Consider the following 141,741-nt stretch of genomic DNA (forward strand, 5'->3'; position numbering starts at 1 on the left):
TTTCAGAGGAGGGCCACTTAGGCAGGGAGGGGCCTGTGGGTCAGACATGACTCAGTGGACACAGCACTGGGCAGGGCTCTCGTGATCCGCTGGCCCAGGGCTGAGCCAGGCTGATGGATGGCCCCTCCCTCTGGTGGCCACCAGACCCCTGTGACCCAGCCCTGGCTGTGACAAAGGCTTTGCCAGAGGCCCCACCCCCTGTCGTCTGTCCCCCGCGATGACCCAGGGGCGGTTCTCAGAGGTCTGTGGTGGGGCCTGGGCCCCAAGCCTCACAGACCCTTCCCACAGGACAGGGGGCCCCCACAGGGCCCAGGCGAGGAGGGGGTCCCTGTGGGTGGGGACAGTGGGCGGATCCGAGAGACTGCTGAGAGGAGGGGCACTGTGCCTGTGCCAGGGACCATCTCACGCAGGGCCACGCTGCTGGTGAGGCCGCCACGGACCCAGACTGGGAAACAGAGGCCTTGCCAGGTGAGGGCTGGGGGCGCGGGGGCTGGTTGGGTTTGGATGGGGGGCAGCTGGTTTTGTTCGGGCATCTGGGAGGGTGGAGAGTCTGTCCCAACTCGGAGCTCTGTGGGAAGGTGACAGACACACCCGGTTTGAGGGGGGATGTCACCAAGTAGCCCTGGGGCAGGCATCTGGGCTGCAGGGCTGGAGGTGGGGCCTGTGACAGAGGAGAGGCAGGGACTCCTCCTCCCCACCCAAGGGAGGTGAGAGGGAGCCAGGAGATGGGGTACCCAGGAAACAGGTGCGGCTAGGGGGTCAGGCCGGGGAGAGCTGAGGAGGGCCATCAAATTCAGTGTGTGGGAGGGTCACTGCAGTAGTGGGGTGGCCTAGGTGGTGGGGGAGGGAGGTGTCAAGCCAGGGGCAGGGCACTGAGCAGTGAGCAGCCCTTACAGGGACAAAGACAGCAGGAGGGCTTAGCTGATGGGCCTGTGGGTCCAGGAAGGGGGTTCGGGTCGGGGGAGAACTGTGAGTGATGTCCACAAGCAGTGGGTAGGAGCTGGCGGATAAGGAGGGGCCAGTGCTGCAGGAGAGGGGGATGGGGCAGGAAGTGGGCCCCCCTGAGGTGGGGAGTCATAGCCCAGGGCTCCGTGGTGGCCAAGATTGGAGGGACGGGTGCAGAGCCATGGGGGAGGACATAGGAAGGAGGTGGCCCAGACCCGTGGACTCACCCCGCATCAGGCTCAAGGCAGCGGCCAGCAGGAGCCCAAGGAGCAGCCACCTGTTCTCCTGGGGAGAGGCCAGGGCACCCAGGCTGCGGTCTTGTACCTGCTGCAGCTCCCCACCCGCCCCAGCCTGGCTCTGCAGTGGGAGTCACCCTGCGGCCCCCTCAGCCTGGGGAGCCGGGCTGGGGCCTGGGCAGTGCTGGGGTCCAGCCTGGCCCCCAAGGCTTGCTGGCTGTATGCCCTCAGCGGGGGCCTAGTTTAATCCCATGAGCCTCTTTCCTTGTGCATCCAGCAGGATAAGCCCGGGTCATAGGATCGAGGGTCATGTAAGATGGCCTGACACAGGGTGGGCCCTCAGCACACAGCCTCCCTTGGGTGTCCTGGAGGGGGGCGTCCAGCACAGGCCCACGAGTCTGTCCCCTCCCCTAAACATGCAAATAGGGCTTAGGGCGGGGTGGAAACCAGAAGCCTTCACCAGCACTGCCCCCAGGATGAGCTCTTGGGAGTGACTGGATCTGGTTACTGTCATGATTGTACCTAGGACCCAGGACCTGTGGGTGTTTTCCTGGGGGTGGGGGTGGGGGTGTAGCAGAAAGGCCCTTGGTATTAAAAGGGGCCCATGACGGTGAGAGCCCAGAAGGGCACAGCTGAGAGCAGGAGCCAATCCGCCAGCTGCACGCCCACCTTTCTGCCAAAAGCTCTTGGAGGATGGGGCACCGTGGGGCAGAGCAGGTGGCTGTCGACTGGGGGTTGGCTCTGCCAGTGCAGGGGCCCCTGTGTGTCTGCTCTGGCTACCCAAGTGGCTTTTGTCCACCCTCTACCTGGTGGGCTCCTCAGAGCTGGGGCTGGGCAGCCTCAGACCCTGCTCCCAGGTGGAGGAGGAACCAGGGAGCCAGAAGGCTGGGGTGGTGGGGTGGGTTCCCGAGGTCCTGCCTCCCTCACCCAGCCCCCACCAGCCTTCCCCAGGGACTCCACTCAGAGGGAGCACTGGGTGAATGGTGGGTCTGCCTCTCTCCATGGAACCGGGGGTCCCTCGGGAATCCTCTGCCTCTCCTGTTCTCTCCCGTCCCGTGGGTCGTCCTCTTGCCCTGTGCCAGGGCAGGCTCCAAGGTCAAGACTGGATGAGCCGGGGTGGACAGGAGACTAGGACCTACAGAGCCAGCAGGACCAGCCAAACCAGACAGGAAGGGTGGGGCGGAGCTCAGGCCAAGGTGGCTGGCGGGGACAGAGAGAAGGGCACACGTGTTTATTCATCAATTTATTCACTCGCCTGATGAGCTACTGTGCACAGTGTGAGCAGGGGAAGGGCTGTGGCCTGAAGGCGGATTCCCATGCTGGTCAGGGTCAGGGTCAGGGCTTGGGGTTAGCCCTGCAGCAGGGGCAGGGCCCTGGGAAGTACCCGGACCTTGGGAGTGGGACAGAAGGGCAGGGGCACCATCCATCCATCCATCTGTCCGTCCATCCGGGGCCTCCTGTGTGCCAGGCCCTGAGCTGGGCACTCACACCCATAGCCTCGTTAATTCCCACGAGGCCCCAGCTTGGTGGGAACGAGCATTCCCATTTTATCAATGAGACAGCCAAGACTCAGAGATGTGAATGACGAGCTCCAGGCCACCCTGAGGTGTAATATCCATCAAAACTCGCTGAAGGAGGCGTGAAAAAGAAAGAGGCCTCTCAATTGCTTTTTACCTTTTTCAGAGCTGTAGAATTATGACTAAAACACGTGTTCATTACAGCAATCAGATGTTACGAGGGAGATGAAGAGCAGGGGTCTCCCTTCCCCACATCCAGCAGCACGGGCCGCAGCTCTGCACTGACACCTTCCACATGTCTTCTTTATGCACCTGGGCCAGACCAGACACACCGCGCTGGAACGCGCTTTCCGCCGCAGACGCCAACCTGACCGTGTCTCCAGGTCAAGGCCGGCAGCTCCAGTTTCTCCTCAGTTGTGTTCCAAGGCGAATACACAATATGATAGTCCACGGTGGTGGTGGGGGGGCAGGGGGTGCCACAGCAGAGTCGAGCAGCCACTCCCGAGAGATAGCCTGGATAGGCTTCCAGATTTGAGACACCACAAAGAGCCACAGGAGGAGCCCGAGCATCTATCCATATTGAGGGGAACCTCATTGCTGTTGGAGAGATCCCCAAAGTGGGACCGCCCACTGCCTTGCCGGCAGTCCAGGACCCATGGTCCTGACACAGGTGGGGCACGCCAGGGGTGACTGGCACCCCTCTGCCCTCCTCTCTCTGCTGCTCCACCCATGGCCTGGCACCCAGACATGGTGCTGGACGCCCTAGCTCTGGCCCTCATGGCTTCTCAAACCTCTGGTTCCAATTTTCTCCTTCTAAGCTTTCCTGACCCTAAGCCCTTATAATTATTTAACACGCAAAGATTCTCTTAAGTTTATAAACCCACCTTCCCGGCTTCCCCCTCCCAGGCTCAGGTGTGCAGAGCCTCCCAGCTGGTGGGAGAAGAGACTGCATGGTAGGGAAGGAGTGTGGTGGGTGGGCAGGGAGGCCAGCCAGCCTGGGGGCAACCACTTCACCTCTGTGCCTCAGTTTCCTCACCTGTCCAAGGGGCATGATAATGGCTCCCCTCCTACCTTGCAGCGCTGTCGTGGAGGGCTCAGAACCACAACGACAGGGAGAGTGGACGGATGTTAGTTACCATCCCCATCGACACCGTCCGCACAAATTTACCGGCTGGACTTCCACCAGCACTGCCCTTCGAGTCCCCGTGTTCTGCAGCGCCACACACCTCCCACTCGCGGCCCCGGCCCAGCATTAGCTGAGCACCTTCCGTGTGCTCTGCGCTGCGTTCCAAGGACAGCAGCCCCCGTCTGTGGTAGCGGTGGGGGACAGCAGGGTCCCGGGGGACTGGGGCAGCGTGATGGGCATTGGGCTCGGACCAGGTCAGGGTGGAGGAGGCATGGACAGATCAAGGCAGGGGGCAGCTGTAAGGAGCGACCCCCAACAGCGGCACGCCCAGCTCCCACTGGATCCCTGCTCTCAGTGACCCCAGCCCACAGACAGCCAGGCAGGGCTCTACTCCATCGTCCCCTGGGAGGGACCCCATCCCGTGGCTCCTCCCAGCTCTGGCCCAGGACACCACTTGACCCAGGACAAACGGCTTGCCCAAGCAGGGTAATGACTTCGCCCCAGGCCTCTCCCGCTGAGTCAGGAGGTCAGAGCCCACGTCTGCCCTCCCTCCCAGCTAGCATCGGAGGCCTGTGCTGGCCCTGCAGCCAGCTTGGGGATGAGGGAGTTGGTCACTTCTCTGAGGCTGACCGCTCCTGGGGGTCCTGCGGGTGTGGGAGCTCAGGAATGGGGTCTGACTTCCTCTCAGCCTTCCTCAAAGACTCACACCTGATTGGGCCTCAAGGGGAGAGACACCCGGGTCCTGGCCTGCTGTCTGGGCTGAGCACTGGACCAGCCACTCCTTGGGGTTCAGCTTCTTCCTGTCTTCTGGCCTGGGGTGAGGCCAGTCCTTCCAGATCCTCTGGGAAGTCCAACCCAGGCCTGCCTGAGGACCCCTGCCCTGGCTCCCCCAGGATGCCCTGATCGCCTGAGCTCCCACAAGCTTGGAGCGAAGCTCTCAAGACCCAACTTCCAGCACAGGCTCCCCTGACGAGGGCCATGCTTTGAGGCCAAGGCCTTCTGGGTTCCAGGGACAATCTCACCACACAGGCATTTGCCACCATCCTGCCCACTTGGGCTGGGCCAGCTTGAGGGGGCTCCTCAGGCCCCTCCGCAGACACTGGAGCTGGGGGCACTGGCCAGGTGAGGAGGCCTGTGTGACACTAGGCACAGGGATGTTGCACACCCCGCCAGGCCTCACTGGAAGCAGGGCCGGCGCTCCCTGGACCCCTCTATCCAGGATGGCTGGTGCTGGGTACACCCGTGCTTCTCAGCCTGGCTGGGGATGGAGCTCATCTGGGGTGGGGGCCCTTTAAAGACCGCCGACTCTTGGTCCCTGGGGGTACCAACGCCCAGCTGGGTTGGGGCACCTGGAGGCCACTCCCCGAGTCCAGGCGGGAGCGCTTCAGCCGGGTGCAGAGTCAGGGGATAGAGGGCCCGCGGAGACCCTCGGCGCCAAGGCCGGCTCACCGCGCACTCGTTCCGCCGGGATCCTGCTGCCGGCCGGCCCGGACACTGGTCACCCGGAGGGAGGGTGCAGAGCGAACCCCGAGCGGCGCCCAGCGAGAGCGCGGCCCTCCTCCCCTCCTTCCGGGGGCCCCGCCTCCCCCTCCTGCCGGCCCCGCCCGCCCCTGCCCAGCGCCACACCGTCCAGGAGAGGGCGAGCCGCTCGGCCCCGAGATTACCGCCTCCCCCCCCCCCCCCCCCCCGCCGCCCCCGACTTGGGTGGGAGCATGCCCTCGGTCGCCGGGCCGCAGTTTGCCCCCCTCCATAAAGGGGCACGCCCCGCCGAGCCTGCTGGTGCTGAAGACCAGGCCTCGGGCGGCCCACGGCCCAGCTCCCTTCCCTCCCGGCCCAAAATAGCCCTGGGGTCAGCGCTCAGGCCCGACCAAATATAACCGGCCTGCCCACCCCGCCCCCACGTGCCTGCCAGCCGCAGGCCCGTCGCACAGGCCAGAGCCCAGGTAGAGAACGGGAAGGTAAAGAGTTTGGCTGAACAACAAGGGAAGGACCCCTCGCTGGACACAGAACCTACTTCTGGGGCTGGAGGGGCCGCAGGAGCCTCTCTAGGCTGAGCCACCCCCTCCCCTGCTAAGTGCTGTCTGTACGCCTGGGCCTGGCACTCCTGCCTAGGACAGCGGACAGGGACAAAGGCCTTCCTCACATGGCCCTCACCTGACCCCAGGGCTGCCAGGAAGGTGGGGCGCGTCTCCCTTCAAATCAGGATGCCTTGGCTGACTGAGGAACCCCCATAAACAGCACACTTTGCCAGATGCCCCCATCCTCGGATGGAGGAGGGGCTGAGCTTCCCCACCAATGCCAGACCCCTCTGGGAGGCCAGTCCCGATCGGCCTTGAAAAGGAAAGGTCTTGGCCTCCAGGCCCGTGGTGGCTGGGGCTGGTTGAGTCCTCTTGCAGACAGTCCTGGGTGTGGCTGAAGGGGTCTGTGGGGGGCAGAGAGTGGGAAGGGTGTGTGCAGGGTGAGAGGGGGGCTGTGCCTCTCAGAGCTTTGTCCTTGAGTGCGGCTGGCGGGGGGCTTAGAGCAGACTCCAGAGGGTGGCCAGGAGTACAGGGACCAGGGCCAGAGCCCCAGGGGCGGCATGGCCAGCGCCGTTGCAGAGGTCATACTGGCAGCAGGAGGTGGTGGCCGCGTGCTTGGAGTAGCCATCATACACGGTCTCGAAGCAGCTGGGCACGCACGACTTGCTCACCTTCATCCTGGTCGGGGTGTAGTCTGCGGAGGGGCGGGGCAGCGGGCCAGGACCCTGAGTCAGGCAGACCCCAGCGTGCAGGGCCATTGGGCAGGTTCTCCCCCCCGCCAGGGGCTCCCAGAAAGGATCCAGGGCAGGTGGGAGCCTCCCTCCTCAGTAGCGCCCCCTCAGTCTCCTGGGAAGGGCTGTGGGGGCACCCTGCCAACTCACAAGTGCGCGTGGTCATGCAGTAGGTGACCATGGCTGGGCAGCGCATGGGGCTGAAGCAGTTCTCCCCGTTGTAGGCGCACACATGGCAGTCCAGAGCCTGGGCTGGGGCAGGGGTGGGGCAGGAGGGGCACAGGGTCACAGAACAGGGGGATACCCCCTCCTCCAGCCCGTCAGACCCCCAGTCCCGTCACCTTCCCCAGGGAAGAGTAGCTAGCTGAGGGGAGACCTCCCTCCCCACTTACAGCCTGACTGCCCCCACACTGGGTGTGTCCATCCCTCCATCCTTCATCCATCCTACCCAGGGGTAGGCCCAACAGGGCAGCCAGGAACAGGGCGAGCAGGGGCGCCATGGCTGGAGGCAGGAGGGCAGAGTGGGAGTGGGGAGGTGGACAGCAGCTGGTCCTGGATTCAACTCAACCCAGGCTGGGGCAGGGCACAGAGGGGGTCGTACAAGCCCCCTGCCCTACGGGAGCTCCCGGTCTACTGGAGGCGCTGCTGCAGCCCTGCACAGAGGGGGACAAGGACAGGTGGTCACTGCGGGAACTGAGGGAGCCACGGGGGCCTGGGCAGGGGTGGCAGGGGCAGAGGAGCCACCCAACTCAGCCTGGGCATCAGGGAAGGTTTCCTGGAGGGGACACGGGATGAGATGAGAAGGGAGGAGTTGGGACATTCCGACCAGAGAGACCAGCGCCTGCAGAAACAGAGACCTGGGCAGATGGAAGGAGGCAGCACGAGAGGAGGGGGAGCAGGGTCCGGGGAAGGCTGGGGAGGCCTTGAATGCCAGACCATACCCTACACCTTACCCAGGGGATGGTTCATGCAGGGCCTGATGGGAGCTTGGCCCCCCCCCCCAGGGGGCCCCGGGTGCAGGGGGCCTGGCCAGGGCACAGCTGGGCCCAGGGGTGGGTCTCTCCTCACTGCTCCCCCTCCCCTTTGCTCCTGGGGTGTCCCTGCGTGGTCCCCCACTTCCTGCTACTTTCAGGCCCAGCTAGGGGCCCCTCGCCTGGGAAGATCTCCAGAGCCCTGCCCAGGTCTCTCAGGTCTGAGTCCTTGGTCACTGCGGGAGCTCCCGGCAGCGAGGAGCTAGGTCCAGCCTGTGGAGAAATGCGCGTTGAATGCATCCCAGGAAGGCACCTGGGCAAGACACCAGGAAGGACTTCCCAGTCTGGATCTGGCGTCTGGAATGGAGATGCCACTCTCCTGGAAGGGGGTTTGGGGGGAATCTGGACTACGACTCTCCTCCCCCCGCGGGATATTCCGGCCCGGGTCCCCGCCCCGCGGGAGTAACCTAGACTCCCCCCTTCCCGAGAACAACAAACCCATCTTCCACGGCCCATTTCTCAGGCGTCAACCTCAGGATGCGGAAGGTCTGAGTAAGGCCGGGCGGGCGGCCCCTGCGCTTCCCGCCCCCTCCCGGAGAGCCCCGCCCCAAAGACTGCGGTCCCAAGCTGGGGAGGGGTGTCGCGGTGACCTGCACCGTGACCTTCACCACCTGAGCCCCCGCTACGCCCGGGACTCACCCGCGGCCGCTCGCCGGGCCCTCCTCGGTCTGACAGAGCGTCTGTCCGCGCGCCCCGCAACCGCCGCGCCTCGCCGCCGCCTGCGCGGGCCCCGCTTCCCCGAGCCGCCCGCCGCGCGCCAGCTCCCCGCAGGCTCGGCCCCGGCCTGTCCTGGCCCCGCCCCTCCCGCCGGGGCCCGCCCCTCCCGCCGGGGCCCGCCCCCGCCCCGCCCGCGGGCTCTTCTCTCCCGGGACTCGGACCGGCCCTGGCGTCGGGACGCTCCGACACCGCGGACGGCCAGCCACGCCTACGCCTAGACACGTACGCGGCCCTGCAGTGACACCCACGCGACCGTCAGACGCCGCGTCACTTAGTCGCCCGCACACCCCCGCCAGCCGCCCCGGCCCTCCGTCTTCAGCCCAGTCCTGCGGGGGTGTTGCATGGAGCAGCGCCAGGGCGCAGTGACCCCTGGACCAGGCTCCCTGTTCAGCCTGCCTGGGTCCTCGTCCCCTGTCCGTCCGTCCCCCGCAGCGTCTCTGGGCCTCAGTCCCCACACCTAGTCCGCCTAACAAAGCGTAAAAGCCAGCCTTGAAAGGATACCGTTGCTTTACGGACCCCCTCTCACCATAATAATATCAGTATTAAATAATTGTTTTTTATGTAACAACTTCAACCTTTAGCTTCTGCTGTTTTACGCAAAATTGAAGATTTTCGTGGGCCCTAAAATTTTCATTTTTTTCCTAATGTGAGAAAGCAAATAGATTTTTTTTGACGCTGAGTTCTTTTTTTTTGTTTCTTTACTGCATGAGCCATTTTTGGGCCCTAGGCCCTGAGCCTCCAGAGCCGAGTGGGCAGTACTGTGCAGGCGGACAGGAGTGATCGGTCCCCCTATCTGCCGAATAGTCACCGAGGTGTCCCCTGTGCCAGGAGTTGGGTAACGGTGGGGAGTAAAACTGCCAAACGTTTCCAAATATCCCGCATGCATGGGGCTCACGCTCTAATGGGTGTAAAATAAACACAAAGGTCCAAACCGGAGCATGTCCTGCGCTCCAGCATCAGACCGCGATGAACTAACGGGAGCTGGATTTTCCGCCCTGCCTTAAACAGCTAAGACACAGGGCTAAATAAACGAAGCATCGTCTTTCAGACGTTGCCCGGCGGGCAGCACAGGGCAGTGATCCTGGAGGGGAGGAAACAGATGGTGGAGCCACAGGGCCAGTGCAGGGAGGGGCCCAAACGGAGCCGCCGTCTCCCTGATTGAGGAGACAGAGCGGGGAGCGCAGGGAGGCCCCGGCAGCTAGAGTTCACAGGGCGGAGCATGGAGAGCGGAGAGCTGCCGGGAGGGAGGGCTGGGGAGGTCACAGAGTCTTCAACGGAGTTCCATTAGTGCACGTATTGGAGGAACTTACCCAAAGATCTGCAAGGAACCGCTGGGAAGCAGCAAGCCAAAAAGTTCCCAGAGCTCACACAGGGCTGGGGGGAGTTCACCTGAACTGGAAAGAGAAACCCTGGAATAGAAGGGTGGGCCGTGGGGCAGAGTGCTGGGAGGGAAAGTGCCTCAATCACAGTGCCAGCTCAGCCCTAGATGAAAGACTGCACCTGCTCTCACCTAACAAAGCTTGAAAGAAAGCCTTGCAAGGGTCCAGTCGTCTCCAAGTAACTTAACTGCATCCCAGGACAAAGCTCAAAATTATTTTAAAAAAGAACATAATCCAGCACCCAACAGTGTAAAATTCATCCAGTTAAGTGTCTGATACCCATCTGAAAACACCACTGGCATGCAAAGAAGCAAGAAAATGTGACCCATAGTGGGGAGAAAAAATCATTAGAAACAGACCCACAAATTACACAGATGATACGATAAGCAGGCAGGGACATTAAAACAGATATTATGAGTATATTTCATATATTCAAGAAGGTAGAGGAGAGCATGAGCATGTCAGGGGAGCCATGGGAAAGAGAAAAAGACACAATTGAACTTCTAATGATGAAAAATGGGTCTGAGATGAAAAATACACTGGATGACATTAACATCGGATTGGACTCTGCAGATAAAAGATGAGTGAATTTGAGGATAAAGCGTTAGAAACTACTAAAAAAGAATCACAGAAAAAAAGACTGAAAAAATGAGCAGAGTGTCAGGCAGCTGTGGGACAACTTCACATGGCTTAATATGTGTAATTGGAGTTCCAGAAGGAGAGGAGAGGAGAAGGGGAAAAGAAGACATTTTGAAAGAAATAATAGCCAAAATGTTTCCAAATTTGATGAAAACTATAAACCCATGGAACCCAGAAACTCAGTGAACCCCAAGCGCAAGAAATATGAGGAAAACGACACCAAAGCACATCGCAATCAAATAGCTTAAAGCCAGTGATAAAGAGAAAACACTAAAGGCAGACACTTTGTAATGCACAGGAGGTCAAAGGTAAGGGTGATTTCTTGTCAGAAACAGCCCAAGGCAACATAGCGAAGCAATGATTGAAATACCAAAAACAAACACAAACTATGTAGAATTATATGCCCAGCAAAAATATCTTTGAAAAGTGAAGGTGAAATACAGACTTTTTCAGACAGGCAAAGGCAGGAGGAATTCCTCAGCAGCAGACTGGCACCACGAGAAATGTGGAAGGAAGGCCTGCAGGTGGGAGGGAGACTGCGCTAAACGGAAACACCCATCCACGCAAAGGGATGAAGATGCCCAAAATGGGAAAGAGAAGGGCATTGTTTCTTATTTTTAAATACTTTAGAAGACAATTTACTGCTTAAAGCAAAAATGATAAGATATTATGGGATTTCTAGGAAATGTGGAAGTAAATTGTGTGACGATAGTAGCACAGATGGGCCAGGAGAGGGAAGATGGACGTGCACTGTTGTAGGTTTATCATACTGTCTGTGACATGGTGTATTTCTGGAACATGGACTGTCATAAGTTAAAAATGTGTACTATGAACACTAGAGTAGCCAACAAGAAAACAAAGAAAAGAAATATCAGAGAGCACTCCCTAATAAGGCAACAAAGGAGAGAAAATACAAAATTAATCTGTGAATCGAAGAGAAGGCAGAAGAAGAGGGAAAATGAAAAAGAACAGGTGGGACAAAGAGAAGACAAATGGCAGGATGAGAGATTTAAACCCAACTACACCAGTAGTCACACCGAATGGTCCAAACACTCCAATTAAAATGCAGAGGCTGTCAGAGTGGATAAAAAGAGAAAGAGCCAAATATATGCTGTCTTCAAGAAACCCACTGTACGGATGAAAACACAATAGGTTACAAATCAGAGAGTGGAAAAGATATACCATGCTAACGCTAATTAAAAGAAAGCAGGAGTGACTACATTTAACATCAGATGAAGTGGGTTTTAGAGCAAAGAATATATTCAGGAAGAGGCCCATTACATAATGATAAAGAGATCAGTTCATTAAGGGGACATAGCAATCCTAAATGTTTATGCATCTAACAATTGAGCTTCAAAATACATGAAGCAAAAAACCCTGAGAGAACTGAAAGGAGAAAAAGAAAACCCACAATTAGAGTCAGAAATTTCAACACTCCTTTCTCATGACTGGTGGAGGAAGCAGACAGAAAATAAATGAGGATAAAGGAGACTTGAACAACATTACCCGCCAATGTGACCTGCTTGATATGTCGACGACTGTCCACCCAGCAGAAAGAGGACATGTTCTTCTCAAGTACACACAAAACATTTACCAAGTGTAGGGGAAGAGGGAGAATCTCCCTCTGCCCTTTCCCTTAAGGTTCTTCTGGCTGGCCAAATAATCAACAAGACAGGTTAGCAGGAGAAAATAATACCAAGTTTAATAACATGTATACATGGGAGAAACTCAGAAATGAGCAACTCGTCCCTCTGTCTAAGCTGCTTGCTTAAGTATTGCAGCTAAAGGCGAAGGAACGTGTTGGGGGTGGGTAGTGGCCTGGGACTTCAGAGGGCAGAAGGACAATTCTTTTCAGGGTCATCTATTGATAATTTGGTCAGGGAGAGATAGAGTTTTTTGATAAAAGGTGCTTGGTGCCCCTCCCATTGTAACATCTATTTTACATTATCTTTATAGCCATCATGATAGAAGATCTGTTCCAGGAATGAGCCACCATGTCAGATTTTTTTTTAGGCAGTTAGTGGGGGAGGTCAAATGTCCTTACTGTCTTCAGCTCGAAATAATCCGCATACCAGAGTGGTGCTTCCTGGGGCAGCTTGCCCTGAGCACCATCACAAGATAGACTGTGTTCTGGGCCATAAAACAAATCTCAATAAGTCTACGAGGATTGAAATCACACAAATTATTTTCTTGGAAGGGCCGGCCCGGTGGCTTAGCGGTTAAGTGCGCGAGCTCCGCTGCTGGCGGCCCGGGTTCAGATCCCGGACGCGCACAGACATACCGCTTCTCCAGCCATGCTGAGGCCGCGTCCCACATACAGCAACTAGAAGGATGTGCAACTATGACATACAACTATCTACTGGGGCTTTGGGGGAAAAAATAAATAAAAAATAAAATTAATAAAAAAAAAAAAAAAAAGGGCCGGCCCCGTGGCTTAGCGGTTAAGTGCGCGTGTGCTCTGCTGCTGGCGGCCCTGGTTCGGATCTGGGCGCGCACTGACGCGCCGCTTCTCCGGCCATGCTGAGGCCGTGTCCCACATACAGCAACTAGGAGGATGTGCAACCATGACATACAACTATCTACTGGGGCTTTGGGGGAAAAAATAAATAAATAAATAAAATTAAAAAAAAAATTATTTATTAAAAAAAATTATTTTCTTGGACTACAGTGCAATTAAATTAGAAATCAAGAATAGAAAAATAGCCATGAGATCCCCAAATATTTAGAAACTGAGCAACACATTTCTAAATAACTCATGGGTCAAAGGAGAAATTTAAAAGGAAATTAGAAAGTATTTCCAATTGAATGAAAATGAAAACATTATCTATCAAAGTTAGTGGATGCCATGAAGGCAGTGTTTAGACGGAAAGTTTTAGCACCAATGCTTGTATTAGAAAAAAAGGAAGGTCTCAACACGACGACCTATCCTTCTGCCTTCAGAAACTAGAACAAAAAGAGCAAATCAAACCCCAAGTAAGAAAACAAAAGAAATAATAAAAATAAGAGCAAAAAAAATCAATGAAATAGGAAAAGAAAAACAATAGAGAAGATCAGTCAAACCCAAAACTGAATCTTGGTGAATATCAATATGATTTTTAACCTCCTGGCCAGACTGATCAGAAAGAAAAGAGATGAGACAAACCACCGATATCAGGGATAAGAAAGAGGGCATTGTGACAGGTCCAGGTCGTGATGACATTAAAAGCATAATAAGGGAACACTATGAATAACATTATGCCAATAAATTCTACAACTTAGACGAAACGGGCAAGTTCCGTCAAAGACACAAGCTAGCAATGCTCACTCAAGAAGAAATATATAACCTGATTATCCCTCTGTCTTTTGAAGAAATTGAATTTGTAGTTAAAAATCTTCCCATAAAGAAAACTCTAGTGAATTCTGCAAAGTGTTTAAAGAAAGAATAATACCAATTCCATGCGACTCCTTCCAGGAAATGAGGACTATGTTCTACTCATCTAGGAGGCCGGCATCACCCTGATGGCAAAACCAGACACAGACATTACAAGGAAAAACACTCAGACCAGTATCCTTCATGGGCATAGATGCAAACATTAAAATAAAGTGTAGCAAATGAATTCAACAATATAAAAACAAAATGACAAAGTGCAAGGTTGGTTTAACATTAGAAAATCAATGAATGTGATTCACAATATCAAAAAGATGATCATCTGCACAGATTTGGAAAAAACATTTGACAAAATCTAACATCCATTTCTGATTTAAAAAACAAAACAAAACAAAACCATTCAGCAAACTGGGAATAGAAGGGAACTTCCTTAGCCTGATAAGGGGCATCTACGAAAACCCTACAGTTAATGTCATATTCAATGTTGAAAGACTGAACGCTCCCCCTAATATCAGGAACAGAGTAGGGACATCTCTGACCGTTCTTACTCAGCTTCGTACTGGAAGCCCAGCAGCGTAAGAAGACAGGAAAAAGAGATAAAAGACACAAAGATTGGAAGAGAAGAAATAAAATTGCCTTGATTTTTCAGATGACATGACTATTTACATAGAAAATTCCAGAGAATGTACAAAAACAAAAAACACCCTTCCTAGAACTAAATTGGTTTAGCAAGGCTGCAGGAGAAGAGGTTAATATGCAAAAAGTTAATTGTATTTCTATATACTAACAACCAACAACTAATAATTGAAATTTTAAGATACCGTTTATTAATAGCATCCCATGCAGTACTTAGGGATCAATTTGACAAAAGACCTGTATACTGAAAACTAGAAAATACTGCTGAAATAAATTTTAAAAAGACTTCAGTAGATGGAGAGATATGCTATATTCATTGATTAGAAGACTCAATGTTAAGATGTAAATTCTCCCCAAACTGATCTGTGGATTAGCTGCAATCCCAATCAATAACCCAAGGGTTTTTTTTCCTTGTAGAAATTGCAAGCTAATTCTAAAATTTGTATGGAAACGGAGAGGGCCTAGAATAGCCAAAACAATTTTGAAAAAGAAAGTAAAAGTTGGAGGTCTCATACTACCTGATTTTAGGTCTTAATATAATCACCACAGTGTGGTATTGGTGTCAAGAGAGACATACAGACCAATGGAACAGAATGGAGTCCAGAAATAGACCCCACGTGGATGGTCAGCTGATTTTTGACACAGGTACTAAGCCATTTCAGTGTAGAGAGGATAACTTTCAACCAGCGGAGTCAGACACGAGCAAAATTGAATCTCCCCCTGTCCCTCGCTCCACACGTGAAGATGAGCTCCAGTGGGTCACCGACTGAGCTGTGAGAGCTAAGCTTACACACATTCTGCAAGAAAACATACGAGGAAATCTTAGTGACCCCGAGTATGGTGAAAATTTCTTAAAATCTACAAACTATACAAGAAGAAATCAACAAACTGGACTTCATCAAAATTTAAAACTTTTGCTCTTTACAAAACACTGTTATGAAAATGAAAAGGCAAGCCGGAATGGGAGAAAATATTTACAAAGTATCTATCTAAGAAGTTGTATCTAAAATGTATGAACAACTTTTACAAATAAGAAGATGTTGAACAACCCAAAGGAAACAAAGGAGTAAGGGTGTTTGAACAAACACCTCATGAAAGAAGACGTACGGATAGCAGATCAACGCTGCTCGAGACAGGGTGCCGGATGTCATCTGTGATTAGGGACATGCAAACTGCTACTGCTGTGAGACACCCCCACACACGTTAGCTTGTCTAAAACTAAAGACTGCAGCACCAAGTGGTGGCCAGGATGTGGAACAACTAGAACTCCCTACACTGCTGGGGGAAGGGAAAGGTGCAACCCCTTCAGAGAACAGTCTGGCAGTCCTTCAGAACTGAAACACGCATCTACCATCCGCCTCGTCCATTCCGCTCCGAGGTTTTATCCAGGGAAATGAAGACACCTGTCCACACGAAGACTTGTACACAAATGTTCATAGCAACATTGTTCACGAGAGCACAAACCTGGAAACACCCCAAACATTCATCCACGGTGCGTGGATAAACAGACGCTACCAGCAATAAGAAAGAATGACCGACTGAAGCACCTTGCCACATGGCTGCATCTCTAAACCACGCTTCGTGACAGAAGCCGCAAAACAAGAACGCATGTTGTGGGCTTCCATTTACATCAAATGCTAGACAATGTAAACTAATCGACAGTGTTGGGGTGTTTCCAGTTTTGAGCTCTCACGAATGACACTGCTGTGAACAAGCAGATGAGGGGTTGCCTGGGGTGTGGGTGTGCAGGGAAGGACAGAGGGACATTATAAAGGGGTGCAGGAAGCTCTTGGGGGTAATGGGCATGCTCATTATCTTGATTGTGGTGATGATTTCACCGGCATATAATATATTAAAACTCATTACGTTGTACACTTCAAATGTGGACAGTTTACTGTACTTTAGGTATACTTCGATTAAACTGAGACAAGGCAGAGTGTGTCAGATGGTGACAAAACTATGGAGGAAACGGGAGCCGGGGGAGTGGGGAGTGTGGGTGGGGCTTCGGGGCCACATGTGGGGAAAGACCTGAGGACATGAGTGCATCAGATCGTGGCTGCCGTGTGAGGCTCGTAGACACAGGCCGAGTGCACCCTGCCGTCCAGCAGCACTGGGAAGCAGCTCTGCCCCTTTGCCGTGGACCTCAGGCCACATGGGGCCCTGCCCCTCCTGCTCCTGGCTGGGTCCCTCGTCTTTGCCATCCCTCAGCCAAGGACCTCGCTGAGCCCACTACCCAGCCAGGGCTCCTCCTTGCTGGCGCTTGAGCCTGCGAGATTGACTGTCCAGGGATGGGTGTGGCCTCCCCTGAGAGGTCCCTGTTTTCCTCCACACCGCGTCCCCTGGCAGAGGCCTGGCTCAGCGTTGGCGCTCTGGCATGCAGCGTTTCTGGGAGAGGACAGAAGGGGGCAGCCGCTGGCATCAAGCAGGGCCCGGGGCTCCGCTGCCCCCCTTTCCTGTCTGTGTTGCCCTGCTTCAGCAGGCGGGAGGCTGTGTGGGAGGGAGAGAAGTGTCGACGGGTGATCTCAGGTCCCTCCTGGCTGCAGCCACCTCAAGAGCAGTGTGTCTGGGGCACTGGTGACCTCCCTGGCAAAAGGGACCATGGCAACCCCTCCCCAGCCTTGCTTGTCCACGCAGGACCAGAGGGAGGCCAGGGTGGCTGGCCAGAGGAGTGGGTGGCATGGGTCCTCTGTGGGACCTGGGTGTCCTGGATGGGCCTAAGGGAGGCTTTTGGTCATATCCCCCATGGGCCCCTCTGAGCCAACCAGGTAACTCTCCTTCCTGTCCGGTGGGAAATGCAGGCCTGCCTGGGCTGCACCGTGGCCACCTGGTGATGGTCGAGGTTAAAATGTAATTTTGTTTCTGCCCAGAGTTCAGCCTTGAGGTGGTCGTGGTATCCTTCACGTCCACTCTGGCTTTGTTTTTATCTCTTTCATTTATCACTGGAGAACAAAGCAGTAGATTGTCCCACAGTGAGGACATTTAGAAAGCCCAGGGCACAGATACACTGTAGCTGGGAAGAGCCACCAATCAGAACCGGACTCACTCTTAACCTTGCATGCTCTGCACTGTGTGCCTTTAAAAACCAGCCACCCCTAGACCAAGGCAGTGGGGGCAGGGGTGGGGGATGGCTCACCTGTCAACTTCCAGTTGAGGTATACTTCCCTGGTTTGCAAACCTTTAATAAAGCCTCTCTTTTCTTTAAAACTTACCTTTGCCTCATAAAGCTGCTCATTTTGGTTAACATTTCTGGCACCGAGGATGGAATGTGAAGCGGCTGCCTGATTGCCTCCTGGGGACACTGCCTGCCGACACGACCCGGAGCCCCTTGGCTGCTCCTCCGCATCTCCAACGGTCTCAGGAGGACATCAAGGTAAGGCCCTCTCACCTTGACGTCCCAGCTCTGGTAGAGGCCTAGAAGCTCTTTAAGGAGGGGATTCCCTCGGTCTCTAAGGAGGGGAATCCCTCATTTCCAGGTTTCTTTAAGGTTCAGCCAGCTGAAAGCGAAGCTTCTCCATTCATGATGGGTGCCTTTTGTTTTAAAGAGGCAGCAAATGGCCAACCACCTGCCACCACCCCTGCGGCCTTTATGTACCAAAATTATGGACCAGGGCCAGCCCAGTGGTGCAGCGGTTAAGTGCGAGCACTCTGCTTCAGTGGCCGGGGGTTCGCAGGTTCGGATGCCGGGCGTGGACCTACACACCGCTTATCAACCTTGCTGTGGCAGCGTCCCATATAAAGTAGAGGAAGATGGGCATGGATGTTAGCCCAGGGCCAGTCTTCCTCAGCAGAAAGAGGAGGATTGGCATCAGATGTTAGCTCAGGGCTAATCTTCCTCACAGAAAAAAAAAAAAAGAAAGAAAGAAAAATTATAGACCAAACATTTGCAAGTTCCTTGTCACCTGGGTCCAGATTACTGGAGATGATCTAAGATTACATTGGCCACAATGGGATCCTTCGACATTCCCAAACTGGTTTATTTGTGTGCTCAATTGGAAAAGAGAGGATACTGCACCTCTCAAAGACAATGGGAAGCCTATTTTAAAGTTTTGAGGCCTCTAAACAAGATCAGGAATCCCTTACTGCCTCTTCAAAAGAAAATAATTAGTAAGAAAACATGCCAGATTGGAGGATGTCAGCTGCACCAGTGACCATGCTGGTGAAGCAAACCCAGATCTGCTGCTCCTCTCTCCTCTCTCCTCTCTCGCTGAGCTCCCCTACTTCAACTCCCCCGAAATTCCTGATCTAAAACTAAGCAAGTGAAAATGGGTAAACTTTTAGATGATGTGAAATTGTAATGGTCATTCTGGGGAATCTTGTTTCAGATAAGTCCACCTTAAGGGTCACTCTTAAAAGAAAGGATTCAAAACCTCTCACAACAGAATGCATTCTTTGATTAATACACAGAACCTTCTAAAAGACAAAATGACTTCAAAAATGGCTCTAAAAAGGAGCCTTACAGGATCCTATACATTGTCTTTGCTTTCCTGTGAAACTAGGAATCAGGCATTTGTGAACTGTGTATCACATATTTGCATCCTGTAGTAGATGAGCAAACCCATAAACACATTTCATAATTTCCAGAAGCATATTTATCTTTACAGCAAACTTTTCAGTGAAGCACAAAACATGTCTATTGATGGACCCAAATATTGTTTGTCTTTCTGTAAAAAACAATTAGAAAGCCAAAACTAGGCAAACGTATATTTAGCAATCAATGTCTCAGTATATCATCCTATCTAGAAATGATTCAGATAGTCAACGAATATCCATTATTTAGTTTAACTTAGCATAAGCTTTTGTCTTATTTACCTTTATTTAAACATTTGCTTTTAACAATTATGCTTGGATTAGACATTAAATAGTTAACCATCATCCCGAGTCATTTCCCCTGTTGACAAATTTCAGAACGGGAACAGCATGAGCCCACATGACCAGTAAACCCAGGTAGAAAAAGCTGTATGTTTGCATTATATGCAATATTGATAATTCTGAAGACATCCCTGCTTTTATTAAACCAGCAAATTAATTTTTATTTACCAAAGATCATTTTACATCATGTTAACTTGAAAGACATCTGTGCTAGTTTCTATTATATTTAGAAATAATTTACATAAGTGCTTACTTCAAGCCAATTAAATAGAACTCCTTTTGAAATCATATCATCTGGAGGCAGACAAATATATATAGAGAGAGAGACTTATATACATAAACATACACATACAGATAGACACAAACAGAGATCTTTAAAATTTTAGGCATGTCTCAGGCACAAAACTCCAAAGAATAGTTGGATCCAAATTGCTCCCTGACAGATGGACCTGCTCAGATGGTCAAAGATTTTTACTAAGATTTTTTTTTTGTCTTTGCTGTAAGGCTCCTTTTTAGAGCCATTTTTGAAGTCATTTTGTCTTTTAGAAGGTTCTGTGTATTAATCAAAGAATGCATTCTGTTGTGAGAGGTTTTGAATCCTTTCTTTTAAGAGTGACCCTTAAGGTGGACTTATCTGAAACAAGATTCCCCAGAATGACCATTACAATTTCACATCATCTAAAAGTTTACCCATTTTCACTTGCTTAGTTTTAGATCAGGAATTTCGGGGGAGTTGAAGTAGGGGAGCTCAGCGAGAGAGGAGAGAGGAGAGAGGAGCAGCAGATCTGGGTTTGCTTCACCAGCATGGTCACTGGTGCAGCTGACATCCTCCAATCTGGCATGTTTTCTTACTAATTATTTTCTTTTGAAGAGGCAGTAAGGGATTCCTGATCTTGTTTAGAGGCCTCAAAACTTTAAAATAGGCTTCCCATTGTCTTTGAGAGGTGCAGTATCCTCTCTTTTCCAATTGAGCACACAAATAAACCAGTTTGGGAATGTCGAAGGATCCCATTGTGGCCAATGTAATCTTAGATCATCTCCAGTAATCTGGACCCAGGTGACAAGGAACTTGCAAATGTTTGGTCTATAATTTTTCTTTCTTTCTTTTTTTTTTTTTCTGTGAGGAAGATTAGCCCTGAGCTAACATCTGATGCCAATCCTCCTCTTTCTGCTGAGGAAGACTGGCCCTGGGCTAACATCCATGCCCATCTTCCTCTACTTTATATGGGACGCTGCCACAGCAAGGTTGATAAGCGGTGTGTAGGTCCACGCCCGGCATCCGAACCTGCGAACCCCCGGCCACTGAAGCAGAGTGCTCGCACTTAACCGCTGCACCACTGGGCTGGCCCTGGTCCATAATTTTGGTACATAAAGGCCGCAGGGGTGGTGGCAGGTGGTTGGCCATTTGCTGCCTCTTTAAAACAAAAGGCACCCATCATGAATGGAGAAGCTTCGCTTTCAGCTGGCTGAACCTTAAAGAAACCTGGAAATGAGGGATTCCCCTCCTTAGAGACCGAGGGAATCCCCTCCTTAAAGAGCTTCTAGGCCTCTACCAGAGCTGGGACGTCAAGGTGAGAGGGCCTTACCTTGATGTCCTCCTGAGACCGTTGGAGATGCGGAGGAGCAGCCAAGGGGCTCCGGGTCGTGTCGGCAGGCAGTGTCCCCAGGAGGCAATCAGGCAGCCGCTTCACATTCCATCCTCGGTGCCAGAAATGTTAACCAAAATGAGCAGCTTTATGAGGCAAAGGTAAGTTTTAAAGAAAAGAGAGGCTTTATTAAAGGTTTGCAAACCGGTGAAGTATACCTCAACTGGAAGTTGACAGGTGAGCCATCCCCCACCCCTGCCCCCACTGCCTTGGTCTAGGGGTGGCTGGTTTTTAAAGGCACACAGTGCAGAGCATGCAAGGTTAAGAGTGAGCCCGGTTCTGATTGGTGGCTCTTCCCAGCTACAGTGTATCTGTGCCCTGGGCTTTCTAAATGTCCTCACTGCGGGACACTCTATTGCCTTGTTCTCTGGCCATCTGGCGACAGTGGAGGTAAAAGTGTAATTTTTTATTTTTGTCCATAGCTCAGCCTTGAGATGGTCATGGTAACAGTCACATGGACTCTGGCCTCCTTCTAATCTTTTTCTTTTTTCAACCTGTCCCCCTGGACTCATTCAAATCCCACGTGTGCGACCAGCCTGCTGTGGGATGGCAACTTGGTTTCCACACGTGGCAACGGGGATGGCCCACGGTCTGTGCGCCCCTGCGCCCTGTTCTCTGCCTGACCTCCGAGTCCCGCGTCTGACTCCTGCCTTTCCTCTCCCTGCCACGTGCGTCCGGGTGCTGAGGGCACAGAGCGGGTTCTGCGTGAGGGAAGAGGCAGCATCCTCCCAACGCCCCGCTCTCCGGTGGCCGCCAGGGGGCGCGCCGGCCCCAGGACCCGCCCTGGGAATATTTCAGGAGCGCCAGGCGCTATCGTGGCCCCTGGGAGCATGGAGGGGAGAGACCTCCAGCCCTGCAGAGGGTACCAAGGCCGCTGAACTGGACCACAGGTGACGTTGAGGGGCGCTGGCTTCCAGGTGGGTACCAAGAGCACACGCAGGAAACTGAGGCTTGGAAGTACAGTGGCTTGCTCCAGATCACCCGGTTAGGACAAGGAGGCTCCCAGAATGACCCTGGGGAAGCGTGGCTTGGAGGCAGAGGTGTGGGCGAAGGGCTCGCAGAGTGGGCCGGACGGGGTCCCAGAGGTGCAGGCAGCCCTCCAGGGAGGGGTTCCATGGTGACCCCAGTCCCAGGCGAGACAGATGGCTGCATGGTGAAGAGCGAAGGCCTTGCCATCACCCCTCCCCTTATCCAGAGCCCCAGGTCCCTCCCCAGGGACTGGGGAAAGAGACTTATCTCACCCCATATGGGAATTAAGAGATGAGCGCCTGGCCCCAGGTTCAGGAAATGCCGCTGACCCTCCTCAGCAGCTGCCACCCCCCTGCTGTCTGCTGGAGTGGGAGGCCACCACAGGATTTCCCAGGCCAGGCCTGCAAGGGTGCCAGCCCTGGTGGGGGTCAGGGCTCTGTGCTGACCCATGGTGAGGCCTGAGAGTGTGGTGGCTGCCTGCCTGGGAAGTGGGGCCAGCCCTCCGAAGCCTCTGGTCCTCTTAGGAGGAGGAAAGGCTGCTTGCTTGGGCATCTGCTAGGTGCTGGGTGCTCAGAGAGGTACAGCGATTCAAACTGTCCAGATCCAGGCAGAGGGCCCAGAACCCAGGTAGCGGGACTGAAAACCCAGGTAGTAGGGTCCAGAACCCAGGCAGAGGGCCCAGAATCCAGGCAGAGGGCCAGGAACCCAGGCAGAGGGCCCAGAAGCCCACGCAGTAGGATCCAGAACCCAGGCAGAGTGCCCAGAACCCAGGCAGAGGGCCCAGGACCCAGGCAGAGGGCCCAGAACCCAGGTAGAGGGGCCAGAGCCCAGGTGGAGGCCCCCTGAACACAGGCGGAGGCACTCGGAACCCAGGCGCAGGGCCCAGAACCCAGGCAGAGGCCCTAGAATAGAGGCAGAGAGCCCGGAACCCAAGCAGTAGGATCCAGAACCCAGGCAGAGGCTCCCGTAACCCAGGCAGTAGGGTCCTGGAACCTAGGTGGAGGCCCCCAGAACCCAGGTGGAGGCACTTGGAACCCAGGCGCAGGGCCCGGAACTCAGGCAGAGGTCCTAGAATCCAGGCAGAGGGCCCGGAACGCAGGCAGAGGGCCCAGAACCCAGGCATTGGACCCAGAACCCAGACAGAGGGCCCAGAACCCAGACCCTCAGAGGCTGTGCTCTCTTTGCACCCAGCCGCAATGGTTGCAGTCGAATACACACACACACACACACACACACACACACACACATACACACACACATACCATCTTTCTCGACCTGGTGAGGTTGGCCAAGGGAGCCGCTAGGCTCACCTGGAGGGGTCAACCCAAGGAAGCTGGACTTACCGTGGCCTGGCTGGGCAGTCGGTGTCTGCAGAGCTCCAAGGCTCAGCTGCCATCTGGGGTGTCCTGAGCCGGCCTCTCTGGAGGCTCTGAGACCAGGTCTGAGGACATGCCTGGGGGACAGAGGCGGCAGCCCTTCTTCCCGGACTGCGGGACACCGAAGCCTTGTGCCCTGGGCTCCTGCTCAGGACCCCCAGGGGCGCCCTCCTCTTCTGGGGTTTCAGAGGAGGTGCCTGGGGAGGGTCATGTTCCTTCTGAGGGTGAGGGGTGACGGTGGCATTTCAGGCATCGTGCATGCTGCCATGACTGGCCCTGGGTGACAAGCCCTGGGACTTGGGGTCCTGTGTGGCCGGATGGCCCGGCCCACCCCCTCGACTACTGGAATAGCACAAACACAACCACACTGGTTTTCAATCATTTATTCCTATGCAGAGGTTTGAGTAGAAAAATAAGCGGAAACAACAGAATGAATATGAAATCAGAAGGGATCAGAATGCCTTTGGTCCCCTGCCCTCCACGCTGCTCAGGGAGGGGCATCCTCTTGTCTTAGGCGAGGGGATGGCTTCAAGTCATCAGCTCTCCATGCCCACACGACTGGCCCCAGCCCTTCCGAGGGAGGCCCCAGTCCAGGGCGTCTGAGTCCCCCCATCATGGCTAGGGAGGGGGTCGTGGAATTCCTCAGGGCAGGGAAAGGAAGGGTGGGGGGGTGTGGAAGTCCCTGGGAAAGGGATAGGGGCCCTTGCCTTGGGGGGGGTCACAGGTTGGGGACCAAGATGAAGGCGAGGAGGCCGAGGGCCAGGGCCAGGCTGAGGGTGGCACTGGAGAGCAGGATGCGAGCAGGCGCGTGGCTCTGCAGACTCTCGTTGCACAGGTCGCCCTGGCAGCACAGGGTGGCTGCTGTGCCGCTGCTCACCTGGCCCTGCATGCTGTATGCGGGCGTGCACGACTCTGAGCAGTCCTTCTCCACCAGGTTCCCCGCCAGGGGCTCCACTGGGAACGGGTGGGTGCGGTCAGGCCGCGTGGCCGTCTCTGACTCCCACATCCCACCCAGCTTGCGTTGTCCATGGCACCCTAAGTCCCAGCTCTCAGCCTCTATGGCCACCGCCACTGCCGGCACTCCCACCAGCCTCCCCGGGGATGGTCTGCCAGCCCCTGGGGCACCTGGACAGAGCTCTGGGGTGGTCTGTGGGGCCCCCTTCCTGGCCCCGTGCCCCCAGGTCACTTACCCTTGGTCATGGTCCTGCAGTAGCGCGAGCTGGTGGGGCAAGTCTGAGGTTTCCTACAGTTGGTAGAGCTGGAGCACACGTGACAGCGGAGAGCCTGGGCTGCGGGTGAGGGTGGCAGGGGTCTCAGCCAGCCCCAGCAAGGCCTCTCAGGGACACAGGGAGGCCTGGGCTCACTTCCTCCAAAGACCCCTCCTGGACAGAGCCCTCTGCCACCCCTGCCCTAGACCAGGCCCTCTGAGGTCCCCGCACCCTGTCAGGGCTCATGTCCTGCACACAGCCTCAGCAGGCAGGAGGTGACAGTCCCTGTCACCCCACCTGGAGGAAATGTCCTGTGCTGGGCATGTTAGAGGAATGGTGAGGAGGGGCCAGAACAGGGTGCACTGGAGACCCCTCTCCAGGGTCATCAGAGAGCTCTGGGACCCGCTAAGTCCCCCCCAGGGGCTGTCCCTGGATGGGCAGCTGATGGTTCTGAGGACCTGAGGCTGGGTCAGAGCCCTGGGGCTGTCAGCTTGGCTGCACTGAGCCTGTGGGAGCAAAGCCTGTCCTGGGGGGCCCTGGAGACCAGGAGAGGCAGAGGCCAGATGTAGGGTTCATTTTGTTTTAATTTCTGAGTCTAGCACCCCACAATTTTAGGATTCTCTGAGCCTAAATGTCAACAACTCCAGGCTTCCACTGGCCGGCCCATTGGCCAAAGATGCCAACCTCCATCCCAGCCCCCTCGTCCAGCCCCTCACCTGGCCCAGCGGCCACAGCCAGGGTGACAAGGAGCAGCAGGGCAGTCTTCATCTCGGGTGTCTCTGGGAGCAGTGGGGGCCCCTCCTCTCTGGAGGCCTTATAGCTGGGATGGGTGCTGACGGGAGGGGCGGGGTAGGCAGCCAGTCAGGCAGCGGTGTTCCGCGGGGACCGGCCCCACCCTGGCTCCCCACACACCCCAGCCCATCACTTGCCTGCCCCTGCCAGGTTCAGGGACCTCTGCCCTTGGCCACCTCCTCCCACGGCAGGGGCCTGCCTTCCCCCTCTCCGGGCTGTGGACAGCGGCCTCTGCTGACCCTGCAGCTCACTGCCGTGTCTTCCTCTCTCTGGCCCTCTGGCCACTCCTGGATCACTGTCTCTGACCTTCCGCTCCTTCCCTTGCATTCCCCACCCTCAGACAGGGTCCCAGAGTCATAAGCTTGTGTGGGTGCCCACGGGTCCAGGGAGGCAAGAGGAGGCGCTGGCCCTGCCTGCCTGGGCTCTGGGCTCAGGGGTGCTAGGTCCACCCGGGAGCCCTGGGAGAAGGAGCCCCGGGGAGGCACAGCATCCTGCTGAGACGTCGGGAGCTGGGGGTGGTGAGGGGAGGGGAGGTCATCCTGGGCGGGGTGGGCCGCAGAACAAGGCTGTGGATGTGCCTACAGGGAGGTGAGCACTAGACCAGCTGTGGAACGGGAAGACCTGTGGGACTGTCACGGGAGGGGTGGGGCGTGGAGGCCAAGACAAGCCCTAGCGGCACGGCAGAGACCGAGGGCCCTCACATCTCCCCCAACCCTTCCGGGGCCCAGGACCCCTCCCCATCAAGTGCTCCCTCCGCAAGGGGCAGCTGCCTCCGTCCTGCTTTGTGACTTGTTCTCTGCCTCTCTGCTCTGGTGACAGCTGGGGGTGGGCTCTCCAGGCCACTGGGCGCCTGCCCAGGGCCCTGGGGCAGGGTCTAGCCAGTGGGTGCTGGGCAGGCCCCTCCCACCCCCACCCTCTTGTCGTGCTCGCAGGAGGGACTTGGGACTCTGAGCACAGGCGCCCTCTCTGCTCGCCATCTCCCCCCAGGTTTCCCTGTCTGCTTGCTGGCCCCGGGGGCCCTGCTGCTGCTCTGCTCTGCAGGGCAGCCCCTGCTGGGTACTGTGGGTGGGCCCCACAGGGGCCTGTCCAGTCCTTGCCCTGGCAGGCCATGCCAACAGTGAGTGGGGCCGGGGCACAGGTGGAGTCAGCCCTGAGCTGACCCCAGCCCCTGCTGATGGATATGTGCCACAAGGACTGGTGAGGCCGGGCCTGCCACAAGGAGGGCAGCCTTGGGCCGGGGGGCGGGGCCTGGGGCCAGCCTATGGCTCTTGGGAGCATCTGGGCTCCAGACTCCCTGGCCCTTCCTCCCGTCATGTCCCTGCGCTGGGCCCCTTCTCTCTCCGGCCATGTGTGGTAGAGTCAGGGCCGCATCAGGGGGGTCGGAGGAGGTGCTGCCCTCCCTGAAGCAGTCACTGGACCTGGTGGGACCTGGCCGAAGGTGGAGGAGTAGTGTGGCGGTGCCTTCCAGGACCATGGTGGGTGCAGGTGGGTCCCCCAGGCAGCCGCACAGCAGCACGCAGAGCCTGTGGAGGCCCCCTGTCCTGCTGGCTGGTCCCAGGCTCCCTGGGGCTTGTTTAGGGCAGTTGGGATCTCGCTCCACAAGGCAAGTAATGTGGGGGTCCCCATGCCCTCACCTGGAGAGAGAAAGTCACCCCAAGCTCCGAGGCCTCCCCATATTCAGCACGGCCACTCACGGCAGGGGGAGGGAGGGCATCCCTGAGGCCTTGGGAAGCAGGACTCAGGGCTGGGTGACAGGGTGTGACTGGTGTGGGGTGGGAGTGGCAGGGGGCAGAGGTGACTCACTCAGGCGAAGGGGCATGGAAGCTGCTGGAAAAACAGGTTTGAGGAATTGGATTTCCTGTTAGGCCTGGTGCAGCTGCAGGATCCAGGGACGTCAGGCGGGATGGAGGTCCAGATGTGAGGCCACTACAGCGGGCTCCCTGCACACCTGGCCACCCCTGTGAGGCACCTCAGCAGTCACGGTGGCCATGTGCCCTGGACCAGGGCCAGACACTGGCACAGAAGTGGCAGCTGGGTTCTGGTCCCGTGGGAAGAAGGCCTTTGTCCCTGGCAGGGCTGCCCCTGGGAAGGTGAGCCACCTGTCCTGGGGGCTTCCCAGCAGAACCAGCAACAACACCCCCAGACAGTTTACCTGTGGGAGAAAGTGGGTGATTTGGATGGCAGGAGCTCTCGGAGACTGGGAGTCAGGGAGGGCTCCCTGCAGGCGGTGACCTGGCTATGGTCTTGGAGGGCAGGATTCAGCAGAGAGAGGAGCCATCATGGCCTGTTAAGTGGGCCCCCTTCCAACACCCTTTTACTGGTGAGGAAATGAGGGCCAGAGAGGGCCGGGCTGGTGCCAGGTCACCCAGGAGTGGGGCAGAACCTGGCATTTGTTTCTATCACCAGTGGCCTCTCTTCCTCTCCTCCGTCGCCCCCTGGAGAAAGCTGCCACTTTCCAGAACCTGAGCCCTCTCACCCAGCCCCTGGTGCCGGCCCAGGTCCTTAGACCTGACTGTACCAGCGGAACGTTGGCAGCAGGAATGACCGAGAGAGGCCTTGAAGGGGCCTGGGGCCTGGAGCACCGCCACCCCCACCCCTCAGCCCCACGGCTCCCCGGCCAGGAAGCCAGGCACTGGCACAAGCCCAGACCCCTGCCTATGGCCCGAGTCTGGCTGCTCACGCCCCTCATCACGCTTTGCTTTCCTACCCTCTCCCCAGCTCTGGCCTTGGAGTGGGGGCGGGCAGCAGTTGAGGCCCAGACCTCCAGGCTGTCGAGCCACCTGATCACATGGAGGGGGCCTGTGGCCCAGAGAGGAAAGCGCCTGGCGCAGCACGGCATAGCAGCCTCTCCAAGCCTTCTGAAAGTGAGGGTGGGCACCAGGGTGGGCAAGTCAGGCCCCCCGCCTGGAGGCACCCCTGCACCTCCAGGCCTGGGGACAAGGCTTCTTCAGCTCCAGGTTGCCACATGGGCAAGTACTGGCCCGGCCGCACCCTAGGAGTGCCAAAATGCTTCCCTCTGCCTCAAGGCAGTCCATTCATTCATTCACTTACTCATTCATTCGGCAATGTTTTAGAAGCACATACCATATGCCAGGTACTGGGGTGTAACAGACCGAGAGAGGAGAGATGGGCCTGGAGCAACTGGGGAGCCAGGGCATGGACAAGTGATGCTCTGTGGCGGACCCCACACACACATGTGAGGATCAGAGAGGCTGAGGGACCTGGGGGGAGCTCCAAGGGTGGAGCAGGGAAGGGCATCCATGCAGGGGAGCTGGGGCAGAGTCTGAGGCCCTGTGGCCCTTGGGGGGATCACACTTCTCTTGTCTCTCTTCCTTCTTCCCCAACAGGGGCGAGGTGACCACCCCGTGAGTCAGGCACCCACCCACGAGACACAGTGTCTCCCTTGGGGCCTCTCTGTCCCTTTCAGGCTCACACCTGCACACCAGACGGGCCTCTCTCGCATGACACAGAGAGGGCAGGGCCTTGCCCAGGGTTGCCCAGCTGGCGAGTGGGAGGCAGAGTTCTTCCCTCAGGCCCAGGCCTCCCACTCCTTCCTGGCACAGGAGAGTCACCCTCACCCACAGGGCCGCAGCCTCAACACGGGTCTCTGTCACCTTCCCAGGGCCTTCCCCTGCCCTAGATCATCCCCTGGGACCCTGGCCGCAGCAGCCCTTCTCCAGAGATGCCCTCCCTCCGTTGCTGGTGGGGCTGATGGGTGCTGTTAACGTCCTTGGGCTGGGCCAGGGGCTGGGGTTCGAGGCCAGCTCTGCCCTCTGCGCTGGCCCCTCGTCAGTGTGGGGTCTCTCTTCCAGACTCTCCCAGAGTGCAAATCCAGGTAGCAGCCGACTGGGCAGCCTTTCCCTGCCTTGGGGTGCAACCTGTTCCTGGGCATGACTGGACCAGAGCCTGTGGTTCCTGAGGGCCAAGAGAGACAAACCAGTTCTCAGGCCTGGCAGGCGACTCCCCTGAGAGAGGCCCCACAGGACCCCTGTGTACACCAGCACCTAGGACCACACTGGGACACCGCTTGACGGAGCCCCACATGGGCTCTGGTTGTCGGCTTCTCTGCCTGTGTCCCTGAGAGGCCCTGGGACTCAGGGGTCGGGTGATGAGGGAGAGGCCCTCAGGGTGTGAGCAGCATCCTTCCCTGAGGTAGGGGGAGAGACCCTGCAGAAGGGCGCGGGCACAGAGCCACAGAGCCACAGCGACCATGGAGACCTCGGGGTCCCAGGACCACAGGCCCCTGCAGGATGGGCTCGTAGAACGTGGAGCCCTGGAAGTGCAGAACCCAACGAGCCTGAGAGTCAGGTCCTCTGGGGGGTGACTCTCCCCAGGCCAGGACAAGCTCTTTCCAGGTTTCTAGGGAAGGGCAGAGTATATGTGCCCACGCTCTACGTCTGGGGTCCCCCACCGCTGTGCCTGGCCCACTGCACCTCCTGCTGTAGCCTGGAGCTTGTGGCTGTGAATGGCTGAGCTCCATGACAGCGTGGGTGTAGTTTCCAGGGTAGAATGTAGGACCCTCCTCACTCTCCTTTCTCACTCCTCTGCCCTTAATTGCTCCCAACACCTACCCACTCACCTACCCATGCATCCACCCATCTATCCATCATCCATCCACCCGTCCATCCATCTATCCACCCACTCGCCCACCCGTCCATCCACATATTCATCCACCCATCTATCCATCCACCTATCTCTTCATCCACTCATACCACTTATGTGTCCTCTAGGAGATAGTTACAGTGGTGTCTCTCTCTCCTCTCCCCTGTTGCCTTTCTTATTTACACACACACCTGCCCCTGACAAGAGAAAACAGTAATTCTCAGAGACCGTGGAGTGAAGCCGGGGGCGCTTGGAGAGCCTTCGGTCTGCAGGTCATTGGCGACAGCTCTGGGACTTGCAACACCCGACATGCAGACACTCTCTTTTTACTTGAGATTATGTGATAACTTGGGGGAGGGGGGCTTTGGGAGGACATTGTTTATTCTAACCTTTAGGAGGGAAATAAACATTTTAGGTATATCACGTGCCCTGTTGGTCTTTCTGTCCATCTTTGGCACAAGTATCTCTTAGACAGAGCGGTCTAAGTTTCTTTCCTTGATGCCCCGCCACCCTTGTCACTTTGTCCTCTGTTCCTTGGGAACGTAAAATGGCTCCTTACTGGGTGCTGCCACTCTCTAAGCCCCACTAAAACACTGCCAGGACAGGTTGGAATTTAAAAAAGTTTTTTTTTTTTTTAATTGAGGTAACATTGGTTTATAACATTATATAAATTTCAGGTATACATCATTATATTTTAATTTCTGCATAGATTACATCATGTTCACCTCCCAAATACTAATTATGGTCCATCACCACACACATGTGCCTAATCACCCCTTTCACCCTCCTCCCTCCCCCCTTCCCCTCTGGTAACCACCAGTCCAATCTCTGTCTCTATGTGTTTGTTTGTTGTTGTTTTTATCTTCTATTTATGAGTGAGATCATACAGTATTTGACTTTCTCCCTCTGGACTTATTTCACTTAGCACAATACCCTCAAGGTCCATCCATGTTGTCGCAAATGGCATGATTTCATCTTTTTTTATGGCTGAGTAGTATTCCATTGTGTATATATACCACATCTTCTTTATCCATTCATCCTTTGATGGGCACCTGGGTTGCTTTCAAGTCTTGGCTATTGTGAATAACGCTGCAGTGAACACAGGGGTGCATGTATCTTTACGTATTCATGTTTTCGTGTTCTTTGGATAAATACCCAGCAGTGGAATAGCTGGATTGTGTGGAAGTTCTAGTCTTAACTTTCTGAGGACTCTCCATACTGTTTTCCACAGTGGCTGCACCAGTTTGCACTCCCACCAGCAGTGTATGAGAGCTCCCTTCTCTCCACATCCTCTCCAACACTTCTTTATTTCCCGCTTGTTAATTATAGCCATTCTGACGGGCGTGAGGTGATATCTCATTGTAGTTTTGATTTGCATTTCCCTGATAGTTAATGATGTTGAACATCTTTTCGTGTGCCTGTTGGCCATTTGTGTATCTTCTTTGGAGAAGTGTCTGTTCAGATCTTTTGCCCACTTAAAACATACAGATGTTTTGGAAACAGCTAATGAAATTGTCAGAGGGGGACTGTTGTCTTCCCCAGTGTGTGTGGGGAGGGCTTCAGTCTTCCAGCGAGACCCAGATTGCAGCCCCTGTCTAGACCCTGCATTGTGCAGACGAGGTTCCTGAGGCTTGTCCAGTGCCCAGCAGGGCCTGGAGACTCACACTGCCCTGTCCCCACGCGGCCTGGGAGCTGAGGAGACCCAGTCTCTGCTCCTCGGGGCCCCAGGCGGCTACTGAGCTTCTGGAACAGCCCAGCTCAGCTGCTCTCTGCTCAGCCAGGCGGCCTCCGGCCTCGGGGTTTGCATGTTGTTGCAGCTGCTCTGGGTGTGGGGACAGGCCCCCAGGGGAGGGAGGTGGGTCCCACACTGGGCCCTGCCAGGGAGCTCCTTACTACAATCACAGGAGCTTAGGGAATCAAGGGGCTTGTGTCATCCCAACAGGAGAATGTTATGTAAGGAGGGAGCAGGGGATGCTGGGTGGAGGGATTGTGACACGTGGAGCCAAAGGGACAAAGGGACGGAGATGCTGCTCCTTTCATCTCAGCCCCAGCTCTCTGGGCTCCAGCCACCTCCCCCCCTTCCCTGCCCCGGCCTCCCTTGGGCATTTCAGGAGCAACAGGTCGCAGCCTGAGCCCTCGATTTGTGGCCCCACCCCCACACCACCCAGAAATGCTCCTCCCTAAACAGGCAGCATTAGGGGCACTTAGGGTCAAACCCAGCCCCATGTCCTGCTGCCCACGAGCCCTGCCGCTGGCTCACCCGCTGCCACCCTCAGTGTTCCCACCGCATGGGTCTCCTGGCAGTCCTCAAGCCGTCCTACCTCCCGGCCCGTGCACCCGCTGTCCCTGCGGCCTTCCCTGCCCTCGGGGAGGCAGCTGGCTCCTGCACCACCCGGGCCTCCGCCACATCCCTGGGCAGGAGCTGTGGGCCTACATTCGTTGGTCGGTTTGCTGGCTGCGGCCCCCGCGCCTGCTCTGTCACTGTCGTGTCCCGGTGCCCACGTGATCCTGGGATGCAGCCGCTCTCTCTGAGTGTCTGTGGATTTAAGGGCTGTGGGGAGGGGCTCAGTCTTCGGCGCGGACCACTCTGCCAACCCAGGAGTTAATCCAGAAAGCTCTTTGTGCCTCAGTTTCCTCCTCTGTAGAGAGCAAAGACTCATATCTTTGTATGGAAGCAGTCTCCTTGCCCCACCCTCACTTCTGACTGCAGACGCTCTTGGAGGAGGAGGCTGTGGGTTGTCGTGTGGCGTCCAGTGCGGTTTCCCCTTGGGACTTGTAGGGGTGTGGCTGCCCCAGAGGGAAGGCTCGTCAGACAGGAGAGTCACGAGGAAATTCCCACCCTTCTTAAGAAAAGAAACCCCAAGCTCCCAAGGCTGGGTGGGGTCGCCCAACCCTGAGCCCCAACTTTGCTCCTGCAATGGCCCCCCCATGGACTCCACACCGACCTTCTCCTGGGTCCCCAGAGCCCAGCAGCAGGGAGATTGTGCTGGAGGCTCAGAGGGGCCCCAAAGGAATCCTGACGTCCTTGTTTCAAGGCAAGGCCCCCTTCAGCCCGCCTTGTCCTCTAGACATCCAAGGTGCAGACACAGTGGGCAGAAACCCTGCACGAAGGCCGTGCCTCCCACTGGTCTGAGCCCTCTGCTTCCCTGCGCACTTTGGGAGCACTGTGCTCCCCGACAGAAAGGCCACCACAGCACTGTCACAGGCACAGGGGATGACAGCGGGCTGGGCAAGCAGGCACTCGGGGCAGCGGTCCTGCAAGACTAGAGAGGTGGCTGCTGGGAACAGGAAGGGCTGTGTCCCTTAGGGCGAGCGTGGGAACGTTCTGGGACCCGCCGGCGGTGGGAGGGGTGGAGGCTGAGGGGAAGGGGTGGGGGAGGCTGACTGTCTGCCTTGCACACCTGCCGCCCAATTCCTCGGTTCCCAGGACTGAGGCCCGCGCCCGTCTAGGGAGGCAGCCGGGCTCTGCGGGGCAGGCGGGAGGCCCGTCCCTACTCACCGGGCCTGGACGGTTGTCCTTGTCACCCGGGAAGGGATGTGAGGGACAGAGAGGTGGGGGAAGGGAAAGGCTGTGTCTTCCTCGATTAGAGCAAGCCTCAAGGAGAGGCCTCTGGGGAGCGGGGAGGAGGCAGGTGGGCCAGGGCTGGGCCCCGCGGGCTGGGAGCAGGGAGACCCCGAGGGCGCCGGGGGTGTGAGGACATGGGCGGGCTCCCGTGGAGGGGCCCCGGGCACAGGTGCAGAGAGTAAAGCTGCTAGAGAGTTGGGGGCCTCTGGCCTTGCCCCCCAGGAAGATCCCTGGGCGCCTGTGCCCCAGTGGGGGATGCAGAATAGTGGGGGTGCAAGGGCGCACTGTGGGGCTGAGCACCTATGCGGGGGGACACCGAGGCTGAGAGGGGCTCCCTAGAGGACCCCATGTGAACCCCCAACTTGGGGTTTCCTGAAAGCATGTTTCTGCCACCCTGGCCGGGGGTTGGAATAGACCCCAGCTTCTCAGATAAGAGGAAAGTGGGCTCCTTCCCCACCCGAGCTTGTGCTCCCAGAGTTCTACCCACCCCCGTGTAACGTGCCCTTGCCTGCTCCCGAGGTGCAGGGGGCTTCCACCCCACCAGGACCAGGACAAGAACCCCCCCAGATTCGACGTCTCAGATAATGAGGGCAGGGAGGACGTGCAGCTTTATTCTCCTCTCAGAGATCCTGGGAAGTGGGCTGGCAGAGGGTGCCTCTGGGGGACGTAGGATGGCCCCCATTGCCAAGTGAGAATGGACGCCCCCCGATCCCGATGCCCGACCCTGATCCCCTGGGTGACCTGGTCCACCCTACAGCGGGCAGCCAGGGGACCACTGGAAAGGCCTGCCTTCAGCTGGCAGGGGCCAGCGGGGGTGCCAGTGGCCTTCTGGACCCCCGTCCTGTCCCTGGACTTTGGGCACTGGTCACACACCGAGCCCCTGAGGGAGAGCCTGGGAGGCGGGTCCCTGCCGGCTCTCATCGGAGTGCCTGGCTCCAAGGAAGCCCCGTGGGTTTGTGATGAATGAATGCACCAGCTGAAATGTGAGTGAACGAGGGAAGAGTAGATGCGCCAAAGGATGAATGGAGGGAGGGATGAATGAGGGAGCACAGGAGTGGCTGGTGGCGTAAATAGAAAGCCCGGGAGAATCAACATCTAAACCCCCGACCCGCCTCCTCCTGCATGGGCAGTTCCAGGCACAGGAGGAGGCCGAGGGGCCCAGTGGCCATGGAGCACAGGGGGCTCCTTCGAGGCAGGGCCTGATGGGAAATAGTCGCCAGCAGAAGCCCCTGAAAAGGAATGGAGGGTGCTGGGGAGAATTGAGGCACTCTTCCCACTCCCAGATGGCTGGGGGACCCCAGGATCCCAGGAGAGGGCTGAGGTTCCCTCCGAGGTGAAGGCCTGGGGGAGGCGTGCCCCCCTCGGCTTCCCACATCGGTGGGTTCCCTGAGGCAGAGGGGAGCGTCCTTCTCTGGGGTAGAAGGCCGAGGGGCTGGGTGTGGCCTGGGGGAAGCAGGGAGGAGTGACAGGTGAGATGGGGGCTCTTCCCACCAGGGTGGGGGTGTGCTGGGAGCTTCGCAGGCTGGAGACAGACCCCTGCAGCCTGAGTTCAGGCCGAGAGGGGACAGGCCAGATCCAGGGCCGGCCAGTGGTGAGTGGGCTCACCAGGCCGCCCGGAGCAGTACCCACAGCAGACTGGCCGAGGTGCTGACCCGCAGGGCTCCGTGGCCACCAGCCAGGCCTGCAGCCCCGCTGTGGTTGCACTGGCTCCCATGGCAGCAGGAGACGGAGAGAGCGCGGCCATCCGAGGACACGGTGCTGTTGGGGCACGTCGGGGCACAGGACTTCATGACCAGGATGCTGCTGGGGGTGGCTGTGGAGAGAGGGGCGAGGGCCCATGGGCGGCGTGCTCCACGCACCGCCCACTCAGCCAGCCGACGCGAGGCCCTGCAGCCCATGGCTGTCACCACCGTGGGCACAGCCAGCTTCCGGGGCTCCTGGGAGCTTGCACGTGGGGATCCCAAAGGGCTGTGGAGGGGGGTGTCCTTCCTTGGTGCCTTTGGGTCTGGGGAGTCCTGTCTCCCCCTCGGGCCAGGCTCCTCCATGACAGGTGGGGAGGGAGGACTCAGTGGCTCCCCATGCCCAGTCTCTCTGCCCCCAGCTCCCTCCTCCCCTCCCTCTGGCTGGTGTCTGGGAGCGCTTCTCGGCTCTGGGTCTCAGGGTCCAGGGGAGGTGCCAGGCCCTGCGCTCACCTCTTATCCCTTTCTGGGCCTGGGGAGCCTTAGGAAACGGGGGGTGAGGGATTGTGGGATACAGCGGGCTGCACAGCTGCTCTTAGAACCCCACGCCCTGTAAGGGGAACGGAAAGTGCCTGAGGGAGGCTGCTGTGCGCCCCATTCCGGGAGAGAGGGCCTAGCAGGGCCCCTGTGGAGTGAGGAGGGCGTGTGGACTGGGGCCTCGGGCAGGCCGCCTTCGTCTGTGCCGGACTCGCTGGCTTGGTTTCTGCCCTGTGCAGTGGGGACCGCTGAAGACGGAGCCGGACATGCCGGGTGCAGGCTGCTCAGAGCCCAGGGTGCTGGGTAAATGCGAGCTGCTTCCCTAACCCGTGCCGGTCAGCACGTGCTTGAAGCTGGGACCCTGACCGAAGGGGACTCGTTTGCAGCTGGCCCAGAGACCAGCGAGTGGGGCTGGGGTGTCTGTCTCCTGGTGCCTGATCTCTCTGCCTCAGTTTCCTCGTCCGGAAGATGTGGGAACTAAGAGATCGACCTTGGTGATGGCTGGGGGTTAGATGAGTTAGTTCGCGAGTAGCATGGAGACAGTGTTGAGTCCGTGTTAGTTTTCAGTCGAGTGTAGTTAGCAGCGGTGTTTAGAGCTGCAGTGCCAGGAAGGGAGGGACACAGCCCCTTCTGGCAAAGCAGGGACAGAGCCGCCAGCTCCTGAGATGGGAGCCGTGCCTGCGCGAGGAGAGGGTCAGAGGCCAGTGGGGCCACCTGAGGGGCCTCGGACTCGCCAGGTAGGCACGGTTCCTGCGCCCCCAGGAAGCCACCTCTGTGGACATACCCCCCTCCACGAGCCCGGGGCAGCGCCCGGCAGGACGCCAGACAGTGCGTTTCTTTACCTCTCGCCCCCGTAGCGAATCCTTCAATTACACAGACGATTGGTCCCTGCCCAGTGCAGTTATTAAGTAAGGAGCTGTGTGTTTATGGACGGCGTGTAACGGGGGCAGCGTCTGCTACCCTGTCCCGGAGTCACTGCTGGGGGCGTGTGTGGATAGTTACCCAGCTTGGCCACTGCCTTGCTGGGGGTCTCTGAGCTGCAGGGTCCTCACCTGAGAAATGGGGTTTTCAGTGGGGGCTGTTGGAGGACCGAACCGGAAGATGGACCAACGCCCTGGGCCTGGCGCTCTGCAGGGGCCGTGTGTTTACCTTGGTCACAAGTGAGACCATGGCTCTCTGCCGAGAGGACGGCAGTGGGAGGTGTCCTCAGGCCCCTCCTCGCGGGACCCACAGAAGCCGAGGCCCAGGGCGGCTGATTGGTGGGTCTGAGACCAGAGGCGGCACAGCCCTCTCCCCACCCCATCTCCCAGGATCTCGCAGGGAGCCAGCGGGCATCACACCTCCCAGCTACCGTCCCCACGTCAGACCAAGGCTCAGGGAGGCCCTGAGACCTGCGCGGGCCCTGTGGGTGGTGCAGGGAGCACATGGGAGCGATCGCTCTGCCGCCCGCCCGTGCTCTGCCTGCCTGGCACCCACCAGAGGGCTCCTGCCCCCACTTGCTGCTCCAGGCCCCCCTGCCTCCCCCAGGCCGGCCAGCACCCTCCCTACTCAGGCGGGGCCTCTGCTCACGGCCCCCTCCAAGGAGCGCACCCTCCCCAGTTGTCAGCCTGGGGCGCCCGTTACCACGTGGTCAGATTTGGTCTGACTGCTGCCCCTGGAGCAGATGCTCAGGGAGAGCTGCCCGGATGGACAGGTGGACGGACAAACAGGTGCAGCAGGTGGTCAGTCAGGGGCAGGCGGGAGGTGGGAAGAGGGCGAGGAGAGCATGCCTGGGGAGTCTGAGGGAAGCTCCCGCCCCAGGGACGGGACTGCGGGCCCGCAGGGTGTCTGGCCCTAACCAGGGTGTAAGAACTGAGGCTTCAGGGGCAAAGGGAGCCCGTGGGGGGTCCTAGGCAGGCTGGGACCTCCTTGGTCCCCCTCTAGCCCTCCCGTCCACCCCTCTCACTCCGAGGTTTGCTGTGCTCTGGCCACCTCCCCCCAGTACGCCCATCGAGGCCTAGAACCATTTGGTCCTGCCTTGTGCCAGGGCCAGAGCTGGCCACGCACAGTAGGTGCTCAGGGGCCATCTGCCAGGTGACTGAAAGAGAAGAGCAGTTCTGGCTGTGCCCCCTGCAGGGCTCGGCCAGAAGTGGGGGCTTGTCCCCTAGGCCTGAGAAAGTGACATGCTGGTGTCTCTGGGCAAGGTCCTTCTCTGTCCAACAGGGGCGTCCTGGAGGCATTCGAGGGGCACATGCTGCTGCCTCACAGTGTGCCTGGGCTGAGAGGAGAGTGAGGGCCAGCTGGGTGGTGGGGAGATGGAATCCGGCATGGGTCCTGTCCCTGGCATGCACTCGTGGGGTCCTGGGCTCGACACTGTGTCTCCCTGTAATAGGGGGGTCTGCGTCCTGGCAGGAAGGGCCTTTGTCATCATCGGGATAAATAGGGAGCTGTGGCCCAGAGGACGGCCCCAGGCCCGCATGAGGCTGCCTGGCTGCCCGGCCCACGGCAGAGCTCCTGCTTCACGTGGGGAGCGGGGGGGGGGGGGGACACTGCCGGGGCCTCCACAGGTGTGACCCCAATGGCGGCAGCAGCCTGCACGTGGAGAGGGTTTCTCATCCCCATCGTAGGAATGGACGCTGCTGCCTGCCCAGCGTCTCCTGGACCACACACGGCCTCCTCTCTCTGTGAGGGCCCGCCTGTCCCTGCCGCCCCTTCCCAGCCAAGCATCCCTGCTGTGCCGTCTAACTCTCTGCAGTCTGGTCAGCCTTTGCTCTCCTCGGGGTCACTGCAGCGATCGCACCCTCACCTCCTCGCCCTGCTCAGATCCCCGTGATGTGACCTCCTTGGCCTTGCCTGCATCCTGACCCTGCCTGTCACTGTCACCTTCGGGCCCTACTCGAGAGCTCTGGCCCCGGCTCAGCCCATGGTGGCTCCAAGATGAACTGGACGCACACAGGGGGTCCTGGTAGGTCAGAGGAAGGAGTTGGGGGCGTGGGGGCATGCCAACAGCCAGAGGAACCCGGAGGAGGCAGGTTCCGAGTATGGCAAGGAGGGGCAGAGTGCCAGGTGCAGAGGGAGGACAGAGGTTATGGTCTTGCAGCCGCGTTTGAGGCAGGGAGCTGGGGAGCACACAGCCCGGCTGTGTGCAGGGCTGCGACCAGGCCAGGTCTTCCGGCATCAGCCTCCCTCCACGTTCGTGTCTTGCCAAATGCGTGTACCACCTGCTCCCTGCCTCCCGGGTCTTTTCCACAGACTCACTCACTCTAATTGAATCCGTGGAGCCCGCTGTCCGGCCTTGCTCCGGCGGTGCTGTGGGGTTGCTGGCAGAGGTTCTTCTTGCTGACCCTTTGCGTGTGCACGTGAGTATTCCAGTGGGACACATCAGGCCCTGCCACCTACAGCCCTGGGGGTGGGCCGCCCTGTGGGGTTCCTGCTGGGGGGCAGTGGTGTTCCCCGGTTGGGACCAAGGTTGGGGGGCAGTCAAAGGCGGGCTTCTGGCTGGGCCGGAGCCGAGAGGTGGGGCACAGGACTGTGGGATGGGCGTGGGGACTCCCTCACCCGCATAATCACACAGGACTGGTCAGTTGGCACACTCCACCAGAGGCTCACGGTTCTCGGCCGCGGCACATGTGGCAGTGCAGGGCCTGGCCTGGGAGGGAGGAAGCACAGGCTTGTGCTCCGTCTGGGCCGGGGGCTCAGGCAGCCATCCTAGTGGGTGGCCTGAGGGCCTGGGCCTGGGCTAGGCTGAGCGCCTGGCTGTCTGTGCATGGCCGCCTCCCGGCCAGCCCTCTCTGAGCCTCCTCTTCCTCCCTCCCTCTCTCCAGAGGTGCTCCTCATCCCCTAGGATGGGCCAACGGGCAGGGACTTGGTGGTGGTGACTCTGAGGTGCCCCCAGGCCACCTCTCTGGCCCTGTGTGTGTGAACGCCGCCGGTCAGCAGGAGTGAGGGTGTGGGTCAGAGCGTGAGTGTCTGCAGGCCGTCCCCCGGGATGGAGGAGGGCGTGGGGCAGCACGATGCAATACCAAGAGGGTCGACTTCGGAGGTGATCTGGGTCCTGCTTCTCACTGTCCCTGTCCCTCTCCGAGCCGCAGTGTCCTCACCTGTCAGGTGGGGCTCATCGCGGCTGGCCCGGGCTGTGCAGCCTTGCTGGAGGGTGAAATGGCACAAGGCGCTTGGCCCCTGCCCCGCCCTCCTTCGCTGGGGGCCCCCGCCTGGGACTGCTGCCTGGACCAGAGGGCAACTGCAGCTCTGAGGATCCTGCACACAGTAGGTGCTGAGGGCTGCTTAGTTAACAGGAAGGAACGGCCCTGCCCCTCACGGCTTGGGGCCTGTCGGTGACCCCTCCTCCACGCCGATTGATGGGGAATCTACAGCAAAAGGCCCTGGTCCAGGCCAGCCCCTGCGTGCTGTGTGACTGGCTTCAGGACCCAATGACAGGCTGAAGGACCTGACAAGGACCTTCAAGGACAAGGCTCCTGGCCTGGAGACCCCGCAAGCCATCCAGGGGTGGCAGACCAAGGTACAGTGTGTAACCCCGAGTGGGATGGAGTGGAGGGTCAATGGACACCTGGCAGAGGGGAATGCAGTCTTGATAGAGGGCAGGGACCATCTGGGGAGGCTTTCTGGAGTGGGTGGCCCTGGAGCCGAGCCTGGACAGATGGATGGATTTCTACTCATCCTGGGGAAAGGACCCTCAGGCAGAAGGTGCAGTATGGCAGAGGCCAGGCCAGCTGGGACCAGGAGCTGTGACGGGGCAGGTGGGAAAGCCAGGAGCACCTTGCCCGAGGTGTGGGGGCCTGTGCTACGTGAGGGGGCTGGAGGAGGAGGGCTGTGGGGATGCCCTGCAAGGCGGTGCCTTGTAGCGGGTGCCCCGGGAGGGGGCGTCTTGGGAGGGGTGCCTTTGGAGGGGAGCCCCGTTGGATGTCCTGAGAGGGGTGCCCTGGGCAAGGCGTGGCCACTCTGACCTCAGAGCCGGGCCTGTGGAATGGGGTGACCGCACCTTCCACACATGGGTCAACTGATGTCAAAGCCCTTTACCCTGTGAGGAGAGTGGGAGGCGCTTGTGGCTGAATCATGGGCAAGCAGGCAGACAGCCTCAGACCTCAAAGCCCCCGACCTCTCGGCTCAGAGACCATGCTTCCCAGTTCAGGGTTCTGGAAGCCCCCAAGAACAATAGACCTCTCTGTCGGGGGGTAACTGCTGGCCATTCCTCGTCCCCCTGTCTGCAACGAAGTCCCGGGTGCTGGTGGGAGCAGGGAGACACTCTAGGTGCCTCAGTTGCCCGCACTGGGGTCCGGATAGTCCCTATGTCCTTGTGCTGTGCTGAGTATTCATGGGTTGGTACTCCTTAGGTCCCTGGAGCCGTGGCCTGCTTCCAGCAGGTGCTTTCCCAGCATCAGCCCCCCAGGAAACCTAAGCCCCAAGACAGAGACATCCCAGGCCCCGGCCCCTCCTCTCCCACAGCTGGGCCCCGACACAGGGTTGGGGGAGGGGTCTGAGTGGGGCCTCGTTAGCGCCTGCTCCCTCCTGCTGCTCCTCGCCTCTGCGCTGAGCTCTCTTCTGATAAGCCCCGTTCCCGGAGCCAGCCTCACACCCTTGCCCAAATGTCCCCTCCATCTGTCCTTCCAGCCTCCCTGAGCTGGGACTGATCCCCAAGGTGCCTCCTTCCAGCTAAGGGCCCCACCGCCCCCATGGGGCTTCCCCAGGCAGCTGGAGGCTCTACCCCACCCCACCCCATGCTCAGGGGAAGCTGATGGGGCTAATTATCTCTGATGGTAATTATTCAGCAGATAATCACAGGCTATACCACCCCCTCCCCAGGCCCTGTTTCCAGTGGCGCCCGAAGCAGCAGCAGGCGCTCTTGTTCAAGGTCGCACAGCCAGGTCATCAGGTAGGGGCAGAGCTGGGGTTAGAAGGGAGTGACCAACTCATTTTCCTGGTTTTAGCACCGAGAGTCCTGCCTCCCAAGAATCCCCTTTATCCCAGGAAAATAGGACGATTGGTCACCCTGGCTGGAGCCCAGGTCCCCCTGCCTGGCCCAGAGCTCAGCAGTCCCGGGCCTCTCATCCAGGTCTTCTACCCCCACAAGAGCCAGATATACCAGAAACTGTGCCCAAAGGGACACACAGGTCTCCATGTCTGGCTGGTCAGGGAGCAGCCACAAGGGCCTCCCCCTCACTCCCTGCAGCCCCCAATCCAGGCTGACGCCGCAGACCCCTCAGACCGAAGCCAGTCCTGTCTGGCACATGTCTCTCCCCGTCCCTTACCCAGGTCAGTGCACAGAGCAGCCAGAAGCAGAAACACCAGGAGGGGCCTCATCAGGGGACATCCGCCAGCTGGGACTGGGGACAGCCGGTGCCAGGTGCCTTTATATGGCTGGCTGCCCAGCCGCGGTCAGACCTAGTGATTTAGCTGGAGAGGAGCTTGGGACAGCAGGGCCAGCCTGACTCATACTGCCTAGGCTTCCTTTTGCCCCACCCCCAGGGGCCCTGGGGGCTCTCAGATGGTCGCTTGTGCCCCCTCTCTGCCTGTCCCTCCGTCCTGAGCCATTGGCCTCCCTGTCCCTGCAGTTATCACGAGGCCCCAGGTTGGGCTGGGGAGAAGGAAGGAGGCAGGGCCATGGTGGTCTATGGGTGATAACCCACTCTGGGGGCCTGGGGGACACGGCCCTGCCCTGGGGTCAGGGGTCATGGCCGTGCCTGGGGTCTGGAGGTTACAGCCCTGCCCTGGGGTCTGGAGGTCATGACCCTACCCTGGGGTCTGGGGGGACACAGCTCTGCCCTGGGGTCTGGGGAACATGGCCCTGCCCTGGGGTCTGGGAGACACTCCCTGCCCTGAGGTCTGGGGTCACAGCCTTGCCCTGGGGTCTGGGGTTACAGCCCTGCCCTGGGGTCTAGGGGTCACGGCCCTGCCCTGGGGTCTGGGGTCACGACCCTGCCAAGAGCACCTTTGAGGAGGCACTGCCACCTCTCCCGTACCTCTTCCCTGGGCCAGGGCAGGTAGGGAGGCACCAACCACTCCAGGCTGAAGCTGGCTTTTTTTTTTTTTTGTGAGGAAGATCAGCCCTGAGCTAACATCCATGCTAATCCTCCTCTTTTTTTGCCGAGGAAGACCGGCTCTGAGCTAACGTCTATTGCCAATCCTCCTCCTTTTTTTTCCCCAAAGCCCCAGTGGCTAGTTGTATGTCATAGTTGCACATCCTTCTAGTTGCTGTATGTGGGACACGGCCTCAGCATGGCCGGAGAAGTGGTGCATCGGTGCGCGGCCGGGATCCGAACCCCAGGCTGCCAGTAGTGGAGCACGCGCACTTAACCGCTAAGCCACGGGGCCGGCCCTGAAGCTGGCTTTGGACCAGGATGTCTCAGTCTTCAGTGTGCACACAGGTCACCCCGGGCTCTGGTAAAATGCCGATTCTGACTCGGAGGCCTGGGTGGGACCTGAGACTCTGCCTTCCTGGCAAGCTCCTAGAGGTGCTGGTGCTGCTGATGTGTGAGGCCAACACAGCAGGGAGGGGCCGAGCTGGAGGTGCACCCTGGGCATCCCAGTCGGCGCTGAATCACTGCCCATCCGTCTCCAGGCCAGGCTTGGGGATCCGGGGGTGACAAGTGTACCCTGGGGGGATGTAGGAAGTGGCCTGCTCACAGTGGGCCACTCCTTGTTCCTGTTTCGGGGTTTGGCTGGGGTTCCAGAGGCTGAGGGGTGGAAGCACACACCTCCTGGTGTCTCTCCTCCATCCCCTCCCAGGGCCACCAGCCCCTCTTCTGGCGGCTGCGGTCCCCTCCCCGGTGACCACAGCTGTGCCAACACTGACCATGCTGTCTGCTGAGAGCCCACAGGCACCCACTATCTGCATAACTCTGCCTCCCCTGGCCTCCCCTGTCTCCTCCAGCTTCCCCTCGGCCTCAGGGTAGACACTCACACACCTCCGGGCGCTCGCCCGGGATGCTCTTCCCTCCATCTCCCTGGAGGAATCATCTTTGTCTAGAACACTCTTAGATTCCCTGCCCCGGCCTGTGCCCGAGAGGTGCCCACCTGGAGCCTGTGCCTGTTCCCAGGTCCCTTGTGGGCTTCTTCTCCGTCCACTCACAGAGGATGGGCTGAGCTGCTGGGTGCTCATCCCACTGCCCAAGGGTGGCAAAGGCTTGTTGTTGGTGGGAGGTGGGATTGGAGCTGGTGCACAGGTTGGGGGCCACCTGCATGCGTGTGGGGCCCCTGCAGTGCAAGGTGGGTCAGGTCTCCGGCTAGGGACAGGCTCTCTCTGTAGCCGCCTTCTAGCACAAGCGCCAAGGGGCCTGGAATCTAAATTCACACTAGACTTTCCTGTTTTGGTGGTATATTTGTCCATGGTATTTTATTTTAGTGGTTTTTTAGCTTCTTTTAGAAGTTTCATATTTTTGGCCATAAGGAGTGTGGGCCCCCATTTGCCCCAGCCCCCAAAAGATAAGGGTGGGCCCACCCTTATGAGGAACCCACTTACAGGACACAATGAAGGGCAGCAAGAAACCAGAGTTCTCATCACTTCCCTTGAAATCTGTGCACGTCTGGGTGCTGAGATGGGTTGGACGCTGGCTGAGCAAACCCGGGTGTCCACTCCACGCTCTCTACTCCATTCAACTCCATCCACACCATCCACTCCATCCACTCTCTTCTACCCACTCCACTCCACTCTATCCACTCCACCCCACTCCATCCATCCCATCTGCTCTGCTCCAACCACTCCACTCCATCCACTCCACTGCACACCATCCACTCCATCCATTCTGCTCCATCCACTCCACCCCACTCCATCCACCCCACTCCATCCACACCATCCACTCCACATCATAGACTCCATTCGCTCTACTGCATTCACTCCATCCACTCCTCACTCCATCCACTCTATCTACTTCGTCCACTGCACTCTGTCCACTCCGGTCACTCCACTCCATCTACTCCATTCAGCCCAAGCACTCCATCCACTCCACCCCACTCCATCCCATCCACTTCATGCACTCTACTCTATGCAACTCCTCCCACACCATCCACTCCCCTCCATCCACCCCATGCCTCCACTCCATCTCCACCTCTCCCACTCCATCTCCCCTCGAGCTTGGTGACCTCCTGTGGCCGTGGGCCGTGATAATGAGCTGGGCCTCGCCCGACAGCCCTTGGCTTCCCTGGCCCGAAGCCCAGCCCTGCCGGGAGCTGTCCTGGGACAGATACTGGCCTCTGAGGCCTGGGTGCTTTCTCAGACTCCACCTCTGCCTTTGGCCCAGGCCTGAGAAAGTTCCTCGCTCTGCTGAGCAGGGCATGCGGTTGGGAAGGGTGTGATAGAGCCCAGACTGCTACCATGAGCCTGGTGCCGTGTTTGGAGCACCGGGCAGTGGGCTGGCCCTAGACCCAGCTCAGAGGCCAGCAGGGAGAGGCCATATGGGTGCCTTGGGCTGGAAGCATTCTCCAGCTTTCCTGGCAGGGCCCTGCCTGGGTTCCGGGGAAGCGGAGCCCCTCCCTGCACGTGCAAGCTGCTACTATGCTCTCGGGTGGCTCTGACTATGACCAGCCCCTCCTCTCCCTGAACCCAGACCTGCTTCTCACCCTTCTCCCACCCCCAGCACTCAAGTAACCTTGCCCAGGCCTCTGTGCACATGTGAGTGTGCAGCAAAGATGCTCAGGAAGGGAAGGGCCAGGGGCTCGGGCTCCCCCTGCCCCAGGTAATGGATAATTATTTTGCTCAGGTGTCACTGATCCCTGCTCAGTGCAGGCTTGGGCCCTTGGTGTTGGGGCGCAGGGATGAGAGCCTGAGTGTGGGGGGTGTGGGGGCCCACATTAACAGAGATCAGTTGGGTCACACCCATGGGGGCCCTGTGCACAGCCTGATTCTACCAGCGCCGGCGGCCGCTGCCTGGAGAAGGGACCAGGTGAACACATTTTGAAGTAGGGGCGAGTAGTGGGGAGGCTTGAAGGCAGAGGAGGAGCCCCTGCAGAGGAGTAGGCTGGGTCGGGGTGATGGATTCCCAGAACTCTCCCACAGGCAGAGTCAGCTGGATTTTACCCAGTGGGTACAGCATTTCTCCCATTGGGGTCTCTATTCTTGGGGATCTGTGAGAGCTTTTCTTCCTCTGGTAGGGCAATCCGAGAAATGCTGAACTTCATGAACCTCTTCAGGGGCAAAGATTCTACAGCCCCGTGGGGTAGTGCCCTGGCTGGGGCCTACCTATTTGCGGAGCCATCCCTCTCATGGGGGGAGCAGGAGGGGCGGGGGCTGCCCTGCGCTGGGGTGGGGATGGGCAGAGGAGTGCGGCTGGCGGGTTGCCAGCCTCCGGGGGTCGGGGGGGGGGGGGCGGCTGGAGGAGGGGTGCAGCTGCCCCTCATTAGGCTAATCAGGCACCTGAAACTCACTCTTTTACAAGCTGGGTGTTCCCCAATTAAGGCCCAGACTCCCACGCCAGGTCACAATTAACAAGTGGCCTCCCCAGCCTGGCATGGACTCCACTCCCCAGGGTGGCTGAGAGTGAGACACAGGGCCCCCTGTCCCACGGGTGTGCAGGGCAGGTGAGGGAACTGGGGCAGCGGGGAGGCCTGGATTGGACACCCAGCATGTCCTCCCTGCCAGCCCAGAGGAGCTCGCTCCCACCCTCTAGGAAGGGACCGTGACCCCAGTTAGGAACCCCAAGACCTCCACGTGAACCAGAGGCCATGCCTGGTCCTGACTCCCCCTCCCTCCTGTGCTTCCCCTCCCTCAGTCCCTCCTTTCCTCCCTGCTTCTTACCCTTCCTCCCTCCTGTGCTGGGGAGGGAGGCGGGGGACCCAGAATTTGAACTGGGGCCCCTTGCTGTCCAGCAGGGGCTAAAAGGGGTGCTCCTGTGCCTACATACACCAAGGAGGACTCCTGTGCCCTGACCCTGGTCGCAGGCTGTGTGCTGACCCTGGCCACACACTGAGCCCTGACCCTGGTCACACACTGAATCCTGATCCTGGTCACACTCTGAGCCCTGACCCTTGTCACACACTGAGCCCTGATCCAGGTCACACACTGAGCCCTGATCCTGGTCACACACTGAGCCCTGATCCTGGTCACACTCTGAACCCTGACCCTGGTCACACACTGAGCCCTGACTTGCCCGGGTCATAGAGATTGGAGGCAGTTCTAGTCTTAGGACCTATGACCAGAGTGTGGGGGAAGCTGGAAAAGGCCAGTTGCTAGGGGCACAGAGCACCTCACAAAGGGCTTAAACATCAGCTGGAGGGGTCAGGGTGGTGGGACGCTTTGAGCTCTCCCATGAGCAGCAAGTTTGGTGTTCTGAGTTGTTCTGTCACCTGCCCTTGGTCAGTCTTGCCTCTTCCCTCCCTTCTTCCCACTCAGAGCCTGGCCCCTGCTCCTTGGCACTGCTGCCTTCTGTTTTCCTGTAGCAGGGAGAAAAGCAGCTGCTCTATACCCAGCCTGAGGGGCCCCTGTCTCAGGGTTTGGGGTTCTCTGAGTGTGCACACAGCAGCATGATGAGCTGCTTGCCGGGACACGTCCCAGCGGGCCCCTCCTCGAGCCTCCCTGGCTCCTTCAAGAGGAGGAACTTGTGGGGAGGAGGAGGACAGAGTTAACTCACCCTGGGTCCCTGTGGGCCAGCTGCTCCAGTTCTGACCCATCTGGGCAGCAAGGAGCCAGGATGTAGGGACGCCCATGTTCCTGAGCTTGGGAAGCTGGTATTTTCCAGGAGCAAGGAGGTGGCAAACTGGATAAACAAGGGTGTCCCAGCTGCCAACATCCCGCAGGGCCCACCTGGGACAGCCCAGCCTTCCCTCCCCTGCAGGTTGGGCCTGAGCCACCATGGGTGGGGCCCAGGACTCCAGAGAAGGGGCACTGGAGGTGGGCCAGGAAGGGTGAGTAGGAGCTCCCCAGCCAGAGCAGGGGCCAAGGTGAATGGGCCAGTTGTCTTAGGGAACATCTGTGTGGCACCGGCTCCCTCTCTGAGCACAGGGCCCTTTGGTTCTGTTCCAGCAACATGTCATGGAAACCGTGGCACACCCTGGGCAGAGCCTGGCCATGGAATTTCATGCTCCGTTATCCTGTTTAGTGCAGTCCTGAGGGATGGCCATGTCACAGGCACAGCTCCTGGCCTCCAGTGTCCAGCTCCCTCTAGCGCCCCCTGCTGGCAAAGCGGAAATGTGGAGGGCAGAGTCACTGCCGGGAGCTGGGCAGGCGTGGAGTTGAGCCCATAACTTCACCAGCAGTACCCCGTCCTGCGGCCGAGGCGAAGGGCCCTCAGGGATCCTTCAAGCCACAGGACGCAGAGTGGACTGATGCTCCAGCCAAGGACTGGGCGACTCCTTGAAAGGGCAACTTGGGCCTGGCCAACATCTCAGAATGTCCCTCCCCACCTGCCTGCACCTGGAGAGGCTGAGCCGCTCCTGCTCCCTCCCGTTACCCTCCCAGCATCTCCCCAATAACTCTTGCACGTGGAACCCTGTGTCAGCGCCTGGCGTGAACTCACACCAAGTACACTCCAAGCCCTTCACATTTGGGGGGCCACCCCATGCCATCTCCAGCCCCACCCCGTGCCCCTCTTCCCTGCACTGCTTCTCCTATCACACTCACCCACGCATGCTCAGGCAATATCATACATGTGTGCACACACACGTGTTCACACACACACACTCCCCCCACTCACATACACAAGCACACGCACATACGTGCTCGCACACGCTCACATACACTAACTCACACATCACACACACGCGTGTGCACCAATCCTGAGTGCACCAGGCTCAGTCCAGCCTCGGCCTTTGTCACGGGGTCGCTCAGCAGGGCCACTGTGCCCCACCTCTCACCCCATCTTTCTCCTTCACAGCTGGCGGGCTCTCAGGGAAGGGTCTGGGGTGTGCCAGGTGCTTCCCACATGACTGGAAACAGCATGGGAGGGCAGGAGGGAGGCAGCCTTCTCGTCCTGGGAGGGGCAGGGTGGGAGAGTGGAGCACAGGTGCCCTGGGGACCACGGTGGGGGGGTTTGGCCGCCTCCCCGCAGTGGCAGCACTGTGTCAGGGAGGCCCCGGCTTTGAGGTCCGTAGCCTGGTTGATCTGTCTTGGCTGTGTGGCTTTCTCCTTCAGCAGCCTTAAATTCTTTGTCAGTAAGGTGGAGAAAATGGGGCCCCTCCCCTGGGTGTCCTGAGAATTAAAGGGAACACGTGTGGAAAATGTCTGGCAGAGTCCCCGGACCAAAGCACACCCAGAAACGGACGACGATGTTGATGGGGAAGAGAAGGGGGTGACTTTGGGGGCTCCCAAGGGTGGGGCTTGCCTCAAGTCATCCGAGAAGACAGATGAAGAGAGGGGATAGGTTGCTGAGGGGTGTGAGGGGGCCCTGTGCAGTGGGTGAAGGGCCCCCAGAGAGCTTGTCGGGCTCCAGAGAGCGAGGCTGCCGCGGGGGGTGGAGTAGGGTGGCTCCAGGGCCACGCTCCCCACCTGGCCCGAGGAGAGCAGGGGCTCAGCTGAGGCCATGCTTGCTGGGGGCCCCGGGGCCTTCTCCGCTGGGTCAGACCTTGAGCTCACACCCTTTTGCCAGGTAGGAAAGGGTCTTCGCAGGGGCTGAAATGGCCGGGTGGGCACAGGATGACCACCTGTCCTTCCCCAACGTGGAAGATGTCAGCAGGGGGGGCTTGGAGGGAGCTCGTGTCCCCAGCGCTGCCCTGACACTCTATGTCCCCAAAGCTCCGCATGGAACAGCTTTGGTGCCCTCTCGGCCCACAGGGGAAAAGCTGAGTGGCTTGTCTGTGGGCACACACCCACGGCTTCGGGGCCCATCCCTCCATGTCATCCCACACCCCACACTGTTGTGTTTGCACCCCCACTGGGTCCACTCCGCGGAAAGGAAGCGCCTTCCTGTGCCTGTGGTGCCCAGCTTGGAGTCTGCCACCTGGAGGGCCCGTGTGGCTGTGGTGCAGGTGGCTCCTGCAGGGGCTCACCACATGTCTGGAGAAGCCAGCTGGCCTCTTGGAGGCTAGAATGCCCGCTGGTGGCACTCCTTGCTGGTTCTGCTGCAGAGGCCTGGCTGGTGGGCAGGCTGGGCTGGCAGATGTCCCCAGTCTGCACAGATGGTAAGGGCGGCCTGGTCAGCCTGGAGACAGGGAGGCCCCATGCTCTGACGTCGTTCATTCTACAAGTATTTGTGTGCCTCCTGTGTGCTGAGCACTGCGCCCTGCAGTGGCCCTCATGGACTTGGCTGGGAGTGGGAGGGCCAATAGCTCTCACGCCTGGGGCGATAGGAGTGCAGGCCCTGGGGCAGGGAGAGGCTTCTGCACGTGCTTCCCACAGTCCCAGGTAGTGGAGAAGACCTATTCAGGGGACCCTCCGGGCTCAGGGGACAGGAGCGCCTGGCTCCTACTTCTCCGGGCTGTGCCCTTCCAGCGGTGAGGCCTCGGACGAGCTTCTGGCCTCCCTGTCCTCATCTTTATTGCAGGGACCCCTACATGGTCAATCTTGGAAGGCACTCATGCAGATCTAATGAGATGATGCCACCAGGTGCCATCGCCGCCCACCTGTGCCTGCTGTGTGGTCACTGCGCCGGTGCCAGCGCTCAGCGCGGCTGCCGTGCTTCTCTGCCTGGGCTGTGCTCTTGGCCTGGATCCCATTTCCTCCCAGCAAGGCGGGCCAGGAATGCCGGGAAATTACCACCCCCCTCAGTCCTAAGGCACTGACAATGACAACTGGGGTCGGGGAGTCCATAACCCTACTTCCTTGCCTAGGTGGGACGATTCTGAGGTAAGGGTTCCACACAGACTTCAAGAGACTCCCATGGGGTGGAGCCCGGGGCCTGCGGTTGTAGCTGGCTGGACAATGCCCTTCCTTGATCACCTCCCCTAGAGATGTCCCTTTACCTCCTGAATAAACCATCCGCTCTCCAACCCACGTCTCAGGCCCTGCTTCTGGGGGAACTCAAACTCGGCACCTTCAGCACTGGGCACATAGTCGATCACCAGCCAGCAGCCACAGCAATGACAATAGGGTTATACCAGGAGTTACAAGGGACTCTTGGGGAGGTTGCAGACACCCAAACAGGACATCAGACACCTGTCTGTTTGTGGCCTTAAAGTCCAGGAAACTGCAGGTGTTTTTTTTCAAGTTAGTGTATATATATATTATATATATATATATTTTTTTTTTGAGGAAGATTGGCCGTGAGCTAACATCTGTTGCCAATCTTCCTCTTTTCCTTTTTTTTTCTCCCCAAAGCCCCAGTATATAGTTGTATATCCTAGTTGTAGGTCCTTCTAGTTCTTCTGTGTGGGACACTGCCTCAGAATGGCTTGATAAGCAGTGAGTAGGTCCACGCCCAGGATCTGAACCAGCTGAACCCTGGGTCGCCAAAGTGGAACATTCGAACTTAACCACTAGGCCACCGGGCCGGCCCCGAAACTGGGGTTTGATCTGCCTCTGGCTGCTAAGTTAGGGGAAGCATCCCCCAGGGGAAGCTGAGCCTAGTGTTTCCCCAGCAAGGCAGCCCCGTCTCCAGAGGCTTTGTGGGGAGGCAAGCCCTTCGCAGGGTCTGGTCCAAGGCCTGTCTCTGCCACTTCTTCCCTGGGGGCCCGTGGGCGGCGCTGAGTCTCAGAGCTTCAGTCTCTTTGGCTGGGGGGTGGAGGGCTTGCCCCAGGCTGGCCCTGAGGATCAAACAGCCTTTGGGTACAGAGTGCTCTATTAGCTATAAAGTGTGGCCATCATCCCAGAGCTCACAGACCCCAGAATCCTCCGGGGCAGGTGAGGACCCCTGAGGAGGGTGGAAAGGTCATGAAGACGGTGACCTTCATGCTGTTAAGTGGAAGGACTGTTGGTCCAAGTGGAAGGACTGTTGGTCCAACGGCAAGGAGGGTCGAGGCCAGTTTGTGCCAAAAGGAACAACATAGAGTGGATGGTGAGAGAGAGAGGGTGAAAGAAGAGGAAAGGAGACCAGGATAGGAGAGACACGGGCACAGAGAGGGAAGCCAGCGCCACGCAGGGGTGTGCTGGGGAGTGTTTAACAAGCCGCTCACCGAATAATGAGGCATCTGTGTGTGCGTGTTTACTACAACTTGTACTCACGTGAAGCATGTGTAGCGACAATTTACAAATAACAGTGGAATACACAACACTCTTAATTGTAGATTCCACACGGCCGACTGAGTCTCCCAGGATGCCTTTGTTGGAAGCATCCATTCTGACAATGACATTTGTGTTTACATTAAAGAGGAAGAGGAGAGTGAAACAGCAAAGATGACGTATGTTGGAACTCATTTGTCAATGACGTAAGTGAATTCTTTGCAGAATTAGATAATGTTTTTCAAATTCTGGAAGAATATTTCCTCAAAATTTTGTGCTATTGACAATGTAACAGCTACAGACAACACACTTCTGCATTATTACCATTTTCTCTTTCATTGTCTTAAATCTAAATAATCAACAAGACAATAAACCAAGACCTGATTTTACATTTGCCGATTTCTGTGGTGTAAATCCTTCCATCACGGCTGATTTCTTGCTCCCACTGTGACGTCCCTGGACGAGAAGTTGGGAAGCAATGCTGACTCTCTCCCCTTTATACAGCGTTTCCACCATATAGATACAATGGACAAAAATAACCTTAAGAGAGTAGATGATGGTAGAATAATCAGAAGTGTTAAGTTTTGAGTATTACCTTTGTTTCAATATAATTTATTTAATTATAAGTTGATATAATTTAACTTTAAATAATGACTGTCCTTAGCCAGGCTCCCACAGTTCCTGAAAATTGAACAATTGGCTCCTGTGAGCACACCACCGCTCCAGTGGGGGAAGAGGGAGGAGAGGCAGATAGTGAGGGGAAGGTGGGGCGAAGGGAAAAAAGATGTGTAGAGAGAGAAAGTGACGCGGGGGAGAGGCAGAGGAAAGCCTGGGGGGGGGGGTTGGGTAACCTGGAGGCAAGCCCTGTGGTTCTCTGGCCAGCTAGGATTCTCACCCACCAGGATTCGCACCCACCATCCTCTGTGCTCACGGCATAGGAGTGGCTGCCTTCTCATCCTCAGGGGATCCTACTGTGAGGACTCCCTATAATAAGATCTGGGTTTCTGGATGGTTCCCTTGAGATTCATCTAGATTGTTGCCTGTACCAATAGTTCATTCCTTTTTATTGCTGAGAAGTATTCCATGATGTGGATGGACCACAGCTGGTTTAACCACTGGCCCATTGAAGGACATCTAGGTGGTTTCCAGTTTTTGGCTATTATGAATGAAGCTGCTACAAACATTCATGCATAGATTCTATATATATATACCAAACATATATCTTGATTTCTCTGGGATAAGCAGTCAGGGTACAATTGCTAGGTCATATGGTAGTTGCATGTTGAGCTTTATAAGAAACTACCACACTGTTTTCCATTGTGGCTGTACCATTTTACATTCTCACCAGCAATGTGTGAATGATCCAGTTTCTCTGCATCCTTGTCAGCATTTGGTGTGGTCATTATTCTTTATTTTAGCCATTCTGATAGGTGTGCAGTGATTTCTCATTGTGATTCTAATTTGCATTTCGTAAAGGACGATGATGTTGAACATCCTTGCACGTGCTTATTTTGTCACTCACATCTGCTTGTCGGTGAAATGTCTGTTCATGGGTTCTGGCTCATTTTCTAATTGGATTTTCTTTTTTTAACTGTTGAGTTTTGAGAGTTCCTTATATATTTTAGACGATACCTCTTTGTCAGATATGTCGCTTGCAAGTATTTTCTCCCCGTCCGTAGCTTGTCTTTTCATCTTTTTAACAGAATCTTTACCAGAGCAAAAAGTTTCAATTTTGATGAAGTCCAGCTTATCAACTGTTCCTTTTATGGATGGTGCTTTTGGTATCAACTCTAAGAACTCTTTGGCTAGCCCTAGATGGTCTTTTTTAAATGCTTATAGGCTCTGTATACATGTCATCTTTTTCATCCCTTGTGTTGATAATTTGTGTCTTCTCTCAGTATGATCATTCTTTCTGGGGATTTATCAGTTTTATTAGTTTTTTCAAAGAAAGAACTTGATTTTGTTGATTCTTTTGTGCATTTTCTATTTCATTAGTTTCTGTTTTGTGAAACTTAATAAAGGAAACCTCAACTAAAATTAAAGTTGGAAGGCCTATAGGGGAAGCTCTCGTGCTCTACCACTCATCCTCAGTTACCACAAACAGGAAGAGATGTACCTTGCATTTCCAACAGGAAGCCGCCTACTGGTTTACTATTCCAGCAGGAGGAGGATTTTCTTCTTGCCCAGCATTGAGCCCAGCCAATGGAAAATGCCACAAGTCAGCCAATTGAGGAACTGTCACCACCCTGAACTCTTACTCTCCTCCAGTGAACTTTCATTTAGAACAGCCCCTCCCCAATCCTCCTTTTTCTCTATAAAAACAAGCTCCCCTCCTTTGTTCTCTGGACTTGCCTGCAGTTCACCACAGTTTGCACGTCTGGACAAAGTTCATTTTGTTGGTAATATAACTGGCTATTTTATTTATTTTAAGGTTGACAGTTTCTTCCTACTTCCTTTGGGTTTGTTATTCATTTTCTAATTTCTTGAAATAGATACTCAGATCTCTGACTTTCAGACTTTTCCCATTAATATACGATTTTAGATCACAAATTTCTCTTTATAAGCATGGCTTTAGCACTATACCACAAGTAATAATATGTCATATACACATTATAATTTAATATAAATGTTTTCTAATTTCCATTGTGATTTTTTTGAGTCTTAGGGTATTTGGAAATTATTGCTTAATTTCCAAACATTTGGAATATTTAAATTTTTACTAGTTTCTTATTTAACGTCACTATGGTCAAAAAACACACCCTGGATGGTTTCAATCATTGAAATTGTTGAGGATTGCTTTATACCCAGCACACGGACAAAAATTTGGTGACTATTCTGTGTCCACTTAAAAAGACTGACTTTTCAGTTGTTGGGTGCACTGCTCTATATATGTTATTAGGCCAAGATTGTTAATCATAACGTTCAAAAATTCTGTATCTTTATTAATTTGGTGGCTTGTTCTATCATATACAGAGAGAAATCTCCTGAACTCTACCATTTCATCTTTTGTTTCTGTTAATGTTTGCTTTATATATTTTGAGGTTATGTTAACAGAGGCATACAAATTTAGAATTATATCAGCCTGTTGGATTTACCCTTTTGCATTTATGCAAAGCTCTCCATTAGAGTAATGCTTCTTGAATTAGCATCACCTTTGTCTGATATTAGAAGCTGTACCAGACTTCTTTTGTTTACCGTTTGCATGGTGTGCCAATTGATAAGCATTTGACTCAGCTCCAGCCGCCCTCCCAAGCCGGGCTCAGACCCTGGATCCAGTTCTGCGGACCCCGTTTCGGCGTTGCCGGGGTCGCCATGCGAGACTCCGCCGCTAGGGGCGCCAGAGGGAGCGGGCGGGGCTGGGAAGCGGGAGGGACGAGCTCCTTCCGGCTTGCTTCCGGTTTGCTCTCCGCGGCTTCCGGTCCGCGCGCAGTTCCCGGGTGACTTGGGGGCCGTTCTTCGCCCGGCGGGGCGCTTCTCTCCGGAGCTGCTGAACGGCCTGCGGTCTTTACGTCGTAGAGCCTTCATCGCGCCCCGCCTCGGAGATCGCGGCCAGAGACACCCGCTCCGCAGGGTCGGGGTCTAGCCCCGCCCCTTCTCCAGCCCAAAGACCGCCCCCCCGCGCCCCGGAGACACCCCCTCCGCAGGGTCGGGGTCCAGCTCGGCCCCTCCTCCAGCCCAGAGACGCCCCCCCCCCAGACACCCCCTCCGCAGCGTCGGGGTCCAGCCCGGCCCCTCCTCCAGCCCAGAGACGCCCTCCCACCCCCTACCCGTGGCCCGGAGACGTCCCCTCCGCCAGGTTGGGTCCAGCCCTGCCCCTCCTCCAGCTCATATAGTCCCCTCTCTCCTCCCAGAGACACATCTCGGCAGGGGTCTTTGTCCTAGCTCCCTGGGGACACTCCACTCCTTGGAGCTTCTAAGTTATAATAATTCTAACCTCTTCACTTTTTAACTCCAGCCCTAGGGATGCAAGCTAGCTCACCGAGTCGCCGTTCTCCTTCTGTAGGGACTGGCAACTATAACCTGAAGGCCAATCCAGCTGCTTGTTTTTATAGGACCTGTGAGCTAAGCATGGTCTTTTATATATTTAAATCTTGGGCGGGGGGGAGGGGGAGAATCTTTCCTGAAAATTGCATGAAATCCAAGTTTCATTGTCCATAAATAAAGTTCTTTTGGAACTTAGCAGCTCCAAATTGCTTTTGGAACTTGTATGCTGCTTCGTTTTCATATTTACCACCTCTCAGAACAATACTTGCACCTTGCAATACTTAACTCTGTTTGTCTCTCTGCCACCTTCTGGGCTACTCCTGTTGCAGATAATTCTTCACACTATTTATATCATTGTATTAAATAGGCTATATAATTCTTTAATTCTATCTATTAAAATCCCAAAGACCTCATTATTATTGTTTTATACAATTAATATTCGTTTATATCAACACATTTATTCTTTCCTTCTTTTTTCTCTGCATTTCCTTTCTTGTGCTTGAGATCATTTTTCTTCTACCTTCTGTATGTCTTTTAGTGTGGTCTACTAGTGATAAATTCTCTGCGATTTTGTTTCTTTGAATTTGTCTTTACCTTTGAATTGTGAAGGATATTTTTGCTTCGTATGAAGTTGTAGTTTCGTTGTTTTCTCCCATTGTCTTCTGTCTTTCGTGCTCCGTGTCTGTTTGGAACTCAGTTATTAGTCCTATTGTTGCTGCTTTAAGTATTGTGCCTATCTCTCTGGCTGCTTTTAATATTTTCGCTTGATCCGTGGTTTTCAGCAGTTTTACTATGATGTGCCTAGGTATGATTTTTCTTTATCCTGCTTCTGTTTCTTAAGAGTTTCTTAAATCTTGATATCTTTCATCAGTTTTGGAAAATTATTAGCTTCTATATCTTGAAATGTTGTGTCTGTCCCATGCTCTTTCTCTCACCCCTAGAGGCCCCACATTGCATCAATTAGCTACTGCTGCATGACCAGCCCTCTAAAGCCCGCCAACCTAAAGCACCACTCATTATCCTGCGCGTATCTGCGGGTGGGCTGGTTAGCTCTGCTTCTCACTGCAGATCTTGGGTCAGCTGGGATGGGTCAGCTGCCTGTGCTGCTCCTCCTCCTGCTACAGTGGGCTGGTGAGCACGTTCTTCTCATGATGACGGTAGAGGTGTAAGAAAGCAATCCCAACCACGCATGCTCGTTTCAAAGCCTTGCTTGTGTCACATCCCCTAACAACTCATTGCCCAAAGCAAGTCACATGATTGATCCCAAAGTCCAGTTCAGGGAAATGAATCCAGCCTTTGGTTGGAGGGATTGCAAAGTTGGATGGCAAAGAGTGTTGTATAGAGCTGGTATAGAAATGGGGTCAATACTTACATCTGCGTACCAGTACCTGTGACCTTTCACCTTGAGCCAGATATCCAGCTCTTTCCTGCACCTTCTGTTCTTTCAGAAGAGTATTGTTTCCAGTCTGATGTTTTCTACCTGCTGCTCTTCTGCTTTCCTAAGATTCCTCTTTGGTTTTGTCTAATGTGCTGTGAATCCAGCTCTCGGTCTTTTCTATCATAGCCTTGAGTTTTATTTCATTGATTTCTGCCACTTTATTATTTTCTTATTACTAATTTCTAAATTTTGAAATTGAGTGTTTAATTAATTAATTTTCCTATTCTCTTCTAGCCATTTAAGTTTTTTAATGTTTATAAGTTTCCCCCCAAATGCTGCTCTAGTTTTATCCCAATGTTTTGTTTTTTCTCTGCACACTTTTGTTAACTGTTCAATTTAAAATACTTAAAAATTTCCGTTATGGTGTCTTGTTTTTTAGAAGAATGCTTATTCTGTAATTGTTAGGTGTGGGGTACAATATATGTGTATCAAATAATTCTTGTTAGTTGTGTTGTTCAATGATTTTATAAACTCTTGCCTTCAGGTCTGTCAATTATCGGGAGATGTGTTTAAATATTCCACTATGTTGCTGGTTTTGTCAGTTTTTCCTTGTAGTTCTAACACTTTTTACTTTATGTATCTTGAAGCCCTACTATTAGATACATATGAGCTTTAAATTGCTTAAAAATTTTTTCCTGGCGAGTTGACTATTTTGTCATTTATGCCTATTAGTGATTTTTGCCTTAAAGTCTATTTGTCTAAGAGCAATAGTAAAGTCCATTATATCTTATTCCATTATTTTATGGTCTTAGGTTTAGAGTGTGTCTTTTCTGGATTAAAACAAAAGATTCAATCTGATAACCTATCTTTGAGCTGGTGATTTCATTTATTGTGGATGCTAAGGCATGCAGATGTATTTCTTTTTTTGTGTGTGTGTGAGGAAGATTGGCCCTGAGCTAACATCTATTGTCAATCCTCCTCATTTTTTCCCCCTTTTCTCCCCAAAGCCCCAGTAGATAGTTGTATGTCATAATTGCACATCCCTCTAGTTGCTGTATGTGGGACACCGCCTCAGCATGACCAGACAAGTGGTGCATCAGTGTGTGCCAGGGATCCAAACCTGGGCCGCCAGTAGCAGAGAGGGCACACTTAACTGCTACGCCATGGGTGCAGCCCTCCAGATGTATTCCTATCATGAATTATTTAGTACTTTTTATTTCTTCTATCCACTTTCACTCAGTTATTGACTTCTTTTTTCCTACAGAGATAGACGTTAAAAACTCCATTTCTCTTGTCATGGCATTGACTCTTTATGCCTGAATTCTATCAATATCTCTAACCTCTTCGTGAACTATACAAAAACTGGAGAACACGTCGACCTTAAGCATCTCCCCCCTGCCTTTTGATGCATTTGTATCCGGCATTCTCATTCTTGTTGAACCTCTCAAATAAGAAATTATTATTGTTGTGCTCTCTAGTCAATGTTTGTTTTGATTTATCCACATGTCTTAGTCGGCTCATGTTGCTACAACAAAACATCATGGACGGGGTGGCTTAAACAACAGACGTTTATTCTCACAGTTCTGGAGGCTGGAAGTCCAAGATCGAGGTGCTGGTTGATTCAGTTCCTGGTGAGGGACCAATTCCTGGCTTGCAGATAGCTGCCTTCTGGCTGTGTCCTCACATGCAGAGAGACAGGGAGCTGTCTGGTTCTCATCTTCTAAGGATACTAATTCTTTTGGATTAGGGCCCACCCTTATGACCTCTAACATTAGTTCCTTCCTTACTCCAAATACGGTCACATTGGGGATTAGGATGCCAACATATGAATTTTCGGGGACACAATTCAGTCCATAACACCACATATTAATACATTTCTTGGCTTATGATTCCTTCTTGTGTTGTATCTCTCTGTCTGGGAATATGTCCTCCTCTTAAGGAATGTTTTTTGGGAGTTCCTTTAGTAATGACTGATCAGTAGTAAAAAATTTCAATTTCTCTTTGTCAGAAAATGCCTTTATGTAAAGATTCAACTCCAGGTTAATTTCTAGTTATTTTCTTTAAACACTTTGTAGATATTAATGCCTTTTTCTGCCTTCCGTGTTGAATTGAGGTCTTCACAAAGTGTAATTGCTGTTTGTTTTTAGATATGTGTGTTTTCTCTCTGGCAGCTTTTAAGATTTTCTCTTGGCTTTGAAATCCTGAAGTTTTACTCTGAATGTGTCTAAGCACAGGTCAGTTGTGATTCTTTGATCTGAGTATTCATGTCTTTCATCAATTTTGGAAAATCATCCACTGCTCTTTCTTTGAATATTGCCTGTGCTCCATTCTCTCTGTTCTCTTCTTCTGGAATTCAGTTTATTTCTATGTTAGACTGTCTCCTTCTGTTCTCCATGTCTTCTAGTCTCTTCTTTGTACTTTCCATCTCTTCTTATCTCTAGGCTGCATTGGAGTAATTTGTTCAGTTCAAATTTCAGTTTCTTATTCTCTCTTCATCTATGTGCAATGTTAAATTCATCCCTCAAGCTTTTATATTCAACAGTTATAGTATTCATTTCTAGAAGTTCTCATTAGGGTTTTTTTGAGTGTCCGTAAAGCACGCCTCATTTTTTTTTATGGTATTTCAGTCTTTCCTCATGTTTTCAATGCTTTTTTATTTCTTTAAGCAAATTTATTTTGTTATCTGTATTTATTGCTTCCCATGTTTGAAACCTTTGGTAACCTACTTCTACTTCATTGCTTCTTGTTTTCTCATGTCCTTTGTAAATTTGGATTTTTTGGTGTATATTTACTGAGGTCATACCTGTAGGTTTCTATGACTTCTGAGGGGAGGGTATATTCCTTTGGAGAGGATTTTCCTTGGGTTTCCAGGTGTCTACAGGGTGAAACCAATCCATAAGCATTTTCCATTGTTTTCTTGCCTTGGAGTTTATTGGAATAAATCAGTAGTGGAAATTCAAACCCAAAAGTCATATGAGAGTTTCTAAAATCTCAGGAGAAATTTCTCTTCATGTTTTCATTTTCCACGTAGAGCTGATACTGACACAGACAAGTTTCCTCATGCAGAGTGAATCTTTTTCTCTAGTTTGTCAACTTAAAAAGAAAATTCATCTGTTATTTTACCATCAAAATGACTTTAATGGGAATAGCAAAAGAATTGCAATTCAGGATGTGCATGCTATGGTGAACCATAGGCAAATCTGGAAAACAAAGGAGTGGAGCTGCTTTTATAGAGAAAAAGGGGGAGTAGGGTCTGTTCTAAATGAAAGTCCATTTGGGGACAGTAACAGTTCAGGGTGGCAACAGCTTCTCATTGGCTGAGCTGCGGTGTTTCTCATTGGTTGGGCTGTTTCTGGGTGGGGAGAGAAATCTTCTTTCAGTAGTAGAGTAGTGTTACTTCCTGTCAAAGATGCAGGCATCAGTCTCTTCCTGTTTGGTGTGATTGGCGATGGGTGGTAGTGCCCCCACAGGCCTTCCCAAATCCAATTTAGTTGAGGTTCCTTTGTTTCTACAAGTTTAATATGTAATTAGGGGTATATCTCTTCTGAAGCTCCACAGTTACATTTTTCACTTTGACTTCCTGTCTTATGGAGACTCAGTGCCTAGTCTCCTCTCCCACATGTGGCTCTAGGTGACTAGAGAAAAGCTAGTGTCCTGAAGGCCACTGCCAGTTTCAGGACTTGCTGACTATATATTGTCATGATGCAGTTTTTTTTCTTTGTCTGTTTTCCCTCTGAAATGTTCACATTAGCTTGGCATACAGTGGAAAATTATTTAAAATATTTTTTCATTCAACATTTTCAAGTGTTTTATGATAGGAGGGTTTTTAGTGCCCTAGTGAGCCATATTGCTGGGAAAAAGCATTTCTCTACTCCTCACTTCATTTTTCTTACTTTATTACATGGCTGAGGCCTCCACTGTAGTGTTTGATTGTAATCATGAAAGCGTATATGCTTATTATGTTCTCAAGTCTAAATGACAACACTGCTAATGCTTCCCCATTAGGTTTGGTGTTATTTTTAGGTTTCTGGTAGGTAGCTTTTAGTAGATTATTGAAATTTCCTTCTATTCCTAGATATCCAGGACTAAAAAAGAATCATACCCAGGGAATGTTGATGATCATATGGTTATTATCCTTTATTTTCTTGCTATAGTGATTGACATCTTTTTCTAAGATTGAACCATTCTTACGTCTCTGGAGTAAACTGTACTTGGTCATAACCAATTCTTTTTTTCTTTTCTTTTCTGGTGAGGAAGACTAGCCCTGGGCTAACATCTGTTGCCAATCTTCTTTTGCTGAGGAAGATGGGCCCTGAGCTAACATCCATGCCCGTGTTCCTCTATTTTATATGTAGGATGCCTGCCACAGCATGGCTTGACAAGCAGTGTGCAGGCCTGTGCCTGGGATCCAAACCTGCAAACCCTGGGCTGCTGAAGTGGAGTGTGTGAACTTAACCACTATACCACTGGGCTGGCCCCTAACCTATTCTTATTTTTTTTTTTTTTTTTTTTTTTTTTTGTGAGGAGATCAGCCCTGAGCTAACATCCGCCAATCCTCCTCCTTTTTTTGCTGAGGAAGACGGCCCTGGGCTAACATCGGTGCCTATCTTCCTCCACTTTATATGGGACGCCGCCACAGCATGGCTTACCAAGCAGTGCGTCGGTGCGCGCCCGGGATCCGAACCAGCGAACCCCGGGCCGCCGCAGCGGAGCGCGCGCACTTAACCGCCTGCGCCACCGGGCCGGCCCCCCTATTCTTATTTTAATACATTTGGATTCGATTAACTGATATTTATTTTTTGTTCACAATTACGTTGACCTCCAATTTTCCTTTCTTCTGTGTGCTGTTTCTGTCTTGTTGTAGTATCAGTTGGTTCTGTGCTTGCCCATAAAAGGAGTGAGTTAGTAGGAGTTTTCTAAGTGTTTGAGACAGAGAATGACACTTCAGACTGATGGACATGCCTGTTGAAAGATGCAGAGGCTTTGGAGAGCCTGTGTGCTCAGGAGCTTGTGAATTGCTCCATGTGTATCAGAGGAGGGGGTCCCTGGCTGTGTTGGAAGAGCAAGGTTTGAAATCTAAACTCCCTTCCTCCTGCCATGTGCCTTTATGTGGCCCATCGAGTCCAGCCGTCAGAGGGACCGGCAGCTCATGGAGCTTCTGAGATACTTGTTCTCCTTAGAAGACTGCTTTCTATACTCAAAGCGGACCCTCAAATTCTCATTTTCTCTGTTTTTAAAGCCTACATATAGGTGATGATTTTTACACGCATGTGTATTTTGTGGAATTTGTGCTACTATGGAACCCAAATTCTCCCTCTGCCAAAGTGTGCGCTCCGAGCTGCAGCGGCACTCAAGAGGCCCTTCTCACAGAGGTGGCTCTCAGCGGAGTCTATGTCCTTGTTCTCCCTGTCGCTGTTGCGGCCTCTGATCCGGATCCTGCTCATTCTGCCTGCGTAAGGACCTTGCTCTATCAGCTGGGCCACCGTCTCCGGCTTCTTCACCCTTCACTCGACTGACTCCTTCCTATCGGCAGTTAAAAACTCGCAAGTTGTTACATTCATACTGTAGCACCTGTTGATCCTTGACCATTTTTGTTAACACTACCCTCTGTATCGCCTTCCTTCCACAGAGACTTTTCTAGAAAGAGTATCTATCACCCTGCTAACAACACATTCCCCAATTCATTTCAAGTCCTCATCCTACAATAACTTGATATCTCCCATCATCAGGTCATTGAAAGTGCTCCTCATCATGTCACCAAAGACCCACCAGTTCCAAATTTAGGAATTCTCCATATTTCCATTTGACTGCCTGTTACTGTATGCTGCACATAACCGTCCTCTTTTTGAAGAGACTCCCGTGTCAGGTTGCCATGGAAACTGCCATGTGGTTGACCTCTTACCTCTCTTGCTCTGTCAGGGCGAAGCACCCACTCTCGCCAGCCCTAACAAAAGTGGTGCTCCCCAACTCCAGTCCCAGGCTGAGTCGGGAGTAGCTGGTGCACACTGGTCCCGGGAACAGGCACAAGCAGCAGGGCCTGAGCACAAAGCCTGCGCTGGGAAAAGGGATGTGCACACAGCAGGAGCCCAGCAGATGCTGGAAATCATACCCAAACCCGGAGTTGCTGGCCAACCTCAGGGGCCCTTGCTCCCCACTTTTCCCCAGGGTGGACTTAGGCCTCCGGTTTGGAGGGTTCAGACGTGACAGAGACAGCCCTCCCCCCTGCCTCAGGGACAGCACAGAAACCACCCTGCGCCTGCCCCACACTGCCTCATTCTGGGGCCATTGAGACACTTTCTGGAAGGTTTCCGGGCTGCCCCACCCAGCGGTCTCCCTGTGTCAGAGCAGGTAGGGGCTGGCCAGGGTGCAGGGGCAGAACAGAGAGGAAGGTGAGCAGGGGGTGGGGCCGCGCCCTGCCCGACACTGAGCCAACACCACAAGGGAGAAAGCAATTGTTTCGGGCAGGACTTGGACTTTTCGACCCTCTTTGCATGGCTCCATCTCAACTGAAACACAAAAAAGAGTTGACCCTGCTACTGCCTACCCGGCCCAAGTTTCAGATGCTGCACAAATGCATGTGTGAGAATTTGTGAGTCCACACTCCTGTGCCAGTGAAGTCCAAGTTTATTCCACAGAATTCCTGTCTTCTGGCTCCTGGAATCCAGCAGGGAGAGCTGAGGAGGAGCAGCCCAGGCGCCTCCCCCATCAGAAGAGGGGTGTCCCTAAGACCACGGCCCCCCAACCCCATGCTGAGAAGTCCTTCACTCCAGGGATGTCTTAGCCCAAATCCTTCTGTCTCCCGCACTGACCCTGGATCCCCCAAAAGGTCAGAAGCATCTGAGCACCACTCTACATGGGTGGTCCTTAGCTCCTCCTCCGTCAGTACTGGCGCCCCCCGGAGGTGAGGAGGAGTAAAGAGTGACTGTCAGCAACAAACGAGGTACAAGGCTTGATGTCAAAGAGAAATGCCTGTAAACAAAACCACTGTCGGGAGGGTTTGGGCTTGCTCTGAATGCAAGCTGTGGGCTATAGCCACCTGGGTTTGGTCCCCACCCTCCTACTCCAAGGTGCCTGGAAGCCAGACCACGAGCTAATGAATGGAAAACAAGTTTAATGCAACAGGTTGCGACTTTCTGCAGAGTCTACGTCACTGTGCGAGCTCCAGAAGGCGGGCTCTGGGGCTCATGGCAGTCTGAGGCCCAGGAACGCAGAGGTGAGCGGCAGGAAAACGTCCCTCCCAGCACGGCTGTTCCTCGGGCTTGCTCTTGCACGGACTTGATAGCTGTCCTCTGAGTCTGTGATATTTGGTTCTGCAGTATTGCAAAGGGAAGTTCTACAGCACATCAAATATAGGAAGGGAGTAGGCTTTAGGAGTACAAATGACTTGGCTTCCTCTTTCGGTATAGCAATTGCTGCACAATACTTCGAGCACTGCTTTGTAACATAGAAGTAACGTGTAAACATTCCTAACAGAAAATAAAGACAGAGAGAAAGGAAACACGTGAATTGGAAGCAGCGACACCAAGGATGTTTCTGTCCGTCCCTCCTGGCGCCCCCTCTCAGAGGTCCACACTCAAAGAGAGCAGGAGGGAGAGTCAGGAGCCATCAGCGAGGAGGAAGAGGCTCAGGCCTCTGTGTTCAGAGCTGCTTCCGGGGGTGGCAGGTGGCTTGTGTGCAGCCCTGGCCTGTCCAAGTGCCCTGGGAACCTGGGGGGTCTGGGGGTCTCCGGGGGGGAATGTACAGGCTCCGAATGCCTCAACTCCTCAAACACAGAGTTGCTGAGGCCTCTGTGACCACGGACAGACACATGGGAGCGAGAGACTCCTGGCCATCCTGGCCATGGCCCAGGGCTCAGAGCTGGCCTCTCAGTGAGCTGCTGCCCAGCGCCTGGGTGCGAGGGCCCTGACAGCGGGCCTGCCGCACGGGCACAGCTCAGCGCTGGGCGACGGGGCCGGTCTCATGACTTCACCTCGTCTCGAACTTCATCGTGCAAATCATTTTCCATTTACTAAGCTGTAAAGTCCACGTGCGTGCAGTGAGGCTTAAGCCTCCACTCAGCACCCCGCACGTGTCCTGGGACATGGAAGGCCCCCGGGAGCGGCCGATGAACTGATCTGACTTCTGCAGCCCTGACAGCGCCACTGCTGGGATGCCGGGGCCTTCCGCTCACTTGGGGGGAGCTCTCCTGCGGCCAGAAGTTCTCGGGTGAACGACAGATGACAGAGGGATGGTCGTCACCACCTTTCTAAAGTACGCACACTCCTTTCAGGACATATTTAGGCCCACACCCCTAACTGTGTACAACTCTTAGAAAAGCTGTTCGCGGTGGGAGATCTGAAACCACTAAAGCTTAATTTTCCGTTTCCAAGTGAATGAAAATAAGACTCTCCTCTTCTCTTCCTCCCCCCAGTATTTTGTCTTGACCGACTGTGACGCCTGCTGCCCTATAGCCACACCGTTCCTACCTGGGCTGGGTCACCTCTCTCACCTGCCTGCACTCCTGGCGTCTCAGGACCTTGCTCTTCACAGTGAAAAAACAGGTCACTTTTACATTAGCTATTCTCTGTTGAGGAAAACTCCACAGACCCTAAATCCTGAACATATTCTCGTGACCTGCCTGTGGGACGGCAGTAGGAACTGAGGTACTTACTCACAACAGCAAAAGTACAAAACCGAACACCTGGGTCACAGTTTACGGCATTAGCACAGCTGAAATTATCCTGTTGCTCACAAACGTGACACCTCAGTGCAGCTGGAACGAGGAATGAGAGAGAAAGTGGGATGTTCCTTCAGTTCTCCAGTCCTATCAGACCATCACCCCCGTGCTCTCCCTCCTCCGAGTGAGCACAAACCAGGGGTCCCAGCCTCCCCACGCCCCACAGCCCACCCCGGCCCCTGACTTCTTTGTCTTCTCACTGCTGGGCTTCCCTCACACACCCAGACCCAGACACACGGCGTGGACACGGACACGCACAGACACCCACCACCACACTCGGCCCCTCTCGCCCGGACGTGCGCGCCCACACCTTCACACAGAGACACTCGCATCCCCACACCCTCACACAGATGTGTGCACGCACCTTCCCACCCGCCTTCCTGGCCCACCAAGAGCCTCCTCCAGCACCCGGCTCCACCCTCCTCTTCCCCCCAGGCCTGCGTCCTGACCCCTGCGCCGCAGCCCACTGCTGGGTCTGGGCTGGGGCAGGACTCGCTCCCAGGCGAGAAGCTGCTCACCCTCTAGCGGCTTTCCCTGTTCTCAGAGACAGCCCTGGAAGGCCCGACGAGGGCCAGGCCAGGCTGGGCTTCCAGCCTGACGTCTCCCAAGAAGGCAGGGCCACTGAGGGGAGAGCAGTGCGCTGGGGAATAAACCTGGGATCCGGCCACCCCTGCCTGCCCTGGGGGGAGCCCCAAATCGAGATGCTCCCCCATTAGGTGTCCAGGTCAGCTGGCCGCCCTCCCGATGCTCTCCTGCTCACTGATTCCTGTGCTCTGCAACTGCCCACAGCCACCTGGGGTCACTTAAATGTCCAGTCATGAGTGACCACCGCATGTCTGCACAGCCCTTCCAGCCTGCCTCCTTCTCCCAGCCCAGGAGGCTGAGGGGCCCAGACTTACCCTGTTTTCCAGACACGGTGACGTTTGTCTCCACCTGCGGCAGGCCCACGACCAGGAGCAAAACAAGGAGGACCGTCATTTCCAGCGGTTCCTGGCCCTGGACCTGAGGAGCACGGCCACTCGGTCAGCTCTGTGGCTCCAGAGTTACACCTGGCGCCTGTGTGCCCCCACCATTCAAAGCCCTTTCCCGCTGGACGCCCAGGGGGCGACAGCCCGCGCCCTGAGCAGGGCAGCGCAGCGCAGCGGGCCCACAGAGGAAGGCACCCACGGACCCATCTCAGACGCGCCGCAGTGCAGCCGTGGAAACAACTGCGACAGGTGACAATCTGAACAGCAGCCAGAGGGGAGAAAAGGCGGTACCTTCCGGCAGCAACAGTCCCACCGATGGCTGCTCTTCCCACACCAGCCAGGAGACAGAGACAACCCGCGAGGACCACAGCTTCCGAACACTGTAGAGAGACGACACTGTCACCAAGACTGCTACTCTGCTGAAGCAAAAACACACTTCCAAGAGGAAGGCCAAAGGAAGAGGGTTTGACACAAAACTGGGTGATGCCTCGGTGCCGGCAGACCCCACATGAGACCTACTGACGGTGTGACACACTCGGAAATAGAAGCCACGACGGCCAGCGCCGCAGCAGAGGAGCAAGAGCGGCCCGGGTGGACACGCTCCGTCAGCGTCAGCCAGGCAGACTTCAGGACAAAAGGCCTGCAGGAGACAAGGGCAGGGGAGCTCAGGTCCCGAAGGAACTTCTGCAACTCAGTCAGAGGACGTCCTCTGACCCCAGCCGCACTGCGCAGGGCATCAGTCAGGAAGGAAAACTAGAAAATCTCCGCCTTCGGAAGTTGAAGGCACACTTCCCAACAGCAGACGCCCCCTTGGTTCCCAGTGAAAATAAGCAATATCTGGGGCAGGGTAACGATAAACACAGGACGCACACGGCCCGCCGTCAGCAGCCTCAAGAGACGTGGCAGGGAAAGTAGGCTCTACAAGTTCACGTCGGAAAGGGAAGAAAGGCTGAAGCCCAGGATCTCCTAGCCACCTCAGACACCAAGAGACTGACCAATTCCACCCAAAACGAAGGGCCTGAAAACACAAGAAAAGTAGAAGCGGGAAGGGGGAGGGGTGCTGGGTGGGGTCCAGATGGGGCTGGGACCCCAGGTGGGGACTGTGTGGGGGCGGGAGAGCCCGGGACCCCAGGGAGGGGGCGCCGTGTGGGGGCGGGAGACCCTGGGACCCCAGGGGGGACTGTGTGGGGGCGGGAGACCCCGGGGGTGGGGGTGGGGACTGTGTTGGGGAGAGGGCACCGTGTGGGGGTGGGAGACCCCGGGACCCCAGGGGGCGACTGTGTTGGGGAGGGGGCGCCGTGTGAGGGCGGGAGACCCCAGGACCCTAGAGAAGGGGGCGCTGTGTGGTGGGGGGGAGACCTCGGGACCCCAGGGAGTGACTGTGTGGGAGCGGGAGACCCCGGGACCCCAGCGGAGGGGGGCGTCCCGTGGGGGCGGGAGACCCTGGGACCCCAGGGGGGGAGTGTGTGGGGGCGGGAGACCCCGGGACCCCGGGGGGGGGGGGGGACTGTGTTGGGGAGAGGGCGCCGTGTGGGGGCGGGAGACCCGGGGGGGGGGGGACTGTGTTGGGGAGGGGGGCGCCGTGTGGGGGCGGGAGACCCCGGAACCTCAGGGGGGGACAGTGTTGGGGAGAGGGCGCCGTGTGGGGGCGGGAGACCCCGGGACCCCAGAGAAGGGGGCGCTGTGTGGTGGGGGGGAGACCTCGGGACCCCAGGGAGTGACTGTGTGGGGGCGGGAGACCCTGGGACCCCAGGGGGGGAGTGTGTGGGGGCGGGAGACCCCGGGACCCCAGGGGGGGACTGTGTTGGGGAGGGGGCGCCGTGTGGCGGCCGGGGACCCCGGGACCCCAGGGGGCGCTGTGTGGTCGGGGCTGCACCGACGTCTGCACGGCTGGGGGCACCAGCGGGACGGGGGACCCCTGCTCGAGGGCGGCGGGGCCCCCCCCCTGCCCGCGCACCCCTGGAGGGCCGCCCCCGGGAACCTCGGACGCTGACCCGGACGGAGGTCTGACCCTCAGCTCCGCCCACGTCCACCGCGAACCTCCCCCTCCCGAGACCTTCCTGAACCTTCGGTCCACTCGCCCGCGGCGCGCCCGGCCCTTCTGGAAGCCTCGGCGCTGAGCGGCCCCGAGGACGGGCAGCGGCGGACAGGGCGCAGCCGTCCGTGAGCGCGGGGAGGACGCTCAGGATCGGAGGGCAGTGTCTGCAGCAGGAGCGCGTCCTCAGGGGTCTCCTCTCAGCCTTCGCACAGCTTCTGGAAGATTCGCCGGGCCTTGGGGACTGCGTCGCCCAGAAGGCGCTTCTATCAGACGGCTGAGCGGAAGGGTTCCAGAAGGTTCTGAGTGCTTTCCTAAGGGCTCCGGGTGGTGCCGAGGGTTCCAGAAGGCTCTAAGCGCTTCCCTCAGAGGGGCGGGCGGACCGGAAAGTTCCAGAAGATCTGGGGGTAGGTCACGGTGGGGCGAGAGCGGCACTACAGGCTGGGACCTCCGCCCGGGTCAGCGTCCGAGGTTCCCGGGGGCGGCCCTCCAGGGGTGCGCGGGCAGGGGGGGCCCAGCCGCCCTCGAGCAGGGGTCCCCCGTCCCGCTGGTGCCCCCAGCCGTCCAGACGTCGGTGCAGCCCCGACCACGCGGCGTCTCGTCTGCTGTGGTCCCGGGGTCTTCCGCCCCCGCACGGCGCCCCCTCCCCAACACAGTCCCCCCGTGGGGTCCCAGGGTCTCCCGCCCCCACACAGCGCCCCCTCCTCGGGGTCCCGGGCTCTCCCGCCCCCACACAGCACCCCTTCCCCGGGGTCCCGCGGTCTCCTGCCCCCGCACGGCGCCCCCTCCCGGGGGTCCCGGGGTCGCCCGTCCCCGCAGCGCGCCCCCACACGGCGCCACCCCCCCCTGGGGTCTCCCGCCCCCACATGGCGCCCCCTCCCCGGGGTCTCCCGCCCCCACATGGCGCCCCCTCCCCGGGGTCCCGGGGCCCCAGGTGCCCAGGTAACTGGGCCCCTCAGGCAGTCCCATGCAGGGTGCATGTCAAGGGCTGCCACCATCTGGGTGGGTTCCTCGCGGGGACGCACAGCCGGCTGGGGACGCACCCCCCTCAGAGAGGCCCCCGCTTGGCACTGAGGAGTGACCCTACTCCTGAAAGGAGATAGGGTGCCCCAGGGAGCCGGGCTGGGTGGGTCCCGGAGAGGCAGTTTCCAGAAGGACCGTTTGCAGCAGTGGGGGTCTTGATGGGTCCCTGCAAGGAAATGTTTCAGGCGCAGACACAGGCTCGTGGCTCCCTTGAGCACAGTGCTCCTGACACCTGCACTCGTGTGGGACGGCCACACCCTCCCCTGCCAGCAGGTCAGGGCTACAGGATGCCTGGCTGAGGAAGACAGGACTCCGGGGGGCAGCACTCTCCAGGCACACTGGGGACCGCTTGCAAGTCAGGCTTCTGGAATCTTCTGCATTAGTTCTCCTATTCTAGTCACCTCCCCTCCCCCGATTGTGGAGGTGCTTGTACGAGCAGGAAATACTTCAATGGACAGTGTGGAAACGCTTTTCACAGTTGCTCTAGAGGGCGAGAGTCCAGGAGTAGATAAGGAGAAGCCCTTGGCCCCCTGGGCCTCGGGTGTGCTCCTCGTGGAGGCAGCCCCAGGACCTCGCTGACTCGGCTGAGCTCCGCCTGATGGAGAGCAGGGACGATGGCTGACTAAGAGGAGGGCGTGAGCATGGCCAAGGCTTTGAGTGTGGGAAGAGCCTGCTGCCCCCAGTCCCTGCCCAGAGGGGCTCCCAGCCCAGAGGGGGAGGGGCGTGCAGGTGGGGAGAGCAGCCAGAGAGTCACTGCTGGTGGACTCTGGCAGCCAGAAGCCCGACACACGGAGCCACACCCTTGATGATGTGCACCCCGGGTCTCCTCACCTACAGAGTCGGCTCCTGCAGGAAATGATGTTCGTCTATGCCTTGCTGCTCGCCATGGGGTTGCCACTGGTGGATGTGAATAGAACCATAGGACCTCCCCCCCAGGGGAGGGCGCGCTGTGAGTATCGGGCTCTCTGACCTTCACGGAGGGGACGAGAATTCACAGAGTTATCGGAGGTCATTGGAAGCATTTGAGTAGAAGTTTCATTCTCTGGCCCAGCTGAGGCTTCCTTTGTCAGTGCAGTTGACGGGCAGGGAGTGGATCTGGAGAATGTGTGAGCAAGGTTAGGTCCGTGAGAGGGTCAGGAGGGAGGAGGGCTTCCACCAAAGAGCAGTGGGCCCGGAGACCTGATGGGGAGGCTCTAGCTGCGGCCCGTCCCCGTCGGGGACAGGCAGAAGTGGCCAAGTCCAGGGAATCTGGGAGGGCGCTGCCTCTCATGACTGTCAGGCCTTCCTTGGACACGTGGACCCCATCTGCAGAGCGTGGGGTTCCCACACCTGGCCATCTGTGGTGTTCCCTACAGCCTGTCTCTGGGGACAGGTAAAGGTCCTGGGTGTACCCGGCTTCTGCCCAGGGAGCAGGTCCTGGCAGACTCAGAGCCCACCGAGGCTGAGCTGTGCAGGCCTCCGCAAGTCCTTCGAGGCGGAAGGAAGGGGCCAGCTGCTGGAGGAGGCTGCAGTGGGCTGACTAGTAACGGGGAGAGAAATGCGTGTCCAAGCAGGACGCTGATGCTGCTTTCTTTCCTCTCAGGGACCTATAATTTGACATGCCATTACTGTTGGACCATAAACAACTTCAGATGTACAGCCATTAAAACATGTCCCTATGACGTCAGACGCTGTCTGATCGTCTCGATTCGTAAGTACCTGTTTCTTTTTCTTACACCTGGTCAATTAGTCACCCCACCTGAGGAGTTTCAGGGGGCAGGGTCAATCTGTTTTTCCTCTGCACCAGCCGATGGCCCTTGGCCTGCTCTTTTCCCCATCCTGAGAGCGTGTTCCCAGGCACTCGGCTCCGCCCCAGGAACGGGCAGTGTGCACCATCAGGGAGAGCCATGCAGTCGTTGAGGTGGGGCCGTCAGTGTGCATGTCTCCTGTGAGGTCTCCAGGGGCTGGGAGGATCGCTGCACCTCAAGGCCTTGTCGGTCCCTGGTCACGTGTGTAGACGCCACAGTGCCGCCTGGGCGACTCCTCAGTGCACCTTTAATTCTGGCCATGTGGGGTGGGCTTCCAGCTAAGCAGGCCCAAGAAGTGGACACACCGTGGACTCCTCGGGGCAGTGCCTACCCCACACAGATGCCAAGGCCAAGTGTGGGGTCAGGGCAGAGCTGACCTTCCAGGATGCTCTCAAGCTCTGAGACGGGGGTCCCTCTCCCCAGGGCCCTAACCTCAAGAACACGTAGGGCCAGAGGCCGGTGACCGTTTGATTAACCTGGGAGGCTGCAGCCGGTGTAGGGCCCCGGCAGGGAGGTGGAGGCCTTGTCTGGGGCCCCACGCAGGGCCCCTCTGCCAGCCCCTGTTCTCCGCAGGGACTGTGGTTCTCGTTGCATTTTCACACTCCGTTTTGTGTTCAAAGCACCCTGCAGAACAGTCCTCTGAACCCTACTGTTCATCAGACCAGCTGCTATCACCCTACGGGTGTCTGCCGGCTCCGGACACAGGCAGGAGCTGAGAATCTGTGCGTTGCTCCTGCAGTGGGCTCCTGTTTGGTGCCTGCTCCAGCCATCAATATCCAGTGTTGTGGCTGGACCCGCCCTGGTGGTTCTTACTGTGATTGCAAGATGCCCTTTAGCGACACCCATAAGGAAACTTTGAAAAACAAAAGGTTTATTACCCACAGGACCTGGAAATTACACAGCACGCCTGGGGCCACACAGTGAGGTCACAGGGAGAGAGTGAGCAAGCGTGGGCCTGGGGTTCTGCTTTTATTGGGGTCGAGGGTGGGGGCCTAGGGTTTCACGGGCTCACTCTTTATTCATGAATTTAAAACATGAGTGGAATTTAAAGCACAGGAAGAGAAAAGGCAAGAGGCCCCAAAAGTCAGTTATAGAAACCAACCAAGATCTCTGAACAAAGCAGCCTGGGGGGCAGGTAGGGGGGTGGCGGGGGCTGGCTCTTATGGCGTCCCTTGGCAGCCACCTCTTTACTGGAGATAGCCGCCTTTGAAGTCAATGGCCCTTTGAAGTAGGCGCCCCCACAATCAAAGCTGACATGAGGCACTTGCATTCCAACAGGAAAGCCCCCTGTCAGGGCTGCCCTACAGCACGTCTGGGCGAGTGGACGAGTGGTGTGTCGCCACATTGGGATTACTGCTCCTGAAGGGTCTGGGAACTGTGTTTCGAGGAATCACATCCCTGGATGGCTCTGGGGTATGCTTTGCCAAGAGAGAACTTGTGTGAGATTCCCAAGGCGGAGGGGAAGCAGAGACTTTTTCTCTGGAAGGTCCTGGTGGTTTTGCACCAGTGGCGGACACCAGGGGACCCCAGCCTGTCCTCACTCTCGTCCTGCTTCACTCCATGCCCTCATCCGCATTGCTGGGCCTTTCGACCAAGAGCAGTTCCTGAGACCCCAGCGCGTGCAGGGCTGCTGCCTGCATTGGCACAGGTGCTCTGAGGGAGCACTGCAACATCTCCGCGAGACTTCCTCGCGTGGGCTGCGGTGGGAGGACAGAGGAGCACGGCTTTTGATGCTTTTCTGCAATGTTCTACTCTTCCACCCTGCCTCAGCTGCAAGTGGACCTGCTGCTGGACTCTCGCTCTGATCGTCAGCCCCCGACCCCATACACTTCCATTTCTCAGCTCCTCACACAGTCATGGAAGCCAGAACACCTGGATTCAATAACTTATCCCCGTAGAGGCTCAGAGGTGCAGTTTTCCAGAATGATCCTGATGGATTCTGGGACAAAGAGTTTATAAGAGCATTCGGCAGAGACCTGAGACTGCTGGCTTGGTTAGGTAATTTCCCCTTTGCGATATTTGCTCATTTCTGGGCCTGTACAGGATGGTAAGCATAAACCCTCTATGGAAAAATTTTGAATGTCAGAGACTGAGCTTCCACCCGCACTCAGAATCAATGAGGTCTTGGCAGGTGGACAGACACATAGTCTATGTGACAGAATAGACAGCCCAGAAACAGCCCCACACAAATACGCCCATGACTTTTCACAAAGATGCAAAAACAATCAATGAGAAAGGATAGTCTCCTTGACATCCACAGGGAAAAATGAACCTTGACCTAAACCTCAAACCTTATATGAAAATCAGCTCAAATGGATCATAGGCTTAAATGTAAAAGGTAAAACTCTAAAACTTTTAGAAAAAGAAAATGCATGGGAGAAAATCTTTAGCATCTGAAGCTAGCCAAAGAGTTCTTACACTTGATGCCAAAGCACGACCAATAAAAAGTAAATTAGTAACATTGGACCTCGACCAGTTCTAAACATTTTTCTGTGTGAAAGACCCTGTCGGAGGATGAAAAGACGAGCTACAGCCTGGGAGAAAGCACGTGCAGACCACGTGCCCCACAAAGGACTCACATCCTTTCGCAGACCTTTGAAAATCCACAGTAAAAACACAGCAAATCTATTAGAAAATGGGCTAAGACAGGAAGAGACATTCCACCGCAGTGGGTTCACCCAGGACAATTAAGCACATGAATAGATTTCAACAGTTTTAGCCATTAGGGAAAATGCAAATTAAAAACACAATTAGATATCACTATTCAGAGTGGCCAAAATAGTAAATAGTGACCACACCAAATGCTGGCCAGGATGTAAAGAAACCAGATTGTTCATACTTTGACAGTGACAGTGAAAAATGGTGCAGCCAATGTGGAGAACAGAGTGGTAGTTTCTTTAAAAGCTAAACATACAAGTAGCGTACCTTCCCCAAATTGCACTTCTGGGTGTTTCCCCCAGAGAAATGAACACTTATGTCCACGCCAAAATGTGCGCATCGATGTAGACAGCAGCTTTCTTTGTAAAACCCCAAGCCTGGAAACATCCCAGATGTCCCTCAATGTGCAAGGAGTAAACAAACCGTGGTACCTCTGCACCAAAGGATATCAATCAGCAGTGAAAAAGAGCAAAGTGTTGATATGTGCACCAGCTTGAATGCACAGCCAGGGAATTAGGCTGAGGGAAAAAGGCAATCTCCAAAGGGTACATAGCATAGAGTTCCATTTATATAACATTCTAGAAATGACAGACCTATAGAAACGGACACCAAATTAGTTTTGTAGGGGTCATGGTCTGGGGATTTGTGTGGAAAAGAGGCTACTGTGTCCGTAGAAGGGATAATTGTGGTGATAAACTCTTCTTTATCCTCACTGTTGTGAATGCCAGTACCCTAGCTAGTTGTGATATTGTACTACAGTTGTGCAAGATGTTACCATCGGAAGTAACTGAGTAAAGGACACACAGGATCTTTCTGTATTTCCTGCAACTGCATTGAATATACACTTATCTCAAAGTAAAATATTTAATGGAAAAGAAATTTAAAAATGAACATAGTAATTACATTACTATAAAGTGGTTACAATTAGGAACCCAAGACTTTCAGAGTGAACAAAAAATAATGTATTCTGTTTACTAGAGACATGCTTTAAAATAAGAACATAAAATGTTTGAATATGAAATGTAGAAAATGGTATACAGTTTAAATACTGCCCAGGGGGCCGGCCAGGTGGCACAAGCGGTTAAATGTGAGTGCTCCGCTGCGGCGCCTGGGGGTTCACTAGTTGGGATCCCAGGCACGCAGCGACACACTGCTTGTCAAGCCATGCCGTGGTGGCGTCCCATATAAAGTAGAAAAAGATGGGCATGGATGTGAGACCAGGGCCCGTCTTCCTCAGCAAAAAGAGGAGGGTGGCAGATGTTAGCTCAGGGCTGATGTTCCTCACAAAATAAATAAATAAAATAAATAAATAAATAGTGCCCAGAGGAAGCTCTTATACACACACTGAGGCAAAGTAAACATTAAGACAAGAGCATTACTTATGTGAAGAGCCACATTTTATGGAGATGAAGGGATAAATCTACCAAGAAGTTGTCCTTGTCTAAATCTATACGTGCCCAATAACACAGGATGAACATACATAAAGAAAAAACTTTGATAGAACGTAGGAACTGCAGGCAAATCCACAAGTATGTAGTTGTCATTAACACTTCTGTCTCCATAGCTTCTAGATGCCAGAGCAAGGAGGCGAGACTTATTACAGCTATAGACCAGGGGTCGAGGAACTTTTTCTGTAAAGGGCCCAATAGTCAATGCTTTCAGTTCTGTAGGTCTTCTAGTTCCTGTCACAACTACCCAACATGGCCTCTGTGGGGGTGGAAACAGCCACAGAGGATAAGTAAACATATGATCATTACTATGTTCTAGCAAAGCTTTTTTTATAGGGGTAGTTCGTGAACTGGATTCATCTCATGGGCTCTTGTGTGCCAACCTCTGCTGTACTAGATGTGAACAACACCATCATAAACAGAGAATAATCACCATATATAAAATGGAGCCAGAAATGATTAAATACATGCTTTTTACAGGGTTGCATATGACATTTACAATATTGAGTTCATGCCGTGACATAGCGCAAGCATCAACAACTATCCAATGATTGGAATTATTTCTCTATTACAGTGCAATGAAGCCAGAAATCATTACTCAAAAGTGAGCTAGGAAATCCCCAAGTGCTTAGCAATGGTGCAGAGCATTTCCAAATAACCAGTGACACAAAGAGGAGCCACAACACGACTTAGGAAATATTACGTTTGAGTGATTATGAAGATGTGACATGTCAAAAATGAGTGGAAAGCTGCAAAAGGAGTGCTTAGAGCAAAATCTATGAGATTCCTGCACCTAGTGGAAGAGAAAAAAGGATGAGAAAGAGCTGAGCTTCCGTTCAAGAAGATAAAAAACACGTAGAGAACCCACCCAAAGAAATCGGGAAGGAAAAGTAAGGAGGATAGCAGAAACCCTTGAAATGGAGAAAAGTAAAAAGAACAACATATAAAATCTGCAAAGCCAGTAGTTGGTTCTTTGGAAGGATTCATAGTATTGGTAAAACAGAGTAAGGGAAGTCAAAGACAGAAAACTAAAATTCACATTTCTAATATCAGAAATGAAAAGAGAGGCATCCATCAGACCTTACAGACCTTATAAAGAAAATAAGAGGCTATTATGAACAGCCTCTCTGAGATAAACTTAAGATTCCTGATGAAATGAACAAAAACTTGAAAAACACAACTTAACTGTATCAGACCCACGATGAGATTGTAAAGCTGAAGTCTCCTGAGTCCTTTCTGAAAAACCTACCCAACCAGAGATTGCTTCCCTGGTGAATGTCTCACTAGTTTTATGGGAGAAATCACCCCAATCCTACACAAGCTCTTCCAGGTAATAAACAAGGAAGAGGTGCTCCCCAGCATGTTCATCATGGCATCTTAACCCTAACAGAAAAACCCAGCAGAGACATTGGAAGAGTGAGAATCACAGACGATCCCCTCTTATGACCAGAGATGCAAAACTTCTAACCAAATCTTAACAAGAAAATCATGGTTTATATAAGCCATACAGCATCCAGTGCAGTGCAGTATCCTGGGTGGGATCCTGGAACAGGAAAAGAACGTGAAGGAAAAATGAATGACATCTGAACAAAGTGTGGAGCTGAGCTAATAAGATTTTATCAGTATTCATTCATCATTTGGGACAAACGAACCATAGTGTGTAAGGAAGGAGAGACAAGACGGGACTGGGTGTGCCATATGTAGGAACTCTTCATATTATCTTTGCATCTCTTCTAAAAACCTGAAACTACTTTAAAATAAAAAGTTCATATTTACACACACACACACACACCATAACCACTACCTCATGGATTTAATCACAGAATTGCAATGTGGTTTACAATTTGAAACTCACTAGTTCAATACACCATATTAACAAGAAAATGGAAAACATCATATAATCATGACCACAGATGCTTCAAACTTCTTTTTTTCCTAAAGATTGGCCCTGAGCTAACATCTGTTGCCAATCTACCTCTCTTTTCTCCCCCCTCCCAAAGCCTCATGTTGTATATTCTAGTTGTAGGTCCCTCTAGTTCTTGCATGTGTGCAGCCACCACAGCATGACTACTGACAGACGAGTGGTGTAGTTCCTTGCTGGGGACTGAACCCAGGCAGGTGAAGCAGATCACGCCAAACCTTAACCACTAGGCCATCGTGGTTGGCTCTGAAAACTTTTTGATAAAATCCAACACTTTCCCAATTAAAAAGGAAATTGTAAGGAAATGGAATCAGAGAGGAAATTTTATCTCAAATAAATTATAAGAATTCGATGAGATGGTCGGCCCCATGGTTTAGTAGTTAAGTGCTCGCACTCTGCTACTGGCGGCCCGGGTTTGGATCCTGGGCACGCTCACTGACGCACCGCTTCTCTAGCCATGCTGAGGCCGCCTCCCACATACAGCAACTAGAAGGATATGCAACTATGACATACAACTATATACTGGGGCTTTGGGGAAAAAAAGGAGGAGGATTGGCAATAGATGTTAGCTCAGAGCCGGTCTTCCTCAGCAAAAAGAGGAGGATTGGCATGGTTGTTAGCTCAGGGCTGATCTTCCTCACACACACAAAAAATTCAATGAGAATGTGGGAGAGATTTTCCCTTGAGGAGAATCTGGATTAGGAGGCCTGCCCTCACCACCTCTGTGCCCCATGGAACCAGAGTTCTTGGTTGGTTCAGTTGGGCTAGAGGAGGAAATAATACACATGGGGATTGGAAAGACAGAAATTAAATGGCCACTATTCACCAAAGACTACAAACTTTGGAAATAACAAGTGATTTTAGCAAGCACCCTGGGTACAAGATCAGGATTCAAATATTGATTTTAAAAGTCAACTGTCTTTTTATACATGAACAATAAAAAGATTCAAAATGAAGTTTACCAAAAAAATACCATTTTTTAAAGCACCTAGGAAGAAATCCAATTTGATTTTTGCAAGATTCCCACCCAGAAACTGCAAAAACACTATTGAAGTTGAAGACTTAAACCAATAGAAGGAGACACCAGGATTATGGATTGTTAGACCCAATAGAGTCAAGATGGCTGTTCTCCTGAAATTAATCTAAAAACTCCATAAAGTTCCAGTCAGAGTCTCAGCAGGTTGGGGTGTGTGTGTGTGTGACATGTTGATTCCAAATGTTCAAATGTTTATGGAAATAGAAAGGGCCAGGAACAGTGAAATCAATCTTGTGAGAGAAGAAAAGAGCTGGAGGACTTGCACTCTTGACTGTCAATATTATTTATATCATTTCATTAATTAAGACCACGTGGTGCTGGTGTCAGGACTGAAAAATGGACCAATAGAGGAGAAAAGAGGGTCCAGAAAATCCACATCTCTCCAGTTACGTGCTTCCTGACAAAGCTGACTCTGCAGCGAATGGGGAGAAAGATGCTGGTTTACATCAACTAGTGGTGGACAGATGAAATGTTATACACAATATTTACGCTCTACAAAAGAGCAGTTTCAGGAGGTTTGTAGATCTCAATGTAAATAGTAAAAGAATAAAATTTTTTTTTTATTTTATATTTTCTTTTGTGAGGAAGATTAGCCCTGAACTAAGATCCATTGCCAATGCTCCTCTTTTCGCTGAGGAAGATTGGCCCTGGGCTAACATCCGTGCCCATCTTCATCTACTTTACATGGGACACCGCCACAGCATGGCTTGACAAGGTGTGCAGCAGTCCAAGTCCGGGATCCAAACCTGCGAACCCCAGGCTGCCAGAAGTGGAGCACATGAACTTAACCGCTATGCCACTGGGCTGGCCCCTAAAAGAATATAAGTTTTTGTAAAGGAAAGTGTAGAAGAGTATCTTTATGTCCTTTGGATAATTAAGAATTTTTCAAAACTAGGCAAAATACTGCTAGTCATGTAAGAAAAAAGTTGATAAATGGGAGTACATAAAAATTAACAAATTCTGCTCCCGAGAAGATAAGACAGTAAAAATGCAAGCCACTGATGCAGAGAAAGCCTTCAAAACACATCTTCTAAAAGACTCATATTCAGAATATAGAGTGAACTTCTTCCTACTAATCAATAGTTGAAAACTCAGATGATCCAATGGAAATTTGAGCAAAAAGCTTGAAGGCTGTTTACCAGAAAATGATATCACAAAGGGTAACAAATATCAGAAAAGTTGTTTATCATCATTGTTCTTGGTGAAATGCAACTGAAAACCACAATATAGTAATGCCAAGAGGAGTGACTAAGCATTCAAAAACCACCCCGCTATGTGTGGGCAAGATTGTGAAGTGTACACGACCCTTTGGAGTATAAATAGGTACAACCACTCTGGAAAACTCTTCCACAGTATCTGCTAAAGCCATATGTGTGCATCTTAAAGACTCAGCATTACCATTCCTAGGTACACACCTAATAAAAAACTCACACAGGCTCACCTCAAGACAAGGTGGAGAATATTCACTGCAGAACTACTTGGGGTAGACAAAAACCAGAAACGCCTGATGTCCATCAACAATGAACTGCAGCATTGTCATCAATGGGACAGCCTACAGCCATGAGAGTCAACAGGCTACAACAGTGCACAACAGCGGGGATGAATTCCACAAACACGACGTAGAGAAAAGAAGCCAGACACAAGCAAACAGTGTAGGATTTCATTTTCATAAAACTCAAAAACAGGCAAAGCCAATCTATAGGCTTAGAAATCCAGACACTTCGTAACTTTGGCCTTGGCTGCTTATATGGCTGCATAGAGGAACAGAACAAGGAATTCGGGGGATTTCATCCAGTTCAGTTTCTTGAGCTGGATGCCGGTTGCATGGTTGTGTGCACCTCGTGAAAATCTGTTCAGCTGTCAACTTAAGATTAAGCACTTTTCTGTAGCATGTTGGACTTCAATAAACTCTTTACGTGGAAAATAAAGAAAACCAAGTGGCTGGAGTTTAGTCACTAGTTCCTTCTCATGTTATTGAGGAGGCAGCCGCAGAGCCGTGAATGGATAAATGGATTGTGGTAAGTTCCTGGATACAGTGTGTGTGTAAACACCGTGAGGCTACAAGGGGAACAGAACTCGTGAATGAGGGCTGAGGACTTTAACCCAGGCGTTCTTGAAGGAGGCCTCAGATGGAGCCTTGGTCAGGTAGCATTGGTTGGCCTAGGCTATCGGGTGAACCCACCATTGAAGGTAATCCCAGTAGCTGTTGGACCTACTTGGGACGGTGCACGAAGTCTGTGCTGGGGAGCAGGTTGGCATTAAGGGTGCATCAGCGTTTATATGGGCCAGGAGCTGAGATCACCAGGCTGAGGGGTCCAGGCAGGATCCATGCCAACTAAAGGGGCCATGTCAACTGCAGAAAATCAGCTGAAGGCCGCACGGATAGGGGTACTCTGCTTGAGGGTCTGTGTGATCTTTGGGACATGAGTGATACAGGTTTCCTAGTCTCCATTTTCTTTCTAGAGTCCTGGAGTTCTCATGACAAATAATGAGTAGGACATTTCATTTGTAGAGCTACATGATGAGGTGCCATAATGCTATGTCGGGATGGCCAGAGACAGAGATGAGGTGGTAGTGCAGATAGAAAACCATCCCCAGGAGTAGTTGTTCTTGGAGTAACCAGACCGTCTAGTGGACCTGGATATTCTTTCTCCATCAAGAATTCTGGCAATATAGTAACACTTGGGGATGTAGAATGTGGACACAGAGCAAGTTACAGTGAATGTGGTTTGATATTTGCAAGCAGAAAATGTGAAATCAATGATTTTCCTCTCTGCTTTTTTAGGTTTGAACTTTCGTGAACTACTCGTTTACAAGGACTGTACGTACAACTGCACATTTTTATATCCATCCCAAGTGCCTCCTGAAGCCCCAAGAGTAATAAGAACCAATAATTTCTATTTTGTTCGTTGTTGTGGTTCTAGGACTTGCAATGAAGGAGGACCTACTAATATTGAGAGGGACATCTTACCCGATGAAGTAATTGAGGAGGAGATAGAAGGAACGGTGCGCTTGGGGGAGTCCAAATTTTTCCTGAGCTTTGTTTCCATCCTAGTCAGTAATATCCTGACATGAGAAGCCCTCTTTGGAGGGTCTGATCATCTCCCTCCATTTCTCAGAGCCAGTTCGCTCTCCTTTGCTCGCTTGTGAACCAGAGACACTGATCCACGGGGTCCCCAGCTGGCCAGTTTCTCGTTTTTGGCTTATTTCAAGAGAGAAATAAAGAATGTTATGGTTTAGGTACTGAGATTTCTTTGTGGTTTCAGTATTTGATCTGTTTTTTCCTCTTTAGCCATCATCTCAGGAGTAGACCAAAAACATCCTTCCACTTTGGCATACAGAGACTGTATTATTTTAATTTATTAAAATTATTATTTTATTTTAATCAAAAGCAAAACGATTACCTCAGGATAGTCTATATGTCAGCTGAAAGAGAGGTCCCAGCTGTGCTCAGACCACAGGTCCCTGAGGCCACCTGAGACTCCATCCTTCCGGTTCTCGGGTCCGGACGACGGAAGAAGAGAGGGTGCTTGGAGATGAGATGGTCGTGGATAATCAGGGCCTGACATTAGAGACTGTCCAGCACCCTTGTGTGGGTCAGTCAGGTGGGTTCTGCAGGAACTGGAGTCAACTCTCAAAATGGTGTTGGTCTTCATGGACGCGATAGAATGTTGCCCCAGACGCTGACATCTGAGAAGGGTGAGGGGCCCTAAAGCCAGCAGATTACTGCTCTGGAATGGCAGGGAGAGTTCCTGGCTGCTGCTGTCACTCTCATCGCACCTGTGCTTGGTATCAGAAAAGAGACGTGGAGGGAACAGAAAGTCAAGACCCTCTCTGCTCACTTTCTTTTCCTCCTCCTTTAAGCCAATACCTGAGTTTAATGACTGAGATAAAATTCACTGACATGAGAATTCACTATTTTTTTTTTTTTTTTGCCGGGAATGTTTTGCCCTGAACTATCTGTTGCCAAGCTTCCTCTCTTTTTTTCCTCCCCAAAGCCACAGTACAAAGTTGTATATCCTAACTATAAGTCCTTAGTTCTTCTCTGTGAGATGCCACCATATCCTAGCTACTGACAGCTGAATGATGTGCTTCCATGCCCAGGAACCGCACCTGGGCCACTGAAGTGGAGTGTGCTGAACTGTAACCACTAGACCATCAGGGCTGGCTCAAAATTCACCATTTTACAAGGGTGTAATTCAGTGTTTTTTTAGCATATTCACAATGTTTTGCAGCCATCACCACTATCTGATTCCAGAACATTTTACACCCCAAAAAGAAACCCTGCATCAAATATGCAGTTACTCTCTCTCCTCCTCTCCCCAGGCCTTGGCAACCACTACTCTGCTTTCAGTCTCTGTGGATTTGCCTATGCTGGGTGTCTTTGGCAGGGTTCTCCAGAGAACCATTAGGGATATAAATACTTCCATGAGAGAATAAGGGAAGGAGGAGGGATGAGAAGAGAGAGAAAGAGAAGGGGGAGCGATATAATTCCAAGCAGGATAAATAAAGAGAGACTTGTACATAGACTTCATATAGTTAAACGAAAGAACACAGAAAAGCAAGAGATGATCTTAAGGGCATCCAGAGATTAGAGATCGGATATAGGGGATGGCCATTAGACTGAATGCAGTCCTTTCAGTATCAACCATGCAAGCCAGATGACAGTGGACTAATGTGGTAGTTCATCTTACTGATGTGACAAAATATCCAAAGATGTATATGGCTCCAATGTGAAAGAAACTATTTCTCATGTAAAGTCTGAAACAAGGATTTCTAATGAGCAAATAGCTCTCCTTACACCAGTAAATTCAATGTATGGTGTCCAAGGTCTCCAGGGTAAGCCGGTAGAAGGGGAAAGAACATGGAGGACCATACATGGGACCTTTCTGTGGACTAGGAACAGAAGAGACATACATGATGTTTGCCCTGATTCCATTGGCTAAAACTCAAATACATGACTACACTAACTGCAAGGCAGGCTAGGAATGGTAGCCTATTTATGTGTATAGGAAGCAGAGGACATGTGATTGATGGACCGCTAACATCATCTGCCACATCTAACATCTTCAAAAGGCCAAAATAAAAGCAGTGCCTAACTGGAGACAAACATTCCACACAGTGATCGCTGAAGACCGAGGTTCAAATAAACACATCTTCAGACCAACAATTCTGAGAGCAGTCTCTACCAACAGAACTTTATCCAATGGAAATTTTAAAGAATGATCTCTAGGAAGAATAGAATTTATCTACTGGGAGAGTTTTCAATATAGGAAAGAATGGTGAGCACAGAAAATAGTAAATATGTGAGTTAATGGAAACAAAACTTAATCACATCTACTGTATAGTGTTAAAGAAACAAAACAACTTTAATGAAAAAGAGCTCCAAAGTTTCTGCATTTTTTAGTGTGTGGAGAAGATGTTGAATAATTTTATACCTTAAGCTACAAAATTCGTTTTAAAATGTCTAAAATAGGGACGTCAGCATCATGGCAGAGTGAGCTTCCCCCATTGAACTCTCCCCCTCTAAGACGCAACAAAAAGGACATTCATATTCCAACAGAAGCTATTCACACAACACAGGGGACGACTGAGGCACCCAGGCAGCCGTACACCAGAGGACGGAGGTGCTGGAATCACCAGAGCAAGTGGAAGGAGGTAAGAGGAGCTCCTTTCCTTCCCCAAGGACTGTGACCCAGAGACTGAGACCATGTGGCTCTCAGAGGAGGGGGAGGGGCAGCTCGCCACGTGAAAACCAGCCCTCTCCAAGACCCCTCACAGCCCGAGGGGATCCCCCTATGGAGGGAACGGAGCTGTTGCAAGGGTAGTTTGAACAAGCTAGCCCCTCAGGAGAGCAGAGAGCGACAGCGAGGCGAGAAACCTCTGAGATCAGGGAGGTGAAAGTAAGCGCCCCTCCGCTACCCGGCCCTCCCGACTGGTGCTTCAGCACAGTGGCGTTTCAGCTCAGCCCCGTCCCCACAGGCAGTGGCCCCCGGGCACCCGGCCTGACCAGCAGTGGGGCGAACCTGCACCCCCACACTAGAGGTAGCAGCAGCTTAGTCCCCACCATGCCACAGCCCCAGCTGCTCCAGCTGGACCAAGCCACGGCCCCAGGTTCCCCAGCTCCACTGTGCCATGGCCCCAGCTCTTTTGGCTGGAACGTGCCCTGCCCCCAGCTCCTTTGGCTTGGCCACCCCGCACACCCCTGGCTCTGGAGGCTTCGGCTTGGCCTGTGCTCAGGCTCCAGCTGACTTGGTGCCAGCAACTTCGGCCCACCACACTCCAGTTCCAGCTTCTTCAGCCCAGCGGCACTCCAGTTCCTCCCTCGTCGGCCCAGCATACTCCAGTTCCAGCATCTTTGGCCTAGTGCACCCCAGTTCCAGCTTCTTTGGCCCAGTGGTGCTTCACCTCCTCCTTCTTCAGCCCAGTGCACTCCAGTTCCAGCTTCGTTGGCCCAGCAGCGCTCCAGCTCCTCCTTCTTTGGCCCAGCAGTGCTCCAGCTCCTCCTTCTTTGGCCCAGCACACTCCAGTTCCAGCTTCTTTGGCCCAGATGCACTTCAGCTGCAGCTGCTTCAACCCACCTGCACCCAAGCCACAGCTGCTTCGGCCTAGCTGCGCTCCGGCTCCAGCTGTTTCCATGCTTCCCTCCCAAGCCGCCACCACTCAGCCACACCACAGTCATCTACAGACCGACAAGAGTGCCCACGGATTGGGGTGGGCCAGAATACACAGCCCTTGACCCGCATCCAGTGGCAGCAAGAGGAAACTGCGACCATATACTTTCACTATGAGGAAAGGTAAACCAACTCCAACAGGCACCATGCAAAAATATATTAAATCTCCAGACCAAAAGGAAAATGACAAGCACCCAGATGTCAACCCAGAAAGCGCAGAAATGTATAACCTTAATGACAGAGAATTCAAAATAGCCATCATAAAAAAGCTTAATGAAGTACAAGAAAACACAGACAGAGAATTCAGTGAAATCAGGAGTGTCTTCACAACAGAGATTGACACTATAAAAAAAAACCAATCAGAAATCTTAGGGATGAAAAACACAATAGGGGAGATAAAGACAAATATGGAAACCTTAAGCACCAGAGCTGACAATATAGAGGAAAGAATTAGCAATATTGAGGACAGCAATGCAGAAGTGCTCCAGATGGAGGAGGAAAGAGAACTAAGACTAAAAAGAAGTGAAGAAACTCTCCGAGAAATATCTGACTCAATTAGGAAATCCAATATAAGGATTATAGGTATTCCAGAGGGAGAAGAGAGGGAAAAAGGAGCAGAGAACTGGTTCAAAGAAATAATATCTGAGAACTTCCCAAACCTGGGGAAGGAACTGGAAATACCAGTGAATGAAATAAATAGATCTCCCAAATATATCAACATGAAAAGACCCTCTCCAAACATATAATAGTAAAGCTGGCAAAAGTCAATGACAAAGAAAAAATATTAAGGGCAGCTAGGCAAAAAAAATAATAATAATAATAACATACCAAGGATTTCCTATCAGGCTCTCAGCCGATTTCTCTACAGAAACTGTACAGGCTAGGAGAGAGTGGAATGATATATTCAAAATTCTAAAGGACAAAAACTTTCCGCCAAGAATACTCTATCCAGCAAAAATATCCTTCAGATATGATGGAGAAGAATAACTATCCCAGATAAACAAAAGACAAGGGAGTTCATTGCCACAAGACCCCCACTACAAGAAGTGCTCAAGAAGGCCCTCACCCCTGAGGGAAAAAAGAGAAAGTGGATTCAAAGTTTTGAAGGAGGAGGAAAATAGGTCGACAAAACCAGAAAAATTGCAGTCCTCTATCAAAATAGATTAGCAAACACTTAATTATTAAACCAAAGATTGAGAGAAGGTAAGCACCAAGCATAAATATAACCTCATCATGCTAAACACGAACTCACAACACAAGAAGGAATAAGATGTGACAACAATAACATAGAAGGGGAAGAGGAAAGGAATTGAATCGACTTAGTCTAAGGGAATAAGAGTCCATAAAAAATGGACTATCACATCCACGAGATTTTTTATACAAACCTCCTGGTAATCACTAACCGAATAATCAGAACAGAATCACACATGATAAAGAAAGAGAAAACTAAGAGAACCCCTGTACAGAACCACCAAACTGCATTGGTAGTCTGAAACACGTGGGACGAGAAACAAAAGAAATGCAAAAGAACCAGAAAAAGAGCGATAAAATAACAACAACAAGCCCCCATATATCAATAATTACCCCAAATATAAATGGACTGAACTCTCCAATCAAAATACACAGAGTGGTGGGATGGGTTAAAAAACAAGACCCAACAATATGCTGCCTGCAGGAAACACATCCAGCTCTAAAGACACACAGGCTCAGAGTGAAAGGATGGAAGACAATACTCCAAGCTAACGGCAAACAAAAGAAAGCAGGTGTTGCCATACTTGTATCAGACAAAGTTGACTTCAAGATAAAACAGGTAATGAGAGACAATGAGGGGCATTATATAGTGATAAAAGGGACGCTCCACCAAGAAGACATATCACTTTTAAATGTATATGCACCCAATACAGGAGCACCAAGGTACATAAAGCAACTACTAACAAACCTAAAAGGAGATATTAACAACACAATAATAGTAGGCGATCTTAATGCCCCACTCTCATCAATGGACAGATCATCCAGACAGAAAACAAATAAGGAAATAATGTACCCAAATGAAAAACTAGATGAGAAGCACTTAATAGACATATAGAGAGCACTCCATCCAAACACAGCAGATTGCACATTCTTCTCAAGCGCGCATGTAACATTCTCAAGAGTAGACTATATGTTGGGAAACAAGGCATGCTTATACAAATTTAAGAAGATTGAAATCATAACAAGCATCTTTTCAGACGATAATGCCATGGAGTTAGAAATCAACTACAAGGGAAAAACTGGGAAAGTGAAAAAGCTGTGGAGACTCAACAACATGCTACTAAACCACCCAATGGATCATTGATGAAATTAAAGGAGAAATCAACGCATATCTGGAGACAAATGAAAATGGAAATATACCATACCAACTCATATGGGATGCAGCATAAGCGGTCCTGAGAGGGAAACTCATTGCCATACAGGCCCACCTTAACGAACAAGAAAAAGCGCAAATAAGCAAGCTCAAACTACGCCTAACAGAATTAGAAAAAGAGGAGCAAACAAAGCTTAAAGTCAGCAGAAGGAGGGAAATAATAAAAATCAGAGCAGAAATAAATGACATTGAAATTAAAAAAACAGTAGAAAGCATCAATGAAACAAAGAGCCGGTTCTTTGAGAAGATAAACAAAATTGACAAACCCTTAGCCAGACTCACCAAGAAAAAAAGAGAGAAGCCTCAAATAAATGAAATTAGAAATTAAAAGGGAGAAATTACAACAGATACCACAGAAATAAAAAAGATTATAAGAGAATACTATGAAAAACTATATGCCAACAAATTAGACAGTCTAGAGGAAATGGATAAATTCCTAGACTCATACAACCTCCCAAAACTGAATCAAGAAGAAATAGAGAACCTGAATAGACCAATCATGGGTAAAGAGATTGAAACAGTAATCAAAAACCTCCCCCAAAATAAAAGTCCAGGACCAGATGGCTTCTCTGGAGAATTTTACCAAACATTCAAAGAAGACTCAATACCTTTCCTTCTCAAACTATTCCAAAAAATAGAGGAAGATGGAATACTTCCCAACGCATTCTATGAGGCCAACATCACCCTGATACCAAAGCCAGGCAAAGACAATATTAAGAAGGAAAACTACAGACCAATATCCCTGATGAAGATAGATGCAAAAATCCTCAACAAAATATTGGCAAACCGAATACAGCAATACATTAAAGAGATCATACACCATGATCAAGTGGGATTTATACCAGGGACACAGGGATGGTTCAACATCTGCAAATCAATCAATGTGATACACCACATTAACAAAATGAGGAATAAAAACAATATTATCATCTCAATAGATGCAGAGAAGGCTTTTGGCAAGATCCAACATCCATTTATGATAAAAACTCTCAACAAAATGGGTATAGAAGGAAAGTACCTTAACATAATAAAGGCCATATAGGACAAACCCACAGCCAACATCATACTCAATGGGGAAAAACTGAAAGCCATCCCCCTGAAAACAGGGACAAGACAAGTGTGCTCACTCTGGCCATTCTTATTCAACACAGTACTGGAGGTTCTGGCCAGAGCAATTAGGCAAGAAAAAAGAATAAAAGGAATCCAAATAGGTAACAAAGAAGTGAAACTCTCGCTGTTTGCAGATGACATGATCTTATATATAGAAAACCCTAAAGAATCCATTGGAAAACTGTTAGAAATAATCAACAACTACAGCCAAGTGGCAGGGTACAAAATCAACTTACAGAAATCAGTTGCATTTCTATATACCAACAACGAACTAAGAGAAAGAGAACTCAAGAAGACAATCCCATTTACAATTGCAACAAAAGAATAAAATATCTAGGAGTAAATTTAAACAAGGAAGTGAAGGACCTATACAATGAAAACTAGAAGACATTATTGAGCGAACTTAATGATGACATAAAGAAATGGAAAAATATTCCATGCACTTGGATTGGAAGAATAAACGTAGTTAAAATGTCCATACTACCTAAAGCAATCTACAGATTCAATGCAATGCCAATTAGAATCCCAAGGACATTCTTCACAGAAATAGAACAAAGAATACTAACATTCATATGGGGCAACAAAAGACCCTGTATAGCTAAAGCAATCCTGCAAAAGAAGAACAAGCCTGGAAGCATCACAATCCCTGACTTCAAAACACACTACAAAGCAATAGTAACTAAAACAGCATGGTACTGGTACAAAAACAGACACACAGATCAATGGAACAGAAATGAAAGCCCAGAAATAAAACCTCACATCTACGGGCAGCTAATCTTTGACAAAGGAGCTAAGAACATACGATGGAGAAAGGAAAGTCTCTTCAATAAGTGGTGCTGGGAAAACTGGACAGCCACTTGCAAAAGAATGAAAGTAGACCATCTTCTTTCGAGATACACAAAAATTAACTCAAAACGGATCAAAGACCTGAAGATGAGACCTGAAACTATAAAATTCCTGGAGGAAAATATTGGTAGTACACTATTCATCACCGGCCATAAAGGGATCTTTTTGAATTCCATGTCTACTCAGACAAGGGAAGCAAAAGAAAAAATAAACTAGTGGGACTTCATCAGATTAGAGAGCTTCTACAAGGCAAATGAGACCAGGATCAAAATGAGTAGTCAACACACCAGCTGGGAAAAAATATTTGCAAACCTTATATCGGACAAGGGATTAATCTCCATAATATATGAAGAACTCATGCAACTGAACAACAAGAAAACCAAAACTCTGATCAAAAAATGGGCAGAGGAAATGAACAGACACTTCTCCAAAGGAGATATACAGATGGCCAACAGGCACAAGAACACATGCTCAACATCACTAATCATCAGGGAAATGCAAATCAAAACCGCACTAAGACATCATCTTACACCTGTCAAAATGGCTATAATCACCAAGACAAAAAACAACAAATGCTGGAGAGGCTGTGGAGAAATGGGAACCCTCATTCACTGCTGGTGGGAATGCAAACTGGCACAGCCTCTATGGAAAACAGTATGGAGATTCTTCAAAAAATTAAAAATAGAAATACCTTATGCTCCAGCTATCCCACCACTGGGTGTCTACCCAACGAACCTGAAATCAACAATCCAAAGAGGCTTGTGCACCCCTATGTTCATCGCAGCATTATTCACTATAGCCAAGACATGGAAGCAACCCAAGTGTCCCTTGACTGATGACTGGATAAAGAAGATGTGATATATACATACGATGGAATACTACTCAGACTTAAAGAAAGACAAAATCATCCCATTTGCAACAATATGGATGGACGTGGAGGGTATTAAGTTAAGTGAAATAAGCCAGAAAGAGAAAGACAAACACGGCATGATTTCACTCATATGTGGAAGATAAACCAACACACACACAGATAGAACTGTTTGGTGGTTACCAGGGGCAAGAGGGGTAGAGAGTGGGCACAAGGGGTGGAGGGATGCACTTATACGGTGACTGATAAACAATAATGTTAAACAAAAGTTTCGCAATATAATATTAAAAAAAATACCTGGCACTGTCAAAGAGGCATAAAAAAATGTCTAAAATAGTGACTAAAATGATACAAATAGAGTATATATCTTCCAAAGCAGGAGAGACAGGAAAATGGAATTAAAAAATGGATAACCGGAAGAGTGTTTTGGCAAGATGGCAAAGTAGGAAGGACCAGGAATCTGCCTCCTCACCTGGACAGCAATTGCAGTGGTGGAATCCGTTCAGTGTAACTCTTTTGGAAATCTGGAATCTCTTTAAGGTTGGCCACTCCCAGGGGAAGTCTTGAATGGCAAGATGCAGTAAATTTAAGTGAATTTCAGCTCTTAGCACAGTAGCAGCTACCTATCCCCTACCCCAGCCATGTGTCAGGCAGCTGTGCATGTGTCCCTGGAGCAGCTTGCACAAAACTTGCAGGAGCTGGTGTAGACAAAAAGGACTCTGTTTGGCAAATATTGGGGATCGGTGCCCTGATTGCTGATTGCTGCATTTGATCACAGAGGTGGAGATGAAGAAACAGGCATCCATTGTTGCACCTCCCCTATTGTTATAAGTCCCTTCCCCTCCAGCTGAAGTGACTTCCAGGGGATTTAATAGGCTAGTGCCCTTCCCCCTCCTTCATTGTTTTGTTTTTCATCCTTTCGGGAGACAGACCTTAAAGACTAGCACATTCAAAAACAACTGCATATATGGGGAAAATTAGAAAGTGGTCATGCATGCCTAGAGAAAGGCTCAAAGAGCCTACCTGAGAAGACATTAATGTTTGCTTCAGGCTGATCCTCTGCACAGAGACCGCCTACAATAAAAAAAATCAAAAACAATAACAAAAGGCAGCAAACCCTGGGGATGGGGGAAAATCTTTTTCCCTGAGTTACCACATTATTAGGTTGAAATATCCAGTGTTCAACAAAAAATCATAAGACATACAAAGTCACAGGAAAGTATGGCTCATTCAAAGGAAAAAAATAAATCAACAGAAACTGTCTCTGAAAAAAACCTAATGGCAGATCTAGTAGACAAACACTTTAAAACAGCTGTGTTAAGATGCTCAAAGAACTAAAGGAAGTCGTAGGGGAAGTCAATAAAAATATATGAAGAAAATAGGAATATCAATAAAGAGATATAAACATAAAAAGAAGCCAAATAGAAATTCTAGTGCTGAAAACTACAACAACTGAAATGAAAAATTCACTAAAGGGATTCAAATACAGATTTGAGAAGGCAGAGAAAAGAATCAGTGAACTTGAAGATAGGGCAATGGAAATTATTGAAGCTGGGGAACAGAAGGAAAAAAGATGGAATAAAAGTGAACAGAGCTTAAGGGACCTGTGGAACACCACCAAGTGGACCAACACACACATCATGGGAGTCCAGAAAAAGAGAGAGAAGAGGGGCACAGAGAAATTTAAAGAAATAATGGCTGAGGACTTCCCAAATTTGATGAGAGATAGGAATATACACACCCAAGAAGCTCAATGAACTCTAAGGAAGATTAACTCAAAGAAACCCCACCAAGACACTTTAAAATGAAAATTTCAAAAGCCAAAGATAGAGAGAATCATGAATGCAGCAAGAGAGTAGTGAATAATCCCACGCAAGGGATTCTAAAGAAGATAATGAGATTTCTCATCAGAAACTTTGGAGGCCAGAACACAGTGGGCCAATATATGCAAAGTGCTAAAAGGAAAAAAAATGTGAACCAAGGATTCTATATCTGGCACAACTGTCCTTCAAACGTGAGGGAGAGATTAAGACATTTCCTGATAAACAAAAGTTGAGTGAGTTCATGCACCCTAGACCTGCCCGGCAAGGGAGTCCTGCAGAGTGAAATGAAAGGACACTAGACAGTAACTCACAGCCATATGGAGAAATAAAGATCTTAATATCGATATATACATGGAAATTTATAAAAGCAAGAATTATTGTAACAATGGTTTGTAATAGTACTTTTAACTTTAAATTTAAACTGTACTTTAACTTTATTTTCTGCATTATTTAAGAGACTAATACATTCAAAGAAAAACTATAAATGAAAAATAAGTATCACTCTAACTTTGGTTTTTCACTCCAAATCTTGTTTTTGACATAATTTAGGAGACTAATGCATGTAAAAGAAATATTAGTTTATGTTTTGGGTCACACAGTTCACAAAGCCGTAAATTTGTTATGTCGACAGCCAAAAGAGATGGGGATGGAGCTGTAAAGGAGCAGAGTTTTTGTATGCTACTGAGGTTAAGCCGGTGTACATTTAAAATAGATTGTTACAACTTTAGGATGTTGAAGATAATCCCCGTGGTAACCACAAAGAAAATAGCTATAGAATATACAAAAAAGGAAATGAGAAAGGAAGGTAAACATTTCTCTACAAAAAATCACCTAAACACAAAAGAATACAGAAATGCAGGAAAGGATGGACAAATAGTACCATGACAGAAGTCCCTCCTTATAAGTAATTACTTTAAATGTAAGTGGGTTAAACTCTCCAATCAAAAGATGGATTGGCAGAATGGATAAAACACGTGACACGACTACATGCTGTCTCTAAGACACTCGGTTGAGATCCAAAGACATGAATAGGCTGAAAGTGAAAGGATGGAAAATGATATTCCATGCAAATAGTAACCACAAGAGAACAGGAGTGGCCATACTAATATCAGACAAAATAGACTTTAAGTCAAAAAAAGTTTATGAGACAAAGAAAAACATTATATATTAACAAAAAAGTTGCAATACAGCAAAAAGACATAATTATAAACATTTATGCACATAATCACAGACCATCAAAATATATAAAGCAAAAACTGGCAGTATTGAGGAAAGAAACAGACAGTTCTACAATAATAGTTGGAGACTTCAATACTCCTTGTACAATAAAGCATAGAAAAATCAGACAGGAGAGAAGTAAGTAAATAGAGGACAATAAACCAACTAGATCTAATAGACCTATACTGAACACTCTACCCAATAACAGCATACACACACTTCTCGAGTGTACATGGGACATTTTCCAGGGTAGACATATGGTAGGCCATGAATTAAGTCTCAACTGATTTTAAAAAATAGACATCATACAAAGTATCTTCTCTGACCAGAATGGGAAGAAGCTAGAAATCAATAACAAAAGTAAAACTGGAAAATTCACAAAACTGTGGAAATTAAACATAACACTTTTAAACAAACAATGGACCAAAGAAGAAATCACAGGGGAAATTAGAAAGTACTAGGAGATGAATGAAAATAAGAACACAATATACCAAACTTATGGGACTCAGTGAAAACAGTGTTGGGGGAAATTTATAGCTATAAGTGCTTACAATAAAACAAGAAAGATCTCACATCAACACCCTAAGTTTACTACATAAGGAACTAGAAAAAGAAGAATACACTAAACCCAAAGCTAGCAGAAGGAAGGAAATATTAAACATTAGAGCAGTGATAAATGAAACTGAAAATAGAAAAAAAAAAGAGCCACTCAACGAGACCAAAAGTTGATTCTTTGAAAAGATCAACAAAATTGACAAAACTTCAGCTAAATCAACTAGGAAAAAAGAGAGAAGTCTCAAATTACTAAAATCAGAAATGGAAGTGGGGACATTACACTGATTCTACAGAAATAAAAACGATTATAAGAGAGTGCTATGAACAATTGTACATCAAAAAATTGGATGACCTAGTTGAAATGGGCAAATTCCTAGGAAAAATAACGTGCCGAGAGTAAATAATGAAGAAATAGAAAATCTGAATAGATCTATAGCTAGTAAGGAGATTGAATTAGTAATCAAAGCTTTCCCAACAAAGGAAAGTCACAGACCTGCAGCTTCACTGGTGATTTTACCAAACATTTAAAGAAGAACTAACACCAATCCTTCTCAAACATTTCCAAAATACAGAAGAGGAGGGCTTACTTCCTACCTCATTCTATGAGGCCAGCAAAACTCTGATAACAAAGCCACCTAGGCAGTACAAGAAAACTACAGGCTAATAACCCTGATGAAAATTGAGGCAAAAATGCCCCACAAAATACTAGCAAACAGAACTCAGGAGCATATTAAGAGGATGATACACCATAACCAAGTGGGATTTATTCCTGGGATGCAAGGAAGGCTCAAAATGTGGAAATTGATCAATGTAATATGTCACATCAACAAAATGAAGAATAAAAACCACATGATCATAGCAATTCATGCAGAAAATCACTTCTTATACACTCTTTCATGATAAAAACACTCAATAAAATAAGAAGAGATGGAAAACAGCTCAACATATGTTTTGAGAGGTTCGGGGAACTCGATCCGAGAGTTAAAAGAAACTTTCCACTCCAAACAAATGGACTGAAGGTATATTTTATTATATAGAGGATAGTAAAGATGATAGTCTGCAAACAGATCCAAATAGGTCAAATAATAAGAGAGAAAAACACCAGATTGATTGGAAAGGGAAACATCCACATTGACTGAGATAGCAACAGATTCGAATAGATCATATAATGAGAGGGAAAAACATCAGATCGATTGGAAAAGGAAACATCCACATTGACTGAAGGGAAATGGCACAAATCAACCGGAAAGAGAAATACCAGTTTGATCAAAAAGAGAACAAATCAGATCAATTACTCACAACATCCACGCCCCCATTCAATCGACATGGCTGGGCGGGAATCCCATCATTACAGGTCCTGGGCAAGGTGTCCCTTCCACAGGTGAGACTCTCACCAGGCCTCAGTTTCCAGCAGTTTATATAGCATCAGTAATTTCCAGAGTAAGCAGTTACAGAGTTTGCAGAGCAAGCATTTAGTGTTCCCATGCACAAATGGTTATCAGTGGGGTACATGCACTGAGCCCCCTGGCTATCATCCCAGCCCAGCAGTTGTGTACGTGCATTGGTCTCCCTGGTTATCGTCCCAGCCCAGCACAGATGGCCTGTCCGTCCCACGCTATGACTCCCAAAGAGCCTTGAAATGTTACAACTTGCAACTCTCTCCATGGGAGAAGGACCAGTTCCTGGGAGAAAGGCCAGTTCCCATCACACAGAAATCAGCTTTATATTTCTGTGTGTGCTGGTGGCTATAGGTCAATGGAACAGCCAAACATGGCTGTACTCATGTCAAGAAAACATAATAAAGGCCATATATGAAAAACCCACAGCAAACATTCTACCCAATGATGAGGACTGAAAGCTTTTCCTCTAAGATCAGGAAGAATGAAAGGATGCCTACTTTCACCATTTCTACTCAACATAATACTGGAAGTTCTGAGCAGAGCAATTAGGCAAGAAAAAGAATAAAAGCTAGCAAATTGGAAAGGAAGAAGTAAAATGATCTCTGTTTGCAGATGATATGATCTTATCTGTAGAAAACCCTAAAGACTCCACAAAGAAGATATTAAAACTAATAAGTGAATTCAACAAATGAGCTGGATACAAAATCAATACACAACAATCAACTGCCTTTCCATACACAAACAAAGAACAATCTAAAAAGGAAATTACAAAAACAATTCCGTTTACAATAGCATCAATAAGAATAAAATACTTAGGAATTAAATTAACCATGGATGGAAAAGACTTGTACCATGAAAATTACAAATAATTGCTGAAAGAAATTTAAAACGACATAAATAAATGGAAACACATCCAATGTTCATGGATTGAAAGACTTAAGATTGTTAAAACGTCAATATTACCCAAAGTGATCTACAGATTCAATACAATTGCTATCAAAACCCTAATGACATTTTTTGCAGAAATAGAAAAACCCATCCTAAAATTCACATGGAATCTCAAGGGATCCCAAATGGCCAAAACAATCTTGAAAAAGAAGAGCAAAGCTAGAGGACTCACACTTTCTCCTTTCAAAACGTACTATAAAGCTACAGTGATCAAAACAGTGTGGTACCAGCATGAAGGCAGATGTATAGACCAATGGAATAGAATAGAGACCCCAGAAATAAACCCTTGCAGATATGGTCAAATGATTTTTGACAAGGGTGCCAAGACCATTCAATGGGGAAAAGACAGTCTTTTCAATAAGTGATGCTGGGAAAATTGGATACCTACATGAAAAAGAATGAAGTTGGACCCCTACCTCACACAACGTACAAAAACTAACTCAAAATGGATCAAATACCTAAATGTAAGCCCTAAAACAATAAAACTCTTTGAAGAAACATGGGGGAAAGTTTCATGACATTGGACTTGGCAATGATTCCTTGGATATGACACCAAAGGCACAGGCAACAAAAGAAAAAATAGACAAATTGGATTTCATAAAATTTTTAAAATTTTGTGTATCAAAGGACACCATCCACTGAGTAAAAAGGCAACCCACAGAGTGTGTAAAAATATTTGCAAGTCATATATTCGATAAGGTGTTAATATCCAGGTTATGTAGAATACTCTTAAAACTCAACAACAAAAAACCGAATAACCTAATTCAAAAATGAGCAAAGGACTGGAGTAGACATTTTCCCAAAGAAGACATACAAATGGCTAATAAGTACAAGAAAAGATGCTCACCATCACTCATCATTAGGGCAACGCAAATCAAAAATATAACAAGATACCACCCCACACCCATTAGTATGGTTACTATCAGAAAACAACAAGTTTTGGTGATGATTTGGCAAAATTGGAAATGTGTGTACTGTTGGTGGGAATGTAAAATGGTACAGCTGCTGTGGAAAAAGTGTGGTGATTCCTCAAAAAAATTAAAAACAGAATTACCATATGACCCAGCAATTCTGCTTCTGGGTATATACACACAAAAGAATTGAAAGCAGGGTCTCAAAGAGATATTTTTACACCGATGTACATAGCAACATTGTTCACAATAGCCAAAAGGTGGAAACAACCCCAGTGTCCACCAGTGGATGAATGGGTAAGCACAATGTGGAGTATACATACAACGGAATATTATTCAGCCTTTAAAAGAAAGGAAATTCTGCAATATGCTACAACATGGCTAAACCTTGAGCACATTAGGCTAATTAAAACAAGACAATCACAAAAAGACAAATACTGTATGAGTCCACTTATAGGAGATACTTAGAGCAGTCAAAATCATAAATACAGAAAGTAGAATGGAGGTTGCCAGGGGCTGAGGGCAAGGGAGAATGGGGAGTTATTGTTTAATGGGGACAGAGTTGGAGTTTATAAGATGAAAAGAGATGTGGGGATGGGTGGTGGTGATGGATTCACAGCAAGCTGAATCTATTTGATACCACTGAACTATATGCTTTAAAATGGTCAAGATGGTAAATTTTATGCTGTGTATTTTACTACAGCAACAAGAAAGAAAAGGCCCCTGCTTGGCTGGACAGCCCCGCCACTTTGCCTCCTCACTGGAGCAGCTCTCAGGCTCTGGGCAAGGAGACTTGGAGTTGCTTCCACTCCCTCCAGACCAAGCGAGGTCTCTGAAAGACTGAGAGGGGAAGAGAGTCTCGAGGATTGAAGACACGCTCGTTCACATGGAGGCTCCAGGGCTTTAGGTCCAGAGTCCAGGTTGCAGGACATTTACTTACTCTGGTAGGAGATCTACACCGGAAAAATCTCTGAAGCCTTCCTTGTCGTGGCCTACTACACAGCCTTATATTGGAAACACTCAAATTTGAATTAAAGAATAAAATACCAATGGAGAGAATATCTAATGTCTTACACTTAAAATGTGAGTTGTCGGGTGACGTCAGCATCATGGCGGAGTGAACATTCCCCCTAGACTCTCCCCCCTAAGATACAACAAAAAGGACATTCATATACCAACAGAGGACATTCACACAACACAAAAGACGTCTGAGAGACCCACGCAGCCATATATCAGAAGGTGGAGGTTCTTGAACCCCCGGAGGAAGTGGAAGGAGGTAAGGAGAACTCCTCTCCTTCTCTAACGACAGCGACCCTGGGACCGGATCCACGAGGCTCTCAGAGATAGTGGGGGGAGGGACAGCCTTCTGTTGGAAAATCGTCACTCTCCAAGTTCTCTCAGAGCCTGTGGGAAATTCCCATGTGGAGGGGACTGAACTGTTGTGGGGGTGTCTTCAACAAGCTAGCACCCCAGGGTAGCAGACAGTGAGGGAAAAGTGAGAAGCCTCTGGGATCAGGCAGGCTAAAGAAAGAGCACCTCCCCCACATCCGGCGCCCCAGCACAACCAGTGGGCCAGAGCACCCGCGGATCGCAACAGGCTCAGAATACGCAGCTGCTGACCCCCACCCAGTGGTGGCAGGTGGAAGCTGCGAGCAGATATTTTCAGAATGAGGAAAAATAAGCCCACGACCTCAAGCACTACGCAAAAACATATTAAATCTCCAGACCTGAAGGAGAATGACAAGCACCCAGTAATCAATCCTGAAGGCACAGAAATTTATAACCTAAATGACAAAGAACTCAAAATAGCTATCATTAAAAAATTACAAGAAAACACAGATAGACAATTCAATGAAATCAGGAACTTCTTCAGAAAAGAGATTGAAACTATAAAGAAAAACCAATCAGAAATGTTGGAGATGAAAAACACAATTGAGGAGATAAAGAAAAATCTGGAATCTTTAAAGAACAGAGCTGACAATATGGAGGAAAGAATTAGCATTATTGACGCTAGGAATGCAGAAGTGCTCCAGATGCAAGAGGAGAGAGAACTAAGACTAAAAAGAATTGAAGAAATTCTCCAAGAAATATCTGACTCAATTAGGAAATGCAAAATAAGGATTATAGGTGTTCTAGAGGGAGAAGAAAGGGAAAAAGGAGCAGAGAGCTTGTTCAAAGAAATAATAGCTGAGAACTTCCCAAGCCTGGGGAAGGAGCTGGAAATACAAGTGAATGAAGTCAGTAGATCTTCTAACTATATCAATATAAAAAGACCTTCTCCAAGGCATATAGTCAGTGGCAAAGCTGGCAAAAGTCAATGACAAGGAAAGGTATTAAGGGTAGTAAGACAAAAAACTAACTAAATAAAAATAACGCGCAAAGTAATCCCAATCAGGCTTTCAGCTGATTTCTCAGCAGAAATTCTACAGGCTAGGAGACAGTGGAATAATATATTCAAAATTCTGAAAGACAAAAACTTTCAGCCAAGAATACTCTATCCAGTGAAAATATCTTTCAGATATGATGGAGAAATTATAAGTATCCCAGATAAATAAAAGCTAAGGGAGTTTATTGCGACAAGACCCCCACTACAAGAAATGCTCAAGAAGGCCCTCGTGTCTGGAAGAAAAAGAGAGAGAGAAAGGGGATACAAAGCTTTGAGCAAGGAGAAAAATAGGTAGACAAAAATCAGAAAAATTGCAGCTCTCTACCAGAATAGGTGAGCAAACACTTAATTATAACACCAAAGGTTAAGGGAAGGAAAGCACCAAAATAAATATAACCTCATCACTTTAGCACAAGCTCACAACACAAGATGGAATAAGTTGTGACAATAATAACTTAGAAGAGGGTGAGGAAAGGGATGGAATTGACTTAGTCTAAGGAAATAAGAGGCCATCAGAAAATGGACTATCTCATCTATGAGGTTTTTTACACAAACCTCATGGTAACCACTAAATAAAATAAAAACAGAGACACATATGATAAGCAAAGAGAAAACAAGAAAACCATCATGCAGAACTACCAAACTGAATCGGTAGCTCAAAACACATGGAATGAGAAACAAAGCAAAGGTGAAAGAACTGGAAAATGAGCAACAAAATAGCAACATTAAGCCCTCATATATCAATAATCACTCTAAATGGAAATGGATTGAATTCTCCAATCAAAAGACACAGAGTGGCAGGATGGATTAAAAAACAAGATCCAACAACATGCCGCCTCCAGGAAACACATCTCAGCTCTAAAGGCAAACACAGTTCAAAGTGAAAGAATGGAACACAATACTCCAAGCTAATGGCAAACAAAAGAAAGCAGGTGTTGCCATACTTATATCAGACAAAGTAGACTTCAGATAAAACAGATCATGAGAGACAAAGAGGGGCAATATATAATGATAAAAGGGACACTCTATCAAGACGACATATCACTTATCAATATATATGCACCGAACACAGGAGCACCAAAGTACATAAAGCAACTACTAACAAACCTAAAAGGAGATATTAACAATAACACAGTAATAATATGGGATCTTAACACTCCACTTACATCAATGGATAGATCATCCAGACAAAAAAGTCAATAAGGAAATAGTGGACTTAAATGAAAAGCTAGATGAGATGGGCTTAATAGATATATATTGAACACTCCATCCAAGCACAGTAGATTATACATTCTTCTCAAGCATGCATGGAACATTCTCAAGGATAGACCATATGTTGGGAAACAAGGCAAGCCTCTATAAATTTAAGAAGATTGAAATCCAAACAGGCATCTTTTCTGACCATAATGCTATGAAACTGAAAATCAACTACAAGAAAAAAAATTGCAAATTGACAAAGAGGTGGAGACTATACAACATGCTACTGAACAATGAATGGATCCTTGAAGAAATTAAAGGAGAAGTCAAAAAATATCTGGAGACAAGTGAAAATGAAAATACACCATACCAGCTCATAGGTGATGCAGCTAAAGCAGTCCTGAGAGGGAAACTCACAGCAATACAGGTCCACCTCAACAAACAAGAAAAATCCCAAATAAGCAACCTTAAACTACACCTAAAGAATTAGAAAAAGAAGAGAAAACAAAGCCCAAAGTCAGCAGAAGGAGAGAAATAATAAAAATGAGAGCAGAAATAAATGAAATTGAAACCAAAAGACAGTACAAAGGATCAATGAAACAAAGAGCTGGTTCGTTGAGAAGATAAACAAAATTGACAAACCCTTAACCAGACTCACTAAGAAAAAAAGAGAGAAGCCTCAAATAAATAAAATTAGAAAAGAAAGAGGAGAAATTACAATGGATACCCCAGAAATACAAAGGATTATAAGAGAATACTATGAAAAACTATGCTTAACAAATTGGACAGTCTAGAAGAAATGGATCAATTCCTAGACTCATACAACCTCCCAAAACTGAATCAAGAAGAAATAGAGAATCTGAATAGACCAATCACAAGCAAAGAGATTGAAACAGTAATCAAAAATCTCCCAAAAAATAAAAGTCAGGGACCAGATGGCTTCTCTGGAGAATTATACCAAACATTCGAAGAAGACTTAATACTTATCCTTCTCAAACTATTCCAAAAAATAGAGGAAGATGGAACACTTCCTAACATATTCTACAAGTCCAACATCACCGTGATACCAAAGCCAGACAAGGACAATACAAGGAAGGAAAATTACAGGCCAATATCACTGATGGACATAGATGCAAAAATCCTCAACAAATCATTGGCAAACCGAATACGGCAATACATTAAAAAGATCATAGACCATGATCAAGGGGGATTTATACCAGGGACACAGGGATGGTTCAACATCCACAAGTCAATCAATGTGATACACCACATTAACAGAACAAGGGGTAAAAACCACATGATCATCTCAATAGATGCAGAAAAGGCATTTGACAAGATCCAACATCCTTTTATGATAAAAACTCTCAACAAAATGAGTATAGAAGGAAAGTCCTTCATCATCATAAAGGCCATATATGGCAAACCCCCAGCCAACATAATACTCAATGGGGAAAAACTGAAAGCCATTCCTCTGAGAATGGGAACAAGACAAGGGTGCCCACTCTCACCACTCTTGTTCAACATAGTACTGGAGGTTTTGGCCAGAGCAATTAGGCAAGAAAAAGGAATAAAAGGAATCCAAACAGGCCACAAAGAAGTGAAACTCTCACTGTTAGCATATGACATGATTTTATATATAGAAAACCCTAAAGAACTCATTGGAAAACTATTAGGAATAATCAACAACTACAGCAAAGTTGCAGGGTATAAAATGAACTTACAAATTTCAGTTGCATTTCTACACTCTAAGAACGAACTAACAGAAAGAGAAGTCAAGAAGACAATCCCATTTACAATTGCAACAAAAAGAATAAAATATCTAGGAATATATTTAACCAAGGAAGTGAAAGATCTATACAACGAAAACTATAAGACATTATTGAAAGAAACTGATGATGACATAAAGAAATGGAAAGACATTCCATACACATGGAGTGGAAGAATAAACATAGTTAAAATGTCCATACTACCTGAAGCAATCTACAGATTTAATGCAATCCCAATCAGAATCCCAACGATATTCTTCATGGAAATAAAACAAAGAATACTAAAATTAATGTGGGTCCAACAAAAGACTCCATAGCCCAAGCAATCTTGAGAAAAAAGAACAAAGCTGGAAGCATCACAACCCCTGACTTCAAAATATACTACAAAACTATAATAATTAAAACAGCATGGTACTGGTACAAAAACAGACACACAGATCAATGGAACAGAAGTGAAAGCCCAGAAATAAAACCTCACATATACAGACAGCTAATCTTTGACAAAGGAGCTAAGAACATACAATGGAGAAAGGAAAGTCTCTTCAATAAGTGGTGCTGGGAAAACTGGACAGCCACTTGCAAAAGAGTGAAAGTAGACCATTTTCTTTCACCATACACAAAAATTAACTCAAAATGGATCAAAGACTTGAAGGTAGGACCTGAAACTATAAAACTCCTAGAAGAAAATATAGGCAGTACACTCTTTGACATCAGTCATAGAGGTATCTTTTCAAATTCCATGTCTACAAGGACAAGGGAAACAAAAGAAAAAATAAACAAGTGGAACTTACCTCAGACTAAAGAGCTTCTGCAAGGCAAATGAAACCAGAATCAAAATGAAAAGACAACACACCAGCTGGGAGTATTTGCAAAGCATATATCCCACAAGGGGTTAATCTCCATAGTATATATAGAACTCACACAACTGAAAACAAAAAAATAAACAACCCAATCAAAAAATGAGAAGAGGATATGATCACACATTTTTCAAAGGAAGATATACAGATGGCCAACAGGCACATGAAAAGATTTTCAACATCACTAATCATCAGGGAAATGCAAATCAAAACCACACTAAGATATCATGTTACACTCATTAGAATGGCTACAATCACCAAGACAAAAAATAACAAATGTTGGAGAGATTGTGGAGAAAAGGAACCCTCATTCACTGCTGGTGGGAATGCAAACTGGCACAGCCTCTATGGAAAACAATATGGAGATTCCTCAAAAAATTAAAAATAGAAATACCTTATGATCCAGCTATCCCACTACTGGGTATTTATCCAAAGAACCTGAAATCAACAATCCAAAGAGGCTTATGCATCTCTATGTTCATGGCAGCATTATTCACTATAGCCAAGAAGTGGAAGTAACTTGTGTCCCTCGACTGATGATTGGGTAAAGAAGATGTGGTATATATATACCAGGAAATACTACTCAGCCACAAAAAAAAAAGACAAAATCGTCTCATTTGCAATAACATGGATGGCCCTGGAGGGTATTATGTTAAGCAAAATAAGCCAGACAGAGAAAGACAAACACCATATTATTTCACTCATATGTGGAAGATAAACTAAAACACGGACAGAGAGAACAGTTTGGTGGTTACCAAGGGGAAGTGTGTTGGGGGGTGGGCACAAGGTGTGAAGGGATGCATTTATATGGTGACTGACAAACAATAATGTACAACTAAAAGTTCACAATGTTATAAACTATTATGACATCAATTAAAAAAAGAAGAAAAAATGGATAACGGGGTAAACTGAAAATAGAAAATAAAGTACAAATAATCATGATACATCAGTTATCACAGTAGATGTAAACAGAACGAATTTGAGACTTAAAAGACAAAGATTGTGAGACTGGATAAAACAACAACAAAATATGGTCATACGGCATTTAAAGGAGTAACATCTAAAAGACAAGTTATGGAAAGGTTGAAAGTCACAGGACTGAAAAATATATCCCAGGCAAGTATTACCCAAGAGGAAACAGCCGCACCCCTGGTGGGAGATGTACTAGTGTCTTCAGTGGGCCATCTGAGGGCCTCCGGGACAGAGAGCCAGCATGGGTTCTTTGTGCAACCTGCTCAGTAGGCTGCCTAGAGGGATGGAGGGACCAGAGCAGCCAGAGGCGGAGACGGACACTGCACAAGTCCCCGGGCTTTCAGAGGCTTCTCAAGTGACCACCTGGCATAGAGATGCATCAGGCGAGGTCAAGGGCACTGCAAGAGAGATCTCCACGCAAGCAGCACCCACCAGAGAAAGTGTCTGGTCTAAATACCTGCCTGGTTTAGAGAGTTGAATTCAGCCCAGGATGGCAAGATTCAATAACCTCTCTTACCCTCTTACACTTCTGTCCATCTCAAACTGGCTACCAAGCTGGGTGGCAGAGAGAGAGAAACAAGAGGTGGCAAGACACACACACGCAGCTCCCACTGCTGGCTCCAGCCTGACGGAGACCCAAGTGCAAAGCAGTGAGCTTTGTATTTTTAAATGTGGAGGACAACAGCTAGAATATGAACAGAATGACTGAAGCGCAGAGCCACAGGGGCAGGAGGTGATCCTGGAGACGAAACAGGAGGCACAATGGCAGAGAGGTGTGGAGATGCCCCTGGTTCCTAGAAAGGCACCACGGCATCAAAGAACGGAGTGGGGAGGGGGCAGAGGCCCCTGCACAGCAGTTGGTGTCTGCACATGAGGGCTGTTTGTGGTCAGGGTGAAATGCATGCAGGTGTTCATTCAAGAAACACTGACTGAGAACCAGCCCTGATGGCCTAGTGGCTGAAGTTGGGTGTGCTCTGCTTCAGCGCCAGGCTTCAGCCCCTGGGCGTGGAGCCACACCACTCGACTGTCACTAGCCACGCTGTGGCCGTAGCTCACACAGAAGAACCGGAAGAACTTACATCTACACACAACTATGTACTGGGGCTTTGGGGGGGGGGGAAGAAGGAAAAAGGAGGAAGATTGGCAACAGATGCTAGCTTAGGGTGACTCCTCCCCTGCAAAAAAATATCAGCAACCATTGCCCAAGACGGACATTTAATTTTGAAAAATAAAAACAAAACAAGAAACACTGACTGAGTCTTCACCCAAGTCACCCCTGTGACCCATGAGGCCAGGCCAAGTTCTGGGTCCAGCAGGGAAGACAACTGTAGAAGGCCAACCTGCTGCATTTGGGACCCTCTTTCTTCCCTGAAAGAAAGCTCGCCCACAGGAACTGCACAGGGAGGTGCGACTCGATGCAGAAGCTGCGGGACGGCTTCTGGTGCACTCTCTGGTTTACGGTTCGCCAGCTTGTTTCCTGAGGTTTATTACGATGCAGCATGAGCTCTGTGAGGGCAAAGGCTGCTTGTCTGCTGGAGCCCGGCTGCACCTCCCCTGCCGGAACAGTTGTGGGGACCTCCCTTGTCCTCACAGCACTTGACCAGGTGGCCAGGGTCCTGCCCGCTGCTGGTCTAGAGCTCACAGGCAGGGAGAGGCTGCTGTACACGTGGCCCATCAGCAGACTGCGTCCCGGGCCACTGGGTCAGGCTTGCTGCACAGGTACCTGTGGACCACTGGCTCGGGGCCGCAGGCCTGGAGTGCAGCTGTCTTTTCCCAGACCTGATCTTTGAGATGGAATGAACACTGCGCCCAAGCCAAGCCCTAGAACCCAGGCAGTAACTTACATCTACCTCCACATCCCCAGTGAACCTACCAGCCCAGCACAAGGCAGCGTCACCCGATCTCTGCCTCTCCGGGCCTTTGATCCTCATTTTAATCAGTTTGTTTACTGCAGATAACTGTCCGGTCCTCAGCTGTGCTTGAAACTTTATACAAAGTGTGTCATGATTCTGTCAACTTTGAAATTTGTTCTTTTTCATTTAAGGTTGTCTTGCTAACTAGTCCTTCTGTTGTTGGTCATCCTTCTCATTGCGTGTCCTGTAATAATTCCTTTCCACCATGTTAGAAGTTCGATTGTGTGCACGTCACAGAATGCAACACTTTGTCTTGTATCACGTTATATAGTTGTTCATTCTTATTACGATAAGTATGTGAATGAAAGGTAAACACTCGTTTCCATCACTGTTAAAATTCACTTGTGTGGGGCTGGCCCAATGGTGTAGTGGTTAAGTTCCTGCACTCCACTTCAGTGGCCCGGGGTTCATGGGTTTGGGTTCGGATCCTGGGTGCGAACCTATACACCGCTCATCAAGCCATGCTGTGGCAGCATCCCACATACAACATAGAGGAAGATTGGCATAGATGTAGGCTCAGGGACAATCTTCCTCACCAAAAGAAAAAAAATTCCCTTGTGCAAGTGTACCACTTGCTAAAACCCTTCTTCCCGACTGGGCATCTGGGTGGACGTTTCCCCAATTTTCTTCATCTTTTTCTATTGCACACAGGCTGTTATTAACACCATGGGCCTGGGAGAGGAAATTGCTGGATCCTAGAGTATGTTGTGTCCAATGCTCCAAGAAGAGGGGCCGCCTGTCTCCTCAAGTCCCCACCCCTTGAGGGTCCTGGGGGCTGGGCTCAAGAGGTGCAGCTACAGTTGGCCTACCCATCTCCAGAGGGCGACAAAGAGCTCAGACTTCTGGGCCACAGGGTCCTGGAGCTCCGCCATGGGCCAGGGTGGGTGCTGGGTGGGGGCTGGGGGCTGGGGTTGGGGAGGCCTCCCATAGCCATAGCCTAGGGGAAGGGGTCTAAGAACCTTCTTGGGGTGCAGGCTCAGTCCCTGGAGTTGGGGACAGGAAGGACCAGGGACGAAGTGTGGAGAAGCCAGGACCCAGCCCCCAGGGGAGGAAGAAGGTCCTGTCCTGGGCAGGAACGAGGGCTGACCTGGACGTGCTCCCGGGAGCCCACACATCTCAGCTGTTTGGCAGAGGGGGGAGGGGCCCACGTGGCCCTCAGCTGAGGGCCCCTCTTCCTGACAGTGGACCTTGGGAACGTCCGCTGTATTCATGGATGCCTTGCCCTGTGATGCCTCTGACCTGCCTTCTTCTCCACGGGACACTGGCACACCCTCAGCAGGATGGGAGGATGTCGGGGCGGGGTCTTCCCTCTCGGGCCCTCTCTGCACTCTCAGGGTGCGTGAGCCCTGGCCCCGTGGCTCTGCATCAGAAGAGACATCCCGGCCCGGCCTGGGCACAGGGTGTCCTCCCAGGAGGCGGTCTCCAGGGAGGGCCTGCCAGACCTGCAGGGTCTTTTCACAGCTGCACAGTTGCCCCTTGTGCAAATGTACCATCCATTGGTCAGCTGCTCTCCTGTGTATGAACGTTCAATATTTCCAATGTTGAGCGATGCTGCAATGAATCGCCCTGTACATACATGTTTTCATGTTTACTGTGAAGTAGTCCTAGAGTTACCCAAGAGCTTTGAGAGAGTGCAGAGTTCCTGCATCCCCTCCACCCCTAATACTAACATTTCACGTAATCATGGTGTATTTATCAAAAGTAGGAAATCTACATTGGTATAGCGACATAAACTAAACCCCATCCTGTATTTGTATTTCACCGAATTGTCCTCTGATATACATTTTTCTGCTCCAGAATCTGGCCCAGGACACCATGTTGCATTTTGTCAATGTGTCTCCCTAGTCTCCTCTGATCTGTGGCCATTTCCCTTCTTTCCTAGTTTTTCATGACCTTGACACATCCAACACTAGTCAGGTATGCAGCTTGCCCCTCTATTTGGGTCTGTCTGATGTTTTCTCTTGGTTAGACTGGAATTATGGGTCGTGAGGAAGAATACCACAAAGGCAAACAGCTAAGGGCCATTTTTGTATGTGTTCGTGTGTGTGTGTGTGTGAATTGTCTGCTCATTAATTTTTACCATGTTATCAAATTTTGATGATTTCCTTAAATTTTTTGAATGATTTATATGTTAAGGACATTAGCACTCTATCTGTGATGTATGTTGCCAATATTTTCTACTAGTTTATCAGTTGTCTTTTGATTTATGATATTTTTTCAAAGTAGAAAACTTTTCCATTTTGTCAAATTTATCAAGCTTTCCTTGTATTTATTAAAAAGACTTTCTCAGGCCAGCCCCATGGCTTAGCGGTTAAGTGTACATGCTCCGCTACTGGCGGCCCGGGTTCAGATCCTGCGCACGCACCAACACACCGCTTCTCCGGCCATGCTGAGGCCGCGTCCCACATGCAGCAACTAGAAGGGTGTGCAGCTATGACATACAACTATCTACTGGGGCTTTGGGGGGAAAAAAAAAAGGAGGAGGATTGGCAATAGATGTTAGCTCAGAGCCGGTCTTCCTCAGCAAAAAAAAAATAAAATAAAATAAAAATAAATAAATAAATAAAAAGACTTTCTCTATACCCAGGTGTATCTCTCAGCGTTCTCCAGAGAAAGAAAACCAGTAGGACAAGTAAGCTCTCTCACTCTGTCTTTGTCTCTGTTTCTCTCTCTATATATGTAATATATAGATATATAGATTCTATACACACATATATACATATATATCATCTATCTATCTATTACATATGTATATATTTCAAGGAATCAGGTCACATGACTGTGGGGGCTGGCAAGTCCAGAATCTGCAGGGCACATCAGCAGGTTGGCAGCTCTTAGGCAGGAGATGATACTGCAGTCTCGAGGCGGAATTTCTTCTTCTCCAGGAAACCTCATCTTTTGCTTTTATGACCTTTCAACTAATTGGATGAGGCGCACCCACATTATTGAGGCTAATCTTAATCTACTTTACTTAAAGTCAATTACTTATAGAAGCTAACCACATCCACAAAATACCTTCACAGCAGCACATAGATTAGTGTTTGATTGAATGACTGGGGGCTATGGCCTAGCCAAGTTGACAAATAAAACAAGTCATCATAGTAGGTAAGACAGTGAAGGCATCTTGCTGTCCTTGCCAGCTGATAGCAAACTACTCTGGTGGCTTTTACTAACAGAAATTGTGACAAAAGCATTTGCCAGATCAATGCCTGCATACTGGGTTCCAGTAGGTGTAGTAATGTGCTCAAGCAGTGACACTGCATCTTGTACAGCAGTTGCAATTGGAGTCACCACCTGGTTAAGCTTAGGATAATCCACTGTCATTCTCCAAGATCCACCTGTCTCTGCAAGGCCAAATAGATGAGTTGAATAGAGATCCCACGCCTGCATCCTTCAAGTCTTTGCTGGTGTACTAATCACTGCAATTCATCCAGAATGCAGTGTTGCTTTGGGTTTACTATTCCTAGGTAGAGGCAGATCTAGTGGCTTCCCTTGGCCTTTCCTTCCATAATAGTTCTCACAGGTCACGGAACCATTGTGGGGATTCTGCCAAGAGCTGAGTATGTCTATTCCAATAATACAATCTGGAACTGGAAAATAACCATGGTGGGGGGTGGTTCAGGAACTGACTGGGCCCTCTGTGAGATGAACCTGAGCTAAAACTCCATTGATCACCTGATCTCCATAAGCCGCTATTCAACTGGACCACCAGTGATGTTTTGGGTCTCCTGAAATTAGTGTCAGTTCAGAGTCTATGTCCAGCAATACCTAGAAAGTCCAGATAGTCCCTTTCCCCAGTGCACAGTCACCCTGATCAAAGGCTATCGATCCCTTTCAGGAAGGCTGGCAGAAAGACTAACAGTATAAATTTTTGGCAGTGTAGTGGGCTCCTCTACCTTAAAGGGGACAGGGCATCCCCTTCATTCAAGGGGTTCCAAGTCTGTAAACTGGCTAAAGTCTAGGAATTGATTCAGAGACCATGACTCTCTATATTTACAATTCAAATTGAACTTCTGTTCACATTACCTAGAATTCTTCTGCTTACGCTAATCAAGTAAGAATTTAATAGACTTCACATCTGTTTTTCTCCTAGGAACACCATGATCAAATAGCCAATGCCATAGCTCTTTGTAAGTCAGACTATGCTTATTACTTCTCTGACTCTGCTGTCTGCTATGGTAATCACGCTCACCTTGCCTTTGGTGATTAAGTGCCATCACTAGGTCCCTGTCATCCCAGGATCCAATTATTCCCTTTGTATCTAAGGATTCCAGTTCAGTGACAGTAGTTCCCACTGTAATTTATGACCTACAGAGGAGAGCAAACACAGAGCTCTTCTAGGATTCTAGTGTTCCCTTCACAAATTTATTTCTCACAATCGTGGTGAAAGGTGTGTCCTCTGGACCTCTAAGGGTGACTGACCTCCATGGATTGGTTTAGGTCTCACACGGTAAATCCACCCTAACATTTCAATCGCCTTAAGTCTTTGGATACATTTCCCTACAGTATATCAAGGCTCTTCTGGCGTTTCAGCCTCATTTATTGTCGGCCACCTTCTGATCCATGTTTCAGTCAATGCACAAACAAACTGTTAGAGCCCGCTTCTAGTTCTCAAGCTACAACATTGAGTCCAGAATCTCTGCTTAATGGGCCCATATCAATAAATAAAATCGAACTTAATTTTCCTCCACCATGATCAAACTCCCTTAATATACATCCCCACATTGTCCCCCTGATTTCTGTCTGTGTGAATTGGAAATGTCCTGCAGGTTTTTTTTGGCAGGTGGTGCAGCCCCTCCTGGGTCACACTTTGTACCTTGTCCTTTGGAGCTTGTTGGGACTTAAGTCTAATTATAGACCTAAAAGCAGAAAAGGGTGGTGGGTTAGGGCCTGAGGAAAGTCAACAGTGTCTTGCAAGACAACCAACTCAGGGAGCCCATTACAGAATCTTCAAAGGACAGATTCCACCATATTCAGAGAAACCTTGCCCTGTGATCCTAGAGACCTGTGCTTTTCTCCACACAACACTCACATGTCTTCACCTAGGAGGATGAGAAGATCAGGGTTGGGGAATTCCTTTTCAGCCAAGGGTGGATGTTTTCAAGGTCCACTCTCAAGCATGAGGAGAACTTCACTTGAGGAGCCCACCAGTGCCTCCCCATCAAGGAAAGAGCTGAGATGTATGGACTCCCGTGAGCAAGACTGTACTGTGCTTCTTTACAAAGTAGACCCTGCCTGTTCCCCTAGATGTCTGGGTCCTGGCTATTCCACACTCAATTGTTGGCCCTTTCTAGAAATTCCACTCTTAGGCCCATTAACAGGCAATGTTGCAGGATGTGTGTTAAGAAGATTGCAAAATTCCCATGAGGGAAACCAAAGAAGATCTAAATATTTGGAGAGACATAGTATGTTCATGGATTAGAAGTCTCAATATAGTAAAAATGTTGATTCTCTTAAAAATGACCTATAGATTTAATGCAATACCTGTCAAAATCCAAGCAAGTTTTTTAGACTTAGACAAGTTCATTCTAAAATTTAAATGGAAATGGAAAGGCCCTGGAAGAGCCAATACAATTTGAAAAAGAATGAAGAGGGAGAAATCACTCTTTCCTGGGTTAAGGCTGACTCTGTAGTCACAGCAATTCAGACAGTGTGGTTTTGGTGGAGATAGACACATACATCAATGGAGAAGAATACAGAACCCAGAAATAAACCCACACAATAGCTCCATTAACTTTTATCAAAAGTGCAGAAGCAATTCAATAAAAGATGTTGGAGCAATTGGACTTCCAAGAGCTAAAAAAAATGCACCACAATGTGAACTTCATGTCTAATACAAAAAGTCACTCAAAATGGATCCTGCAATTAAATGTTAATCATAAAACTATCAAAATTTTGGAAAAAAATAGGAAAAAGTCTTTGGATATAAGGCTAGGCAAAGATATCTTGTACGTGTCACCAAAAGCATGATCCATCAAAAGAAAAAAGGGGGGTCTGGCCTGGTGGGGCAAGCGGTTAAGTGCACGTGCTCCGCTGCGGCAGCCCAGGGTTCGCCAGTTCTGATCCTGGGCACGCACCAACGCACCGCTTGTCAAGCCATGCTGTGGCGGCGTCCCATATAAAGTAGAGGAAAATGGACATGGATGTGAGCCCAGGGCCAGTCTTCCTCAGCAAAAAGAGAAGGATTGGTAGATGTTAGCTCAGGGCCGATCTGCCTCACAAAAAAAAAAAAAAAAGAAAGAAAAGAAAAAAAGGTATCCTTGATATTATCAAAATTAAAACGTTTTGCCTATGAAAAATACTTTTAAGAGGATGAAAAGAGGGAGGGAGGAGGGTGAAAGGGATAATTCGGTACATGTGTGTGGTGATGGGTTGTAATTAGTATTTTGGTGGTGAACATGATGTAGTCCATGCAGAAATAGAAGTACAATGATGTACACCTGAAATTTTTACAATATTATAAACCAATGTTACTGCAATAAACAAAAAATTAAAAAATAAATAAATAAATAAAATGATAATCACAGTGTTCAAAAAAAAAAAGAGGATGAAAAGACAAATTACAGAGTGGGAGAAAAGATTTCAAATGAGATATCTAACAAAGGATATGCATCTAGAAACACAAACATTCTCAGAACACAACATTAAAAATAAAACCAATTACAAATGGACAAAGTCATTTGTCCAATATTTTAATGAGAGTGTACATATGGCAAATAAGCACAATTAAAAGAAGATCATCATCATTAGTCATGAAGGAAATGTACATTAAAACCACAGTAAGATATCACTATGTTTGTATTAGAATGGCAATTAAAAAAGTAATAATAGGGGGCCGGCCCCGTGGCTTAGCGGTTAAGTGCGCACGCTCCGCTACTGGCGGCCCAGGTTCGGATCCCGGGCGCGCACCGACGCACCGCTTCTCCGGCCATGCTGAGGTCGCGGCCCACATACAGCAACTAGAAGGATGTGCAACTGTGACATACAACTATCTACTGGGGCTTTGGGGAAAAAAAAAAAAGCAGGAGGATTGGCAATAGATGTTAGCTCAGAGCCGGTCTTCCTCAGCAAAAAGAGGAGGATTAGCATGGATGTTAGCTCAGGGCTGATCTTCCTCAAAAAAAAAAAATAATAATAATAAATAAAACACTAAACACTAGTGAGGATGCAGAAAAACTGGAACACTCCTGGATCATTCATACACTGTGGAATAGAAAACAGTATAGTCCTTCTGGAAAATAGTTTGGCAGTTTTTTTGTGTGTGTGTGTGAGGAAGATCAGCCCTGAGCTAACATCCATGCCAATCCTCCTCTTTTCGCTGAGGAAGACTTGCCCTGGGCTAACATCTGTGCCTACTTTCCTCCACTTTATATGGGATGCTGCCACAACGTGGCCTGACAGGCGGTACATCAGTGCACGCCCGGGATCTGAACCCCGGGCCGCCAGCAGTGGAGCGCACGCACTTAACCGCTAGGCCACGGGGCCGGCACGTTTTGTTTTCTTTTTTTTTTTAATTGCACTTACCATATGATCCAGGAATTGCATTCTTGGGCATTTATTCCCCCATAAATGAAAACTAATTTTTATTTTTTTGGTGAGGAAGACCAGCCCTGAACTAACATCCGATGCCAATCCTCCTCTTTTTGCTGAGGAAGACTGGCCCTGGGCTAACATCCATGCCCATCTTCCTCTATTCTATATGGGACGCCACCACAGCATGGCTTAACAAGCGGTGCGTCGGTGAGCGCCCGGGATCCAAACCAGCGAACCCTGGGCCACCGCAGTGGAGCGCGCACACCTAACCGCTTGCGCCACCGGGCCAGCCCCAAAACTAATTTTCATGCAGAAGCTTATTCTAGACTATTCACAGCAATTTTGTTAATGCCCACAAATAGAAATGACCTAATGGCTAACAATGGGTGAACGGTTATGCAAACTGCAGCAAGCCATACGATGTAATACTACTTGGCAATAAAGGAAGGGACTACTGAGTCACACAATAAAGGGAGTGAACTTCAAGGAAATTATGGTAAAAAAGGAAAACTCAAAATGATGCATATGTATGATTGCATTCACATAATATACATCTGATTCCATTCATATATTGTTGAATGATTCACTTCATATTGTGAAATAACATAGGTATAGAAATGGAGAACAGATTATTGGTGCCTGAGATAGGGATGAGGGGCTAACGTGACTCGAATGACTGTGAAATGCTAGAATGAGGGAGCCTTGTGTTGATGGAACAGTTTTGAACCTTGACTGTGGTGGTGGTTATGCAAACGTGGACATGTAATAAAACTTCATAGACTTATCCACATACACACACACACACACACACACACAAATAATTGGTGAAAACTGAATGAGATCACTAGATTGTACCAATGTCAAATTCCTGGTTTCAGTAATGTACTACAGATGCACAAGATGTTAACTTTTGGGGGAGGCTTGTGAAGGGTATGGAGGACCTACCTATACATTTATCTGCAATTTTCTGTGAATCTATAATTACTTACAAATAACAAGTTTTAAAGATATTTCTCAGTGTCCTTTAGGATTCATGTGACCCGGTCATGAGCAATGTACCCACATGGGTACTCTGGGGAGCCCTTCAATGACAGCACTCTGGACTTTGCCCCTTGCCACTTCCCGTGTTCCTGTTTGATGCAGTGCCCATTGCCCAAAGTGGAGCAGCAACCTGTGACCACAAGGTCACTAGGCTGAGACCCCAATGGCATCATGGAGCTGGTGACCACGCTTGGCCTGCCTACCTCTGGATTTCCCCAGACATGGTGAACAAAACCTCTGATCATCATCAGCCATCATTATTTAGTTGCTGTGACCCAAGTCCAGTAAAAATGCTTTGGGATAAAGAAGAGCTGGTGAGGTGCACTCTTGACTGTGGGCACTTCTCTCCCTGCACTGATCCACTGTAGAGTGACTAGTGATCAAGGCATCTACTTTCCTTAGTGGAGTAGGAGCACGTGGGTACTGGAGGCCTGTCGGCTTTGCTAACTGGTATCTTCCAGGGCCAATCCCAGCTCCCAGCACATGGCATGCACTTGTACACTGACTGGAGGAATGCGTGAACAGAAGCCATCTGTCAAAATGGCTGACCCAATCATGTCTATCCTGTTGCCAAGAGACCTTTCCAAACTACATCCAAGGCTCTGCCCCCAGCTCCTCCCACATGCGCAGGAGATGCCCAAGGCCCACACTGAATGGCAATTTCTGAGCAACTTCTGGACCACGGGAGATGAGGCCTGGAGTACATGGCTGACCTAGTTGGCTATGGGGTCACAATTCCCTCTAGACACAGTTTCTTGTCTTGAAAAGGGGAATGTGGTAGGATAAGTGATTACAAGGGCCTTTTCACTCTACTCTGTTGGATTCCACTCCAAGACGAACAATTTCAGAGTGCTCAGTACATACTTGAGCTGGCTGGGAACGCAGGCTCCAGGAGGGGAAACTTAACCTGGACTCAGGGATGCTGAGTATCCTTTTAATGACTCTGAACCCACATAGAGGTTTTGATATGGGAGCTGGATAAGAATAGAGGATGGATATGAGCCTGGACAAGGAGGCAAGGGGCAGGATCTGAGGCCTCTTGGATGGACACATGAGGAGCCTGGAGCTAGTACTGGGGCCACAGAGAGTCAAAGGCCCTCAGGGGATGCTCCTTGCTGGAGAAGGCACTGGTGGGACTGGGCACACAGCCGGGACCTGCAACCAAGATTCATCCCCAGTTCTGCCCTGGCCTTGCTGCATAGCCTGGAAAGCCCCGACCCTCGGAGGACCTGGGCTGTGCCATTTGCGCAAGGTGCTGGCTGGACAGTGCGTGGCTCAGGAAGCAGGGCCCATCAGAGAAAATAAGGGTGGCCTGGGGTCAGGCAGACAGGGCTGGTGGTGTGGCTGGGGCGACAGTGCAGAGACGTGACTATTTGATGGCCCGGAAGGTAAGGAGGGGGAGGGTGGAGGGCATCAATATGAAGCGGTAGATCATCTTCACATCCTCTCGCGTCAGCGTCTCCACCACGAAGTTTTTCAGCACCTAGGACAGAGGCGCGGATTCCCCCAGACCAACAGATCAGCCCCAGGGTCCTGGTCCAGCCTTCCCACCTTCCAGGGCTCTACTAGGTGGGCGCGGAAAACCGAGAAGCCTGTAATGCTGAACCAGGTCCCTGAACACCCCTGGCCTTCCGCCCCACGCCCCCACAGGCCACGCCCAGTCCGGTGCCGTCCAGTCCCGCCCCGCCGCGCCCCGGCCCGCTCACGTGGTGCAGCAGAAGCAGCATCTCCACCTCCGCCAGGCGCCGCCCCAGGCACTGGCGCAGGCCGAAGCCAAAGGCCAGGTGGGGGAACCTGGTGCTGGAGGCCCTGTTGTCCAGCCAGCGCTGGGGGTGGTAGCGCTCCGGCCTCACGAACACGGCGGGGTTTCGGCCCAGGGAGTAGAGCGTCACCCTGACCGTTGTCTGTGGGCAGATGGGGAGGGGCAGGGTCAGCCAGCCGCCCCCTGGGCGAAGGTCAGACAGGCTTGGTGTCTGCTGCAGGGGCTGTGGGGCCTCACTCACCCCAGCCGGGATGTGGTAGTTCTGCAGCACCAGATCCGAGCTCACCTCTCGCTCCAAGAAGACACCCACGGGGTACAGCCTGTGGATAGGGGCATCCGACAGGGTCCTCAGCTGTGACAAGACCCTCGCTTCCCTTCTGCAGCCTTCCTGGCCAGAGGGCACACCAGCCCAGGGGAGCTCCCTCCAGCCCCCACCCCCACCCACACCCTCACAGTCGCTTCTGCACCAGGAAGCCCAGATCAAGAGGCTGCTTCCTTGCATCTGCTGAGATCAGCCAAAGCTCCCCCAGCCTGAGCAGCCCCGGGTCAGGGAGGACAGCGCTGAGGACGGCGGGGGATCCTAGAGGGAGAAGGGCCCCTGCCCCTTTAGGGAGAGGAAGAGGAGGTGCAGGGGGATGCAGCCTTGGGCAAAGCTGCTTATCAGGATGTGTCTGCAAGCCCCAGCCAGGCTGCTCTCCAGACAGTGGAGCCACACCTACCTCAAGGTCTCCTTGAGGGCCGCCCGCAGCAGGGGCAGCTCTGTGGTTGCCATCTGGGGATTTTCAGAGATCCTGGCCTCGGCCACCAGGCTCTCCTGGCGTAGGGCCTGCTGCACTTCGGGGTTCCGAGCCAGCTCAAAGAGGGTCATTAATAAGGGGTAGGCTGTCTGCAGGAGCCATGGGTGCAGGGCTCAGACCTTGGCACAGGCCCTGCACCTCAGCCCCAGGGCACCCCTCCAGGGAAGGTGGTCTTCCCCCGGGGATGGGGTTGTCTCAGATGCACAGTGATGTGCATGCCCAGAGGAGGACAGAGCCGGGGATGTGAGACCTCCAGATCCTTAAACCCACCTCACCTACTTCTCCAGAACCCCTCAGGAAAGGTGTCCCACCTCAGTGAAGACCCAGGCCTCCTCCACACACTCAGGGCCGGGTTCTCACCCTCCTCTGGAGCAGGAGGGCCTCCGTCCTGACATTTACCTGAGGGGGGTGGGTTCTGGAGTCCCAGGTCCATTGGCTCTCAGTGCTTTATCTCCCCTGGGCATCCACAGGCACGTCAGCCCAGCTCTCACGGTCCTAACACGAACCAGCCACCCGGGAACCCCAACCAGTTCCTCCTCCTGGGTCATTTCCATGTGCTGGGAGAGGCGCCCGCCACGCCAGCCTGAGGTCTGGGGGCTAGATATCTCCTGAATGCCCGTCCCCAGGGCAGCGTGCCTCTGGCTCCACCTGACATGCAGCGGTGGCCTCCCTGCTGACCCCTGAGCTTCAGTCCATGCTCTGTCCGGTGGCACATGGGGACACTTGGGAGCAAAGTCTGATTGAGATGCTGCCGCCGAGACACCTGTTAGCCTTGGAAATGGGCCTGGTGCCCGAGGCCCTTCCTGACAGGAGTGCTGATCCCCTCTGCCTCGTCTGCCCACTTGCCCTTTGCCCTCCACTCAGCCTCACTCCCTCCCTCGCTGTCCGGTTTTGGAGGCCCTGGACTGCGGCCCTCCCCGCCTCCTCTTCATGGCCTGTCTGACTTCTGTGTGGTTCTTCCACATTCAGCTGAAAGGCCCCCTCCTACAGGAAGCTGTCCCAGAGCTGCCCCCTGAGGACATCCCTCCCCGGGGCTCTCTCACGGTGGCTGCATCTCAGCCTCTGCTCGGGGAGTTTCTCACTGCCAGTCTGTGCCCGGCTCAGACCCAGGGCTGGGTCCCGAGCAGGCCCTCCGAGACGCTGGCAGATGAAGGCTGGTCTGAGGCGGGAAGCTTTGGCTACACTCCACACCCTGGGACCCACCGTGCCCACCGTGCTGGCTTGCCATCTGTCCTCTCCTGCACAAGCTGGAGCCCTGTGTTGTCATCAGCCTGTCGCCTCTGAGGATCTTTTATGGAAGCCAAATGTAATCTGTCACTGGGAAGGGTCCCCTGTGCAGCCCTCCACTGCCTCTGGGCCCTTGCTCCTCTTCCCAGGACCCGGATCGTCCTAATGGGGTCTGTGCGGCTGCACGTCCCCAGGCTCTGTCCACTCTGCACTCTGCCTGGAGCACGGTTTCCCACGCGAGCGACTGCAAACTCCTTCCCTTCCAGGCTCGGCTCCCGTGTTCCCTCCCCTCCGAGCATTCCATCAGCTCAGGAGCCGAGGCCCAAGACCAGTAGTCTTGGAGGCACAGACTGGGGAGGTGGCGTGCAGGAGACGCTTGCATGAGAGGGGTCAGGAGGGCCCGGGGTGGCTGGGCAGGGCTGGCTGCTGGCCTGACCGTGTCCACGCTGCCGGCAGTGAGGTCGATAGAGTTGGCCCTGATGGCATCCAGGCTCATGTCTGCACTCAGCAGCAGCTCCGCCACGATGCCGCTGTAGCGCCGCGGGCGGCCGAGGGCCAGCTCCTGATAGATTTTCTGGATGGAATTGTTGGCTGTGGGGACAGAGACACAGAGGCCCTGGGCCTGGTGCTGTGAGGCACTTCTTCATGTTGTCCCCCTGCCTGTCAGCCCTCAGCACCCCCAAGTGTCCCTGCTCCTGTGCCCAGTTCTCGGGATCAGCCCAGCCCAGCCTCAGTGCCAGCTCCCTCGGGGCCCATGAAGAAGCCGCAAGCCCCTTTATGTGACCTCAGTTCTCCCAGACTGTGGTACGTGGAAATTGGGGACCCCCGTGTCCCTGCCTCGCAGCACTGCCGGGTCCCTGGCCCTCACCATACTGGAAGATGTAGTCCCAGGCCTCAAAGTGCTCCTTCCACACTTGGGTGCTTGTCCAGCGTGACAGGCTCCTGGGCATGAACATGAGCTGCACGGTGGATTTGAACATGGCCTCCAGAGCGTGGATAAAGTGCAGGCTGGCAGGGCTCGGGCTGTGGCCGAGGAGGCCCAGCCGCTCTCCAAAAAGGGCTAAGTTGCTGGCTGCAGGGAGGATGCGGTGGCTGAACCTAAGGCAGCCTGGGCCTCGCAGCTGCTCCTGCCGGCCCTCCCGCCCCAGTTCCTGGCCTCCCCCAGCACCCCGATCCCGGCCCTCCCCTTGTGCCCCCACACCTTCTATGGTGTAGCGGAAGATGCTGAGCTGGGCATCCAGGGTCAGACTCCCCCGGGCATTCTGCAGCACCTTCCACTTCAGGGCCTTTGAGAAGTCCCTTGCCACCCCATCCACCATGGGGATGTACTTCTGGACGGCCTGCGGTGACAGCACATCTGGGTTCAGCCGCAATCGGTCGAAGCGCCATTCGGGCCCGTTTCTGTAGAGCAGAGAGCAGAGCTCCGGGGCAGCCCTTGTCAGCAGCCGGCCCCCAGCCCCCAGTTCCCGTCTTCCTATCCCCAAAGGGAAACGGGCGAGACACGGAGCTGCCTGCTGGTCCCTGGTGGCAGGCTGTCGCGTTTGGGCCCCAGCTGCACCCCTTTCTTTCCGGGGGGCCTGAGTGTGCTGTGCCCAGGGTGCTCAAGTCTGTGCTGGGGCTGAGACCGGAGCGTCTGCCAGAACGTGCTGCATTCTCGTGCAGACTTGCAGCCCCGTGCCCGGCCCACACATCCCCCATCCCAGCCCTCCCGGGCTGTGGAGGCCTTTTCTCCAAGGATGGAGGCTGGCCCTCCTGTCAAGCTTTTCCTACCTTGCTCACACCATGCCCCAAGCAGGAGAGGCCCCTGTGACCTTCGTCTCCCCACCCTACCCGTTCCTGAGAATGGGGCCCCTGTGACATTCACCCCTACTCCTGTCCCTACAGTGTCTCCAGCTCGTCCATGGCGGGAACCAAATTGCATCTCTCCTAATATACTCAGAATAGAGCCCAGAGCTCGTGAGGGCTCCATGGACGGCCCCCAGTGGACGACGGGAAGGGATGGGCATTCTCAGCCACATTCCAGCATTAACGCCTTCTCTCCTGCGGCTAGCCGCCTGAGGTACTGAGAACGATCACGTGCACACACGTGCACGTATGACACACAAGTACAAGCACCTGCTCACAGCAGGATGCACACGGACTTGCACACGCATGTATGCTAACAGGGATCACACGTGGGAAAACACACGTGAACACAGACACACAATTCCTACATGCACAACACACAACACTCAGACACTCAAAAACATGCACGCACACAGACACACATGCAGGCAGGCACACACACAACAGGCAAAAACACACACACATGCAAGCAGACAGAGGCACACGACCAACACATGCAGTGGCTGAGCACATACACAGGCACACACGTGAGCAGAAACACAAGGAAGTCGACATGGGTAAACACATATCCATTCACTCACATGTAGCGACATCCACACACAGGAACGCATGTGCACACACAGCAAACATACTCAGATGGGCACAGAAGTCCACACAAGCAGACACCCCCAGACACACACAGGCACGCTCGCCCAGGCTCCCACTCCGAGCTCGGCCTCTGACAAAGGTGCCACCGGTGTCCTGTCAGCTGTCGCCCCATCCTCAGGCTCTCCCCTCCTGAGCGACCTTGGCCTCAACTCCAGGACACATGGGGGCGGCGCGGAGGGACCTGGGGGACCCTCAGTCTCCAGCACTCACTGACGTGCGCCCCTGGCCGGTGCCTCCCCTTCCCAGGCCTGGGCTTCCTGAGCTGTAGGAGGCGAGCCCCCTGCAAGAGAGACCCTAGGAGGCCTGAGTGGAGCGGGTGCTCCCTCGAGGTAGCTGTCGTCCTTCCTCTAGGTCTGAAGGAAGGGGCCCCACCGTATGCCTGCTCCCCCTCCCCCGCCCCAGGGCACAATGACCACATGGGATTGGCGCTTGTCAGGAACTGTGTCCCCTCTCTCCACCCACCCAGATAGGCCCAGAGCAGGCGTGCTTTGGGGTCTTCCCTCTCTCCCTCGTGTCTGCACCCAGGCTGCCTAGCCCCCCATCCCGACTCATCCTCACAGCAAGAACACGCCCGATTTGTGCCCACGATGCTGTCGGTAGGCCAGCCAGGGCTCCAGGGCTGTCCGCCGCGGGTGATGGCTCTCCATCTGCTGCAGCCTCATCACATCTTCGGGCAGCATCACAAACACCGTTTGTGTTCCTCCTACGTCATACCTGTGGGACAAAGCTCAATGCCCTGCTGTGGGGCCGTGTCCTCCCCCGTCCCCCTCCCATGTTTGGCCTGTCTTCTATTGACCTCCCCCTTCTCCTGGACTGTGGCTCAGAGTGGGCAGTTCCTCTTGCTGTCTAACTGAAGGCTCTCGCACTCTCATGTGTGGGCTCTGTCCACTCAGCAGCGAGCCGTGGAGTGCTCTGTCCTCACAAATAGCCACAGTGTCTGTCATCAAAGGCACAGCCAGCCGCCGCCGAGCTCCCGCTCTGCCTCCCTAAGGATGCAGAGCACAGGGCCCCGCTGGGATGCGGCAGCGCAGGGCGCCCAGCACGGACTCACAGCTGGTAGGGACAGAGGGTTAGGGTGTTCCCACCGCGCGGGCAGGGAGGGCGGTACCTGAAAATGGGCCCCAGCTCCTGGAAGGTCCGGTGCATCTCCAGGTGAAGGCTCTCGTAGCCCTGCTTCCTCCAGATCTGCAGCACCCTCATCCACCTGTTGCCGGGACACTGGGGTATGGCTTCGAAGGGCAGCACCGCCTTGGGGGCGGGAGCGACTCTGGTGCCCACTGTGTATGCCCGGCGCAGGGACAGCCAGAGTCCTGCCAGGCACACGTCTGCCTTCGCCCTGAGCGCCATTTCTGAGCTCCTCGACCTCCTCTCAGCCCAATCCTTTTATCTCACCCGGAGGCCGCCTTGGCCGCCTTGATCACGTCATGGAAGAAATCGTCCCTGGACCAGGCCAGGAGACCCGGACAGGGGTCAGGGCCGGAGGCCTCCAGGCGGAAGAGGAGGAAGGAGAGGGATGGGCGCCTAGTGGGGCAATTCCGGCAATTCCGCAAGGCCTGCTGGTGGGTGGGTGTCAGCACAGGCGCAGGGTCTGGACTGGGGCTGAGTGGGGGCGGGCGGGGCCAGAGGCCGCTCCCCGTTCCCCAGTGGGAGAGGGAGCAAGAGGGACAGTCCCTTATCTTGTCAAGGGATGAGAGGGGCCTTGGGTGATTTCCTCTCCTTCCTACGAGGCCTGGAGCAGGAAGGCATGGGGAGGGTTTGCACTAATTTCATTAACCCCCATGCGTTTTATCTACTTGTCCCCAGATAAAGGCCTTGGACCCCAGGCCTTATGCTGGGTACAGGGAGTGGAGACATGAGCCAGCAAAGGTCCCTCCCAGTGAGGGCTTTCAGTCCATGGGGGCAGTTAGGGGAATCCACAGACACAACTTGGGGGGGACGCTGATGTGCCTGGGGCCCTGTCTGTCTGGCCTTGCTGGTCCAGCTGAGGAGCAGTGAAGACTTCCTGAGGGTCGCTGAGGGCTGGCCTGCAAGCCGCTCCTGAGGCAGAGAGCTGAGAGGTGTGGCTTGCCTTGGTCCAGGCTGGCCCCCACGGGGCCCTGTGCTCAGTGCCCACACCCTCCTTCCTCATCCTAAGTCGTGCTCTCGGAGGTGCAGACTCCGAGCTCAGGCTGATGGTGGGAGGAGAAAGTCTGTGATTGGGGGCTGTGGTCGTGGGCTCCCCACTCTCCCAGGGATTCTGTCCAGGAGGCACACAGTGGAGCCAACCCGCGGAGGGTGGATCCAGGGTTTGGTATCTCGTGTTTTCTGACCGAAGCCTGGCAGCATACCCATGAGGTGGATGTCACTGTTGTCATTCCCATTTTCAGGTGAGGAGACCTAGGGCCAGGGGTTCTGTCACCTCCCAAGGTCCCCAATGTGTCAGAGAGGCCCCGAGCCCTTGCTTCCCAGCCCCGTTCAGCTGTGCCCACAAGCCCCGACCCTGATTGGGGGAGGGGGAACCGTAGCTCAGGCTGTGGAGGCAGCCAGAGAGTGTGTGTGGATTGAGCAGGAGGAGCAGGATCTAAGTGATATTTTTAATTTTTTCTTGAATTTCATCCGTTCCCCACTCCTGAGCCTTCCTTGGCGAACATTCAGCTGGGGCAGTGAGTCAGAGCTGCCAAGGCCCTTCAGCAAGCCGACATTAGGATGTGCCTCAGCCCCAATGGTGTCAGAGCTGTCCTTGGACAGAGACGCAGGCTGGGGTGACAGCCTGCCCTTGGTGTGCCTGGCCCTGCCTGTGTGCCCTCCACCCCCACACTCTTTTAGCCTCTCTTGATCTGTTTTTGGGGCTTTCAGCACTGTTGCCATGTGCCAACTTTCCGTGTCCCCACACGGCCTGCCACGAGGAAGCTGGGGACAAGGGTGGTCCAAGACCAGCCTCTCCTGCCCGGAGGAACTGCAGAGATGGCTGCGACATGGAGGTGCCAGCACCAAACTCTCCTGTATTTGCGCTGAACTCCTGGTGCCTCCCAGACCCCGAGCCTTGAACCCAAGGAGCAGGTCCCAGAAGAGGAGCAGGTCCCAGAAGAGCCTTCTCACAGTGCGTCATCCTCGATGAGGACGTGAGGGTTCTCAGTGTCCCTGCTTCTCTGTCAGCCCTGGGCCACCCTGTCTGCCCTGCAGGTCTGGCAGGCCCTCCCTGGAGACCGCCTCCTGGGAGGACATCCTGTGCCGAGGCCGGGCCGGGATGTCTCTTCTGATGCAGAGCCACGGAGCCAGGGCTCACGCACCCTGAGAGTGCAGAGAGGGCCCGAGAGGGAAGACCCCGCCCCGACATCCTCCCATCCTGCTGAGGGTGTGCCAGTGTCCCGTGGAGAAGAAGGCAGGTCAGAGGCATCACAGGGCAAGGCATCCATGAATACAGCGGACGTTCCCAAGGTCCACTGTCAGGAAGAGGGGCCCTCAGCTGAGGGCCACGTGGGCCCCTCCCCCCTCTGCCAAACAGCTGAGATGTGTGGGCTCCCGGGAGCACGTCCAGGTCAGCCCTCCTTCCTGCCCAGGACAGGACCTTCTTCCTCCCCTGGGGGCTGGGTCCTGGCTTCTCCACACTTCGTCCCTGGTCCTTCCTGTCCCCAACTCCAGGGACTGAGCCTGCACCCCAAGAAGGTTCTTAGACCCCTTCCCCTAGGCTATGGCTATGGGAGGCCTCCCCAACCCCAGCCCCCACCCAGCACCCACCCTGGCCCATGGCGGAGCTCCAGGACCCTGTGGCCCAGAAGTCTGAGCTCTTTGTCGCCCTCTGGAGATGGGTAGGCCAACTGTAGCTGCACCTCTTGAGCCCAGCCCCCAGGACCCTCAAGGGGTGGGGACTTGAGGAGACAGGCGGCCCCTCTTCTTGGAGCATTGGACACAACATACTCTAGGATCCAGCAATTTCCTCTCCCAGGCCCATGGTGTTAATAACAGCCTGTGTGCAATAGAAAAAGATGAAGAAAATTGGGGAAACGTCCACCCAGATGCCCAGTCGGGAAGAAGGGTTTTAGCAAGTGGTACACTTGCACAAGGGAATTTTTTTTCTTTTGGTGAGGAAGATTGTCCCTGAGCCTACATCTATGCCAATCTTCCTCTATATTGTATGTGGGATGCTGCCACAGCATGGCTTGATGAGCGGTGTATAGGTTCGCACCCAGGATCCGAACCCAAACCCATGAACCCCGGGCCACTGAAGTGGAGTGCAGGAACTTAACCACTACACCATTGGGCCAGCCCCACACAAGTGAATTTTAACAGTGATGGAAACGAGTGTTTACCTTTCATTCACATACTTATCGTAATAAGAATGAACAACTATATAACGTGATACAAGACAAAGTGTTGCATTCTGTGACGTGCACACAATCGAACTTCTAACATGGTGGAAAGGAATTATTACAGGACACGCAATGAGAAGGATGACCAACAACAGAAGGACTAGTTAGCAAGACAACCTTAAATGAAAAAGAACAAATTTCAAAGTTGACAGAATCATGACACACTTTGTATAAAGTTTCAAGCACAGCTGAGGACCGGACAGTTATCTGCAGTAAACAAACTGATTAAAATGAGGATCAAAGGCCCGGAGAGGCAGAGATCGGGTGACGCTGCCTTGTGCTGGGCTGGTAGGTTCACTGGGGATGTGGAGGTAGATGTAAGTTACTGCCTGGGTTCTAGGGCTTGGCTTGGGCGCAGTGTTCATTCCATCTCAAAGATCAGGTCTGGGAAAAGACAGCTGCACTCCAGGCCTGCGGCCCCGAGCCAGTGGTCCACAGGTACCTGTGCAGCAAGCCTGACCCAGTGGCCCGGGACGCAGTCTGCTGATGGGCCACGTGTACAGCAGCCTCTCCCTGCCTGTGAGCTCTAGACCAGCAGCGGGCAGGACCCTGGCCACCTGGTCAAGTGCTGTGAGGACAAGGGAGGTCCCCACAACTGTTCCGGCAGGGGAGGTGCAGCCGGGCTCCAGCAGACAAGCAGCCTTTGCCCTCACAGAGCTCATGCTGCATCGTAATAAACCTCAGGAAACAAGCTGGCGAACCGTAAACCAGAGAGTGCACCAGAAGCCGTCCCGCAGCTTCTGCATCGAGTCGCACCTCCCTGTGCAGTTCCTGTGGGCGAGCTTTCTTTCAGGGAAGAAAGAGGGTCCCAAATGCAGCAGGTTGGCCTTCTACAGTTGTCTTCCCTGCTGGACCCAGAACTTGGCCTGGCCTCATGGGTCACAGGGGTGACTTGGGTGAAGACTCAGTCAGTGTTTCTTGTTTTGTTTTTATTTTTCAAAATTAAATGTCCGTCTTGGGCAATGGTTGCTGATATTTTTTTGCAGGGGAGGAGTCACCCTAAGCTAGCATCTGTTGCCAATCTTCCTCCTTTTTCCTTCTTCCCCCCCCCCCAAAGCCCCAGTACATAGTTGTGTGTAGATGTAAGTTCTTCCGGTTCTTCTGTGTGAGCTACGGCCACAGCGTGGCTAGTGACAGTCGAGTGGTGTGGCTCCACACCCAGGGGCTGAAGCCTGGCGCTGAAGCAGAGCACACCCAACTTCAGCCACTAGGCCATCAGGGCTGGTTCTCAGTCAGTGTTTCTTGAATGAACACCTGCATGCATTTCACCCTGACCACAAACAGCCCTCATGTGCAGACACCAACTGCTGTGCAGGGGCCTCTGCCCCCTCCCCACTCCGTTCTTTGATGCCGTGGTGCCTTTCTAGGAACCAGGGGCATCTCCACACCTCTCTGCCATTGTGCCTCCTGTTTCGTCTCCAGGATCACCTCCTGCCCCTGTGGCTCTGCGCTTCAGTCATTCTGTTCATATTCTAGCTGTTGTCCTCCACATTTAAAAATACAAAGCTCACTGCTTTGCACTTGGGTCTCCGTCAGGCTGGAGCCAGCAGTGGGAGCTGCGTGTGTGTGTCTTGCCACCTCTTGTTTCTCTCTCTCTGCCACCCAGCTTGGTAGCCAGTTTGAGATGGACAGAAGTGTAAGAGGGTAAGAGAGGTTATTGAATCTTGCCATCCTGGGCTGAATTCAACTCTCTAAACCAGGCAGGTATTTAGACCAGACACTTTCTCTGGTGGGTGCTGCTTGCGTGGAGATCTCTCTTGCAGTGCCTTTGACCTCGCCTGATGCATCTCTATGCCAGGTGGTCACTTGAGAAGCCTCTGAAAGCCCGGGGACTTGTGCAGTGTCCGTCTCCGCCTCTGGCTGCTCTGGTCCCTCCATCCCTCTAGGCAGCCTACTGAGCAGGTTGCACAAAGAACCCATGCTGGCTCTCTGTCCCGGAGGCCCTCAGATGGCCCACTGAAGACACTAGTACATCTCCCACCAGGGGTGCGGCTGTTTCCTCTTGGGTAATACTTGCCTGGGATATATTTTTCAGTCCTGTGACTTTCAACCTTTCCATAACTTGTCTTTTAGATGTTACTCCTTTAAATGCCGTATCACCATATTTTGTTGTTGTTTTATCCAGTCTCACAATCTTTGTCTTTTAAGTCTCAAATTCGTTCTGTTTACATCTACTGTGATAACTGATGTATCATGATTATTTGTACTTTATTTTCTATTTTCAGTTTACCCCGTTATCCATTTTTTCTTCTTTTTTTAATTGATGTCATAATAGTTTATGACATTGTGAACTTTTAGTTGTACATTATTGTTTGTCAGTCACCATATAAATGCATCCCTTCACGCCTTGTGCCCACCCCCCAACACACTTCCCCTTGGTAACCACCAAACTGTTCTCTCTGTCCGTGTTTTAGTTTATCTTCCACATATGAGTGAAATAATATGGTGTTTGTCTTTCTCTGTCTGGCTTATTTTGCTTAACATAATACCCTCCAGGGCCATCCATGTTATTGCAAATGAGACGATTTTGTCTTTTTTTTTTTTGTGGCTGAGTAGTATTTCCTGGTATATATATACCACATCTTCTTTACCCAATCATCAGTCGAGGGACACAAGTTACTTCCACTTCTTGGCTATGGTGAATAATGCTGCCATGAACATAGAGATGCATAAGCCTCTTTGGATTGTTGATTTCAGGTTCTTTGGATAAATACCCAGTAGTGGGATAGCTGGATCATAAGGTATTTCTATTTTTAATTTTTTGAGGAATCTCCATATTGTTTTCCATAGAGGCTGTGCCAGTTTGCACTCCCACCAGCAGTGAATGAGGGTTCCTTTTCTCCACAATCTCTCCAACATTTGTTATTTTTTGTCTTGGTGATTGTAGCCATTCTAATGAGTGTAACATGATATCTTAGTGTGGTTTTGATTTGCATTTCCCTGATGATTAGTGATGTTGAAAATCTTTTCATGTGCCTGTTGGCCATCTGTATATCTTCCTTTGAAAAATGTGTGATCATATCCTCTTCTCATTTTTTGATTGGGTTGTTTATTTTTTTGTTTTCAGTTGTGTGAGTTCTATATATACTATGGAGATTAACCCCTTGTGGGATATATGCTTTGCAAATACTCCCAGCTGGTGTGTTGTCTTTTCATTTTGATTCTGGTTTCATTTGCCTTGCAGAAGCTCTTTAGTCTGAGGTAAGTTCCACTTGTTTATTTTTTCTTTTGTTTCCCTTGTCCTTGTAGACATGGAATTTGAAAAGATACCTCTATGACTGATGTCAAAGAGTGTACTGCCTATATTTTCTTCTAGGAGTTTTATAGTTTCAGGTCCTACCTTCAAGTCTTTGATCCATTTTGAGTTAATTTTTGTGTATGGTGAAAGAAAATGGTCTACTTTCACTCTTTTGCAAGTGGCTGTCCAGTTTTCCCAGCACCACTTATTGAAGAGACTTTCCTTTCTCCATTGTATGTTCTTAGCTCCTTTGTCAAAGATTAGCTGTCTGTATATGTGAGGTTTTATTTCTGGGCTTTCACTTCTGTTCCATTGATCTGTGTGTCTGTTTTTGTACCAGTACCATGCTGTTTTAATTATTATAGTTTTGTAGTATATTTTGAAGTCAGGGGTTGTGATGCTTCCAGCTTTGTTCTTTTTTCTCAAGATTGCTTGGGCTATGGAGTCTTTTGTTGGACCCACATTAATTTTAGTATTCTTTGTTTTATTTCCATGAAGAATATCGTTGGGATTCTGATTGGGATTGCATTAAATCTGTAGATTGCTTCAGGTAGTATGGACATTTTAACTATGTTTATTCTTCCACTCCATGTGTATGGAATGTCTTTCCATTTCTTTATGTCATCATCAGTTTCTTTCAATAATGTCTTATAGTTTTCGTTGTATAGATCTTTCACTTCCTTGGTTAAATATATTCCTAGATATTTTATTCTTTTTGTTGCAATTGTAAATGGGATTGTCTTCTTGACTTCTCTTTCTGTTAGTTCGTTCTTAGAGTGTAGAAATGCAACTGAAATTTGTAAGTTCATTTTATACCCTGCAACTTTGCTGTAGTTGTTGATTATTCCTAATAGTTTTCCAATGAGTTCTTTAGGGTTTTCTATATATAAAATCATGTCATATGCTAACAGTGAGAGTTTCACTTCTTTGTGGCCTGTTTGGATTCCTTTTATTCCTTTTTCTTGCCTAATTGCTCTGGCCAAAACCTCCAGTACTATGTTGAACAAGAGTGGTGAGAGTGGGCACCCTTGTCTTGTTCCCATTCTCGGAGGAATGGCTTTCAGTTTTTCCCCATTGAGTATTATGTTGGCTGGGGGTTTGCCATATATGGCCTTTATGATGATGAAGGACTTTCCTTCTATACTCATTTGTTGAGAATTTTTATCATAAAAGGATGTTGGATCTTGTCAAATGCCTTTTCTGCATCTATTGAGATGATCATGTGGTTTTTACCCCTTGTTCTGTTAATGTGGTGTATCACATTGATTGACTTGTGGATGTTGAACCATCCCTGTGTCCCTGGTATAAATCCCCCTTGATCATGGTCTATGATCTTTTTAATGTATTGCCGTATTTGGTTTGCCAATGATTTGTTGAGGATTTTTGCATCTATGTCCATCAGTGATATTGGCCTGTAATTTTCCTTCCTTGTATTGTCCTTGTCTGGCTTTGGTATCACGGTGATGTTGGACTTGTAGAATATGTTAGGAAGTGTTCCATCTTCCTCTATTTTTTGGAATAGTTTGAGAAGGATAAGTATTAAGTCTTCTTCGAATGTTTGGTATAATTCTCCAGAGAAGCCATCTGGTCCCTGACTTTTATTTTTTGGGAGATTTTTGATTACTGTTTCAATCTCTTTGCTTGTGATTGGTCTATTCAGATTCTCTATTTCTTCTTGATTCAGTTTTGGGAGGTTGTATGAGTCTAGGAATTGATCCATTTCTTCTAGACTGTCCAATTTGTTAAGCATAGTTTTTCATAGTATTCTCTTATAATCCTTTGTATTTCTGGGGTATCCATTGTAATTTCTCCTCTTTCTTTTCTAATTTTATTTATTTGAGGCTTCTCTCTTTTTTTCTTAGTGAGTCTGGTTAAGGGTTTGTCAATTTTGTTTATCTTCTCAACGAACCAGCTCTTTGTTTCATTGATCCTTTGTACTGTCTTTTGGTTTCAATTTCATTTATTTCTGCTCTCATTTTTATTATTTCTCTCCTTCTGCTGACTTTGGGCTTTGTTTTCTCTTCTTTTTCTAATTCTTTAGGTGTAGTTTAAGGTTGCTTATTTGGGATTTTTCTTGTTTGTTGAGGTGGACCTGTATTGCTGTGAGTTTCCCTCTCAGGACTGCTTTAGCTGCATCACCTATGAGCTGGTATGGTGTATTTTCATTTTCACTTGTCTCCAGATATTTTTTGACTTCTCCTTTAATTTCTTCAAGGATCCATTCATTGTTCAGTAGCATGTTGTATAGTCTCCACCTCTTTGTCAATTTGCAATTTTTTTTCTTGTAGTTGATTTTCAGTTTCATAGCATTATGGTCAGAAAAGATGCCTGTTTGGATTTCAATCTTCTTAAATTTATAGAGGCTTGCCTTGTTTCCCAACATATGGTCTATCCTTGAGAATGTTCCATGCATGCTTGAGAAGAATGTATAATCTACTGTGCTTGGATGGAGTGTTCAATATATATCTATTAAGCCCATCTCATCTAGCTTTTCATTTAAGTCCACTATTTCCTTATTGACTTTTTTGTCTGGATGATCTATCCATTGATGTAAGTGGAGTGTTAAGATCCCATATTATTACTGTGTTATTGTTAATATCTCCTTTTAGGTTTGTTAGTAGTTGCTTTATGTACTTTGGTGCTCCTGTGTTCGGTGCATATATATTGATAAGTGATATGTCGTCTTGATAGAGTGTCCCTTTTATCATTATATATTGCCCCTCTTTGTCTCTCATGATCTGTTTTATCTGAAGTCTACTTTGTCTGATATAAGTATGGCAACACCTGCTTTCTTTTGTTTGCCATTAGCTTGGAGTATTGTGTTCCATTCTTTCACTTTGAACTGTGTTTGCCTTTAGAGCTGAGATGTGTTTCCTGGAGGCGGCATGTTGTTGGATCTTGTTTTTTAATCCATCCTGCCACTCTGTGTCTTTTGATTGGAGAATTCAATCCATTTCCATTTAGAGTGATTATTGATATATGAGGGCTTAATGTTGCTATTTTGTTGCTCATTTTCCAGTTCTTTCACCTTTGCTTTGTTTCTCATTCCATGTGTTTTGAGCTACCGATTCAGTTTGGTAGTTCTGCATGATGGTTTTCTTGTTTTCTCTTTGCTTATCATATGTGTCTCTGTTTTTATTTTATTTAGTGGTTACCATGAGGTTTGTGTAAAAAACCTCATAGATGAGATAGTCCATTTTCTGATGGCCTCTTATTTCCTTAGACTAAGTCAATTCCATCCCTTTCCTCACCCTCTTCTAAGTTATTATTGTCACAACTTATTCCATCTTGTGTTGTGAGCTTGTGCTAAAGTGATGAGGTTATATTTATTTTGGTGCTTTCCTTCCCTTAACCTTTGGTGTTATAATTAAGTGTTTGCTCACCTATTCTGGTAGAGAGCTGCAATTTTTCTGATTTTTGTCTACCTATTTTTCTCCTTGCTCAAAGCTTTGTATCCCCTTTCTCTCTCTCTTTTTCTTCCAGACACGAGGGCCTTCTTGAGCATTTCTTGTAGTGGGGGTCTTGTCGCAATAAACTCCCTTAGCTTTTATTTATCTGGGATACTTATAATTTCTCCATCATATCTGAAAGATATTTTCACTGGATAGAGTATTCTTGGCTGAAAGTTTTTGTCTTTCAGAATTTTGAATATATTATTCCACTGTCTCCTAGCCTGTAGAATTTCTGCTGAGAAATCAGCTGAAAGCCTGATTGGGATTACTTTGCGCGTTATTTTTATTTAGTTAGTTTTTTGTCTTACTACCCTTAATACCTTTCCTTGTCATTGACTTTTGCCAGCTTTGCCACTGACTATATGCCTTGGAGAAGGTCTTTTTATATTGATATAGTTAGAAGATCTACTGACTTCATTCACTTGTATTTCCAGCTCCTTCCCCAGGCTTGGGAAGTTCTCAGCTATTATTTCTTTGAACAAGCTCTCTGCTCCTTTTTCCCTTTCTTCTCCCTCTAGAACACCTATAATCCTTATTTTGCATTTCCTAATTGAGTCAGATATTTCTTGGAGAATTTCTTCAATTCTTTTTAGTCTTAGTTCTCTCTCCTCTTGCATCTGGAGCACTTCTGCATTCCTAGCGTCAATAATGCTAATTCTTTCCTCCATATTGTCAGCTCTGTTCTTTAAAGATTCCAGATTTTTCTTTATCTCCTCAATTGTGTTTTTCATCTCCAACATTTCTGATTGGTTTTTCTTTATAGTTTCAATCTCTTTTCTGAAGAAGTTCCTGATTTCATTGAATTGTCTATCTGTGTTTTCTTGTAATTTTTTAATGATAGCTATTTTGAGTTCTTTGTCATTTAGGTTATAAATTTCTGTGCCTTCAGGATTGATTACTGGGTGCTTGTCATTCTCCTTCAGGTCTGGAGATTTAATATGTTTTTGCGTAGTGCTTGAGGTCGTGGGCTTATTTTTCCTCATTCTGAAAATATCTGCTCGCAGCTTCCACCTGCCACCACTGGGTGGGGGTCAGCAGCTGCGTATTCTGAGCCTGTTGCAATCCGCGGGTGCTCTGGCCCACTGGTTGTGCTGGGGCGCCGGATGTGGGGGAGGTGCTCTTTCTTTAGCCTGCCTGATCCCAGAGGCTTCTCACTTTTCCCTCACTGTCTGCTACCCTGGGGTGCTAGCTTGTTGAAGACACCCCCACAACAGTTCAGTCCCCTCCACATGGGAATTTCCCACAGGCTCTGAGAGAACTTGGAGAGTGACGATTTTCCAACAGAAGGCTGTCCCTCCCCCCACTATCTCTGAGAGCCTCGTGGATCCGGTCCCAGGGTCGCTGTCGTTAGAGAAGGAGAGGAGTTCTCCTTACCTCCTTCCACTTCCTCCGGGGGTTCAAGAACCTCCACCTTCTGATATATGGCTGCGTGGGTCTCTCAGACGTCTTTTGTGTTGTGTGAATGTCCTCTGTTGGTATATGAATGTCCTTTTTGTTGTATCTTAGGGGGGAGAGTCTAGGGGGAATGTTCACTCCGCCATGATGCTGACGTCACCCGACAACTCACATTTTAAGTGTAAGACATTAGATATTCTCTCCATTGGTATTTTATTCTTTAATTCAAATTTGAGTGTTTCCAATATAAGGCTGTGTAGTAGGCCACGACAAGGAAGGCTTCAGAGATTTTTCCGGTGTAGATCTCCTACCAGAGTAAGTAAATGTCCTGCAACCTGGACTCTGGACCTAAAGCCCTGGAGCCTCCATGTGAACGAGCGTGTCTTCAATCCTCGAGACTCTCTTCCCCTCTCAGTCTTTCAGAGACCTCGCTTGGTCTGGAGGGAGTGGAAGCAACTCCAAGTCTCCTTGCCCAGAGCCTGAGAGCTGCTCCAGTGAGGAGGCAAAGTGGCGGGGCTGTCCAGCCAAGCAGGGGCCTTTTCTTTCTTGTTGCTGTAGTAAAATACACAGCATAAAATTTACCATCTTGACCATTTTAAAGCATATAGTTCAGTGGTATCAAATAGATTCAGCTTGCTGTGAATCCATCACCACCACCCATCCCCACATCTCTTTTCATCTTATAAACTCCAACTCTGTCCCCATTAAACAATAACTCCCCATTCTCCCTTGCCCTCAGCCCCTGGCAACCTCCATTCTACTTTCTGTATTTATGATTTTGACTGCTCTAAGTATCTCCTATAAGTGGACTCATACAGTATTTGTCTTTTTGTGATTGTCTTGTTTTAATTAGCCTAATGTGCTCAAGGTTTAGCCATGTTGTAGCATATTGCAGAATTTCCTTTCTTTTAAAGGCTGAATAATATTCCGTTGTATGTATACTCCACATTGTGCTTACCCATTCATCCACTGGTGGACACTGGGGTTGTTTCCACCTTTTGGCTATTGTGAACAATGTTGCTATGTACATCGGTGTAAAAATATCTCTTTGAGACCCTGCTTTCAATTCTTTTGTGTGTATATACCCAGAAGCAGAATTGCTGGGTCATATGGTAATTCTGTTTTTAATTTTTTTGAGGAATCACCACACTTTTTCCACAGCAGCTGTACCATTTTACATTCCCACCAACAGTACACACATTTCCAATTTTGCCAAATCATCACCAAAACTTGTTGTTTTCTGATAGTAACCATACTAATGGGTGTGGGGTGGTATCTTGTTATATTTTTGATTTGCGTTGCCCTAATGATGAGTGATGGTGAGCATCTTTTCTTGTACTTATTAGCCATTTGTATGTCTTCTTTGGGAAAATGTCTACTCCAGTCCTTTGCTCATTTTTGAATTAGGTTATTCGGTTTTTTGTTGTTGAGTTTTAAGAGTATTCTACATAACCTGGATATTAACACCTTATCGAATATATGACTTGCAAATATTTTTACACACTCTGTGGGTTGCCTTTTTACTCAGTGGATGGTGTCCTTTGATACACAAAATTTTAAAAATTTTATGAAATCCAATTTGTCTATTTTTTCTTTTGTTGTCTGTGCCTTTGGTGTCATATCCAAGGAATCATTGCCAAGTCCAATGTCATGAAACTTTCCCCCATGTTTCTTCAAAGAGTTTTATTGTTTTAGGGCTTACATTTAGGTATTTGATCCATTTTGAGTTAGTTTTTGTACGTTGTGTGAGGTAGGGGTCCAACTTCATTCTTTTTCATGTAGGTATCCAATTTTCCCAGCATCACTTATTGAAAAGACTGTCTTTTCCCCATTGAATGGTCTTGGCACCCTTGTCAAAAATCATTTGACCATATCTGCAAGGGTTTATTTCTGGGGTCTCTATTCTATTCCATTGGTCTATACATCTGCCTTCATGCTGGTACCACACTGTTTTGATCACTGTAGCTTTATAGTACGTTTTGAAAGGAGAAAGTGTGAGTCCTCTAGCTTTGCTCTTCTTTTTCAAGATTGTTTTGGCCATTTGGGATCCCTTGAGATTCCATGTGAATTTTAGGATGGGTTTTTCTATTTCTGCAAAAAATGTCATTAGGGTTTTGATAGCAATTGTATTGAATCTGTAGATCACTTTGGGTAATATTGACGTTTTAACAATCTTAAGTCTTTCAATCCATGAACATTGGATGTGTTTCCATTTATTTATGTCGTTTTAAATTTCTTTCAGCAATTATTTGTAATTTTCATGGTACAAGTCTTTTCCATCCATGGTTAATTTAATTCCTAAGTATTTTATTCTTATTGATGCTATTGTAAACGGAATTGTTTTTGTAATTTCCTTTTTAGATTGTTCTTTGTTTGTGTATGGAAAGGCAGTTGATTGTTGTGTATTGATTTTGTATCCAGCTCATTTGTTGAATTCACTTATTAGTTTTAATATCTTCTTTGTGGAGTCTTTAGGGTTTTCTACAGATAAGATCATATCATCTGCAAACAGAGATCATTTTACTTCTTCCTTTCCAATTTGCTAGCTTTTATTCTTTTTCTTGCCTAATTGCTCTGCTCAGAACTTCCAGTATTATGTTGAGTAGAAATGGTGAAAGTAGGCATCCTTTCATTCTTCCTGATCTTAGAGGAAAAGCTTTCAGTCCTCATCATTGGGTAGAATGTTTGCTGTGGGTTTTTCATATATGGCCTTTATTATGTTTTCTTGACATGAGTACAGCCATGTTTGGCTGTTCCATTGACCTATAGCCACCAGCACACACAGAAATATAAAGCTGATTTCTGTGTGATGGGAACTGGCCTTTCTCCCAGGAACTGGTCCTTCTCCCATGGAGAGAGTTGCAAGTTGTAACATTTCAAGGCTCTTTGGGAGTCATAGCGTGGGACGGACAGGCCATCTGTGCTGGGCTGGGACGATAACCAGGGAGACCAATGCACGTACACAACTGCTGGGCTGGGATGATAGCCAGGGGGCTCAGTGCACGTACCCCACTGATAACCATTTGTGCATGGGAACACTAAATGCTTGCTCTGCAAACTCTGTAACTGCTTACTCTGGAAATTACTGATGCTATATAAACTGCTGGAAACTGAGGCCTGGTGAGAGTCTCACCTGTGGAAGGGACACCTTGCCCAGGACCTGTAATGATGGGATTCCCGCCCAGCCATGTCGATTGAATGGGGGCGTGGATGTTGTGAGTAATTGATCTGATTTGTTCTCTTTTTGATCAAACTGGTATTTCTCTTTCCGGTTGATTTGTGCCATTTCCCTTCAGTCAATGTGGATGTTTCCTTTTCCAATCGATCTGATGTTTTTCCCTCTCATTATATGATCTATTCGAATCTGTTGCTATCTCAGTCAATGTGGATGTTTCCCTTTCCAATCAATCTGGTGTTTTTCTCTCTTATTATTTGACCTATTTGGATCTGTTTGCAGACTATCATCTTTACTATCCTCTATATAATAAAATATACCTTCAGTCCATTTGTTTGGAGTGGAAAGTTTCTTTTAACTCTCGGATCGAGTTCCCCGAACCTCTCAAAACATATGTTGAGCTGTTTTCCATCTCTTCTTATTTTATTGAGTGTTTTTATCATGAAAGAGTGTATAAGAAGTGATTTTCTGCATGAATTGCTATGATCATGTGGTTTTTATTCTTCATTTTGTTGATGTGACATATTACATTGATCAATTTCCACATTTTGAGCCTTCCTTGCATCCCAGGAATAAATCCCACTTGGTTATGGTGTATCATCCTCTTAATATGCTCCTGAGTTCTGTTTGCTAGTATTTTGTGGGGCATTTTTGCCTCAATTTTCATCAGGGTTATTAGCCTGTAGTTTTCTTGTACTGCCTAGGTGGCTTTGTTATCAGAGTTTTGCTGGCCTCATAGAATGAGGTAGGAAGTAAGCCCTCCTCTTCTGTATTTTGGAAATGTTTGAGAAGGATTGGTGTTAGTTCTTCTTTAAATGTTTGGTAAAATCACCAGTGAAGCTGCAGGTCTGCGACTTTCCTTTGTTGGGAAAGCTTTGATTACTAATTCAATCTCCTTACTAGCTATAGATCTATTCAGATTTCCTATTTCTTCATTATTTACTCTCGGCACGTTATTTTTCCTAGGAATTTGCCCATTTCAACTAGGTCATCCAATTTTTTGATGTACAATTGTTCATAGCACTCTCTTATAATCGTTTTTATTTCTGTAGAATCAGTGTAATGTCCCCACTTCCATTTCTGATTTTAGTAATTTGAGACTTCTCTCTTTTTTCCTAGTTGATTTAGCTGAAGTTTTGTCAATTTTGTTGATCTTTTCAAAGAATCAACTTTTGGTCTCGTTGAGTGGCTCTTTTTTTTTTCTATTTTCAGTTTCATTTATCACTGCTCTAATGTTTAATATTTCCTTCCTTCTGCTAGCTTTGGGTTTAGTGTATTCTTCTTTATCTAGTTCCTTATGTAGTAAACTTAGGGTGTTGATGTGAGATCTTTCTTGTTTTATTGTAAGCACTTATAGCTATAAATTTCCCCCAACACTGTTTTCACTGAGTCCCATAAGTTTGGTATATTGTGTTCTTATTTTCATTCATCTCCTAGTACTTTCTAATTTCCCCTGTGATTTCTTCTTTGGTCCATTGTTTGTTTAAAAGTGTTATGTTTAATTTCCACAGTTTTGTGAATTTTCCAGTTTTACTTTTGTTATTGATTTCTAGCTTCTTCCCATTCTGGTCAGAGAAGATACTTTGTATGATGTCTATTTTTTAAAATCAGTTGAGACTTAATTCATGGCCTACCATATGTCTACCCTGGAAAATGTCCCATGTACACTCGAGAAGTGTGTGTATGCTGTTATTGGGTAGAGTGTTCAGTATAGGTCTATTAGATCTAGTTGGTTTATTGTCCTCTATTTACTTACTTCTCTCCTGTCTGATTTTTCTATGCTTTATTGTACAAGGAGTATTGAAGTCTCCAACTATTATTGTAGAACTGTCTGTTTCTTTCCTCAATACTGCCAGTTTTTGCTTTATATATTTTGATGGTCTGTGATTATGTGCATAAATGTTTATAATTATGTCTTTTTGCTGTATTGCAACTTTTTTGTTAATATATAATGTTTTTCTTTGTCTCATAAACTTTTTTTGACTTAAAGTCTATTTTGTCTGATATTAGTATGGCCACTCCTGTTCTCTTGTGGTTACTATTTGCATGGAATATCATTTTCCATCCTTTCACTTTCAGCCTATTCATGTCTTTGGATCTCAACCGAGTGTCTTAGAGACAGCATGTAGTCGTGTCACGTGTTTTATCCATTCTGCCAATCCATCTTTTGATTGGAGAGTTTAACCCACTTACATTTAAAGTAATTACTTATAAGGAGGGACTTCTGTCATGGTACTATTTGTCCATCCTTTCCTGCATTTCTGTATTCTTTTGTGTTTAGGTGATTTTTTGTAGAGAAATGTTTACCTTCCTTTCTCATTTCCTTTTTTGTATATTCTATAGCTATTTTCTTTGTGGTTACCACGGGGATTATCTTCAACATCCTAAAGTTGTAACAATCTATTTTAAATGTACACCGGCTTAACCTCAGTAGCATACAAAAACTCTGCTCCTTTACAGCTCCATCCCCATCTCTTTTGGCTGTCGACATAACAAATTTACGGCTTTGTGAACTGTGTGACCCAAAACATAAACTAATATTTCTTTTACATGCATTAGTCTCCTAAATTATGTCAAAAACAAGATTTGGAGTGAAAAACCAAAGTTAGAGTGATACTTATTTTTCATTTATAGTTTTTCTTTGAATGTATTAGTCTCTTAAATAATGCAGAAAATAAAGTTAAAGTACAGTTTAAATTTAAAGTTAAAAGTACTATTACAAACCATTGTTACAATAATTCTTGCTTTTATAAATTTCCATGTATATATCGATATTAAGATCTTTATTTCTCCATATGGCTGTGAGTTACTGTCTAGTGTCCTTTCATTTCACTCTGCAGGGCTCCCTTGCCGGGCAGGTCTAGGGTGCATGAACTCACTCAACTTTTGTTTATCAGGAAATGTCTTAATCTCTCCCTCACGTTTGAAGGACAGTTGTGCCAGATATAGAATCCTTGGTTCACATTTTTTTTCCTTTTAGCACTTTGCATATATTGGCCCACTGTGTTCTGGCCTCCAAAGTTTCTGATGAGAAATCTCATTATCTTCTTTAGAATCCCTTGCGTGGGATTATTCACTACTCTCTTGCTGCATTCATGATTCTCTCTATCTTTGGCTTTTGAAATTTTCATTTTAAAGTGTCTTGGTGGGGTTTCTTTGAGTTAATCTTCCTTAGAGTTCATTGAGCTTCTTGGGTGTGTATATTCCTATCTCTCATCAAATTTGGGAAGTCCTCAGCCATTATTTCTTTAAATTTCTCTGTGCCCCTCTTCTCTCTCTTTTTCTGGACTCCCATGATGTGTGTGTTGGTCCACTTGGTGGTGTTCCACAGGTCCCTTAAGCTCTGTTCACTTTTATTCCATCTTTTTTCCTTCTGTTCCCCAGCTTCAATAATTTCCATTGCCCTATCTTCAAGTTCACTGATTCTTTTCTCTGCCTTCTCAAATCTGTATTTGAATCCCTTTAGTGAATTTTTCATTTCAGTTGTTGTAGTTTTCAGCACTAGAATTTCTATTTGGCTTCTTTTTATGTTTATATCTCTTTATTGATATTCCTATTTTCTTCATATATTTTTATTGACTTCCCCTACGACTTCCTTTAGTTCTTTGAGCATCTTAACACAGCTGTTTTAAAGTGTTTGTCTACTAGATCTGCCATTAGGTTTTTTTCAGAGACAGTTTCTGTTGATTTATTTTTTTCCTTTGAATGAGCCATACTTTCCTGTGACTTTGTATGTCTTATGATTTTTTGTTGAACACTGGATATTTCAACCTAATAATGTGGTAACTCAGGGAAAAAGATTTTCCCCCATCCCCAGGGTTTGCTGCCTTTTGTTATTGTTTTTGATTTTTTTTATTGTAGGCGGTCTCTGTGCAGAGGATCAGCCTGAAGCAAACATTAATGTCTTCTCAGGTAGGCTCTTTGAGCCTTTCTCTAGGCATGCATGACCACTTTCTAATTTTCCCCATATATGCAGTTGTTTTTGAATGTGCTAGTCTTTAAGGTCTGTCTCCCGAAAGGATGAAAAACAAAACAATGAAGGAGGGGGAAGGGCACTAGCCTATTAAATCCCCTGGAAGTCACTTCAGCTGGAGGGGAAGGGACTTATAACAATAGGGGAGGTGCAACAATGGATGCCTGTTTCTTCATCTCCACCTCTGTGATCAAATGCAGCAATCAGCAATCAGGGCACCGATCCCCAATATTTGCCAAACAGAGTCCTTTTTGTCTACACCAGCTCCTGCAAGTTTTGTGCAAGCTGCTCCAGGGACACATGCACAGCTGCCTGACACATGGCTGGGGTAGGGGATAGGTAGCTGCTACTGTGCTAAGAGCTGAAATTCACTTAAATTTACTGCATCTTGCCATTCAAGACTTCCCCTGGGAGTGGCCAACCTTAAAGAGATTCCAGATTTCCAAAAGAGTTACACTGAACGGATTCCACCACTGCAATTGCTGTCCAGGTGAGGAGGCAGATTCCTGGTCCTTCCTACTTTGCCATCTTGCCAAAACACTCTTCCGGTTATCCATTTTTTAATTCCATTTTCCTGTCTCTCCTGCTTTGGAAGATATATACTCTATTTGTATCATTTTAGTCACTATTTTAGACATTTTTTTATGCCTCTTTGACAGTGCCAGGTATTTTTTTTAATATTATATTGCGAAACTTTTGTTTAACATTATTGTTTATCAGTCACCGTATAAGTGCATCCCTCCACCCCTTGTGCCCACCCTCTACCCCCCTTGCCCCTGGTAACCACCAAACAGTTCTATCTGTGTGTGTGTTGGTTTATCTTCCACATATGAGTGAAATCATGCCGTGTTTGTCTTTCTTTTTCTGGCTTATTTCACTTAACTTAATACCCTCCACGTCC

At 50.2% G+C, this 141,741-nt stretch overlaps 4 protein-coding genes across 7 annotated transcripts; 1 reads left to right on the plus strand and 3 right to left on the minus strand.

Annotated features, from left to right (window-relative positions):
- Positions 1 to 5,505: 5,505 nt before the first annotated feature.
- LYNX1 (Ly6/neurotoxin 1) lies at positions 5,506 to 8,325 on the minus strand. Of its 3 annotated transcripts, none has more exons than XM_058565033.1 (4): positions 8,244 to 8,325; positions 7,022 to 7,226; positions 6,724 to 6,825; positions 5,506 to 6,536 (listed from the first exon to the last, which is right to left on the minus strand). In XM_058565033.1, exons 2-4 carry the CDS (start codon positions 7,071 to 7,073, stop codon positions 6,340 to 6,342), a joined length of 351 nt encoding a protein of 116 aa, XP_058421016.1. In that variant the 5' UTR covers positions 7,074 to 7,226; positions 8,244 to 8,325; the 3' UTR covers positions 5,506 to 6,339. The 3 variants fall into 3 exon arrangements, with proteins under 3 accessions (XP_058421016.1, XP_058421019.1, XP_058421017.1); XM_058565036.1 differs by lacking the exon at positions 8,244 to 8,325 and adding an exon at positions 7,858 to 8,232; XM_058565034.1 differs by lacking the exon at positions 8,244 to 8,325 and having other exon boundaries at positions 7,022 to 7,558.
- Positions 8,326 to 23,906: 15,581 nt separating this feature from the next.
- Positions 23,907 to 25,184, minus strand: LY6D (lymphocyte antigen 6 family member D). The gene is made up of 3 exons (XM_058564461.1): positions 25,127 to 25,184; positions 24,393 to 24,491; positions 23,907 to 24,156 (listed from the first exon to the last, which is right to left on the minus strand). The coding sequence occupies exons 1-3, from the start codon at positions 25,176 to 25,178 to the stop codon at positions 23,921 to 23,923; spliced, it is 387 nt and encodes a 128-aa protein (XP_058420444.1). The 5' UTR covers positions 25,179 to 25,184; the 3' UTR covers positions 23,907 to 23,920.
- A 14,617-nt stretch (positions 25,185 to 39,801) lies between these two features.
- Positions 39,802 to 81,800, plus strand: LOC131419655 (glycosyl-phosphatidylinositol-anchored molecule-like protein). The gene is made up of 4 exons (XM_058565037.1): positions 39,802 to 40,083; positions 70,545 to 70,656; positions 71,290 to 71,397; positions 81,343 to 81,800. The coding sequence occupies exons 2-4, from the start codon at positions 70,563 to 70,565 to the stop codon at positions 81,630 to 81,632; spliced, it is 492 nt and encodes a 163-aa protein (XP_058421020.1). The 5' UTR covers positions 39,802 to 40,083; positions 70,545 to 70,562; the 3' UTR covers positions 81,633 to 81,800.
- A 34,530-nt stretch (positions 81,801 to 116,330) lies between these two features.
- LOC131419386 (cytochrome P450 11B1, mitochondrial-like) lies at positions 116,331 to 122,605 on the minus strand. 2 transcript variants are annotated; one of them, XM_058564462.1, is made up of 9 exons: positions 122,367 to 122,605; positions 121,817 to 121,972; positions 119,967 to 120,166; positions 119,634 to 119,837; positions 119,202 to 119,356; positions 117,461 to 117,627; positions 116,983 to 117,061; positions 116,686 to 116,883; positions 116,331 to 116,462 (listed from the first exon to the last, which is right to left on the minus strand). In XM_058564462.1, exons 1-9 carry the CDS (start codon positions 122,603 to 122,605, stop codon positions 116,349 to 116,351), a joined length of 1,512 nt encoding a protein of 503 aa, XP_058420445.1. In that variant the 3' UTR covers positions 116,331 to 116,348. The 2 variants fall into 2 exon arrangements, with proteins under 2 accessions (XP_058420445.1, XP_058420447.1); XM_058564464.1 differs by lacking the exon at positions 116,686 to 116,883.
- Between the last annotated feature and the right edge of the window lie 19,136 nt (positions 122,606 to 141,741).

This window comes from Diceros bicornis, chromosome 21 (assembly GCF_020826845.1).
Source record: "Diceros bicornis minor isolate mBicDic1 chromosome 21, mDicBic1.mat.cur, whole genome shotgun sequence".
Classification (NCBI taxonomy): Eukaryota; Metazoa; Chordata; class Mammalia; order Perissodactyla; family Rhinocerotidae; genus Diceros; species Diceros bicornis.

Bases quoted from the DNA above. Each gene is read 5' to 3' on its own strand.
- LYNX1 (XM_058565033.1), bottom strand. From the start codon at position 7,073: ATGGCGCCCCTGCTCGCCCTGTTCCTGGCTGCCCTGTTGGGCCTACCC. The intron at 6,826-7,021 runs GTAGGATGGATG...CCCCTGCCCCAG, and splicing joins CCTGTTGGGCCTACCCCTGG to CCCAGGCTCTGGACTGCCAT. The intron at 6,537-6,723 runs GTGAGTTGGCAG...GCCCCTCCGCAG, and splicing joins CTGCATGACCACGCGCACTT to ACTACACCCCGACCAGGATG.
- LY6D (XM_058564461.1), bottom strand. From the start codon at position 25,178: ATGAAGACTGCCCTGCTGCTCCTTGTCACCCTGGCTGTGGCCGCTGGG. The intron at 24,492-25,126 runs GTGAGGGGCTGG...CCTCACCCGCAG, and splicing joins GGCTGTGGCCGCTGGGCCAG to CCCAGGCTCTCCGCTGTCAC. The intron at 24,157-24,392 runs GTAAGTGACCTG...ACCCGTTCCCAG, and splicing joins CTGCAGGACCATGACCAAGG to TGGAGCCCCTGGCGGGGAAC.
- LOC131419655 (XM_058565037.1), top strand. From the start codon at position 70,563: ATGATGTTCGTCTATGCCTTGCTGCTCGCCATGGGGTTGCCACTGGTG. The intron at 70,657-71,289 runs GTGAGTATCGGG...CTTTCCTCTCAG, and splicing joins CCCCCAGGGGAGGGCGCGCT to GGACCTATAATTTGACATGC. The intron at 71,398-81,342 runs GTAAGTACCTGT...CTGCTTTTTTAG, and splicing joins CTGTCTGATCGTCTCGATTC to GTTTGAACTTTCGTGAACTA.
- LOC131419386 (XM_058564462.1), bottom strand. From the start codon at position 122,605: ATGGCGCTCAGGGCGAAGGCAGACGTGTGCCTGGCAGGACTCTGGCTG. The intron at 119,357-119,633 runs GTGAGGGCCAGG...CTGTCCCCACAG, and splicing joins GGACTACATCTTCCAGTATG to CCAACAATTCCATCCAGAAA. The intron at 116,884-116,982 runs GTGAGTGAGGCC...ATCTGCCCACAG, and splicing joins ACTACCACATCCCGGCTGGG to ACAACGGTCAGGGTGACGCT.